General features: G+C 34.6%; 10 protein-coding genes, 1 long non-coding RNA gene and 1 pseudogene across 24 annotated transcripts; 8 read left to right on the forward strand and 4 right to left on the reverse strand.

Annotated features, from left to right (window-relative positions):
* Window positions 1–26,754: 26,754 nt before the first annotated feature.
* On the reverse strand, window positions 26,755–28,085 carry LOC103848400. The gene is made up of 3 exons (XM_033277352.1): window positions 27,456–28,085; window positions 26,926–27,279; window positions 26,755–26,846 (listed from the first exon to the last, which is right to left on the reverse strand). The coding sequence occupies exons 1-3, from the start codon at window positions 27,484–27,486 to the stop codon at window positions 26,821–26,823; spliced, it is 411 nt and encodes a 136-aa protein (XP_033133243.1). The 5' UTR covers window positions 27,487–28,085; the 3' UTR covers window positions 26,755–26,820.
* A 4,339-nt stretch (window positions 28,086–32,424) lies between these two features.
* LOC103832848 (zinc finger A20 and AN1 domain-containing stress-associated protein 2) lies at window positions 32,425–33,663 on the forward strand. 11 transcript variants are annotated; one of them, XM_033277346.1, is made up of 4 exons: window positions 32,425–32,524; window positions 32,627–32,723; window positions 32,755–32,805; window positions 32,944–33,663. In XM_033277346.1, exon 4 carries the CDS (start codon window positions 32,951–32,953, stop codon window positions 33,485–33,487), a length of 537 nt encoding a protein of 178 aa, XP_033133237.1. In that variant the 5' UTR covers window positions 32,425–32,524; window positions 32,627–32,723; window positions 32,755–32,805; window positions 32,944–32,950; the 3' UTR covers window positions 33,488–33,663. The 11 variants fall into 11 exon arrangements, with proteins under 11 accessions (XP_033133237.1, XP_033133238.1, XP_009107193.1 ...); XM_033277347.1 differs by having other exon boundaries at window positions 32,949–33,663; XM_009108945.3 differs by having other exon boundaries at window positions 32,755–32,774.
* Window positions 33,664–37,097: 3,434 nt separating this feature from the next.
* LOC103832849 (homeobox-DDT domain protein RLT3) lies at window positions 37,098–42,875 on the reverse strand. Of its 2 annotated transcripts, none has more exons than XM_033277333.1 (14): window positions 41,653–42,875; window positions 41,399–41,572; window positions 41,263–41,319; window positions 41,003–41,201; window positions 40,817–40,917; window positions 40,654–40,740; window positions 40,426–40,557; window positions 40,197–40,340; window positions 39,761–39,889; window positions 38,879–39,670; window positions 38,220–38,783; window positions 38,014–38,118; window positions 37,698–37,915; window positions 37,098–37,480 (listed from the first exon to the last, which is right to left on the reverse strand). In XM_033277333.1, the coding sequence occupies exons 1-14, from the start codon at window positions 41,896–41,898 to the stop codon at window positions 37,477–37,479; spliced, it is 2,952 nt and encodes a 983-aa protein (XP_033133224.1). In that variant the 5' UTR covers window positions 41,899–42,875; the 3' UTR covers window positions 37,098–37,476. The 2 variants fall into 2 exon arrangements, with proteins under 2 accessions (XP_033133224.1, XP_009107194.1); XM_009108946.3 differs by having other exon boundaries at window positions 41,263–41,325.
* Window positions 42,876–46,679: 3,804 nt separating this feature from the next.
* LOC117127357 (glutathione S-transferase T3-like) lies at window positions 46,680–47,456 on the forward strand. The gene has a single exon (XM_033277480.1). The coding sequence runs from the start codon at window positions 46,680–46,682 to the stop codon at window positions 47,454–47,456; it is 777 nt and encodes a 258-aa protein (XP_033133371.1).
* A 373-nt stretch (window positions 47,457–47,829) lies between these two features.
* On the forward strand, window positions 47,830–50,208 carry LOC103833215 (putative nuclease HARBI1). The gene is made up of 2 exons (XM_009109314.3): window positions 47,830–48,067; window positions 48,473–50,208. The coding sequence occupies exon 2, from the start codon at window positions 48,496–48,498 to the stop codon at window positions 49,771–49,773; it is 1,278 nt and encodes a 425-aa protein (XP_009107562.2). The 5' UTR covers window positions 47,830–48,067; window positions 48,473–48,495; the 3' UTR covers window positions 49,774–50,208.
* Window positions 50,209–50,215: 7 nt separating this feature from the next.
* On the forward strand, window positions 50,216–61,566 carry LOC103832850 (UDP-glycosyltransferase 89A2). Its single transcript, XM_033277336.1, has one exon. It carries the CDS (start codon window positions 58,207–58,209, stop codon window positions 59,575–59,577), a length of 1,371 nt encoding a protein of 456 aa, XP_033133227.1. The 5' UTR covers window positions 50,216–58,206; the 3' UTR covers window positions 59,578–61,566.
* A 7,218-nt stretch (window positions 61,567–68,784) lies between these two features.
* Window positions 68,785–70,775, reverse strand: LOC103832851 (2-oxoglutarate-Fe(II) type oxidoreductase hxnY). The gene is made up of 7 exons (XM_009108949.3): window positions 70,748–70,775; window positions 70,565–70,662; window positions 70,283–70,341; window positions 70,099–70,155; window positions 69,929–69,974; window positions 69,693–69,772; window positions 68,785–69,598 (listed from the first exon to the last, which is right to left on the reverse strand). Exons 2-7 carry the CDS (start codon window positions 70,604–70,606, stop codon window positions 69,511–69,513), a joined length of 372 nt encoding a protein of 123 aa, XP_009107197.1. The 5' UTR covers window positions 70,607–70,662; window positions 70,748–70,775; the 3' UTR covers window positions 68,785–69,510.
* Window positions 70,776–71,090: 315 nt separating this feature from the next.
* Window positions 71,091–73,623, reverse strand: LOC103832852 (tRNA-specific 2-thiouridylase MnmA). The gene is made up of 9 exons (XM_009108950.3): window positions 73,176–73,623; window positions 73,027–73,101; window positions 72,844–72,897; window positions 72,685–72,763; window positions 72,494–72,609; window positions 72,282–72,365; window positions 72,098–72,181; window positions 71,714–72,016; window positions 71,091–71,640 (listed from the first exon to the last, which is right to left on the reverse strand). Exons 1-9 carry the CDS (start codon window positions 73,506–73,508, stop codon window positions 71,308–71,310), a joined length of 1,461 nt encoding a protein of 486 aa, XP_009107198.1. The 5' UTR covers window positions 73,509–73,623; the 3' UTR covers window positions 71,091–71,307.
* Window positions 73,624–76,646: 3,023 nt separating this feature from the next.
* LOC103832853 (protein DETOXIFICATION 42) lies at window positions 76,647–80,544 on the forward strand. Of its 3 annotated transcripts, XM_009108952.3 has the most exons (14): window positions 76,647–77,060; window positions 77,412–77,464; window positions 77,572–77,732; window positions 77,823–77,944; window positions 78,031–78,252; window positions 78,348–78,532; window positions 78,619–78,754; window positions 78,859–78,955; window positions 79,040–79,140; window positions 79,371–79,534; window positions 79,617–79,688; window positions 79,755–79,871; window positions 79,960–80,177; window positions 80,266–80,544. In XM_009108952.3, the coding sequence occupies exons 3-14, from the start codon at window positions 77,650–77,652 to the stop codon at window positions 80,306–80,308; spliced, it is 1,560 nt and encodes a 519-aa protein (XP_009107200.1). In that variant the 5' UTR covers window positions 76,647–77,060; window positions 77,412–77,464; window positions 77,572–77,649; the 3' UTR covers window positions 80,309–80,544. The 3 variants fall into 3 exon arrangements, with proteins under 3 accessions (XP_009107200.1, XP_033133226.1, XP_009107201.1); XM_009108953.3 differs by having other exon boundaries at window positions 76,648–77,464; window positions 78,360–78,532; XM_033277335.1 differs by having other exon boundaries at window positions 76,647–77,732.
* Window positions 80,545–84,001: 3,457 nt separating this feature from the next.
* LOC103832854 lies at window positions 84,002–92,044 on the forward strand (annotated as a pseudogene).
* On the forward strand, window positions 91,557–92,206 carry LOC103832855 (cyclin-dependent protein kinase inhibitor SMR9). The gene has a single exon (XM_009108955.3). It carries the CDS (start codon window positions 91,605–91,607, stop codon window positions 91,917–91,919), a length of 315 nt encoding a protein of 104 aa, XP_009107203.1. The 5' UTR covers window positions 91,557–91,604; the 3' UTR covers window positions 91,920–92,206.
* Window positions 92,207–95,013: 2,807 nt separating this feature from the next.
* LOC117127320 lies at window positions 95,014–102,344 on the forward strand. The gene is made up of 2 exons (XR_004450255.1): window positions 95,014–96,443; window positions 96,549–102,344. It is a non-coding gene; the product is annotated as an uncharacterized LOC117127320 (long non-coding RNA).
* Window positions 102,345–119,350: the final 17,006 nt, after the last annotated feature.

Raw genomic sequence — 119,350 nt, forward strand, 5'->3', positions numbered from 1 at the left:
ATCTCTATTCCCTAGAAAAACGGAGACAACAAAGGTTTCAAACCTCTTTAACCTTCATCATATGTTAATGAAGGATGCAACTATGCATTAAAATAGAATTTTTATTTTTTTTAATTTTTCTCTAAATATATGTGTTAACAACCACTACGAAAATATTTAATCTTTTGGTAAATGCTCTCTATAGTGAAGCATATAATCTTCAGTGTAGTTTTAAAATTTCTAAACACATTATACATTTGTATTAATGTATATTAAACTCTCTTTTATGGTACATGGACATAGTTTAAATGTTTTGTAAATTAATTTATTAAAACTTCATAATACTCCCTAAATTGGTTGACCAACCAATATAAAATTGTTATTCTCTAGAAAAACGGTGACAACAAAGGTTCCAAACCTCTTTGACCTTCATCATATGTTAGTGAAGTATGCAACTATGCATTAAAATAGAATTTTCATTTTTTTGATTTTTTTCTCAAAATCTATAGGTTAACTAACCCCTACGAAAATATTTAATTTTTTGATAAATGCTCTATATACTGAAGCCTATGATTTTTTTTGTAGTTTTAAAATTTTTAAACACATTCTACATTTGTATTAATGTATATTAAACTCTCTTTAATTGTACATGGTCATCTTTTAAATTTTTTGTCAATTAATTTAAATAACTTCATAATATTAGATAACAAGAATATTCTTTGACATATTCTGTATATCCCGCAAGAGTAGATACTCAGTTCCTAAAATCTCTGTAAAGGTTAACTGATTGTAACAACCATGACTATTTATGGTCAATGAATGAGAACGATCCCAGCAAGGGAATTACCTCAACTTTCATGGTATCAGAGCTTGAACGCTCTTAGACCTAAAACATCGCTTCCTCTACTTTCTTTTTTCTTCTTCTCTACTCTCTTTCATATGATGAATATTCTTCTTCTGGTCTCAAATCAAATATCGAAAAATCTGTCATAGTTGGTAATGGTTCTTCTATTCCTGTTATTGCCTCGGGTTCAAGCATTCTTTCTTCTAAAAAACGTCCTCTTTCATTATCTAATGTTCTTGTTGTTCCTAGCATTATCAAAAACCTTATCTCTGTTAGAAAATTTACTAGAGATAATTGGTGTTCTGTGGAATTTGACCCTCTTGGTTTCTCTGTGAAGGATCTACAGACAGGGGAAACTCTTCTCCGCAGTAACAGCTCGGGTGATCTTTATGCCACACCTGCCTACAAATCTCAGTCTCTTCCCTCGTCTGCTTTTATTGCTTCTTCTCAAAACCTTTGGCACAAAAGACTTGCTCATTCTAATAATGCTTCTATGCAATCTGTGCTTTCTTCAAATTCTATTCAATGTAATAATGACAGTCTTGATTCTTCTTGTCAGGCTTGTCAGTTGGGAAAACAAATAAAGCAATCTTTTTATCCCTCTGTTTCAAACGTTTCAAAACCATTTGAGATTATACACTCAGACGTTTGGACCTCCCCTCTAGAAAGCATGAGTGGTATCAGATATTACGTTTTATTTCTTGATCACTATACACAATTTCTTTGGGTTTATCCTTTACGTCGTAAATCTGAAGTTTTCTCAAAATTTCTTCACTTTCTCTCTTACGTTGAAACTCAATTCAATTCAAAAATTCAATGTGACAATGGGGGGGAGTTTAACAACAAAAACTTTCACAATTTGTTCGATGCAAAGGGCATACAGTTTCGTTTTTCATGTCCTCATACCTCTCAACAAAACGGCAAAGCCGAGAGGATGATACGAACTGTAAACAACACAATTCGATGTCTTTTGTTTCAGGCTAAACTTTCTGGTGTTTATTGGGTGGAAGCTCTCCATGTTGCAGTGCACACACTCAACATTCTCCCTTCCTCTTCCATTCAAAAACAGATTCCATACACAAAGCTCTTCAACAAAAAGCCTTCCTATGATCATCTAAAGGTATTTGGTTGCCTTTGTTTCCCAAACATCAATCACTCCAATCTTCACAAATTGTCCCCAAGATCAAAACCATGTCTATTTCTAGGTTATCCCTCTCTTCACCGAGGTTACAGATGCCTAGACCTCCAAACAAATAAAATTATAATCTCCAGACATGTTGTTTTCGACGAGACTGTGTTTCCTTCTGCAGTTTCAGGTACATCAGCGCCTAGCTATGAATTTCTTAGCGATGATGCTGACCCTCATCCTCTCTTTCAAGCCATTCTTTAATCTGCTTCCTCCACAAATAATCCTCCTCCACCTGCCTTGCCTTCTACGGCTCCAGCGATTAAGCAGAATGCATCACAAAATGTGGGACATTCAATGCAAACTCGTAGCAAGACAGGTAACCTAAAGCCTAAAACACAGATATCTCTTCTCACTTCTGTTTCCCCATTACCAAAAAGCCATACACAAGCCCTTAATGATCCGAACTGGACACCGGCTATGACAGATGAGTATGATGCTTTTTGTGAGACTAGAACATGGGATCTTGTTCCGAGACCTGTTGATACTAACATTGTCAACTGTATGTGGCTCTATAAGCACAAATTGGATGCAGATGGTAAGCCAAGGAAACACAGAGCACGCCTTGTGGCAAATGGAAAAACGCAAGAAGAAGGTGTCGACTACAATGAGACTTTCAGTCCAGTGGTCAAACCAGCAACAATTCGCACTGTTCTTGAGGTCAGTCTTGCAAAACAGTGGCCAATCCATCAGCTCGACGTCAAGAATGCTTTCCTTCACGGTGATCTATAGGAGACAATCTACATGCATCAACCACCTGGTTTTGTAGACAAGCGAAACCCTCATCATGTGTGTGTTCTAAGGAAGGCAATATACGGCCTCAAACAAGCACCTCGAGCTTGGAACTCTCGATTTGCTAAATATGTGACTGACATGGGTTTCTCTTCTAGTAAGAGCGATGCTTCTCTTTTTATTTACAGGAAAGGGACCAAGCAAGCATTTCTCCTATTATATGTCGATGACATTATACTCACGGCTTCAGATGATGAGTTCCTTAAATCAATCATCGACTCGCTGAAGACAGAGTTTCCAATGTCAGACTCCGGCAAACTGCACTACTTTCTTGGTGTGAAGGTTCAGTTCATCAACGGCGGCATCTTCCTATCTCAGCAAGCCTACGCGACTGACATTATCAAAAGAGCAGGCATGGTCGATTGTAAACCAGTTTCAACACCGGTTGACCTCAAGTCCAAACTATCTGCAACTGCTGGCGACAAAGTCTCGGATCCACGACAGTACAGACAGCTAGCAGGAGCTTTACAATATCTCACTTTCACCCGTCCTGATATAGCTTATGCAGTCAACCAGATTTGTCTTTTCATGCATGATCCACGACAACAACATCTCCAGGCTCTTAAACGCATAATACGGTACATACAAGGAACAAAGGAACTGGGACAACAGCTTGTCAAAGGCCAAATTCATCAGCTAGTTGCCTACACTGATGCAGACTGGGCCGGCTGCCCTGATACAAGGCGCTCAACGTCCGGATATTGTGTCTTCTTAGGTTCAAACTTGGTATCTTGGTCTTCAAAACGCCAACATACTGTCTCTAGAAGTAGCTCTGAAGCAGAATATAAAGGCGTTGCCAACTCTATCGCAGAGCTTTGTTGGATTAGAAATCTTCTACTTGAGCTAGGATGTCCCCTCACCAAAGCCTCAATTGTCTACTGTGATAACTTAAGTACTGTCTACCTCACACAGAATCCGGTCAAGCATCAACGGACTAAACACGTGGAGCTAGACATTCATTTTGTTCGAGAGAAGGTCGCACTTGGACAAATCAAGGTACTTCATGTTCCATCATCTCTCCAGTTTGCCGACGTCTTCACCAAAGGACTGCCAAGCATCCTCTTCAATGACTTCCGAACCAGTTTAACCATTCGGCCACCGACGATCAAACTGACGGAGGGTATTAGATAACAAGAATATTCTTTGACATATTCTGTATATCCCGCAAGAGTAGATACTCAGTTCCTAAAATCTCTGTAAAGGTTAACTGATTGTAACAACCATGACTATTTATGGTCAATGAATGAGAACGATCCCAGCAAGGGAATTACCTCAACTTTCACATAATACTCCCTAAATTGGATGACTAACCACTATAAAATCTCTATTCCCTACAAAAACGGAGACAACAAAGGTTACAAATCTCTTTAACCTTCATCATATGTTAATGAAGGATGCAACTATGCATTAAAATAGAATTTTCATTTTTTTAATTTTTCTCAAAATCTATGTGTTAACCACTACGAAAATATTTAATTTTTGGGTAAATGATCTCTATAGTGAAGCATATGATCTTCAGTGTAGTTTTAAAATTTCTAAACAAATTCTATATTTATATTAATGTATATTAAACTCTCTTTCATGGTACATGCGCATAGTTTAAATGTTTTGTAAATTAATTTATTAAAACTTCATAATACTCCCTAAATTGGTTGACCAACCACTATAAAATCGCTATTCTCTAGAAAAACGGTGACAACAAAGGTTCCAAACCTCTTTGACCTTCATCATATGTTAGTGAAGTATGCAACTATGCATTAAAATATAATTTTCATTTTTTTGAATTTTTCTCAAAATCTATAGGTTAACTAACCCCTACGAAAATATTTAATTTTTCGATAAATGCTCTATATACTGAAGCCTATGATTTTTATTGTAGTTTTAAAATTTTTAAACACATTCTACATTTGTATTAACGTATATTAAACTCTCTTTAATTGTACATGGTCATCTTTTAAATTTTTTGTCAATTAATTTAAATAAATTCATAATATTCCCAAATTTGGATGACTAACCACTATAAAATCTCTATTCCCTAGAAAAACGGAGACAACAAAGGTTCCAAACTTCTTTAACCTTCATCATATGTTAATGAAGGATGCAACTATGCATTAAAATAGAATTTTCATTTTTTTAATTTTTCTCAAAATCTAAGTGTTAACCACTACGAAAATATTTAATTTTTGGGTAAATGCTCTCTATACTGAAGCATATGATCTTCAGTGTAGTTTTAAAATTTCTAAACACATTCTACATTTGTATTAATGTATATTAAACTCTCTTTTATGGTACATGGGCATAGTTTAAATGTTTTGTAAATTAATTTATTAAAATTTCATAATACTCCCTAAATTGATTGACCAACCACTATAAAATCGCTATTCTATAGAAAAACGGTGACAACAAAGGTTCCAAACCTCTTTGACCTTCATCATATGTTAGTGAAAGATGGAATTATGCACTAAAATAGAATTTTCATTTATTTTGATTTTTTCTCAAAATCTATGGGTTAATCCCTACGAAAATATTTATTTTTTCGGCAAATACTCTATATATTGAAGCCTATGATTTTTAGTGTAGTTTTAAAAATTTTAAACACATTATATATTTGTATTAATGTATATTAAAATCTATTTAATGGTACATGAGCATCGTTTAAATTTTTTGTCAATTAATTTAGTAAAACTTCATAATACTCCCTAAATTGGTTCACTAGCCACTATAAAATCGCTATTCCCTGGAAAAACGGAGACAACAAAGGTTTCAAACCTCTTTGACCTTCATCATATGTTAGTGAAGGATGCAACTATGCATTAAAATAGAATTTTCATTTTCTTAAGTTTTTCTCAAAATCTATGTGATAACCCCTACAAAAATATTTAATTTTTCGGTAAATGCTATATATACTGAAGCCTATGATCTTTAGTGTAGTTCTAAAATTTCTAAACACATTCTACATTTGTATTAATGTATATTAAACTCTATTTTATGGAACATGGGCATAGTTTAAATTTTTTGTCAATTAATTTAGTAAAACTTCATAATACTCACTAAATTGGTTGATTAACCACTATAAAATCGTTATTCTCTAGAAAAACGGAGACAACAAAGGTTTCAAACCTCTTTGACCTTTATCATATATTAGCGAAGGATGCAATTATGCATTAAAATAGAATTTTCATTTTTATTTTTTTTTTCTCAAAATCTATGGGTTAACCCCTACGAAAATATTTAATTTTTTGGTAAATGCTCTATATACTGAAGCCTATGATTTTTAGTGTAGTTTTAAATTTTTAATCACATTATACATTTGTATTAATGTATATTAAACTCTCTTTAATGGTACATGTGCATCGTTTAAATTTTTTGTCAATTAATTTAGTAAAACTTCATAATACTCCCTAAATTGGTTGACTAACCACTATAAAATCGCTATTCCCTAGAAAAACAGAGACAACAAAGGTTTCAAACCTCTTTGAACTTCATCATATGTTAGTGATGGATGTAACTATGAATTAAAATAAAATTATCTTTTTTTTTTAATTTTTCTCAAAATCTATGGGTTAACCCCTAAGAAAATATTTAATTTTTCAGTGTAAATGCTCTATATACTGAAGCCTATGATTTTTATTGTAGTTTTAAAATTTCTAAAAACATTCTACATTTGTATTAATGTATATTAAACTCTCTTTAATGATACATGGGCATCGTTTAAATTTTTTATCAATTAGTTTAGTAAAACTTCATAATACTCCCTAAATTGTATCACTAGCCACTCAAAAATCGCTATTCCCTAGAAAAACAGAGACAACAAATGTTCCAAACCTCTTTAACTTTCAGCATATGTTACTGAAAAATGAAACTATGCATTAAAATAGAATTTTCATTTTTTGTTAATTTTTCTCAAAATCTATAGGTTAACTAACCTACGAAAATATTTAATTTTTGATAAATGCTCTATATACTAAAGCCCATGATATTTAGTGTTGTTATAAATTTTTTTAACACATTCTACATTTGTATTAATATATATTAAACTCTCTTTAAAGGTACATGGGCATCTTTTATTTTTTTTTTCAATTAATTTAGTAAAACTTCATAATACTTCCTAAATTGGTTCACTAGCCACTATAAAATCGCTATTCCCAAGAAAAGCAGAGACGACAAAGGTTCCAAACCTATTTGACCTTTATCATATGTTAGTGAAGGATGCAACTATGCATTAAAATAGAATTTTTATTATTTTAGTTTTTTTCAAAATCTATGTGATAACCCCTACGAAAATATTTAAGTTTTCGGTAATTGCTATATATACTGAAGCCTATGATCTTTAGTGTAGTTTTAAAAATTTTAAACACATTTGACATTTGTATTACTGCATATTAAACTCTCTGTTTTGGTACATAGGCATAGTTTAAATGTTTATTCAATTAATTTAGTAAAACTTTAATAATACTCCTTAAATTGGTTGACTAACCACTATAAAATCGTTATTCTCTAGAAAAACGGAGACAACAAAGGTTCCAAACCTATTTGACCTTCATCATATGTTAACGAAGGATGCAACTATGCATTAAAATAGAATTTTCATTTTTTTATTTTTTTCTCAAAATCTATGGACGAAAATATTTAATTTTTCCGTAAATGCTCTATATACTGAAGCCTATGATTTTTATTGTAGTTTTAAAATTTCTAAACATATTCTACATTTGTATTAATGTATATTAGACTCTCTTTAATGGTATATGGGCATCGTTTAATTTTTTGTCAATTAGTTTAGTAAAACTTCATAATACTCCCTAAATTGGTTCACTAGCCACTATAAAATAGCTATTCCCTAGAAAAACGGAGACAACAAAGGTTTCAAACCTCTTTGACCTTCATCATATATTAGTGAAGGATGTAACTATGAATTAAAATAGAATTTTTCTTTTTTTTCTTTTTTCTCAAAATCTATGGGTTAACCCCTACGAAAATATTTAATTTTTGGTAAGTGCTCTATATACTGAAGCCTATGATTTTTATTGTAGTTTTAAAATTTCTTAACACATTCTACATTTGTATTAATGTATATTAAACTCTTTTTAATGGTATATGAGCATCGTTTAAATTTGTTTTCAATTAATTTATTAAAACTTCATAATACTCCCTAAATTGGTTCACTAGCCACTATAAAATCGCTATTCCCTAGAAAAACGGAGACGACAAAAGTTCCAAACCTTTTTGACCTTCATCATATGTTAGCGAAGGATGCAACTATGCATTAAAATATAATTTTCATTTTTTTTTTAATTTTTCTCAAAATCTATGTGATAACCTCTACGAAAATATTTAATTTTTTGGTAAATGCTCTGTATACTGAAGCCTATGATTTTTAGTGTAGTTTTAAAAATTTTAAACACATTCTACATTTGTATTAATGTATATTAAACTCTCTTTAATGGTACATGAGCATCATTTAAATTTTTTGTCAATTAATTTAGTAAAACTTCATAATACTCCCTAAATTGGTTGACTAACCATTATAAAATCATTATTCCCTAGAAAAACGGAGACAACAAATGTTTCAAACCTCTTTGACCTAAATCATATGTTAGTGAATTATGTAACTATGAATTAAAATAGAATTTTCCTTTTTTTTAATTTTCCTCAAAATCTATGGGTTAACCCCTACGAAAGTATTTAATTTTTCGGTGTAAATGCTCTTTATACTAAAGCCTATGATTTTTATTGTAGTTTTAAAATTTCTAAACACGTTCTACATTTGTATTAATTTATATTAAACTCTCTTTAATGGTATATTGGCATCGTTTAAATTTTTTGTCAATTAGTTTAGTAAAACTTCATAATACTCCCTAAATTGGTTCATTAGTCACTATAAAATCGCTATCCCCTAGAAAAAACGGTGACAACAAAGGTTCCAAACCTCTTTGACCTTCAGAATATGTTAGTGAAAGATGCAACTATGCATTAAAATAGAATTTTCATTTTTTTAAAAAAAATTTCTCAAAATCTATAGGTTAACTAACCCCTACGAAAATATTTAATTTTTCGGTAAATGCTCTATATACTGAAGCCTATGATTTTTAATGTAGTTTTAAAATTTCTAAACACATTGTAGATTTGTATTAATGTATATCAAACTCTCTTTCATGATACATGGGCATAGTTTAATTTTTTGTCAATTAATTTAGTAAAACTTCATAATACTCCCTAAATTGGTTGACTAACCACTATCAAATCGCTATTCTCTAGAAAAACGGAGACAACAAAGGTTCCAAACCTCCTTGACCTTCATCATATGTTAGTGAAGGTTACAACTATGCATTAAAATAGAATTTTCATTTTTTTTTCTCAAAATCTATGGGTTAACCCCTACGAAAATATTTAATATTTTGGTAAATGCTCTATATACTGAAGCCTATGATTTTTATTGTAGTTTTAAAATTTTTAAACACATTTTACATTTGTATTAATGTATATTAAACTCTATTTAATGGTACATGGGCGTCGTTTAAATTTTTTGTCAATTAATTTAGTAAAATTTCATAATACTCCCTAAATTGGTTGACTAACCACTACAAAACCTCTATTCCCTAGAAAAATGGAGACAACAAAGGCTTCAAACGTTTTTGACCTTCGTCATATGTTAGTGAATGTTGTAACTATGCATTAAAATATAATTTTTATTTTTTTGAATTTTTCTCAAAATCTATAGGTTAACCTTACGAAAATATTTAATTTTTGGGTAAATGCTCTCTATACTGAAGCATATGATCTTCAGTGTAGTTTTAAAATTTCTAAACACATTCTACATTTGTATTAATGTATATTAAACTCTATTTAATGGTACATGGGCGTCGTTTAAATTTTTTGTCAATTAATTTAGTAAAATTTCATAATACTCCCTAAATTGGTTGACTAACCACTACAAAACCTCTATTCCCTAGAAAAATGGAGACAACAAAGGCTTCGAACGTTTTTGACCTTCGTCATATGTTAGTGAATGTTGTAACTATGCATTAAAATATAATTTTCATTTTTTTGAATTTTTCTCAAAATTTATAGGTTAACCCTACGAAAATATTTAATTTTTGGGTAAATGCTCTCTATACTGAAGCATATGATCTTCAGTGTAGTTTTAAAATTTCTAAACACATTCTACATTTGTATTAATGTATATTAAACTCTATTTAATGGTACATGGGCGTCGTTTAAATTTTTTGTCAATTAATTTAGTAAAATTTCATAATACTCTCTAAATTGGTTGACTAACCACTACAAAACCTCTATTCCCTAGAAAAATGGAGACAACAAAGGCTTCAAACGTTTTTGACCTTCGTCATATATTAGTGAATGTTGTAACTATGCATTAAAATATAATTTTCATTTTTTTGAATTTTTCTCAAAATCTATAGGTTAACCCTACGAAAATATTTAATTTTTCTATAAATGCTCTATATACGTATTATTGGAGATAAATTATATTCCTCAGACAAGGTTATCAAGCAAATAGAATTCGGTCCGGCTGAATAAAGTCGGTAAGAGTTTACGCTGTCTTAGAGATAGAAAAAGCAAGATACCAACTATATAAAGAGAAGATCGAATAACCCATTCACAACACATATTTTCGGCATAAGGACTAGGCTTTCCTCTTCTTAGTTCTTGGTCGGATTTCTTTGCAATCGTCTTATTAATCATCAATAAATGTCATTTAAATAACTTACCATTGAAATCGTGCTCTTATTCAATACACAGTTTCATATTAAACAGATGTAGATACTTATTCTTCTACCAGAAAAGCTTGGACACTCTAAACGTTTTTTTTTTTTTTTTTTTGCTAACCGAGTATCCTGGTTCCACTGAAGTGGTCCAGACTAGAGACTGAAGTGAGTATGGACGCTGTCAGGGCGTCACCATGTGGCTCACCGTGTAACGGTCTTCGGTCTCAGATGCTGCAACCTGGCTCTGATACCATATCAAGATTGTGAATGTTGAAGAAGATGAAGATCGGAGAAGAGAATCAAGTTTGTTATGAAAAGTATTTACTTCAACATTAACTGTAAAATGTACAATCAAGTCAGCTTATATACAAGCATTTAACTCAACTAACATAAGCTTAACTAACATCTAACCACACTAACCAACACCCTGAGTTAACAACACGTGAATTACACGTGATAGTGACCAAGGCTCGAACCCAGAGGCGGACACTCCAGCTGGAACTCCTATACCACTAGACCAAAGCAACTTGGTTAACTCTAAACGTTTCTGTCAATTCTATTATTGTATCTAATGTGGAAGGGAGGTCATCGTAATTTGATATCCTAATTTTGGTGAATTCCATTCTTATTTGTGGAATTCGAAATTAATTCAACTTTCATATTATTTAATTTATATTATCAAAGCATTTTTATTTTTATTTTTGTTGATTACACCTACTTATGTATACCTATTTCTAATAATCATTGATATATTTTTAGTTTACATGATATAGTAAATAATATATCAACTATAATAAAATATACTATAGGAAACTTAATATTTAAAATATTTACATTTTTATGATTTGTAAAATTATTTTAATCAAAAAAATATCATACTCATTTTTATTATGAACCAATGAATCCATTTAATCCAACTTTTGTTTTATAACTCTATAATTATAATTATATAGTGTTAGTAATCGATGCCCTTATTATAGATGCGAAATTATTACTATATGTGGATGAATATAACGACTAAAGTAAAAGATAACAAATATATCTAATTTATTATTTAAAGTCTTACTTTTATCTACCGATAAAAAGTTACTATTTAAGTATTGAACATGTTCATAACTCTATCATACGTTCATTATATAACATACTTAATATTGACCGAATTACTTAATCTACTGATAGTGTAAGATATTAACTGAATTGTAAATTTATTTGTTACCATGTTTTATGGAGAATTAGTTAAATCTTTTACGTAAAAATAATTAGATTAAAAAATTAATTTACTACAGATATTAAATATGTCATATTTAAAAGGGAAAATTTGGGAAAATACCTTCATATAAGATTTTATTTTGAAAACTATACCGTTATATAATATTTTGGAAAACTACACTTACTCATATGTCAAATTACCAAACTATCCAATTGAAATCTTTGTAAATATTTTACATCTAAATTATTTTTTAAATAAAAACACAAATAAATTTTGAATCAGATGCGTTTGAAAAAGCATATTTTAAACTCTTCCTTGCCAAGCAAAATGCCCTTCAGTTTTTTTAAGCAAATTTATCGTATTCTTGTTCTTAAGATTTAAAGAAAAACAAAAACCAACTAGTCAATAACACAAAGGTGTTTAGCAATACCTATATAATCACTTGTTCTGATTGAAAGACTTTTTTGTTCCGATGTACGATTAGACACACATGAAACAAACCCAGATAAAATATAAGACGTAAATGGTGCATTGGTGTATCTTTTCTATTTTTACCACAATTTATTTCGTACAGTATTTTTCTTTGACTAACACACGATAATTCTAGGGAAGAAAAGATATTTTGTGAACTTTGTGAAGATAGAGCACGGAAGAACTCTTCCAGTTGCAGATAATTTTGTAACCTACTTTTTCACTGTTCTTAAAAATCTGTATGATTCAATTCATTCATCATTTTATTAAAGATACTAAGAATCAACACCATGAACATATTTTTATCTCGAAACGTTTACAAACACAGATAATAATTTGGGGAATGTTTTTCAAATTTCAGATCACAAATAGGGTATTTTTCAAATTATCCCTATTTAAAAATTTCATATGAATAAATGTAGGAAAGTTTTGTAGGAATGTTTGAGAACTAAAGTGATTGATGATTTGGAAAATCTCTAAAGTTTTACTAAAATTTAATAAATTTGTCTTAATTTTATTTATTTATTTCATGAAATTTTATTTAGTTTTACTTATTTTTTCCTTCAAATTTAAAGTTTTACTAAAAATTGCTGATAGAACTAGTCAAACAGTGCATAACGAAATGGTGACACAGTCTCAGCAGAACGTAGCCTTGCCACCTTCTCAAAGCATTGCCACGAATGGTGACACAGTCTCATCGCATAACGCAATGGAGTATGAGAGCAAATATTTTTCACTGGAAATTATTAGGGAAGTTACAAAAGACTTTGACATTATCGATTTGCTAGGGAAAGATGTGTTTGGATCTGTATATAAGGGACAACTGCAAGATGGAACATAGATTGCAGTCAAGAGGATGGTTGTTACTGGTGGTAAAGGCTGCAGTGATCAGTTCGAAGCTGAGGTTAGTGTTCTACCTAGCGTTCATCACAGAAACCATGTGATCCTTCACAGTTATTTCGTCCAAGGAGATGAGAGGTTGTTTGTTTACAAGTACATGCCACAAGGTGTGTTGGATGTGGCGAGAAGAGTAGAGTATCTCCATACGCTAGCTGTGAGGCTTGTGTCTCTTGGGCCATCTGGTGGGCTGCTTATGGGCTTCGGTTTTAGACCTGAAACAAGACATAAAGAATATGGGTTAAGTCTAAGTATTCTTTATAGCTTTAGGATATATGTTATTCCTTATACAACAAGGATTAACATGATTAGGTCTAGTATAAATAGAGGTCTCTATTCAAAGTTGTAAGATACAGAAACATAAAACTCTCTAAAGCATAGAACACGCAACTAGTGCGAAGCTTGTAACGTTTTCGATTCATAGTGATATAGAGTTTGTCTCCGGTTTGGAGAGGACTCGCCCAACATATTGTTGTGTCGATTTACTTGTTACAAGAAACAGCCAAGGTCGTTTCTCTACAAGTGGTATCAGAGCTTAGGCTAACAGAGATCCTAGTTACAGAGATTCGAGGGCAAGATTCAATAAACAAGCAAGGAGAATTCTTATCTGGTGCGGAGAAGAAGACTCAGCTCGTTGGTGATTGAAGCTTGAAGACTACGGCGTGTTACAGCAACCTGCAAACAAAGGAAAATAAGTTTACGGGTTATAGGAGAGATGGAAGCAATTTCAAAGAAATTTGAAGTGGAAAAATTCGATGGCAAAGGTGATTTTGGTCTATGGAAATATAAGATGCTGTGTCAGCTAGAGATCTTTGGTTTGGGGTCTGTTCTTAAGGAGAAAACTCCTTCTACGGATGTTGAAGGTGAAGAACAGAAAGATGAAAAACCTGATCCTAAGGAGCAAGACCGGGAATTGCGTACAAAGAATCTGATCAGTTTGTGTCTATCTGACCTTATTCTGCGCAAGGTTATGCAAGAGCCTACAGCACTGGCTATGTGGAAAGCTCTAGAAGCTGAGTATCAGACCAAGACATTACCAAATCGAATCTACATGAAGCAGAGATATGCAGGTTTTAGAATGGAAGAGCACAAGTCCATTGAGGAAAATATGGATGTGTTTCTGAAACTTGTGGCTGATCTAGCAAGTCTGGATATTAAGATCAGTGAAGAAGATCAAGCAATTCAGATCTTAACCAGCTTGCCAAAGCAATACGAGTCTCTCGTTGATGCATTAAAATACGGCAGCGGCAAAGAAATTTTAACGGTTCGTGATGTTACAAGCTCAGCTTATTCTAAGGAAGTAGAATTAAGAGAGAAGGGACTTCTCAACAAGTCCAAAGGTAACTCGGAGGGGCTATTTGCTGGCGACAACAGAGGCAGAGGGGAGAAGAAGAGCGATAAAACTTGGAGAGCTAGATCTAAAAGCAATAACAGATCAAAATCAAGACCTAAGTTCTCTAAAGAATGTTGGACGTGTGGCAAGGAAGGACATTTTAAAAAGCAGTGTCCAGAAAGAAAGAAGCCATCAAATTCGGTCAACATAGCAGAAGAGAAGGAGGAACCATTGGTATTAGTGGCTAGCCAGCAAGCTACTAAGGACGAGTGGGTACTTGATTCTGGCTGTACATTCCATATCACTCCAAATAAAGATGTCTTATTTGACCTTGAAGACATAGAAGGAGGAAAGGTTTTGATGGGAAATAATTCTATCAGCGAGATTAAAGGGATCGGGAAGATCAGGATCATGAATAATGATGGATCGAGCGTGATTCTCAGTGATGTTCGTTACATGCCTACAATGGGCAGAAACCTTATCTCCTACGGTTTATTGGAGAAGATGGGATGCAGATACGAAGGCAAAGACTTCATGGTGCAGTTTTACAAAGGAGATAAGAAGGTTATTTCTGGAAAATACTGTGATGGTCTGTACTACTTACAAGGGACAGTATTGGATGGTGAAGCTGCAGTCGCAAGGCCTGATATCGATTTGACTAAAAGGTGGCACTCTAGGCTTGGACATATGAGTCTAAAGGGCATGAATATTTTAGTTAAGGACGGATATTTAAACGCAAAGGATGTGAAGACGTTAGAGTTTTGCGAGAATTGCGTTTTGGGCAAAGCACACAAGCTAAGCTTTCCAAAAGGCAAGCACACGACTAAGGAAGTCCTAGAGTACATCCATTCAGATTTATGGGGTTCACCTTCGGTGGTAGAGAGTCTCGGAGGATGTTTCTACTTTGTTACATTCATTGATGATTTTTCTAGGAAAGTTTGGATCTATTTCCTAAAATCAAAAAATGAAGTGTTTCAAAACTTCAAGGAATGGAAAACATGCGTGGAAACTGAGACAGGAAAGAAGGTGAAGTGTCTTAGGACGGATAACGGATTAGAGTTCTGCAATACACAGATGGACACATTGTGTAAGGAAGCAGGGATTAAAAGACACAGAACATGCGTCTATACTCCACAGCAAAACGGAGTATCAGAACGCATGAACCGTACGATTATGGAGAAGGTGAGATGTATGTTGACAGAGGCAGGCTTAGAGCAAAAGTTCTGGGCGGAAGCAGCTTCTACAGCTGTCTACTTAATCAACCGATCTCCCAGTACAGCTATTAACTTCAAACTACCGGCAGAGGTGTGGTCTGGAACCAAAACAGACTTAAATCATCTAAGGAAGTTCGGGTGTACAGCTTATGTTCACGTGACTCAAGTCAAAACCAGTCCAAGAGCGATGAAAGGAGTTTTCATGGGATATCCAGACGGGACTAAAGGTTATCGAGTTTGGTTACCAGAAGAACTAAGATGTACAGTGAGCAGAAACGTGATTTTCAATGAGGAAGAGATGTTTAAAGACATTAAAGGAGTCAGCGAGAAGAAAAGAAAAACGAAAAATGTAACGTTCAATCCTGTGCTGATTCAAGGACCTTCAAACACAACTACAGACACTGAAACAGAGGATACAGTTCAAGGTGGAGTTTCTCCAGCATCAGAAAACTCGGAACCTGAATCTTCAAGCTCAGAAAGCGAAGAAGAAGTTGTGGGAACTCAACAGGAAAATCTAGACAACTACATTCTTGCTAGAGATAGAATCAGGAGAGAAGTAAAGAAACCTTCTAGGTTTGATGATTCAGATTGCGTGGCTTATGCTCTAGCTACAGCAGAAGAAATAAATAAGGATGAGCCGAAATCCTATTTGGAAGCAAGAAGGAGTAAGAGCTGGAAGTTGTTGGGGTCAAAATCGGTCACGACGGAATCAATGTCTGAAAGTCCGTAAAAATCAGCATAACCGTTTTTACGAAAAGTAATCTTCGTAAAGATATCTTTACGAACAGCCTTGCAGTAAAATATCGTCCAAATCTCAATCGAACCACTAAATACCGATTGTCCGAAGGCAACGGACATGTATCCAAATCGGCCGCGGACAAGCTCGAGTATGGAAATCAGACCGCGGACAAGCCAAGCTCGATCGATACGCGGCAACCAAGCATGCACACAGCTCGGTCGCTACGTAGCGACCGAGCTCGAGCCAAGCTCGGTCGCTACATAGCGACCGAGCATCCGTCTCGCTCGGTCGCTACGTAGCGACCGAGCGATCGTCCCGCTCGGTCGCTACGTAGCGACCGAGCTCGAGCCAAAGCTCGGTCGCTACGTAGCGACCGAGCGATCGTCCCGCTCGGTCGCTACGTAGCGACCGAGCTCAGCCAAGCTCGGTCGCTACGTAGCGACCGAGCGCTCGTCCCGCTCGGTCGCTACGAAGCGACCGGGCTCGAGCCAAAGTTCGGTCGCTGTGTAGCGATTGAACCTTTCCGAATGTCAATACGACACCAGTTCTTGCATTCTCGTCAAAACCTTCGAATGCTATCTCCCGAAGACCGTAGCAAGCTCAGTCCATGTTTCCCGCCATTCTAATTCATCGATCAAACTTCGCGGATTAGAAACCGCGGAAAACTCGTAGTAAACGTGTCGAGTCGGAAGACGGCCCAAAGGGACCTAAAACACGACTCGAGGCCCATCCTACGATTTTCCTAATCAAAAGCCCGTAAACCACAGCCTGGTTTACGCTTGGTCTACAAGGAAGGATAAATGTCAAGTTTCCGCGGATAAATACGGAAGTTTTGAAGATAATTGTGAAGATCGGGAAAAATGAAATATCTCCATTTTTATGCTATGACGGCTTAAGGGCAGAAGAGTAAAAGCGTAAACCGACCTTGGAGCTAGTATATAAGGAGTCCTAGGCGAGGAGCAAGAGGGAGAACTTTTTAGATTCGGAATTCTCTGCACTTAGAAACTTTAGGCTTATTCTCGACAAGTTCGGTTTCTATGACTGGCACTCAATTACTAGACGAATTCGCCCAGGCAGTTCGATCTCTTGTCCAGCTCTATCAATTGAACTACGTTCGGCTTGATCCTCGAAAGGGGTACGTAGGCAGCCTTTAACAAGGTTCAGTCCGAAATCAATCTAAGCCTTTTAGATATCTTTTTCGTCCTTTGTTATCGAGCTGCGACTCAACTAGGATTAGGGTTTTATGTTGCTAGAACTAGGTAACTCGCTGACGGCCCCTGCGGCCAAAGCCTTTGTATTCTCTTGTAATGATCGCAACGCTCTTACGCGGACTCGAAATAAGATCTACTGTTTTCTCTAAACTCGTTTGTTATCTTTTCATGATTTCCGCATATATTCGATCACTTGTCGTTGGCTCTCGCAGAGATCCGGGACCTCTGGGAAATTAGGGTTTTCCTAGTTTCCTTATTTAAACGGAAATCGACAGTGCGAATTTCGGTTCCCACAGTTTGGCGCTAGAAGGAGGGGGGGTTACGGATTACTCTTACTCATGGCCACAAAACGCTTGATCGAAACGATGTTTGGATATATGAAAGACAAACTCGCAGCACTGACTGCTCCTATGGCCAACGCTTACGCAAACGCCGTAGTTTTCAACAAAATCGAAAACTTAGTCGCGACCTTCCGCCACAGGAAGAGCACTAAAACAAGCTCGCGATTCCTCCCTGTAAACAAGAAGGGAAACGATAAATCTTATCAAAACCCCGTAAACAAATCTCGATGCATAAGGGTTTTACCAAAACACGTTTTCCGAAAACATTTCGGAAGGATAAAACTTGTTCTCCCAAAAAAACCGCTGAAAAACCCCTACGTTAATCGCGGAAAAAGGAAACACAACAAAACGATTACACAGCTCGGTCGCTACGTAGCGACCGAGCACGCACACTGCTCGGTCGTTACGTAGCGACCGAGCACGCACACGCTGCTCGGTCGCTACGTAGCGACCGAACACACACGCTGCTCGGTCGCTACGTAGCGACCAAGCTCATACGCTGCTCGGTCGCTACGTAGCGACCGAGCACTCACACGGCTTGGTCGCTACGTAGCGACCGAGCATGCACGCTGCTCGGTCGCTACGTAGCGACCGAGCACACACGCTGCTCGGTCGCTACGTAGCGACCGAGCACGAACACGCTGCTCGGTCGCTACGTAGCGACCGAGCACGCACACTGCTCGGTCGCTACGTAGCGACCGAGCACGCACACGCTGGTCGGTCGCTACGTAGCGACCGAGCACACACACTGCTCGGTCGCTACGTAGTGACCAAGCTCAAGCCAACTCTCCACTCGCTACATAGCGACCTGTAAGGCCTCAGAAAGGTCCTCCTTTGGGTTCTCTTTTGAATCCTCGTCGAAACGCTTTTCGTTTCGTCTCAATCGGAGTTTCCGTTGAGATTTTACGACGAACACAAGTGGGAATCTTCTCGGCTTGCTTCCACTCGCTACGTAGCGACCTGTCAGACTGTCAGTCGCTACGTAGCGACCTGTAAGGCCTCAGAAAGGTCCTTCTTTGGGTTCTCTTTTGAATCCTCGTCGAAACGCTTTTCGTTTCGTCTCAATCGGAGTTTCCGTTGAGATTTTACGACGAACACAAGTGGGATTCTTCTCGGCTTGCTTCCACTCGCTACGTAGCGACCTGTCAGACTGTCAGTCGCTACGTAGCGACCTGTAAGGCCTCAGAAAGGTCCTTCTTTGGGTTCTCTTTTGAATCCTCGTCGAAACGCTTTTCGTTTCGTCTCAATCGGAGTTTCCGTTGAGATTTTACGACGAAAACAAGTAGGACGCTTCTCGGCTTGCTTCCATTCGCTACTTAGCGACCTGTCAGACTGTCAGTCGCTACGTAGCGACCTGTAAGTCCTCAAAGGGTTCTTCCTTTGCGTTCTCCTTTGAATCCTCTTCGAAATGCTTTTTGTTTCGTCTCAATCGGAGTTTCCGTTGAGATTTTACGACAAAAACAAGTAGGACGCTTCTTGGCTTGCTTCCATTCGCTACGTAGCGACCTGTGAGACTGTCAATCGCTACGTAGCGACCTGTGAGTCCTCAAAGGGTTCTTCCTTTGCGTTCTCCTTTGAATCCTCTTCAAAATGCTTTTCGTTTCGTTTCAATCGGAGTTTCCGTTGAGATTTTACGACGAAAACAAGTGGGACTCGTCTCGGCTCCCTTCCACTCGCTATAGCGACCGAGATGACATCCTCACTCGCTATAGCAACCTGTCAGGCCTCAAAGGGGTCCTCCTTTGCGTTCTCCTTTGAATTCTCATCGAAACGCTTTTGGTTTCGTCTCAATCGGAGTTTCCGTTGAGATTTTACGACAAAAACAAGTAAACCTCATCCTAAACTCCTTGGCTTGTTTCTGCTCACCCTACCTCCATCTTTGCGTTCACTTTCGAATCTCGATCGAAACGTCTCTTGTTTCGCCTCGATTGAAGTTACCATTGAGACTTTACGATATAAAAAAAAAAAAAAACCGCAAAGACCTATTTTCTCGCATGGATTCAGATTAATCGTATAAAACGGCAATGGTTAACTTAACACCTTAGCCGCCTTAACTATACGATTACGTTGGACCTTTTTACAAAAATCGACGTCTTATCTAAGGAGAAGATAACAGTCAAGTTCGGAAGATAAATGTCAAGTTTCAAAGGGTAAACACCAATATCGGAAATGGCGAACATACACGAGAATAGGAAACGGAAATGAGCACGCAAAACTGAGAAGGGATAAAACTGCATCTTCGAGAGAACTAAGGTATTTTCGACTTGAAATTTTTGAAATCAGACTTGGAATTTTCGTAGGAAATTACTTTGAGGCTGCCATAGAACTTTAGGGAACGTAAAACCTAGGCGGATAGTCTAGCGAACTAAGTTTTAAGCGATTTTTCCTGTCTCGATATATTGTCCCATAATTGTTCATCCAAATCTTGCAAACCGATCTAAACTCTCCGAAAGTCGAGAAATGATCGCCACGCATATCAAGCTCGCTTCCTAAAGAGAGAAAAAGTTAGAGACATGAACGTCGTCTTAAAACCGATTCGTTTCTGGCAATTTTCTCGGAACCGACATATCCCAAGTCGTCAACGTGGAAACAACCAAATCACAGTCCAAGCGTCGTCTATAAATCGTCCCGAATTATCGATCATTCCAAACATCAGGAGAGGAAACGTACACAACCCTTCAAAGTATCGGTTCAACCGTTTTTCTTTCGTAAAAAAAAAAGGGGAGTAGGTACGTATACTATACTCGTATACTCCCAAACTTCAAAAAACTTCTGCAAATCGTCAAGAATAGGCAAACGACAATCTTAATATTCGTCTAAACGCTAGCAACATATCCAGACGATCATGAACATAATCTCAAAAACTATACATCATTTCTTGTCGCAATCATGCGTACAGAAAACTTGTACCAATATCAAACTGAAACTCGACGATTAGCCAAAGTATTGAAGCCTTTTCCGGCTTCAGAAAGCCAGTTTCGTTTTAAACTTAGCGGCGAGAAATCTTCAATCACCAAAGCATTTCTTTCAGTTTCCGTTGTACCAAGTAAGTCACGGAAAAGTATCGAAAACATTTGCGACGAAGAAAACTCGAGAATATATGTAGCATCGTGCACATTAAAAGAAGCACTTTCCTCCCGATGGTTAGCTAGATCCACTTCTGGTTGACCAATTCTTTCAAGAAACAAATGTGTCATGAGAATCCTCTCGAAAAACCTATGAAAAACGTTCTGCGACTAGATCGTATTGAAATAAACTTCGGTAATACTCCATGGGTAACGCCAAGCAACCTTCACCTAAGATCAAAATCAAAGCGGGAACGTTTCTCGTAGAACCCGCAGAAACAATGCTACTTTGACATATGTATACATATCACTGATTTACGACCTTCGTAAAATCGGTTATATGATATGATAAATTATCGTATAGCCCACAATCGGAAATCATATGATAAATTCTTCATAACGAAACTAAGTCCTAACAACTAAACGGTTAACGGAAAATCTAAACTTTTCGAAAATTGACCAAGTTCAATACGCTCCACAATTCACTTTAAGCCCGCAACGTTTTAACCACAATACGCGGCATGTAAGGAAAAATTCGTAACAAAGCTTCTAGAGCTATATGAAACATCCTAAAAAATGCACGAAATACATCTCGGAAGGCCAACTCTTCACAAAGCACAATGAAGGAAAACACTTGTTCCCATGGACAAATTTACACGACACCTCAGTCATAATTCCTCGATCGCAAACAAAACTATTAGCATCCGAACAGGAACAACAATTTTTGGCTGCGAACATTCTTAGTCAAACCAGAATGTTTCTCAAACACAGGGCTAATACTAAACCCTCGCAACATCGCGAAATATCTTCAAAGCCCGCGAACATTTCAAGCACGAAACGTGGCATACGAAAGAATAACAAATCTTCAGCATCGCGAGACGTCGCGGACGCCTGAAGATTAGTTCTTCGACGAAATTTCCTTCCTCGATAAAAACACCTTCATGGAAGACCAGACAGTCATACGCACTAACATCTTCTCAAAACATATTCTTCGCGAAGACTCAAAATAGTAATTTTTACCATTAAGTTTGTTGCTGATCACAACAAACTCTTAACGTCCTAAACAGACTTAGCCATCTCGTAGAAGATGACTCTCTTACATCCGACACAAGGATAATAGCGCTATAAAAGAAATCCGAAAATTTTGGTCCAGCACTTCCGGTCTCCGGAGAGATGCTCGATTCCAACCATACAAGTCGTATAAGCCGAGAACCTATCGCGGACTTTAAATCGGTATGGAATCAGGATGAAACTGAAACGGGATACGTAAGTCGAATTAGTCATCGCACCCTCTAAAACCAGGAGTAAACCTAGGTCTTGCCCTAAACCCAGCGCACTGGTCTCTAACATCTCTAGGCATAGTATCAAACACCCTGATACGAGATCCCAAAATTTGTCTCTTTGCCAATATTCGAACGTCTTCAGAAAATCCCGCAAGTTTACACACTGCGGAAAACTCTCGAAACAGATTATGGATATGGCAATTCACACAGAGTTAGATTACGAGACGACAACTCGTAGTCTTCCCTCTACACCCATACAAATGCCATCGGCAGCAACACGCCTTATAACCGCTACATAAAAACTAGACCATAAAGGTCCTACTGGAAAACTAGTCATAAGAACCTTAACTCCAAGATGAACTACGAAAGGCTTGATCCCTTCAACAAGGGTACGTAGGCAGCCGTCATAAGGCGCAGCCCCAATCTTATCGCGTTTTCTACTTTTAGGAGAGCGAGAAGATCACTTACCACAGACCTTTTCAACCATTAATTCCGCCTAACTCACCTACCTTGCCTAACTTGCCAAGCCACTCGCTAGAACCTCACGCTAGAAGCTCATGATTCTAACGAGCTGGGGGGCTAACTGTTGGGGTCAAAATCGGTCACGACGGAATCAATGTCTGAAAGTCCGTAAAAATCAGCATAACCGTTTTTACGAAAAGTAATCTTCGTAAAGATATCTTTACGAACAGCCTTGCAGTAAAATATCGTCCAAATCTCAATCGAACCACTAAATACCGATTGTCCGAAGGCAACGGACATGTATCCAAATCGGCCGCGGACAAGCTCGAGTATGGAAATCAGACCGCGGACAAGCCAAGCTCGACCGATACGCGGCAACCAAGCATGCACACAGCTCGGTCGCTACGTAGCGACCGAGCTCGAGCCAAGCTCGGTCGCTACGTAGCGACCGAGCCCAGCCAAGCTCGGTCGCTACGTAGCGACCGAGCGATCGTCCCGCTCGGTCGCTACGTAGCGACCGAGCTCGAGCCAAAGCTCGGTCGCTACGTAGCGACCGAGCGATCGTCCCGCTCGGTCGCTACGTAGCGACCGAGCGATCATCCCGCTCGGTCGCTACGTAGCGACCGAGCTCGAGCCAAATCTCGGTCGCTACGTAGCGACCGAGCGATCGTCCCGCTCGGTCGCTACGTAGCGACCGAGCTCGAGCCAAAGCTCGGTCACTACGTAGCGACCGAGCGATCGTCCCGCTCGGTCGCTACGTAGCGACCGAGCTCAGCCAAGCTCGGTCGCTACGTAGCGACCGAGCGCTCGTCCCGCTCGGTCGCTACGAAGCGACCGGGCTCGAGCCAAAGTTCGGTCGCTGTGTAGCGATTGAACCTTTCCGAACGTCAATACGACACCAGTTCTTGCATTCTCGTCAAAACCTTCGAATGCTATCTCCCGAAGACCGTAGCAAGCTCAGTCCATGTTTCCCGCCATTCTAATTCATCGATCAAACTTCGCGGATTAGAAACCGCGGAAAACTCGTAGTAAACGTGTCGAGTCGGAAGACGGCCCAAAGGGACCTAAAACACGACTCGAGGCCCATCCTACGATTTTTCTAATCAAAAGCCCGTAAACCACAGCCTGGTTTACGCTTGGTCTACAAGGAAGGATAAATGTCAAGTTTCCGCGGATAAATACGGAAGTTTTGAAGATAATTGTGAAGATCGGGAAAAATGAAATATCTCCATTTTTATGCTATGACGGCTTAAGGGCAGAAGAGTAAAAGCGTAAACCGACCTTGGAGCTAGTATATAAGGAGTCCTAGGCGAGGAGCAAGAGGGAGAACTTTTTAGATTCAGAATTCTCTGCACTTAGAAACTTTAGGCTTATTCTCGACAAGTTCGGTTTCTATGACTGGCACTCAATTACTAGACGAATTCGCCCAGGCAGTTCGATCTCTTGTCCAGCTCTATCAATTGAACTACGTTCGGCTTGATCCTCGAAAGGGGTACGTAGGCAGCCTTTAACAAGGTTCAGTCCGAAATCAATCTAAGCCTTTTAGATATCTTTTTCGTCCTTTGTTATCGAGCTGCGACTCAACTAGGATTAGGGTTTTATGTTGCTAGAACTAGGTAACTCGCTGACGGCCCCTGCGGCCAAAGCCTTTGTATTCTCTTGTAATGATCGCAACGCTCTTACGCGGACTCGAAATAAGATCTACTGTTTTCTCTAAACTCGTTTGTTATCTTTTCATGATTTCCGCATATATTCGATCACTTGTCGTTGGCTCTCGCAGAGATCCGGGACCTCTGGGAAATTAGGGTTTTCCTAGTTTCCTTATTTAAACGGAAATCGACAGTGCGAATTTCGGTTCCCACAGAAGTTATGGAACGAGGGAATGCAAGAAGAGATGGATTCGTTGAAAAAAAATCAGACTTGGAAGCTGGTTGAGAAACCAGAGAAAAAGAAGATTATTGGCAGCAAGTGGGTTTTCAAGCTGAAAGAAGGCATTCCTGGAGTAGAGAAGCCGAGATACAAAGCTAGATTAGTAGCTAAAGGGTTTTCACAAGTTGAAGGGATCGACTACACAGAGGTGTTTGCACCAGTGGTGAAACACGTGTCGATTAGAATTATGCTGTCACTTGTTGCAAATTATGATCTTGATTTGGAACAACTAGACGTGAAAACGGCTTTCCTGTACGGAACGTTAGACGAGGAGATATATATGGCACAGCCAGAAGGTTTCGTTGAGGAGGGAAAAGAAGATCAAGTTTGTCTCCTGTTGAAATCACTTTACGGATTAAAACAATCACCAAGACAGTGGAATAGGAGATTTGATAGTTTCATGAAGCAACAAGGCTTCGAAAGAAGTGCATATGATCCTTGTGTCTACATGAAAGGTTCAGACTTATCTCATATGGTTTATCTCTTGATCTATGTTGATGACATGCTCATAGCATCTAAGGATTCTAAAGAAATTAAAAGAATCAAAGATAGCTTGAAGAGAGAGTTTGAGATGAAGGACCTTGGAGCAGCTTCAAGAATACTTGGAATGGATATTATTAGAGACAGGAAGAAAGGAACTCTAAAACTATCGCAAGGGAAGTATCTACAGAAGGTGCTGGAAACTTTTAACATGGCAGAGAGCAAAGCTGTGGTTACTCCTATCGGACCACAATTCAAGCTTAAAAGTTTGACACAAAAAGAAGAGCACGAGGAAGCAAGGTTCATGAATGTGATCCCATACGCATCAGCCGTTGGAAGTTTAATGTATGCAATGGTGGGATCTAGACCAGACTTATGTTTCGCAGTGGGCTTAATCAGCCGTTATATGAGCAAGCCAGGAAGAATACACTGGGAAGCTGTTAAGTGGGTGATGAGATATCTTAAAGGAGCTCTAGATTCGGATCTATTGTTTACTAAAGGAGAAGATTTCAAAGTACGAGGATTCTGTGACGCAGACTACGCAACCGATTTGGACAGAAGAAGATCCGTGACAGGATATGTGTTTCAAGTCGGAGGCAACACAATAAGCTGGAGATCAGGTCTCCAACATATTGTCGCACTATCAACGACAGAATCAGAATACATGGCATTAGCCGAAGCTTTTAAAGAAGCATTATGGCTTAAGGGGTTTGTTAGTGAATTGGGATTCAAGCAAGATGATGTGAGAGTGTTTTCAGATTCACAGAGTGCTATACACTTAGCTAAGAATGGAGGATTCCATGAAAGGACTAAGCATATAGATACTAGACTACACTTTATGAGAGACGTAATTGAGGCTGGCGATGTTACGGTTCACAAGATTCACACATCTATCAACCCTGCAGATTTTCTAACTAAGTGTGTACCTGGACAGAAGTTCGAGACATGCTTGGAGATCCTCAAGGTTCTGCCTTAGAAGGTCTCGCGTGGCTGCAGGTGACAATGCTGTCGAGTTGATCACCTCGCGGAAAGGCCACAAAAGAAAATATCAGTTTCAGGAAAAGTAAACTGATGGTTCGACAGGGTTATTATAAAGCTCGGAAAGAAGATGAATTTGAATGTAGAATATTACCTTCAAATAATGACGGGTGTAGACAGGAGCTGTCTATGCAAGGAATCTGAAAAAATTATTCAGGAAATACTAGTCAAAGAATTGTTTTATGCAGAGATTAAGCTTCAAACAGAAGCTGGAAAAATCATTATAAAGAGATGAATCAGAAGCTCTACCTGAAGACGTGGGGTTGTAGCAAGGAAACGCCTGCAACACAGTTGTGAACAAAAGTTATTAATTCACAAGTTCAAAGCTCTTAAAGGAATTGAAGCAACAATTCTAATTTGATTACCTTACGGAAGTAACGATGGTGAAGAGACGTCAACACCATGAGCTGTAACATTAAACAAGGAGATATGTTTAATTATTCAGCAAAAGAATCTTTCGTTACAGGTTTCTAGGAAAGCTTAAAAGACACGTATGTATACAGGAAGGAAAGTCAAAACAAAAGAGGATACTTTTTTGGTCTTTGGCAAAGTTCTGGTTCGTTTTTTTCCGAAGGTGGCGTGAGGAGGAGTTAAGTGGTTTTGCCATTTGATAATCACAAAGCTACAACAGATTCATCAAGGCACGAGCTGGAAAAAGAAATTGAGATCAAAGGTTAAAGCTTTGTTCAAATGTCTAAGGAAAAAGACAAAGAGGAGCAAAAGGAACCTGAGACGTCAATGGCGGAAGCGGTGACAGCTAACGCCGGTGAAGACGAGCGGCGGTGAAGTCGGGATCTTGTCTTGGTCACGGGGAATCGAAGGAGAGAGAGATTACAGCAGGGGCGAGATAGAGAGAAGCAAGGATCGGAGAGAAGCATGCATCTCCGGTGACGACGGCGTCGAGGAACAGACGATCGTCCGAGAAAGACGAAGCGGTGAGCTCGTCGAAGCTTCTGGTCGCCAAAAGAGAGAGAGAGAGACGGAGAAGACGATGAGTGAGGCCAAAGAGTCAAGGTGGAGAATGTGAGGCTTGTGTCTCTTGGGCCATCTGGTGGGCTGCTTATGGGCTTCGGTTTTAGACCTGAAACAAGACATAAAGAATATGGGTTAAGTCTAAGTATTCCTTATAGCTTTAGGATATATGTTATTCCTTATACAACAAGGATTAACATGATTAGGTCTAGTATAAATAGAGGTCTCTGCTCAAAGTTGTAAGATACAGAAACATAAAACTCTCTAAAGCATAGAACACGCAACTAGTGCGAAGCTTGTAACGTTTTCGATTCATAGTGATATAGAGTTTGTCTCCGGTTTGGAGAGGACTCGCCCAACATATTGTTGTGTCGATTTACTTGTTACAAGAAACAGCCAAGGTCGTTTCTCTACACTAGCTAGTCAAAGTTAAATCTACATCCACCGAGCTTTGAAATCGTCAAACGATCTCCTGGAAGAAGATTTTTGAGCCAAAATGTCAGACTTTGGTTTTGTCAGGACTACAACAGAAAACAGAGAATCAATGAATACCAATTGTTTGTATTGTTACTATGTTTTGTGGAGAATTTGTTAAGTCTTTACGGAAAAATAATTAGATTTTAAAAAATAATTTATTACGGCTATTCTAAATATGTCATATTTAAAATCATCTGAATAAATGTAGTAATTATTTGTAGGAATGTTTAAAACTAAAGAAATTGATGATTTGAAAAATCTATAAATTTTTAAAAAATTTTAGGGCAATTCTCATAAATAGACCATTTTCAAGTTTTGGTCACAAAAATAGACTACAAGGAGGAAAATGACCAAAATGTTTCATTTAATAGGTAAAAAGACACTAATACCCTAGATATATAAAAAAATAAAAAAAAATAAAAAAAAATTATAGTTTTAGATTATATGTTTTCAAATTCAGACTTTTTATAATTTTTTTTTGAATTTTTATTTCGAAATTTTTTGTAAATTTTTTTTTCAAATTTTCTTTTTGTAATTCGAAAATACTTTTTGAAACTATTTTTAAAATTTTTATTTTAAAATTTTTAATATTTATTTTCTATTTTATAAAATTTTAAACCTCAAACTCAAATCCCCACCCCTTAACTCTAAACCATAAGGTTTGGATTAGTTAACCCTAGGGGTATAAGTGTATATTTACCTCTTTAATGAAAGATTTTGATTACTAGAGTCTATATTTGTGATAGAAACTTTTCAGTGCTATCCTATGACATTTTCCTAAATTTTACTTAATTTTATTTTTTTTTCCTTGAAATTTTACTTAATTTTACTTATTTTTTCTTTCAAGTTCAATCGCTTACGGTGCGTCAAATTCTCAGGTCCTCATCACTATGCTGAAGACCAAGGAATCAAAGAAATTGCTTTTTGGGATACTGTTTGACATCTATCACTTTAGTAATGTCTTTGATACCATCTCATTTCGACTATTCCCCGTTTAGAGAACTTTGAAGCTGATTTAGTGGCAAAATCAGCACTTGTTGTAGCAGACCCTCCTTCCTTCAGTGAGGCTAACTCTTTCTAGATTAATATCAGTAATCAGTAATGTTTGACTAAAAAATAACTAGTCAATGAGCGCATAAGGAAATGGTGACTCAATCTCAGCAGAACATAGCATTGCCACCTTCTCAAAGCAACCCATAGGATATGTTATTCCTTCGACATGTTTAAGACATGGATACGCATTATCCCCTTTATGCTCATCTTGTGCATTGAAGCTCTGATCTCCCTCCTAAACGGAGAAAAGTGAAAATCATATTATGGGGTTTACTAGTTATCAAGGTAGTCCCCAGATCTTACATCTTCCTTTTGCGGATGACAATCTATTATTATTTTGCAAGACGGAAAAGGGACAGTGTTTGGTAACAAAGTGGATCATAATTTAAAAAATATATTAAAAGAGTGCTCGACATTACTTAGGACTACCATAAAAAATTGAGCTTCTAAGATGAAAGTTTCTTTCTTTGTACAACATCTTCTAAATGGTCATGTTAACGAGTGGTTGGCAAGAATACTTTTGAAGAGATACAAAGAGGTATAAATTAAATATGTGGCACAAGCAGTTCTGCAATACATTATGTCGAGTTTTTTTTGTTACTACAAGACATTGTGGAGAAATTAAAAAAGTGCAATCTTAAAATTCTGGTGAAGTTCAAGACAAAACAATTGAGGCTCTATTGGATTGCATTGGATAAATTTGTGTTCCACATGATAAAAATAGGCTTGGAATTCAATACTTGCATGACTTTAATGTGGTGTTACTTGCAAAACAGTAATATAGATTAATACATTTTTTAAATTCCTTACTTTCGCGGTACTTAGATGATGTTATTCCAACCGATCTTGTCCTTTAGAGGACTGTGAGGTTTACTCGCATTCTTATGGCTGGCGCAGTATTATGGCAACGAGACGACTCTTGAATTCATGCCTATGGAAAATTATCGGGGCATGCCTCAACACTAGTGTGGTGAACGAACCGTGGCTTCTAGACACAAATACACACCCACTGAAGGCTTCTGATCGAGTGACTTACAGACACCTACAGCTAATAGTTCATTCCTTTATTAGGCATGATACCAGGGAATGGAATACTCCCCTCTTACGAGTTTTCTTCAACTCTGAAGATAAACCTCTGATCCTCGGGTTGAGACTTAGTTCTATGAGGTCCAGGGATGATTACACATGGAACCATACGAAATATGAAGTGCATTTATATAAATCTGGGTATGATTTGCTACAAAAGACCAAGCTACAAAGTGCTTAGACTCAAGTTTTGAACCAAGCATTACTGGCTTACATATCCATGTGTGTAGAGTCGAAAGATGAAACACTTTATGTGTCAAGATTTCACAAGATGTATATTGATGACTAAATTGCTAGATTTTAGGATTTTCGGTACTGACATTATATTTCCTATATGCAGTGGACCAAAGGAATCTATAGATCATTTTCTTTTTTGATTTCCTCCTGCCTTTGAGTTTTATCAAATTATCTGTCTGTTTCAGATTTCTTCATGAGTACCTATGTCTACCAAACATGGATTTCTTATTTTGTAGGATACATATTGATACCTTCATTTGGATCATTTGGAAGCAAAATATGACGAAGTGTTTAATGGCAAGGATGTTTAGCTAGTTGACACCCTCCATCTAGCCTTTCTTGAAACAAAAGTTGGAGAAAAACGAACATCAAAGAAGTCAAAGAGGACACACATGTTTCACCTTTTTTGGTTATAGGTTCAACACCCTATGTGGAAAACCATGATTGGCCCCGACATGCCAAATTGATGTCTCATGGGTCAATCATGGTTCAGCCAATGGACTAAGGTGGATCCATAGTGTAATCAAATGGGAGTTAAACGGTTTAGACTCTTATAAGTCTTTCGTCTCTTTATACTATAGATGGAAAATTTACTTTGGGCGATATTATGCTTACGAAATTTGCATATTATTATGATATGAATTGCTTAGATTCGTGGACATGGTTGTTAACCCAATCAACTGGCCAATCTTTATCTTCCAACTAGTCTAATTTCACATTCTACAAAACAAATTTTGATTTCAACAATTCTCACATCCTCATGTTTAGGAATACGAGTGTAAGTTCTCTTGCCAAGAAGGCGAGAAATAGTAGTGTCTTCTTTTCCATATAGATTAAAACGGATCGAAAAGGATGGTTCTAAAAAAATAATCTCGATTATCTATTATTTTTATAATATGAATGTTGACAAAAAAAAAATCATGAAAACCAGTGATGAATATTATGATGATTAAGCGTATGTCATTTTCAAATTTACTTAAAACTTGTAGTGTCTTATCTTGTTTTTTTTTAAAGTGAGTTAACATTTGACAGCTGCATTCATTTTCATTGAATTTGTTTTCAAAAATACCAAATCGATAACCATATCTTTATTTGAGATACTAAAATAAATGAGATATATGTTTGTTTAACTGATTTTTATTTTTTAATAATTACATATAAACAAATATTAAAATTTAATTTAATTAGATATTTTTAAAATATATAACCATATTTGAATAACTCGAAAAGATAAAAAGAAACTGAAAATTTGAAATGAGAAAAGAGAGAAAAAAATATCAAAAGAAACAGCCAATCAGATACGAAAACGTGTGTTGCTGACTCTAACACAAATGGTGTGAATGAAAATATAAAAATATATCGAAGAGGGGAAAATCGCATAAAAAACCTTGAAAGTGTCACTTACTAGCACTTTAAACGTTGAAGTTTTTTCGCTAGCATTTTTAACCTTCAAAGTGATATTTTTATCATAAAAAACCTCCAAACAAGAAAAATGACCGGTTGAACAGGTTAAAAACAGTTTTTTTTTCAAAAAATAATTATTTAATGAATAAAATAAACAAAAAATTAATAAAAATCGAAAAATTTAACAAAAAACTCACAAATTAAAAAATGAGAAAAATAAATAAATATTTAAAAATTAAATAAAAAATAACAAAAAATTCAAAAAATAAATAAGATCAAATTAAAATGGAGAAAAATAAAAAAATCATAAATTTAAAAAAAAATGAAATTTTTTGAAACTGTTTTTTAAATTTTTTAGTATTTATTTTTTATTTTATATAATTTTAAACCCTAATTCCAAAACCTCACCCCTTAACTCTAAACCCTAAAGTTTGGATTAATTAACGCAAGGGGTATAAGTGTATATTTACCTCTTTAATGAAACTTGTTTTTGTGACTTTGAGCCTTGAATACTAGTTTGAGAACAAAAACTTGGTTTGGTGTTATCTTAGTCTTTTTTTTTTTTATCAACACATATCTCCAATGATAATTTCCAACATTATATTTGAAAATGAAAAAAAAAAACTTTTTGAATTTTCAATTTTTTGAAATTTATTATTATTTTTTATGTATTTTAATTTGATTTTATTTATTTTTTAATTTTTAGTTATTTTTATTTAATTTTCTAAATCTTTATTTATTTTTCTCACTTTTTTTTAATTTATGAGTTTTTTGTTAAATTTTTCGATTTTATTATTATTTTTGTTTATTTATTAATTAAATAATTATTTTTTGAAAAAAAACATGTTTTTAACCTGTTCAGCAGGTCATTTTTCTTCTTTGGAGGTTTTTTATGATAAAAATGTCACTTTGAAGGTTTACTGAAAAAACTTCAAGGTTTAAAGTGCTACTAAGAGACACTTTCAAAGTTTTTTATGCGATTTTCCCTATGGAAGAGAGAAAAGCCGAAACCTTTTTTTTTTCTCTCGTCTCCAATTTTCTCAGCTTCTGCTGGATCTCTCCAGCAGACACGATCCTTCCTTGGAGAGATTCGTACGGTAAAAGTGCTCTTCTCTTCCTTTCTATTTCGATTTGATTTATCGGGTTTGGGTCTCGGCTTTCGATTCCAATTTCGATTTCCCCTTTTGTCAATTGATTAGGGACTGATTGATCAACCAAGGCTTCTCGGGCAATCAGGTGAATAGAAGTGAGATTAGGCTATGTGGGTTTTGTATGTTTTACAGATTTGCTATGAAAGTTCTCAACTTTTGAGCTCATTATTTAAAAGGTTCATTTCTAAGAAGGAAGGTAGTGTTGGATGAGAATGAGATTAAACTATGTGTGTTTGTATATTTTACGAATTAAAAATTATTTGTTGTAAAGTTCTTAGCTTTTACGCTGATATAAATGTTAATTGAAGTTATTGTAACGAAAAATTTCTTTTTCCTACGTGGTACTGATGATGTCTGTTTTGAAGTGCAGAAATGGACCACGACGAGACAGGATGCCAAAGCCCACCTGAAGGTCCCAAGCTATGCATCAACAACTGCGGTTTCTTCGGAAGCTCTGCCACAATGAACATGTGTTCCAAGTGTCACAAGGCTATCCTGTTTCAACAGGAACAGGGGGCTAGGTTTGCATCTGCAGTGTCTGGTTGTACATCTTCATCCAGCAACATCTTAAAGGAAACCTTTGCTGCTACCGCGCTGGTTGATGCTGAAACCAAATCCGTTGAGCCGGTGGCCGTCTCTTTACAGCCATCTTCTGTCCAATTCGTCGTCGCAGAGGTAGTAGCTCCAGAAGCCTCTGCAGCAAAACCAAAGGAAGGACCAAGCCGATGTGCTACTTGCAATAAACGGGTTGGTTTGACTGGATTCAAATGTCGCTGTGGTGACCTCTTCTGTGGGACGCACCGTTATGCAGACATACACAACTGCTCCTTCAATTACCATGCCGCTGCGCAAGAAGCTATAGCTAAAGCAAACCCGGTTGTGAAGGCAGAAAAGCTTGACAAAATCTGAAGAACTCAAAACTCAAACACCAAAGTGATAGACTACGACCTCCTTAGGAGCATTTAGAATTGGAAATGAAGGTTTAGAATTTTACATATTTATTATTATTGCCTACTAAGGTGTTTACTCCTATAAGAGGGAGACATTTGATTCTAATAAAATCATCCATTAAGAGATCAAAGAAACGGAGTTGTCTCCTCTAAATCTAATAAACGAGGAGTTTGTCAGCTTCTTGAATAAATAGCATATTGATAGATACTGCCCAGAGGCGTCTATCACAAAGTTCCCTTTCTCCTATCTGCGCCTGATTCAAGGTGTCCCTCATGTTAACTAAGGTTTATAAAGTATACTTCCAAATATAAACCATTACTAGATCCAAGCGTGGGTTTTTTGGATTATATTATAATACAAAGTCTTATTATATCAAAAAAATATAATTTTGAACAGTTATATAATTTATGAATTAGTTTATTTGAGACTTTATATGTACATTTTTACGTAAATTTCTTTTAGGCATGAGAATTATATCCGGATAAAAAAAACAAACTGAATCGACCCGAAAATATAGGTTTAGTTCAGGTCCAGAGAAGATAACCTATTGGGTTTTTGGACCTGTAAGTCTTTGTTTGAGTCAATGTACTATTCTAGACCCGATCATAAATATGTTGTGTTTATTAGATATATTTGGATATTTCGAATATGTTTCCGGTATTATGAATATTTTTTTTAAGTTTTGGTTTACGATTATAGTTTTTGATTTCACGTAAATTTTCAAATTTAAAAAAAAAATTGGGTATTTTTTAAGTTCATCGTGTCAGATTTTGAATAAGATTTTGAATTTTTAGGTATTTGAATTTTTTTGGTATTCGTTAGGAATTTCAAATATTTTTTCAGATTTTTTAGATATTTTGATATTTTTTTTAGGATCCTAAATACCCGAACATATGTGGACCCATTATGTCCATATGAAGTCTAACAACCTTTTGATATAGATTTTTAACGTTATTGTACAAAAACATGGTTGATAAAATATTTTTCTGAGTAAAAGTATCATAAGGAATAATATTAGGATCTGTTAAAAATATTTAAAATATTGTATGGTTAGAATGATTAATGGTATTACTAAAAAAAAAGTTATACATGACTCCAACAACTTTTTTATATTAGATTTTTAAGATTATTTCTCTTTTAATAGTATTGATTCGTTTTTAAATGAAAAGTATATAAAAGTATAATATCTAGACCAATAATTTTCAAAATCGTAAATAATCAATACTGATATCGTGAAGTCGGGTTAATTTTAACAGAACCAATGAATTTATTTTGTGAAGGTAACATGAAATATTCAGAAAATTCATTTTTAAATATGAAAATATCTATCAAAACTATAGACGGTTGAAAGTTTAGCATATGATATGAGATTTTAGTAGAAACGTTTATATATGATATGATTACTTTATTATAAAGTAAAGATGAAGTTAGAATGTACACATATATGTCATGTAACCTCTCTTGATTTAAATCATATATTATATGATAAAAATGATAATATAAAACATTAGTTTCAATGCTTTTACGATTAAAAATCAAAATGGTAAATATAGTAATAATAGTGATTAAAATTTAGGAGTGAAATTTGAATAAATAAAGGAATTGAATAAATTATTATTAGAGAAATATATGGTAACATATTGTTAGTCTAAATTTAAGGTAAGACAAAAAAAAATAATAAGATAAATGAAAGGGTCCAAACAACTTTTATAGGTAGATTTTTTAAGACTCCTTCCCTTTTAATAGTATTGACTAGATTTTGATCCGCGCTTCGAAAGCGCGGATTTTTTAAAACTATAAACATAGTTTTATATGAATTAGTATTTCGGATTGTTGTACATTATTATGTTACGAAATCATATTATATTGAAGCAGATAATCTTAAAAAAATATAAATTAGGTTATTTAGTTTTTTGTATATACATTTTTATGTAACTCTTTCTAAGTCTGTGCATTTTATCTGATCCAAAACAACTGAGATCTACCCGAAAATATAGGTTCGGTTCGGGTCCATGGGAAAGGTACCTATTGGTTATTTTATAACACCCGTAGGTTTTGACTTTGTTCCAATCAGACATGAAACTCGATCGGATACCAAAAGTACTCAGATTATTTTTGTATATTAGGTATGTTTGGGCATTTCATATATCTTTTGGTATTACGAATATTCTTTTAAGTTTCAGGTTTGTGTTTCTGGTTATAGTTTCAGGGTTTACGTAGAATTTCAAAATTTTAAGAACATATTTCGCGTAATCAGATTAAATTTTAGGCATTTTTGGTTTCGCAGATCAGATTTTGAGTTAAATCGGGACTTTTCGAGTATTTGAATATATTTCGGGTATTTACTGATTTTCATGTATTTTTTGGATTTCATATATTTGCAGGTTTACTCGTACTTGGGGTCCTAGATATCCAAACCTACCAGGATCCACTATATACCTGAAAATTATATGTATTTTTATCTGGATCCACTACAAACCTACCTAGATCCACTATATACTTGAAAATTATATGTATTTTACGACTATTTAAATTATGGATCCAAACCAACTCATACCCGAAAGAAACCGATTCAAATCTAAACCAAAAAAAAAATTGACATCACCAAAAAATTATTATATTTTAGATTCTCAATAAATATAGCTTAAAACATTTATAACATTTATAATATTTTTGATGCTTAATATATGAGAGTAATGATAATAGCTCCTTATTAAATGGGAAGAAATGCTATAATAGCTATCGGGATTTATCACATTTACCGTACATGATATATATAGAAGTTAGATGAAAATATGGAACGTATAAGTTATGATCTTTTACGAATCGGGATATGTTGTTACGCAAAAGACTTAAAAATATCTTCTAGGATATTAAACACTAATTCTTAACTTGACTGTATACATATTCCACAAACATTAGAATACTATGATAATTAATATATATATATATATATCAGTATGTATAGTAAACCGGTTTGGGTATTATCAACATATACTATGTTATAAATATGTTTATTCTAAAATTAATAATATGTTTGGTTTAAACATATTCGTTCGTGAATGGGGATGTTCTTATATATGGCTTGAATCTTAATTTCAAAATTAAATTGGAAGTCAGTTCGATCCAAAACGGAATTGACGTTTTATCATATGTTACAACACATCACTTGTACAATTAGGAATTATATATTACAAATTTATAAGTGCTACAAAAATGTCATTTTATCATAGTATATTATCGATAATATAAACCTCAAACTATATGTAAATAGTGTTCAGGAAAGCTTTAAATTCATTAAAGTATTTCATGGTGTTTTCAATTTCGTATATAGGTGTTGTGATAATATACGTATGTAATATATATGGTTTGAGTAAACCACTAAATTTGATATGTATCTCATGTTACCTTATATTGTTAGAGAAATATTAGGTAAGACCAAAAAATAATTAACTAATAAATAGGTCCAACAACTTTATATAAGTAAATTTTTTCAGAATAATTTTCTTTTAATAGTATAGATACATAGTTTAAAACAAAGTACAAGAACAACGTTATAAATATCAAATTCTGAATAATATATTTGCTCATTTTGACACAACCAAATACACATAATAATAAAAAACATTTGTACGAGTCAAACGCTAGATATATTGTTCGATCACCACATAAACACAATGGTGATCGTTTTATTTTACAGAAAACAAACCCCAAAATGTTCACCAGGACATAAAACTACGTTTTTACCATACAATGAAAAAACGATTTTAGGAATCATAGGAAACCAGAACAATTTAAAACCGAATGACTTCCTAAAATGTCTATATACATATATTTTATCAAAAAGTCACTTAATGCAGGAACAAAACATCTCTTCTCTGTACAAAATTTTCCTCCTACGTATCCCCTTCCGTGATGAGAGCTACAACTACTGCTTATACGTTCACCTACCTGAAAAGAAAAGTCCAGGTAAGTGAAAAAAAAAACTCAAATAATCCAGGAAGGCATATTATTAACTGAAAACACACAAGCTATGTTAAATTATTAGATGACCAAAATATGAAAACGGGAAGTGGTTGTTGGTCTCAGATGAAACAGAAAGCGAGCTATAGACAAGAAACACTTTAGTACACTAACAGATGACGATGATAGAGAAGTAAGTTCATACTTGTATTTTCTGGTCCTGTTCAATTGATTCCCTTCAGGTTGAGGAGCTTTTTCCACCACATAAGAAGCAATCAAGGTATCCAGTTTTACCAACCAGAGAGCAATCGCAGAAGTTGTTCGAGGCATAGAAGGGAAGCTAGTTATAATTTCTCCCTCCTCCTCCTCACCAAAGTGCCATAACCAATCTTCATTGATTGCTCCAACAAAGTCCCCAATCACCTTCAGACCATGATTTAGCAACAAGAGGTAAGTTAGAGAACAATCAATTTCGGACTAAAATAAGGAAAAAGGGAGCTTTGCATAATAAAAATGAAAACCTGCGTAATTTCAGACAACGTTGAGCTTCGTCGAAGCCTTTTTGCCCATAACCTATGAGCTGACTTTTTCCATGCACCAATCAAGGCATCTTCGGGCATTGCAGACTGAAAAATGTTAACCAAGAAAGGGAGCAGTTTCTTAACACAAACCAAGAAAGACGGAAAAGATTAAAAATAGTAAAGCAAAAACGACTATCTCGACAGACCTCAATGGCATACACTGCAGCCTTTAGTGATTGCAACTGGGAAGAACGAACTTTGTGATCTGGAAATGAATCACTACTCTCTTCATTCTTCCTGCTGCATGTGGCTTCATGAATCGCATATCTTTCTTCAAGATCTATATCAAGCTCAAAGGTAGCATGGCAAATCTTGCAGTGCTTCTCATCTCTCCAATACAAATCATGACAACTCTTACACCTAGTAAGCGAATCAAGGTAGGATCTTCGGCTGTGTTTAACAACATTGAGATTAAGATAATATTTATCCCATATCCATTCATCAAACTCCTGAACAAGGCTCCATAATAGGCTGTTGCCCCGCTTCTCAAATACTATAGCTGCTTGTTGATCATTGGCAATCTCATTGAGACATAGGTTGTTGTTGTCTATATCAGAAACCGGTGAAGAAGAACTGTCCTCTCTGACTACATGGTCAATTCTTCTTAACATGGCTTGACAGAGAAAACTTTCTCGTTTCTCCAATGACTCAATAAGCCGAGCTTCCCGTCTACCCCTATCGTCCAACACTGACAACAGTGCCCGCAAAGCCTGCACCAAGCCAAAAAATAGGGAAATGTTAGGCAAGGAATCAATCCAACTTACACAATACAAGTTTTCATTTAATTTGTGCACAATGACATCACCTCCTTGTGGCTGATAACTTCCCAGTGACCATCTTCAGAAGATTCAAAGTAGACACACCTATGACCAGGGTCATTCGCGTTGCATGGGCCTAAGAAAAGCCAGTACCTGTTGAACCTACGGTCAGAACCAAGGTATACAGATTGCATAGGGTGAACATTGTCTCCAGCGAGCTTTGCAAAATCAGCCCCCACAATTGATGATGAATCAACTGGATGAGAATCAGACGGTTTAGATAGCTTTTCGATTCGCTCTCCTCCATGGACCCATGATACGCGTGGATGATTAGAGGATGATGCTCTCTTGATTTTTCCACCAGAACCATGACTATAGATACTAGGGGCACAGTCAACCATAGCTCTGGGTAAATCCTCCATTCTAATAGTGGAACCAGAACTAAGAAGATCAATCAAAGCGATGAAAACATCTAACTTCTCTTCAATGCTTAAGTCTGAATATTCCCCCTCCATTAGCCCCAACAACCATGCTTCTCCAGGATGGCTTTCATCAATCTCACTGCATACTTCCAACACCTGCTTCCGCCTTTTCCTACACTTGGCTTTTCGAAATACAAAACTTTCTGAAACACGCCCCAACTCATCACCAGATTCATCATCATCAACACTTCCAGACTCGCCCGAATCAGACTCATGGTCCTCAGAGAAACAATTAACACGTGCACGATATGTAGATTCAGATATTTTTTCGAAAAGTGTAATATCACTTGCCAGCGTTGAACATATTGAACGCTCTCGTTCTTCTTCTGATGCAGTTGCAAGATTCAGCGCAGCAACCTATAACATTAACCAGCAGCCTATTCTATTAGATATAATAATCTTAGGATTTACTAACAAGAAGCTGATAATAATTTCAGAAAAAACTACCTCTACTGCTGCATTTGCTAACTCGGATATTTTCAAGCCATTTTTGCCTCCTTGCTCGTTAAGCATTCTAAATAATTCACCCTTTAATGTTCCAAGACGGAGGCCATACTTTTTCATGAGTCTCCTTTCCTACAGGAGGTAACATCAACCAATAATGCGTCAGAAAATTAAAGAAAAAACCTATAAACGACATAGAACATGCACAGGAGGATATAAAAGAAAATTGAGCAAGAACCTTCAGTATTCCACACGCAACTAACCCATCTTCAAGAATAAACAAAGCATGCTAGTATATGGAACTTTGATACGAATGAAAAGGACAAGAGATGTAGCATTTGTAGGCATTTCATGTGATGAACTATATTTTCGGTGCCAAGCAAATAGAGTAGACAGATGGTTGTTTCAACGAATCAAAAGGGTTGCACGAAATCAGCACCTTACTTAGTTCCTCTGATTGACCAGCAGCCCGCTTTACAGAACCAAAACCAGCTGCAACCAATATCTGACGCAATATCTCCGCCCATGTAAGAGAATTTAATGAATCCTTCCACATATCAAGAATAAGAATTTGGCTCTCCACCTAAAAAAAAAATATCATGGAGAATGTCAAAACCTGTCTCTCAAACGGAAGTATGCCAAGGAAAAAAATAGATAGCTCCACATACCGACTGCAGCAGGGCTAGAAACTTGCATGATATACTCAAGGTTGAAAAAGATCCCCTTTGCAGCTCGGTTTCAACATCAAGCAGAAGCAACTTCAGCAGGGAAAGATGAATTTTACCAAGGAGCAAGGAGTCCTGAAAGAGGAAATGCAATATGTTATTTTAAGAAACAGTTTCCTTCAGCAACATAAGAGATTTGACTATTTGTTATTATCAAATAAGAGAGAGCACCTTATCATGAAATGCCCGTGTGAACTCGTCGATAGTGAAGGGACATATATCAAGAGTTACTGAATAAGTATACAGGAAATGGACAACCTGTCAACACATATGTAGTACTAGGTCAGCTCCAAGAAATGTAATTTTAAGAAGAAATCAATCACGAAGTGCACACCTTAAAAAGTTTCTTGACAGACTCTGGAGAAGAATTCCATGGATGCAAAGCAAAAGGCAGCCTCATGCCAACAGAACTTGGGGGAAACTTGGGCAATAAATCTGGAAACAAACAACAAAATAGATGTAAAAAAAGGTACTTGAGAACGAAAACTCACTCTCCCTAGGATTGAACCAAGACACATACCTTTGCATAGAAAACAAGATCCACTAGTAGCAGTATGGCATGAACAAGTTAACGGAGGATTCACTAGCCCTTCCTGTCTCTCCAATTCCTCGTCATCAACTAGTATCGACATTGTTTGACAGGTTTCTTTAAATACCTCCCCGAGCTCACATTTCTCACTAAATCCCACCGTCTCATCTTTGTTTAATTCTTCGGTGGTCTGCAGCAAGCAAGCAAGAGTCAATCAAATCATATTTGTTGGCTTATTGAATCTAAGCTACCTCTGTATTTATAGAATTCCTCTTCTTTTCCGTCGGCTTCTTCTTCTTCTTCTGCTTCTGCTTCTGAAGAAAGCAAAACAATTGCAATAAACAATAAGTTCAAAAAGGCAATAAAAGAGGTAAAAACAAGTAGTACCAGTATAGATGCTAATTGTGTTTTGGTCTTCTTGGGATTGCTTTGAGCTAAGGTTGCTCTTTCGTGGCTATTTGGATTCATAACACGCCACGCTGTCATCAAACCCTTGCCAATACCATATTGTTTCTTCTTTACAACAACGCAATCATCTTGACTAGTGTGCTTCTCGGAAACCTAAATAAAAGAAAAATAAATAAAGATCAAAGAGTAACTAACCTTTCTCTTTTGCAATAATGAAAGATGATTCCACTAACCTTTCTCTTTCTCCCCACTCTCTGTTGATCAAGAGATGATGATGAAGGAGGAAGATGGTCAAATTGAAAACCAAGTGAGGGGCCGTCTTTTCTAAAAACCTTAGCCAAAATGTACTGTGAGGTCAACAGCTTTTGACAATTGATCTTCCGAAGAGCAGAGCGAGGAATCTTCGCCCTCACCGCCGCCGCCACGGAGGATTTCTTTCTACTTGTTCTTCTCCTCTCATCCATTTTCTCTGCATTCATCACATGTAAGGTAGACACGAACTGCCCCTGTTCAAACACGGGGGAGATACGACTGCGCCGGTAAGAGGACCGCCGCGATTTCGGATCGACTCGCTCTGATCTTCACCTTCTGTATCAGAAAAATCTGATGCTACTTTTGTTTAGATATATCTTTAGAAATGAGATTTTGTGGAGGGTTTTAGGGTTTTGGAGGAGATAGAAATGAATACAAAATGACTCTTTCACCCTTCTTTAAACCTTTTACAAAAAAAATAATAATAATAAGTATAACAAATTTGACGTTCGTGCCCGGGTAAAGTAAAGAGTGAGAGATTGGAACAGCCACTGCACTAACTAAATTCTGGCTAACCAGACTAACTCTTTTTAGTAATTAACCTTAAACCTATAAAAAAAATTTCAAAAACTCCCCACAATTAATTCACGTTTAATCTCCGATTAACTGGTTCAACGCTTGGTATCAAAATAAAAAGCTTCCAGAACTTGAAGTTAAGCTCGCGATTTCCTCTTCGTATCCAATAAAATTTAAAAAAAATTGAGAACTCTGATGTTCGTCAATCAAAACCAGGCGCATGACACTCGACGCATTCGTCAACGTCAAATCATCCCCTTAATAAATAAATAAAAAATCCAAATATCTCCCGAAATATATTTACACCAAAAAAGTATCAAAATAAAATAAAAAGATAAATGATAAATATGTTTGTTTTAAGGGCAATTGCAATAATAGCACTTTTTGAAGTTTCTGTCTCAAAAATAGCACTAGAAGGAGAAACTCACAAAAATAACATTCATTAAAGGGTAAAATATCTCTAATACCCTTGATTTAAAATTAAATAAATACATAAAAATAAATAAAAATAAATAAAATAAAAATAAAAAAAGAAAAAAAAATAAATTATTTTTATAGTTTCAGATTATATGTTTTCAGATTCGAAATTTTTATAAATTTTTTTTTGAAATTTTTTTTGAATTTTTTTTTATTTTTTTTTCAAATTTTCTTTTTATAATTAAAAAATACTTTTTGAAATTGTTTTTAAAATTTTATTTTTTATTTTAGTATTTATTTTTTATAAAATTTTAAACTCTAATTCCAAAACCCCATCCCTTAACTCTAAACCCTAAGGTTTGGATTAATTAACCCAAGGGGTATAAGTGTATATTTACCTCTTTAATGAAACCTATTTTTGTGACTTTGAACCTTGAGTGCTACTTTGGGAACAAAAACTTAGTTTGGTGCTATTCTAGTCTTTTTCTCATGTTTTAACTGATTTATCTTTTTAAATAATTATATATTAATAAAATATTAAAATTGAATTTAAATATCTAACCATATTTTAATAACTAAAAAAAATTGAGAATTTGAAATGAACAAAAAGAGAAAAAAAAAATCAAAGAATCAGACAATTAGATACATACACTTATATAGCCGACTCTTACATAAACGGTGTGAATAAAATGTAAAACATCTCTAAAAAAATATCGAAGAAAGAAAGCCCAAATAGCCGAAACTTTTTTCTTTCTTCCTTTTTATTTTTATTTGATATCGTTATATCGGGTTAGGGTCTCGATTTTATTTTCCAATTTTGATTTGCCCTTTTGTGTTTTTTTTTTCTGTCGACTTATTGATGCAGAGAAATATTTAGATATATTCCAAATATTTTTATTATCTAGTTTATACTTATTTTAATATTTATCTTAATTAGTTAGAATTATCTTAAAAATTTTTAATAATTTTATAGTTATTTAGTTTTCATATAAATAGGCATCTTAGACTAAATAAAAATCTTTGTAATTATAGTAGCTTCTGCTACCTCAGGTAGTATCAGAGTTGGTATTTTGGTTTCTTAATGTTGAAGGGAAACATTTATTTTTCGCAAAAGAAAATTTGTTTTCTGAAAGTGAAAACACCGTTTATATCAATGTTGTTGGCGATCCAATATTCGATGTCTATGATGATGTTGTTCTGAAAGAGAAAGACGCTCATGTTAAAAATTATATTTGTGACGATGATGAAAACAATTTCATCAAAATTGCAAGGATCAGCGATGGGCATGTGGTGGCTGTCTCGGAAGATGGAACTACTACCAAGAATTTCCATATCATATCGACGAAATAAGACGTCATGTATCAGTGTTTTTAAATCTGAACCGAACTGGCGATCAGACCAGGTTAAACCATGAACCAAAAATAATCTAAAAACCCTTATCGAACCGTCAAAAATCCAGAAACCGACGGCTCAATTAACCAGCCAAACCCCGGTTCGTATATAAGCCAAAATTTGTTATTAATTTTTCTTTTTTTAAAGTAAAAATAAGATTTATCAAAGATTAATAAAGTATAGTCTCTCGTCTTTTTGTTTTGTCTTCTTTAGAACTCATAAATTACAAGATTCACAAAGTTTAATATTCACGTCAAGATATTGTTTTGTCTACTTCTCATTTTTTAAAAAAAAATTATTTCATGATCACTTATTTTGAAGACTTTAAATCATTGAAACATTTTCGTTTTTGAAATTTGTATTTCAAAATATAACTTTTACCTAATGTGTATATAATTTTTTTTAAAGGTGATGAAGATGTAGAGTGATAAGATCTACGAATAAAGTTTAAATGTGCTTTCCATATTGTTTTATGATTTTAATTTTTTTTTTTGTTTTTCTACACATTATGACTATTTAAACATTTTATTTGATATGATATATTTTTTTAAAAAAATATGCATATTATTTATAAAATATCATTAAATTTAGTTTAATCTAAATAAATTCGATCGAACCCGGTTCAGATCCGGTCGAATTACAATGAGCCATGACCCAAAACAATTCCGGTTCGCTTGCCGGTCCAGTTTTAAAAACACTGTCACGTATATATTCAACAGCACTAGAAGCCAATCAGATGTGTTTCCTTGGGGTTTTGGAGTAAAAAAGGAGGTTTCATGCAAATTATGGAAATTTTGGCTAAAGGCAATACATGTCGTATAATTTGTTTGGAGATGAATAAATAAGAAGGTGAAGAGATACAAATGGAAGAGATGCAAAATAATAACATTTCATGTGAAGATTTCAAATCTGGTTTTGGGGTTGAAGATCACAGTTAAGATTCAAGGACAAATCTTCTCTAACCCGGAAAGAATGATACAGAGAGATATTTGGATATATTCTACATATTTTTATTATCTAGTTTACAATTATTTTAGTATTTATATTAATTAGTTAGAATTATCTTAAGAATTTTTAATAGTTTTTTATTGTTATTTAATTTTCATATCAATAGAGGTCTTAGACCATACGCAACGCGGGTTGTTAGGTATTTCTTAGCGCTAATCCTTAGGGAAATTTGGAATAAAAACGATTATTAAATTAGGTTAAGCTAAGAAAGAATCCTTACCTAAGGATTTTTCGGCTTTGGTCCTAGATGAGCTGGCAACACCTGATTCGTGCGGAGAAGCGTTGTGTTTCGTATAGCGAAAGTCAAACTTTCATTTACGCGACTCGATCTGAATAAAAAACCTCTACATCTCTCCAGGCGAAGGCAAAGGCGATTCGTCGATCCGCGTCGTTGAAGGTAAAGCCGACCGTTTAAACTCATTATTTTTTCTTATGGAGTTGATGCATGTTGATTTCATCAGTTTTTAGGGATCCGATTGGGGGATTTGAATAGCTTTCGGCCTTGAAATCGAATTGGGGATTTAATTCGAATTAGGGTTTCCATCTGGGTTTGCTTTTCTCTTCTTTTCGATAAGCTTCTTTGTTGTTTCGTCGCGATTACGGGTTCGGGTTTGAGTGTAAATCGATTTAGGGTTTTATAAATCGATTTAGGGTTTTCTAATTTGGGGATTTTGATTCGATTATATTTTTTTGTTCTTGTAGGTTCTAAATGGAGGAAGAAATGCGAGATATGAAAGCACACAAAGCATACTACAACATGCTTCATTTCGTTTCAGAAGCCCAACATGGAATTCCCAAGTTGTGCCCCCGTGGATCTATCACGAAGGAGTTCGTCGACGAAGAGGATTCATATGACTACCTCCCCGGGAAAAGATACTTCATCTGCAAAGACTACCAGGTTCAAAATGTTCTGTCTCTTTATACTCCATATTGATTTTCTGTTTGATTAATCATTTAATGTTTTCGCAGAATGACGGGATGCATTTCAGGCAACCATGGGTTATGGGTGTGCAACAAGAGTTTGAGAGGCTCAAACATCGCATGATGGAGCAGGAGAAGCTTCAGCTAGAGTGCGAGGCGCTTAAGGTTAGTTTATAAGTTAATGTTCATTGGTGTTTGTACAATCTTTCTAACACATTGTTTGTTTTCTGTGATGTCTCTTCAGTACCAGGTTAAGATGCTTCTTCAGCGTGTGTCTGAACTTGAGAAAGTCCGCTGAGGTTAGTGTTTTGAACTGTGTCTCCTTGTAGTTTAATTTTGAGAACAAAGTAGGATAGTGCATGTGTCTCCTTGTAGTTTGAGTTCAAAGTAGGACCGTCTGTGTGTAACTTTGTTGAAACTAGGATCGTGCGTGTTTCTCCTTGCAGTTTGAAAACAAACTAGGATTGTACTGGTTAACGTTCTAGTTTGAAACTAAACTTAACTTCGTAGTTTAAATGCACACCAAACCACCACTAAATTATTCCTTAACTGCTTCTTTTAGACTAAAACATTAATTTTATTGTCGTGAGCTGTTTTGATATGACAGTTTCCTACTAGGCTTCAATGCTGTTAATGTAGAATCCTTTATTTAATCCTCTGTGTTTCTACTAGAGAAACACAGACTTCTTCCTAAATGGCAAATAACAATGGTTATGTTAACTTATTAGCGAGCCAAGGGTCAATTGACTTTGGCTCATCACAACCTTTTTTCTTTACCGGTCAAAGTAGTGATGAGTCTAGTGTCAAAGAGAGGAGAAAGTGGACACCGAAGGAGGATTTAATCCTCATAGGTGCGTGGCTCAACACCAGCAAAGACCCAATAGTGAGCAACGAACAAAAAGCTGGTGCCTTCTGGAAGAGAATTGTAGAGTACTACAATTCTAGTCCTCTCCTGGTTGGGACTATCCCACGAGAACTTGGGCAATGCAAGCAAAGATGGGCTCGGATCGACGATTTGGTATGTAAGTTTGCTGGCTGCTACGACATGGCACTGAGGGAGCAGACAAGCGGGCAAAATGACAACGATGTGATGAAGTCTGCCTTGGATATCTTCCACAGTGACCAGAACCAGAAGTTCAACTTGGAACACGCGTGGAGGGAGCTTAGGCATGATGTGAAATGGTGCTCCACCAACCTTGAGAAAGAAAAGCGCAAACCAGTGGATCCTGTTGCGAACGAAGGGTCAGTGCCAGAGCCAGAAGAGAGACCAATTGGAGTGAAGGCTGCGAAGGCTGCTAAAAAGAGAAAGAAAACTGGAAAAGAAGAAGAATTGGCAAAGCTTGAGAATTTGTTGGAAATAAAAAAACAAATCTCAAAGGAAAGTTTGCTAGAGAGTTTGCTTGCAAAGCCCGAGCCTCTCTCTGAGATGGAATCAGCTCTCAAAATAAAACTTATGTCTGCTTTGTTGTAGGGTTTGTTAGCTCTAACCTTAGTTTGCCTATGTCTACTTTACAATGTGTGCATTAGACTAGTTTACGATGTTTGCATTAGACTAGCTTAGATGTTTGCATTAGACTACTTTACGATGATAACCTCTGCTTACACACGTGATTTTGCTCTGTTTCAGGTGAAGTACAAGACCATGTGCTTGTTGAAGACAAAAGCTGGTATCTCTTCTCTCTTCAGTCACGGGTGGTTTGTCTCTTTCTCCTTGTATTTCGATGTGAACCAAGTCACGGGTGTATTTGTATCTTTCTCTTTGTATTTTCATGTGAACCAAGTCGTGTACCATGTTGCCTTTATAAGTCTGTTTATGTGAACGAAGTCCTTTGTGCTTCTTCTTCCTTGTATTGTCTCAAACCGGATGTAATGATGTTTTAGTGTATTCTATTTCCTTTGCTCTTCTTCTCCTTGTACAACCTACTTACAAACGAAATACTCAACCTTCAAAAACTTAAGCAAACTTAAGCAAACGAACCAAGTCGTTGTTGCCAATCTCCACACGCCTTGATCGCTGAGACGAGACGTTCATCCTCTCATCCCACGACATAAAACCATCCTCTCATCACACGCCTTGTTTCTGTAAGCATTAGTTTTTGAAATAGTTTTGCGAAGTAGAAGCCTGTTTACGGTTTACGGTTTGGTCTCCAATTCAATTTATGGGCATTATGGTTTTCGAAATAAGCACAAAGAAGGATAGTGTGGTTATTTCCCCTGAGAAATCACTATACTATTTAATTAAACTCACTTCCACAAAAGTTTTATTTATTTATTTGATATATGTAAAATTCTACTTTTTACAAGTGAGTGTATTACGTGACTAATTAACCCTTTCCTAATACTATTATATAACAATTATCAGCTGATGACTTTAGTAATATAAATTACGATTAATGCAATTCAAAAAAATAATACCAAAAGAAAGTTTATAATAAATAAGTTTAATATAATGTTAAGAGTTCTAAAACGTGTGCCTTGAAAAATCAGTTTTGAAAGAAGGATAGGCAAATATGGCAGATGAAGTCGACCGAAGACTCGATGCGGCTGTCAATGAGGCTTTTGATGAATATTTTGAAGACACATACAACAGCATCATGGAGAATCGAACAAATAAAAAGAAGAAACGTGCATATGTCGAACAAAACCGCGAAGCGGGCCACAACCGTCTATGGAATGACTATTTTAGTGAAAATCCGTCATTTCCAGAAAATTTATTCAGACGTCGTTTTCGCATGAACAAGCAAGTATTCATGCGTATTATCGACACCCTCTCAGCAAATGTTCCATTCTTTCAGCAAAGGAGAGATGCAGTCGGACGGTTGGGTCTATCTACACTACAAAAGTGTACGGCGGTTATTCGTATGCTTGCTTATGGCTGTGCGGCTGACGCCGTCGACGAGTATCTCCGACTCGGTGAAAGCACCGCACTTTCATGTTTAACCCATTTCACAGATGCTGTAATTCTATTATTTGGAGAAGAATATCTACGGAGACCCAATCCTGAGGATCTTCAACGTTTACTCAATATTGGAGAGATCCGCGGCTTTCCGGGGATGATTGGAAGCATCGACTGTATGCATTGGGAGTGGAAAAATTGCCCAACCGCTTGGAAAGGACAATACACACGTGGATCAGGAAAGCCGACACTTGTTTTGGAGGCTGTGGCGTCACAAGATCTTTGGATATGGCACGCTTATTTCGGTTCTCCAGGTACCTTAAATGATATTAACGTCCTTGATCGATCACCTGTATTTGATGACATTTATCAAGGTCGAGCTCCAAGGGTAACGTACATAGTCAACGGACACCAGTATGATTTGGCGTACTACCTCACGGACGGTATATATCCAAAATGGTCAACATTTATCCAATCTATCACACTCCCTCAAGGTCCTAAAGCAGAGTTATTTGCTAAAGTTCAAGAAGCTACCCGAAAAAATGTGGAGCGTGCTTTTGGTGTATTGCAAGCTCGATTTGCGATAGTGAAAAACCCGGCGCTGTCATTGGACAAGGAAAAAATAGGGAAGATTATGAGAGCATATATCATACTGCATAATATGATTGTCGAAAATGAACGGGGTGGATACACTCTGTACGATACATCTGAATTTGAAGAAGGAGACTCGAGCAGAAGTTCACATGTTGAGCATATTAACAACATGCCTACCCATTTCGGTAATATGCTTGGTCTACGGAATCATGTTCGAGATAGGCGTACACACAAAGCATTGAAAAATGATTTAATCGAAAATATTTGGAACAAGTTTGGTGATGATGAAGATGTATAATTATCGTATGTTTGCTTTTAATCATTGAATAAAAAAAATTTTAAATTAATTTTTTTTTAAATTTAATAATTTTAAATTCTTAAAGACTTCATTTTGAGTAACACCATTGGGCATACATTTTAGACTCAAATCCTTAACTATTCAAAAAACAAAAAAAAAATACTATTATAATCCTAAGGACTCCAATGGTGGGTAACACCATTGGAGTTGCTCTTATATGCTTATGAGACGGGAAACATAATGGATAGATTCTCGAACTAGAAATCCTTCTTGCGGATTCGAAGTAAGGGAATACACAGACCTAGAAGATGATCGTAAGGATAGAAAGATCACCTCGAAGAATTGTGGTTTCTTCGGAAGCGCTTCCACAATGAACATGTGTTCCAAGTGTCAAAACCGAAGGAAGGACCAACCCGATGTGCTACTTGCAAGAAACGGGTTGGTCTGACTGGATTCAAATGTCGCAGTGGTGACCTCTTCTGCGGGACACACCGCTATGCAGACATACATAACTGCTCCTTCAATTACCATGTCGCTGTGCAAGAACCTATAGCTAAAGCAAATCCAGTTGTGAAGGCAGAGAAGCTTGACAAAATCTGAAAAACTCAAACACCAAAGTTTCCTTCGTCCTGTCTGTCTGGTCCAAGGTCGTTGCTTATATACATGGTCCAAGAACGAAAGCGTGTTTTGCTCTTTAGCTTCTTTCATTCTCTCTACAATATTTGTGGTGTGAAACTTTCTATTATCTTTGTTTGCAAGCAGAGAAGTATGCTCTTAAAGAATATGCTTTGATGTGTTTTTTTTTCTTATGATTTATGAGCACTATGGTTTGTTTATGTTTCATCATTTAGGTATGTATCATAATGAGACTGTATCTGTAGCTATATATTGAATCTTTTCTTTAAAAGTGTGTGCTTGTCTTACGTTGGAGGTTTTAGGTCAGACTCTCGTTCATTTTCATTTATCTGTTTGGTGAGCTATGGAAGTGCTGTGAAGTCATTAACTTTAACATCTGGCTAACTGCCCCGATGAAGATTCAGGAGCTTAGCTTTCCCCGGTTTATGATGACCAATGTGCATAACCGGATAGATCGGTTCACCCTCGCCACATACTACCAAAACACTGAACCAAAAACTTGTGAATTTGTCACCCGTGCGCTGTAGTAGATATATTATTCTTTATATCTATATACTACATGATGACCTGTGTGTATGCACTGGGTGAAAGTTTAATACAATACTGCTGGCAAATGTAAACAATAAATTCACATAACCTGCCTATTTTATGTATAAAAACATATGGATAATATGGAAATTTTATTGATGAATAGTATGGACAAAAAAAAGGGGTTGGTTTTGGATTTGACTTGAAAAAGTGGGTTGGTTTTGAAAAACACCCAATTAATAAACGAAGCAACCGTAGACTAAGTTATGCATTCAACGTTAAATCTTTATTTTCATGTGAATAAAAACATAACAAAATCCAAATGTATTCAAGATAGATAGAGAAAACATGTTGAAAGCTACTCATTCTAATAAAAAAGTAGGAAATCATGAAGTACATTAACGTTGACATCAACTAAAACCATCTCACTGAGACCACCACCAGCCGAATATTGTTTCCACAGGATAACCTTCACTTTGATTTTTCACTTTGATTTTCCACATTGATTTGAACGGTTTCAAGTCAAAAACGGCAGTGAAAGATGCCAAAGTTCAGCACACTAAGGCTTGAGAATTTAGCTTGTTTTGGTTTCTTGTTTCTTTTCCGTTACCCGTAAGGCCATAACTAACCCCAAAAAAAAGGTAAAGTTAACAAACGTGCCATGAGAGCAGTGCTGGCCCTGGGCCCAAGTTGATGAAGTATGAGCTTCCGGCCACCAATTTATATGTACTAAACCAGTCACAAAATTAATAAAAACTTGTGTAGTCGAGAGGTTGAAACAGCATTTATCTTGCCAAGGGGACAAGGGTTTGAATCTTTCCTGGTCTAAATCACAGTTTTTGGCCACTTTTTTTATTTTTAGCTAGTAGCCTCAAATACACTAGGACCAGCTCTGCATGAGAGTGTGTCTGCCTCTGCGAGTGCCCTAAAGCCACGTGCATGAATTGTCCTATGCTCTTTTCATTCTTAGTTTTTTTTTTGTGTAAATGTTAAGATTTATATCAGTTTTTTTCAGTTTTTAAGTTGTGAAAAACCACTTATTACAAGAAAGACAAAATACAAGAAAACAAAGAGAGCAAAGAGAGAATTTCAAAGGGAAGAACATTAAGGCGGCCGGCCGGAATGGTTCATTCTTAGTTTCGACTGATTTTGGCTATATTAGACAACCACTCACTCAGGGCCGGGCCTAGTTACAAGCCCATCAAGCATTTGCTTGAGGGCTGATCACTATAAAAATATTTTTGGGGCCAACTTTTCTAATAATTAGGTAGCAGAGATGGTGCAAGAAGCTATAATATGAGACCCCTCTATGGGTGCCCTGGGTTCGAATGCTGAGTAGTGCGATTCTGGGCCAATTTTTTTTCTCGCTTCTAGTTTGCCAAATGTCAGGCACGGCCCTGCACTCACTACACTGTCACGGGAAAGATCTACTAGGTTTTCTTATAACAATTCTATTCTTCTTCTTTTTGTCAACTTGTGATAACAATTCTATTATATATTACACGTTTTCTTAATACAAAATTTGAATCTCGAGATATATTATAACTTTCAATAGGTTTAATTATATATGAAAACAGAGAAATAACTCTAGAATAGTTCATCATATATATATACTAGTAGTATTCCGGCGCTACGCGCCGGTTTTGTATGTTTTATTCTTACGTAAATTTACAATTCATTTTATGGCCTTATTAAAGAAAATATGTTCAAAAATATGAAAATAAAACTATATTAAAAGAAAATGATATTTTTCGGATTCATTTGATAGTGGTTAGCGATAGTGTATTACTTTGTTTTGAAGTTACTTATTTCAAAGTGGAATAGCATAAGTAGTTGTGACTAATCAATTCAATAAAAATAAAATAAATAGCTGGTAATCGTAACAAAGTTTATTTAGTTGAAATTTAAACATAAAGTAAAGTTGATGTTTTATTTAGAAAACATATTTATACTGCTAAGTACCATATGGACATTATATAGAAAAAACGGCATTTGAAATTTTATTTTAAAGACTAATATGAATTTAAACGTGTGTAATGAAGTTTTATTCATATATTCTTCTTATTTTTATATATAAGGATTAAGGATTGTTGTTTATTTTTAGAATTAATCGTTTGAGTATTTTTTTTATTTTAAAGTAGTTTTGTTTCAATTTTCTGTCAAATATTTGTTCTTACATTGTCCATTATAATTATTGTAATATTTTGACGTATGTTTATTTGATTTATGGGAACTTAACCTCATCATCTTATGCGGTTAGTAATTTTTCTCAACAATAAAGTTGAAGTGGGACAACCAAAGGTAAGCAGCTTATTGATTTGGGCTACCAAAATAATGTCATAAAATCTCATTATCGACTCTTGATATTCCAATAACTTGTACATCATACTCTGCGACTCTTCAACCCAAATAAAGAGACATATATTGCAACTTTGTAGCATAGACAAAAGAAAAACTCTTAAAAGTGACAGATAAATCGTGAGCTACCTTCATGCTTCTAACACAGCTCGAGATGTCAGAACACTTCTTTGTCACATCTAGTGAACAACTTTCTTTGTTGTTCAAAAAAAAAAAAGTGAACAACTTTCTTTTGAAAGTTTGCAAACCAGGCCTGAAACGATAGATAATACCAACAATTTCATCTATATTTGTAATTTGTTTCCAATATGAGGCTTTTATTGATGATATTATAAGCAAAAGCATTCGTCGTGCTATAGGTAGTGACTCGTACCGAAAGATCTCATGTGATTCGCTTGGCTTTTGATTTGAGTACGGTCAGCTCATAATCTTACGACCCGTTAAAGGTTTGCAATCCAGGCAAGCAATGAAAAATAAAACATCAAAAACCCATAAAGGGTTAGGTTTTTATCTAAATTGACAGACAACAGAACTCAAGAAACTGATGAAATAGAAAGTAGGAAGGATCGGAAGCGGCATAGTATACAGAGGAGAAAAATAAGTTTGAGTTTCGAAATCAGAAAGTGGATTTTGATGCGTGCACCTTGTCACCGTGGGTGAGCAGCGAATATATAGTGAGTAAGTGACAGAGGAGAATCTGAAGCGAAGGTCGGCATGGAGCTGTTACTGTGTTTGAATGATGAATAATTGAAAGAAGAGTGGGGAATAAGGACATTCGAACTTGAACTTTTGCTTGCAGTAATTTTTTTCTTTTTCTAATTTGTTTTTGTTTTCCTTACAAACCATTCCAATCATGAACCCGGACATAACCGAAATCAATGGTAATCTTAACTGAAATAGAAACAAAACCTAACTAAAATTAAACGGGAGCTAACCGGAGACCAGGAACCCTAAAGAGCAAACGACGAAGCCGTCGTGTAAGGATAGTCGCCAAAAGAAACCTTCAGCGGCATAGGACCACCACCAAGAGGCGAGGCGAGGCGAGGCGAGACTCGAGCATCCACCTTCAAAGATAGACCGGAGCAGACCAGAAAAGCTTCTACCACAAACATAGAGAAGCACGACATAACCACCGAAACATCTGACAGAGAGAGAGAGAGAGAGCCGAGAAAAACTACATCGGCGAGAAGGAGGCAGAAAAGGGAGAGAAAAAAGCTTGATTTGGTAAACTATCTTACAACTGGGCCAGTATGTTTCCTAGAAGCCCAAACCCAAAATCTTCAACAAATGAAAGCGTGACAGGTGTCATCAAAAAGCCCCAAGGAAAGAAAAAAGTCTACTTTATAGTATAAGATATATATATTAAAAGCAGCTGTATGCGTTCAAAAAAAGTAAAAAAGAATCTAAATCAGTTGTAACTTTTATCTTGAATAGTTGTAATTAGTAATTATCAAAATGTAGATACAAGGTCATGTCTAATGAAACAAAACCCAAACCATTAGAGTTATTATGGAGCCAGAAGATGATAGATACCCTTATTCTTGGATTATCTTATATATTTGGAAGGCGAGTAATGACAAGTTATTCAGAGGTATAGAAAGGGACCCATTGGAGTTAGTCAAATATGCAGAGAGTGAATGTCAAGCATAGTACAATACAAAGGATATTATAAATGTTCTTCCACGGGCGCAAATTGTTGAAGAAACACAAGCTTTAAGCTTGGGTAATATTTGTACGGTGGATGGTTCATGGACCTCCACAGATCAATTCAGTGGAATTGGATGAGTTTGGAAGGATAGCATAGAAAGATCCAACTTATGCAGACACGAAACTTAATTGGTATAAACGTGAAATAGATTTATAAATCTATTTCACGTTTGGAATCTATTTCAATGGAATTGGATGGGTTTGGATTTATAAATCTATTTTACGTTTGGAATCCTAAAAATAAGTATTGTTAGTGTCATTTTCTTGAGTTTGTAAATATATTTTACGTTTATAACTCACATATTAAGAAAAAAGAATTAACCATCTTTTAATATATTTTTTACAAAATGCAAAATGAATTTTATTTACTAAGTATATTTGCCGGGAAATGCTCTCGTCTAAACCGCAGGACTCAAAACGCAATGGTTTAAATGTGTTTGTGTAACATTTATAGAAGAGACGTAATGACAATATGAGCTGATATTTATAACTGAAAATTTCTAAAATGGGTTCGCTAACCTAACCGATGGAATTAGATATACGTGAATCTGTAACATCCTGAGTTGTGATATATGGAAAGGCTTAAGAGGATTGATTTGACTACCTATGTCACCAAAGTTGACTTACATTTTATGTCACATATCCGTTTAGAACTCCAGACTTAATCACGTTTGGGCTGGAGTAGTGAAAGGATGAGTGACCTATCGGGAAGTGATTTGCGATACCGTGCGAGTGAGGTCAAAACACGAGGAAAGATCGGGTGGTGATTACATGGCCAGTAAACAATGATTTCGAGTTTTCAGAAAAATTAATGCACCGATTGTTGGAATGGGATGGGATCCACGGGCCGAGTGAGCAGACGTGGATGGCCCATTAGCCGTGGGTGGTCGGAGCGTTATAAGTGGTATCAAAGCCAGGTTAGCCATCTCGGTTCTGGTCCGAAAGCTGTCTTGAGACATGTCGTGGGGTGCAACGAGAACGTTGCGTTCTTTGAAAGGGGGTGAATTGTGACATCATGAGTTGTGATATATGGAAAGGCTTAAGATGATTGATTTGGCTACCTATGTCACTAAAGTTGACTTACCTTTTCCATCACACATCCGTTTATAACTCCAAAGTTAAGCGTGCTTAGACTGGAGTAGTGAGAGGATGGGTAACCTATGGGATCGTGATACCGTGCGAGTGAGGTCAAAAGTGGAAACATCGGGTGGTGATTGTAGGGTCAGTAAACAATGATTTCGAACTTTCAGAAAAATTAATGCACCGACTGTTGGAACAGGATGAAGCCTACGGATCGAGTGAACGGATGTGGATGGCCCATTACCCGTGGACGGTCGGAGCGTTATAGAATCATTGTTGATGAAAGATTCCGAAATTTTTATGTCGACTATATTTTTGGTTTTGCATTTTTATATGGAACAAAGGTGATAGTGAAGTAGCCAAAAAGTAACTTATACGTTGCTGGTATATCTCAATAAATACCAACAAAAATGGTTAGTTACATAAAGAGATTTATAATTTGTCTTAGAGCATCAACAACCATTGGGACCTCATTAAGTAAACAAATTATTAATATTTTATTTTAATTAAATGAAGTAATTAATTTTTATTTATCTTTTTGAATTTAAAATAATATAAAAGTGACACATGAGTCTGTAGGTTATAAAGTCGTTGAAATATATAAGTTTAGAACTTTTTCTGACACTTTTCCTAATTTTTTCTTATTAATTGATTATTTTTAATTTTAGAAACTTATGTCAAAAACCTCCGTTGAAAGTGTTCGAATAGGGTAGAAAATAAATAAATTGGACTGAAAACAATTAAATTAAAAGGGGCCAAAAGAAGATTTGGAAAGGCAAATCTAATGTCATTACATGAACCCGTACTTGGTGGCCAAAGAAGAAGAAGAAGAAGCAAAGTTAACCTAACCGGTATCACAGCATGATTACTTCTAGCGGGTCTGCATGTGCGCGTGTTCTAAAGCCACGTCCTAGGTTGCAGTTGTCCTTTGCTTTTTTCTTTCTTAGGCAGAAACTCAGTTGAGTTTCTTCATTAATGCTTTATCATTTTTTTTAAAAAAAATGATTAAAAATAAAATAAACATACCAATAATTTGTCAATAGCCATTAAAATCTGAGTTCTTCATTAATGCTTTATCATTTTTTTTAAAAAAAATTGATTAAAAATAAAATAACATACCAATAATTTGTCAATAGCCATTAAAATATTGTCATTTGCAGGGTCGGTCCTGAATCATGTTAGGTGAAACATTTGCAATAGGTTCTCAATTTTTTTAAAAAAAATTACATATAAATAAGCTTTCAAAAAAAATTTTAAACCTCTAAATTTGTAAAAAAAAAGAAAAATTACATAGAAACAGTCACATGTTCCAAAATCTCAGGACCGGCCTTGATCATTTGTCTTTAGAATTTCTCAAAAACTTTTTAAAAATCTTTCCCAATAAAGATGAATCTTCATTTCTCTCCGTTTTATTCTCTTTTGTTTTTTTCTTGTTTCTTTTATTCACCAGATACCCTAGGGATACTGTCTTTTTTTTTCTTTGAACTTACCCTAGGGATACTGTCACTGCGCTTGTCCTTAATTTCGTCTGATTTCAGCTCAATAACACAACCACTCACTGTCACGGGGAGATATTTGCGCGTTTTCTTACTACCAAATGTGAATCTCGAGATTTTTTTCCCAAAACTTTCTAAAAGTTAGCAACTTATCTAGAAATTAGATATATTAAAAACAGCTATATACGTTCAAAAAGGTAGAAATAATCTAAATTAGTCGTAAGTTTTATCTAGAATAATTTTTATTAGTAAATATTATCACAATTTTTTTCTCAAAAAAAAAAATATTATCACAATGTAGATACAGGGCCATGTCTAACGAAACAAAACCCAAACAAAAAACATGTCTAAAACCTCTTGATAATGTAAACTTTTAGGGGTCCATTTTCTAACTTTTATACAGTACAGTATATCCTATAAATAAATATTGTTAACCACCTTTAATACATTTTACAAAATACATATTTTTTTTTCTGAACGAAACATATAATTTTTATTACTATACATATTTTTACCACAAAAAGTATTATGTTTTTTTTTCTGCAATCATCTTAGGCTTCCAAAACCCTAGGAACAGACATATAAAATGCCAATGAACGTACCAATCACAACAAACTCAACCTTGTAAATGGCCGGAGAAATGCTCTCGCCTACACCTCAGGAGTCAAAACGCAACCGTTTAAAACCGCATATCATGGTGTTTCCATATCCAGCACAAGGCCACTTGCTTCCTCTTCTGGACTTAACCCATCAACTCTGTCTTCTTGGCAACGTCACTGTCTCAATCATCGTCACACCTAAAAACCTTCCTCACCTCTCCCCTCTTCTCTCCGCTCATCCATCCGCCGTCTCCGCCGTCACTCTACCTCTCCCTCACAGTCCTTCCGGCGTTGAGAACGTCAAAGACCTTGGCTGTACTCCTCATATCATGGCTTCTCTTCGTCAGCTTCGAGAGCCTATCATCAAGTGGTTACGTTCTCATCCAAATCCTCCCGTTGCTCTCATCTCTGACTTCTTCCTCGGATGGACCAACGATCTCGGTGTTCCTCGCTTTGCTTTCTTCAGTTCTGGAGCGTTCTTTGCTTCGCTTGTACATTATGTCTCCGACAAGCGTCATCTCTATGACCAAACTGAGCCTGTCTGTATCTCGGATCTTCCTCGCTCCCCTGTTCTTAAGACAGAGCATCTACCGTTAACCCCGCAATCTCCCTTGTCGCGAGATGTTAATATCGTTAGAGACATGACCATGAACTTCTCTAGCCATGGTTGTATTTTCAATTCTTGCAACTGTCTGGAAGAGGAGTACATGGAGTATTTGAAGCTGAAAGTGGGTCATAACCGGGTTTTTGGTGTTGGTCCGGTTTCTTCTGTCGGTTTAGGCAAGGGAAAATCAGAACTCAATGTAGACGTGAAGACCTTGTTTAGTTGGCTTGACGGATGTCCGGATGGATCTGTGCTTTACATATGTTTTGGAAGTCAAAAAGTGTTGAGTAAAGAGCAATGTGATGCTTTGGCGCTTGGTCTTGAAAAGAGCATGACCCGGTTCGTTTGGGTGGCTAAGACAGACCCGATACCCGATGGGTTTGAGGATCGGGTCGCCGGTAGAGGAATGATTATTATCGGGTGGGCTCCTCAGGTGGCTGTGTTGAGTCACGTGGCCGTTGGTGGGTTTTTAAGCCATTGTGGATGGAACTCGGTGCTGGAAGCGGTAGCCAGCGGAACAACGATCTTGGCTTGGCCTATGGAAGCAGATCAGTTTGTGGATGCCAAGTTGCTGGTGGAGTATACAGGTGTAGCTGTTAGTGTCTGTGAAGGGGGTAAGACTGTGCCGAACCCACATGAGTTAGGTCGGGTCATAGCTGAAACAATGGGTGAGCAAGGACGTGAGGTACGTGCTCGGGCCAAGGAGATGGGAAAGAAGGCACGTGCTGCGACAGAAGTAAGAGGAAGCTCTACTATTGATTTGGAAAGACTTGTCAAAGAACTGGACTCTCTATAAAGATATGATTGCAATGATTAAAACGGTTTATGGAAATAAAAAAAGTGTTTTATTGTTAAAGCATCATATCTTCTTAGTTAAGACTAAGAGCATCTCCAATGGTGTTATAATCATTGGAGTCCTTATGATTATTAAACTAATTTTTTTTTAGAATAGTTAAGGACTCTAATCAAAATAGTATGTCTAATGGTGTTTTCCAATTTGAAGCTCTTAGCAATAAAAAATATTAAATTTAATAACATGCAAAATTTAAAATTTTATTTATTACATGATTAAATATTAAGATACAATAATTATTAATCTTTATCACCAAATTTGTTCCAAATGTTTTCAATTAAATCATTTTTCAATTGTTCATATATACGCCTATCGCGAACATGAATCTGAACGCCAAGCATATTACCGAGATTTGAAGGCATGTCGGTACTATAAGACATATCCACCCGTGAACTTCTGGTGACGTCTCCTTCTTCAAATTCAGATGTATCGTACCGAGTGTATCCATCACGTTCATTTTCGACTATCATATTGTGTAGTATGATATATGCTCTCATAATCTTCTCTATCTTTTCCTTGTCCCATGAAAGAGCCGGGTGTTTTCACAATCGCAAATCGACCTTGCAATACTCCAAAAGTCCACTCCACATCTTTTCGGGTTGCTTCTTGAACTTTAGCAAATAACTCAGCTTTAGGACCTTGAGGAAGTGAGATTGATTGGATAAATGTTGACCATTTTGGATATATACTGTCTGTGAGGTAGTACGCCAAATTATACATGTGACTATACATGAGGTTAACAAAACCAGTATTGCTATCCATGGTTAGAGAATGGTCTGTGTTACTTTACTAGGAACACAGAGCCTTAAGCAAGCGATTTTTAACTAAGAAATATTTAAATCCAATAAAAGCTGAGCAGTTAGGAAGGTAGAAAGCAATTCATTAGCATTTAACACCAATCTAATCTGACTAAGTAGAATGGTCTGAGAACTCTACTAGCAACACAGAGCCTTCGGGAACCGATTTATAACTAAGTAACAATTAAAAAAATCAAATCTGAGGAGTTAGGAAGGTAGAAAGTAATTTAGTAGCATTTAACACTAATCAAATTTGACCAGTTGGAAAGTTTTACAGTAAATGAGTTTTAGCATTTATAACATTTTCACTTTCATTTTCAGTTATTCCCGACTTTAAACATTTTGAATCATAATATAGTTATTCACATACAACTACTATATGTTCAATATAGTTATACATACAACTACTATATGTTTTTTTTATTATTCAAAGAAATGAGACTAGGAAGTAGTTTCTACATACCTTACAGACACTCGCGAGGTCAGAGACATGCCGTTTTAAGTCTTTGAAGCTCCTCCTGAACAGATAGGAGATTAAAAAGTCAAGTTTTTTTAAAAATGAAGAAACATCGATCAAAAGCAGAAGGAGAGAAACTAACCAGGCAGAAACATGACGACCAAACCTATTAAAACTAATACACAAACCATTAGACAAACAACCAATTCAAATCCATTTGTAGCCCCTGATTTCTTCTTAGATAACTCACAGACTGTATTCTCTAGCTTAACCAGCTTCTGCTTGCTCTCATTACCTTGATCCTTAAGCTGCCTAAGTTGTGTCTGAAAGTCACTCATCTCCTCCATAACCGCCACATCCCACCATTTCCAAACATGGCAGTCTCCATCAGCAACATTCTCACATGTGAAGTACCTTTTGCCTGGATCTTTTCTAGTGTAAGATGTTGCAACAACAGGCTCACCACCACAGTAGCATGTCTTCGGGATTCCATCATCAGCCTCAGGTTGAGGTGGGTACTGAACCGGAACCTGAATATTGTAGCTACTCTCAGCTTCATCCGCGTACATATCAGCTTCTGCTTGAAGGAGGCAGGTTAAACCTATGTCATACTCGTCTGATGAAGAAGGCTGGCTGTAGCTATAATCTTGTCCCATGTTTCGTTAACCTGAAAGAAATTGACAAGGTTAATATTAGACATGAAAATTTAAGAACTTGTTCTCCTATACGATCTCAAACCCAGATGATTCAGTCATGCCGTTAAACCACAATAATCACAGAGCCAAAGCACATAATCACAACTTTAAGAAAGAATCGGAAACCCTAAGCTCAACAGAGTCATAGATCCCCAAATCGATTGAAACCAAAATCGTTTGAAACCAAAATCGTTTTGAAACCCTAACTACAAACGAAAAGATCCCCAAATCTATTGAAACCCATTTCGTTTTCAAACCCTAATTTCACACGAAAAGATCCCCAAATCGATTGAAAACCCAAAACCGAACCCTAATTTGCGAGGAAAACAACATGCAACCTAATCTAAATCCATAAATCAACAAGAGAAGGCTTCGATTTACCATGATTATCCGAGAACAATTGTTTTTTCTCGCCTTTGTCGGATTTGTCGCCAAGAGAAATCAACAAGAGCACAATCGCCTTTCTCGCCGAGAGGAAAGCTTTTTTTCTCGCCTTCGTCTCCTTTCTCCCCAAGAGAAATCAAGAACTGCACAATCGCCTCTTTGTCGCCGAGAGCAAATTTTTTTTCTCTTGTTGAGTCGAGAATGAAATGTTTTTCTCTCCAAACGAAACACAACACTCTCCCCACCCAATGCCAAGCCGCCACGTCTATAAGGATTTGGTCCTTAAAATCCTTATTTACGGACCAATCCTTAGTTAACTAAGTTTTTATATTGTTATTATATTGCTAATAACCTAGTATTAAGAGTTAAGGATTCCTCTTCATTCCCCGTTGCGGGTGCTCTAAGAGCATGTCAAACAATAGGCTTTAAGTGAGTATCTTAGAAATAAAATAATTACAAAAAAAGGAAAGTAGATGAAAGATGAAAAGAAAAGTTCTCAAAACATAACTTAGACCATCTCCAATGGAAGTTCTTTCCATTGGGATTCTTAATATATGTATTATGTATATATATATGTATGTATATATTATATATGTGTAAATAATTGTGGGGTCCACAATTATTGTGGAACTCCATAAATAAAGGTTATTAAGACCATTTTTAATCGAAGTATTTAAAGGGGTCCTTAGGGGGATTTAAAGGACTTGGACCCCACAAAAGCATAAGAGTCGGTTACAAAAGTAATGAATTAAGGATGGATATTGGTTAGTTTCTTGTACTGTTTGCGAGCCCCACTGCCACGTGGTGGTCCGCGATTAGTTTTCTTTTTAATTTTTTTTAATCAGATAAAACAAAAAAAAGAATTTTTTTTTTAAGAAACCTCCTAACAATTTCAGCTATAATCATGCCCTAAGGATTCTTAAAACTCTCTTTTAAGAACCCTTATCTATTTGGTTCCACAAAAATTATAGACCCTACAGTTAGTTATACATATATAATATATACATAACACATATATTAAGAACTCCAATGGAAAGAACCCTCATTGGAGATGCTCTTATAACACCCATTTTAGATACTTTGAGAGACATGTGTTTTTTTTTATATACATTAAGCATTTTAAAATATAACAAGTTGTAATTAATAAACAAATTACAATAAAATATTAATATTCATTTGATGAAAACTCCTTTTGAGAAACTGCACGGATAAGGATGCTCTAAGAGTCTATCTAAAATGTACATTACTTGATTTGTAGAAATAAACAAGACACTTTCTAGATTCAAGATAAGCCCTCAAACTGTGAAACACCTGTGTCATCTAAGAAGCCGATACAGAATGTACTGCCACAACTTCAAAGAACCATATATTTTAGTCTCCATTTTGCTCATTTCTTTGTTTGGCTTATTGACTAAAATGTCTTATGCAATGCAGCCAATGCTTCTATTTATGGTCGAGTTGAGTACTGTAAACAGAGGAAGAAAGTATTGAGAATGTTCTGAGTCTTATTCAACAACGTGAGTCTTACATATATACGAGACCAGAGAATCTTAACATCCAAGATTTCATCTCATCTGATATCTACTCGTGCTTATCTACCAGATTACAACAATGACTTATCCCACAAGTATCGTTAACTACTTGGTACACTTAACCAACACTTAACCATCTCACTTAACCATCTCTAACACTCCCCCTCAAGTTGGTGCATGGAGATTTCGAACACCCAACTTGGTCATAAGATACTGGAATGCAGGAGCTCCCAAAGCCTTAGTCATTATGTCTGCAAGCTGCTCAGTAGTACGGACATGACGCGTCACAATTGTTCCATCTTGCACTGCATCTCTAACACTGTGACAGTCAGCCTCGATATGTTTTGTTCTCTCATGGAACACAGGATTTGCTGCAATGTATATTGCCGCCTTGCTATCGCAGAACAGCTCCATCGCTTCCTGGTGTGTGATTCCCAAGTCTTTCAACAATCTCTTTAGCCACTTCAGCTCTCGTAGTGTTACTGCCATCGACCTGTACTCTGCTTCAGCCGATGAGTGTGAGACCGTGTTTTGTTTCTTGGTCTTCCAAGAGATGGGTGAATCACCCAACAGAACGATGAATGAAGATAGAGACCGTCGAGTAGTCGGGCAGGCAGCCCAGTCCGAGTCACAGAACGCTCGCAGGCGCAGATTACTTGATGCTTTCAGCATGATGCCTTGACCAGGACATCCTTTAAGGTATCTCAACACTCGAACGACCGCATCCCAATGAGCTTCACGCGGCTTGTGCATGACCTGGGAGAGCACATGGATCGAATAGCTAAGCTCCGGTCTGGTTATGGCCAAATAAACCAATTTACCAACAAAACGTCGAAACCTCTCCGGGTTCTTGTATGCTGGACCTTTGTCAGACAGGAGCTTGTGGTTCTGTTCCATAGGCGTAGAAACCGGTTTACATCCAAGCAGTCCAGCCTCTGCCACAATGTCCAATGCATACTTTCTTTGTGTCAGAAACATGCCTTGCAGACCCCTTGCTATCTCGATTCCAAGGAAATACTTTGCTTTCCCCAGGTCTTTCATCTTGAAACACTTGCTTAAATACGCTTTGAACTTAACCATCATACTCAAGCTGTTTCCTGCAATGATCAAGTCATCTACATATACTAACACCCGTAGTGAACTATCTCCTTTGATGAATGTGAAGAGAGAGTAGTCTGAGTACGACTGCTTGAAACCAAACCGCTTCAATGCTGCAGTGAGCTTCGCAAACCAGCACCTCGGGGACTGCTTAAGGCCATATAGTGATTTGCGTAAGCGACAAACCTTACCCGGCTCGTCTGTGTTGAACCCTGGAGGCATCTGCATATAGACTTCTTCTTTCAAGTCTCCATGGAGGAATGCGTTATGGACGTCCATCTGATGCACCTCCCAGTTCTTAGACGCTGCAACCTCAAGCAATGTACGCACCGTAGTCAGCTTTGCCACGGGTGCGAATGTCTCGTAGTAATCCTCGCCTTCTCTCTGTCTGTTTCCACACACGACAAGTCTAGCCTTGGGTCTCTCTACCGTACCGTCAGCGTTGAACTTGTATTTGTATAGCCACATACAGGCAAGAGCTTTCTTTCCCTTAGGAAGGTCAGTTACGTCCCATGTTCTTTGACCCTCAAGAGCCACAACTTCAGTAGACATGGCGTTATTCCAACGAGGGTCCTGCACGGCCTCTTTGAAACTCTTTGGTTCTCTCTCCGCTGATATAGCTGCGAGAAAAACTTGATGTTTCGATGAAAACACTGCGTCAGAGACATATGCCGATATGGGATATGAGGACGTACCTTTGACCGATTTGGAAGACCGAGATGGAGTTGCAATTGGAACGGGAGTATGTTTATCGAGGAGACATTGCGAGTTGTAAGCGACGTAGTCTCGAAGTCTCACGTTTGGTTGAGGGACACGATGTCCTCTACCAAGAGCTGATTCTACTTGAACCTTTTCTTGGTTTGGTTCTGATGTTGCGACTGTGACATCTGTAGGTGACACATCAGATGTTGCAGCCTTACTGGCAGCTCTGTCTACTGTTACGCCTTCAGTTGTGACTGAGACCGCGACTCCATCAGCGACTGCTTCTTCACTTCTCACCTCACCTGCGGCGCTTGCCGTAGGATCATCACTCCCCCTGGGTTCCACGACTGGTAGATCACAGTCATCATCACCTAAGTCATTAACAATTGGAGAGATGGCGGCAGCAGGGGACTCTCCTGTCTCTTCCTCATATGGGAATGTGTTCTCAGAGAACACTACGTCTCTAGAGACAAAGAATTCATGGCTTTCCAGATCATATAGCTTCCAACCTCGTTTTCCAAATGGATATCCCACAAACAGACATCTCCTGCTCCTTTCCTTGAACTTATCTTTGTCTCTCGATGCTTTGTGCGCAAAGCACAGACACCCGAACACCTTTATGTCTTCATACACTGGCGGTTTGCCATACAAGCACTCATATGGTGACTTTCCATCGAGTAAACTAGAAGGCGTACGGTTGATGACATGGGCTGCTGCGAGTACACTTTCGCCCCAGAACTCTGTGGGAAGGTTTGCCTGAAACAGCAGAGATCTAGCCACGTTGAGAATGTGTCGATGCTTCCGTTCGACTCTCCCATTCTGCTGAGGAGTGGCTACGCATGATGTCTGATGTATAATCCCATTAGCGGTGAAATATTGTGACAAGCACATGAACTCTGTGCCATTGTCGCTTCTCACCTTCTGTACTGACCGTCCGAACTGCTTGTGAACCAACGTACAGAAATTAGGCAAGACTGTTTTGACTTCTGTTTTCTCAAGGAGCAAATGTATCCAGACTGCTCGCGAGTAGTCGTCTACAATGGTGAGGAAGTACACTGCTCCGCAAGAGGATTGTTTACGATAGGGACCCCACAAGTCAGTGTGTATTAATTCGAATGCAACAGAAGCTTTATTAGATGACTCGGAAAACACCCCACGAGTCTGTTTAGATTTGAAACAAATATCACAACCACCAAATTTCTCTTTATTGTCTAAAACACCAGAAATAAAAGGTAAATTTCCTAGAACACCGAAAGCTGGATGTCCCAATCTCCGATGCCACAAAGTCTTGTCTTCAGCAGCTTTGACTCTGTATCCTCGGACCATGGTGACATCTCGATAAACATATATTCCATCCCGTTCTTCACCGGCTCCAATCAGGGTCCTCGTAAAACGGTCCTGCAATATACAAAGAGTGTCAGTGAAAACAGCAAGACAACCCGTTTGTTTTAACAGTTTGGCGACAGAGAGTAGCGTGCAATTCAAGTTAGACACATATAGAACGTTTCGCAGAATGAGCTTATCAGAAAGCTTAAGCGAACCACTCTTCGAAGCTTTCACTTGACTCCCATCGGCGAAGTTAACCGGACATGACACTATGTCTACTACATCAGTCAACAATCTTATCTCACCGGTCATATGGTGAGATGCTCCAGTGTCTAGAATCACCTCACCAGTTTGACGCTTACCATTCAGTTTGTCTGGTATTGGCGTCGACTTCTTCAGTTCAAGTAGCGCGGTCAGAGAGGCCCACTGCTCGTGAGTGAGTGATGGTACTCCTGATCCAGATGCCGCTAGAGCTACGTTGGAACGAGGCTGTTGTTGCTGACTCCTTCCACCTCGTCCTCTTCCTTTGCCACGACCTCCTCGATCACCACCTTGGTTTCTTTCTGTCCACCAATCCGGGAAGCCGACGAGTTGCCAGCAATCCTTCTTGTCGTGACCAGATCTCCCACAGTGTGTGCATACAACAGGACCTCCACGACTGCGAGCAACCGCCGCAATCAGTCCATTCATACTTGAGCTATCGCTCGCGCTTCCTTCCGTTGTAGATAGGAAACCCACTGCATCTTGTTTACTCTCAACACGAGATGTCAAGAGGCGTCTCTCCTCTCTCACAACTCTCTGATACACTGAGTTGAGATCAGGCAAAGGCTCCATACTAATGATGTTGGTACAGACGTTACCGAACCTAGCATCGTCCAACCCCATCAAGAACATATGAACTTTCTCTTCTTCATACTCTGAAACAAACTTCTCAGAGGCTCCACACGTACAGTTGGGAATGGGCTTGTAACTGAGAAGCTCCTCCCACTTCAATACAAGGCGACCAAAGTAGTCCATGACGCTGGCACCACCTTGCTTGCACGCCGCCAACTCCGCTCGTAACTGATGCACACGCACCGCATTACCAACAGAAAATCTTTTCTTCAAATCTCCCCACATCTTGTATGCAGAAGGCGTGAAGGTGACCGTTGATCTGATTTCAGGTGAGATAGACGCCCTTATCCAACCCACAATCATGGAATTCACAGTCTTCCACGACTCTGCTTCGGTAGGCTTCTCGACCTCACTCGGCATAGTCAAGGTGCCGTCAATGAAACCGATCTTACGTTTGGCACGTAAAGCGTTCTCCAACTCCGACGACCATTCGGCATAATTCTCTCCTGTCAACGAGACCGGAGAGATGGATACTCCAGGATTATCCGCTGGTGCGAGAAAGTATGGAGACAACATGGCTCTCTCAGTACTGCTACTCCCTTCGTACTTTGCTACATCTTTTGACATGATGTCGCTCTTTCTCAATAAAATTCTTCCGAAGGATCTTTAGTTTAGTTAAGCTCTGATACCATGTAAACAGAGGAAGAAATTATTGAGAATGTTCTGAGTCTTATTCAACAACGTGAGTCTTACATATATACGAGACCGAGAATCTTAACATCCAAGATTTCATCTCATCTGATATCTACTCGTGCTTATCTACCAGATTACAACAATGACTTATTCCACAAGTATCGTTAACTACTTGGTACACTTAACCAACACTTAACCATCTCACTTAACCATCTCTAACAAGTACCTATATAATTGCAGGATAGCTACATAATTGCATGAATTATGAAAACAAGAAGTAATAACTACATTAATTTAACAAAAAGACCATTTTAATAATGTGGATAAATTTGCTGTTTTTTTTCTTGAATAACGAAAAGCTGACTCATCCCACTAATATAATAAAATTAAATCAAGATTTTGTCGAGATTCAAAAAATTCATTTCGTCTCTTTCTAGATCTTGTTTATATTCTCCGCTAACTCTGAATCAAAATAATCTCTACAGCTATAAGTGCTTACATAGTTTTTATTCAACAATATTTATTGTAGCATCCTGTAACATGCATAATTCATTGTCACTTCAAACTCGTTGAAAGACAAGAACTCGGTAAGAACATGGTAATTATAAAAACCCTAATTAATCTTGTGCTGATTTTAAGATTGTGAATATCCTTGCTTTGAGTTAGTTATTCTCTATTTATAACCGACACTTTTCTTTTTCCCATCAAGTTGACGTATTTCCTTGACCGTCTCTCTCTCAGATGAGTCGAGTTCAGTTTAATACACAAGTCTTGCCTAGAGATATAATCAATCCATCTTCAACACTATAAAATATGCCGAAGTCAAAAAATATCTATGATTTTCTTTCCTTTTTCTAAGATTTTATTTATATTTTGCATGTTAAACTCTTAAGTTGTGGAAGCCCCCTTAATCTAGTAGTTTGACTAATGGTTCATTAATACTTCTACACCATGAGGTTTGAGATTCAAACCCCAGAAACGCAAATTATGCACAGATTATGAAGAAAAAAATTTACAAGAGATCTTTAACATGGTGCAAGGCGTATTATCGAACATGGATCTCATAGGGCGGTTCGGAGTGATGCAGTCAGACGTGCATTCTCATATGATGGTAGAATTGTTGGCTGTAGAATTATCTATGTAATATTTCTCATCGTTGTAATAGCATAACTAATCAGACAAAAAAACTTTGGGTTTATTTTCAGAAAACTGAAACAAATAAAATTTTTTAACTCCAGAGGTTAAATATATATAACATTGTGAACAACAGAACAAACCAAACCCAAAATAATAATAAGAAAACAATCAACAGAACTAGAAATCCAACGGATAGTGTAAGGGGTGGACCACACCTTCAATCAAGCATGTTTTTCGTAGCTTCTGAAATTCGCATGCACTTCTTCGTAACGCTGGGTGAGATATGTCGAACATTTGATCGCTGGATATCTATTCATTAAATACAGCCATAAAGATAATTAAGACACTATGAGTGGTAGAAGGTCTGAATATAACAAGGATAAAATGTTAAAGCCTTAATTACTTGGGAAGGTTGCTTTCGGACTGGCACGTAGGAAGACACTCTATTATGCAGTCGTGATTCGGTTCCAGGAAAAATGGAATCTGTGAAGGTAAAGATTAGATGCAATATTATTGTTAATTTTAATTATTTGCTTAACCCAAATCTAAAGAAGTTCAACACAAAATGTTTTGAGAAAATGATAATAATTAAACACTGATAAAACATTAATGTAAACTGGATATTAGTAAAAGACTTACGGAATATCGATTCTGATCATTTAAAATAACCCTATGCATCGTGGATCTTTAACGTTTAGAAAAGAAGCTTGTTAGACAAATGTCAGCTAGAAAAATTTACTTGGAGTTTACAAAGAATATATATGACATATTGAGAATATATAACCTATGCCCAAAGAGGAAAATATTACCTGAAAAGACCATTGCTCCAACACTGCATCATATCACCAAGATTCACAACAAGTGCTCTGTAGACAAAAAAGCAAACTATATCAGTCCCCCCAAAACTGTAAATAAGGAACAATACAAGTTCATCACTGAAGAAATATATGTTTAACAAGGGTATAGAGGAAATTAAGCATTATCATGTTGTACCCTTCAATCGACGGTACATATTCCCACTTCTGAGGCTTAGCGTTTCTATCCTTGCATATCTGCCACAAATTATACAATTGCTTCAAAAGTACATGTGTAGAAAATAGAATGTGATTTCGATTTTTTTTTCTCAGAGCAATGTAAAGAAGATATCTCAATTGATACTTTGTATATTGGTGATTCTCTGTAATTATAGCTTTCCATTCTAGGATCATCTATGCTTGTATATAAGTGTAGTGTACATCTCAATAATAATCATCCTTCACATCTTATAAGCAATACCTGGAGTCCCAATACACCATCGGTTGCTATGAGCGTCATCATTCCGTAATCCGAATGTGCTCCAGTTCCATATATTCCCTTTGAGGGATCCGATTTTCCTAAGAAGTATTAATATCATTGAGAGGTTGGCATATATACAATGCTTAGGCAACTTCTTAAGGCTTTCTTTGAAATATATATCACCTTCATAGTGAAGCAAGCGCAAAGTTGATACATATGTGACAACTTATTTGAACAAGAGGTGAACGCTGTGACTCGGCCAATTCAATCTCTGGCTTAGACAGATGTTTCTCTTCTCCTACGCAGAAATAAGCTGCTCTTTGTAAAGGTCTCTTGGCAAGAGGTGAACGCTGTGACTCAGACAATTGAGGTTTCGAATGGTGACCATCGTCCCGCCCGCTCCGTAGTTAATAGTAATAAAAATCTTTATATATACTATATATATACATTTTTATAATTGTTAAAACCGCATCGCAGTTGAACCGTTTGTCTCGCACCGCTCAAACCGCAGTCACCATTTAGAGCCTGAATAAGTACTTGTATTGTTATAGTTGCAATCATCAAGATGACCAACAAAATGATCTCCCATGAGGCCACCATATATAAGAAGACAAAACAAAACTATCAAATGTTACAAAGTGTTTTTCCTAAATAATATTAATCTTATCCTCTAGCAACATCTGCTTCTCTAGTTTTCAACTCTTCGAGTAGCTTCTTCAGACTACTACACCATTTCCTCTGTCTCACGCGTTGAGAAGCTTTTCTTCTCTACTTGTCTCTCCTGGTTCAGCCTCAACAGATGTAGTAACTGGCATCGTCATGATTTTAACAGGTTTCCCGAGTTTGGTTTTGTCTTCCACAGCTGCAAGCTGAAGAGCTTTTTCACAGACAGGGAAACATTGATCGTCCCATGACTCCAGTATAACACCAGAACCGATACAAGCAGTTCCTTCATAGAAGGCAGCAAACTGTCCAGCAGCTAGGCCTTGGTCATCTTCATCAAGATGTACAACCGCAACATCTCCTTCCGCTTCCATTTCAAAGCTGCAGCTGTAGAAGCCAGGCCCATGCCTCACCTATAAACTCAACTTATCAGTGCCAAGTAGCCATTGTTTGTAAAAAAGTAACCGATCATATCCTTTTCTTTACCTTGCAACGAAGCTGGCTAACATTGCCTGAAGGTTTCCCACTAAGCCACCTTAAGGATCCAACACGGAAAACCCTCCTTCTCTTGTCGATTGAGTAGTAATCTCTCGAGACAAACACTACATTGTTCTTGGTGTCCTTTTCAACAACATACCATGGTCCACCGGGTAAACGCAGGCCTTGACGCTGTCCAATAGTGTAAAACCAAAATCCCCGATGCTTACCGAGAAAGTCACCAGTTTCAGCTTCTAATATAATCCCTTCCTTCTCTCCTATGTGTCTTCCAACAAAGTCGCTGAACTTTATCTATTACAGAACACCATATTTCACATGTTTCAAGCTTGCACTAAGGATAAAGCTGTTGTGAACCAGAAGAAGAACAATTACCTTCCCAAGGAAACATATTCCTTGTGAATCTTTTCTGTCTTTGTTTGGCAAATCAAATTGTGTGGCTAGTTTCCGAACTTCGTCCTATGCATCAGATAACAAAGGCAGGCAAGCATGAAGATAACCACTAATAAAACAAATTGTTTTTTTCATACGTTTCAAAATGGCTGAGAGGTTTGAATACCTTCTTTACGCAACCAAGTGGGAACAGGAGTCGCTTAAGCTGGGTTTGAGAGAGATGTGAGAGGAAGTAGGTCTGATCTTTCACCTATAAACAAAAGCAATGTACCTAAGAAGCATTAGTAGCATGCAAATGCAACATAAGTAACATTCTCTCTAAAACATGCTGATCAGAAAACTAAAGGCAGATTAAGTGATGAGTGTTTGTGGAAGTACCATGTCTTGTGATAGTTGCAAAACAGATGGACCAGCAGGAGGATGGGCAACTTTAGCATAATGACCTGAAGCTACGTAATCATACTCCATATCACTGATTGCATCCATGAATGCCCCTATTAAGATAAAGCTGATTAGTCAAAGTAGCACACACACTTCAACTAAAAGCACAAGTCTTTTCATGAGCTTACCAAACTTGATTCTAGTATTACACAGAACATCCGGGTTAGGTGTACGCCCACATTTGTACTCCTCAATAATGTAAGAAACCTGACATGTCATCAGAAAACCTAAACCATTAGGCTACTCTAAATAAAAAAGAAGAAGCAATGAAACAAAAAAGAACTTACAACTCTTTCCCAGTATTCATCTGTTAAATGCACAACCTCTAAAGGTACACCAACCTGTAAAAATGACACCACAAGAAGCATTAAACATCCTCTTTTCATTGCTCTAAGTATATAAAGTATGAACCTTTTCTAATAAAACATAATATAAAAATCAAGAACATAGTCACAGTCAGGAACAAGTACCTGCTCACAGACATGCTTTGCGTATTTCAAGTCGTCTTCCCAGGGGCACTGGTTCCAGAAATTCTCAAAGCCTTCCTACAGAACATTAGAAACATCACAAACCCCCATGTTTCTAGACAGAGACATGAGATGAAGAAGCAGACACAGACCTGGAACCAGATTTTGAGGTAGAAAGCGGTACAGGAGTGTCCAGCGGCGTGGAGGAGGCGGAGGGCGACGCTGCTATCGACGCCGCCGCTGAGGAGGACGGCTACACGAAGGGGCTTCTCAGGGACGGAACATGAGAGGTAGTGGTCGGAGAGAGACGCGTGGTTGCGGCGGGAGGAACGGAGAGGCGTAATCGGATGAGGAGAATGAAAGGGAGAGGAGGAGGAGGAGAAGGGAAAGACGTGAAAGAGGACTGAGAGAGAAGAAGAAAGGGGAGGAAGGCGAAACAGCGACGGTGACGGAGACAGTAAAGGCTTCATAACCGTCGAGAACATCGGGAATCGATGAGTTCTAGCCGGACGGTTGGTTGTCTCAGCCGCTCTATTTTGCAAAATTATATCCCCTACCTATATTCGAAATGATTTTGCCAAATGTTTTTTCTACAATTAATTTCACTAAACAAATGTGACAACATTAATAAAATTAATGACATATCTTATATCTTAATATGACATGAACAATTATATTTAACATTAATTTTATATTTTTTAGTAAACTTTTTAAAACATAAAAAAATAACTCATATATTATATTTAATGTCAATTTATATTTTTAGAATATGAGAATAATTCATAAATCATCATTAAAATAGATATATTCAAATATGGCAGTATAAATTTTGAAATATAATTTTATTATATATTTTTAAATTATACAATTTTATTACTAAAAATTTCAAAAATGTATACAAATTTTTTAGAAAATAATAAAAATTTAATCGTAAAATCATTATTTTCTTATATATTTACAAATTTTATAAATATTATTTAATTTTAATTTTTGGTAATTATGCAACTTTTACAAATTTATTTAATATATTTCATTAAAATAAATAGATAGAAAATCTATCTAAGATTATAATTTCAAATATATACATGCATATTCTTAAATATAATTTTTATGTTTAATTAAATCAAATTTATATTAAAATATTGATAAGAAAAATAAAATTTACAATATTAATAAAATTTATTTTAAAATATAATTTATATTAATCTGTTAAAAAGTCTTTTAAAATTTTTTACTGCACATGGTGCAGCAAGACACCTAGTAAGTTATAAACACAACAATGTCATTACATTACTATTTTTGACTCTATGCTAAATTTATTCAATATTTACAAATTGTTATAATTTGTCTAATTTGCCCAAAAATACATTTTTATTAAGAGGAGTTAGTGGTGTTAGATATATAATATGATTGCTAGAATTTTTAGAAAGGAGAATCGGAAAAAAGAAACATTTTCAATTTTTATTTGTCACAATAAAATTTTGATGCTTTTGGTTATTTTGGACAGGTTTTACTCTTTTCTAATGAAAAAATAGTAAACTAAATTTTAAAAATATAAAAAAAAAATGAAAAACATTGGAAACTTAAGTATGACTATGTATATGTTAATTTTTTTTTAAATACTGGAATCATATTTTATTTTATGTTCTAGCTACTCATAGAATATTCATTATAATCATCTACTTGTTTAGAAATCGGATACTAAATATTATACATAGATTTATCCTGGATATATAACGCAAACAAAACTTTCTTGTATATTCTATTTTAGTTAGAATTTGTTAGCTTATATTCTATCAAAATGTTGTTAGTCTACCTATAGCTTTATTACAACTTATAGCCACGATCCTATAATTTGTCTTTTCTTGTCTATGTGTCATAACATGTTTTGGTTTTTACTTTATGTACACCTTCGGAAGAATAAACTTTACACCTTCTCTACATTGTTCTGCACAACATAGGATACATATTATAACCAAATCACGAAAATATAAAAACTTCTATATTTCGGTTAATATCTTTCTTAAATATACACAAAATCCAGACAAAATCTACCTTAAATTTCGTACTGTATCTTTTCTTCCAGGTCAAAAAATCATTAAAACTGCTCTTTCTTTCATTCAAACCCGAGTCATTCAAGAAAAAACTACACACTTACCACTAGACCACACATGATTCACGTTGCTTTGATATGTATATTAGGGTTTATATACTATCAAGTATAATAAAAATCTTAAAATTAATCATTGATTAATCCACGATTAATTTATGAGTTATTGTATATATTGAATTTTCATATAACACAGTCAAAAGTGCACATTTGGAAGTTTGAGACGAAATCATAAGGATATTTCTATAAATTTGGAAGATTGGGGAAAACATTAAAACAACAGAAAATTCAGAGACCAATGCTGAAAAATAAGAATACTGGCTAGTCTAGATTCATAATTGAAAGTTTTGGAATTAATTCTAGGAGGTTGACAAAAAAAAGGAATTAATTCTAGGAGCAATATGTACAAACATAAAATTATGGGACAAACTCGTGATTAGTCAAAAATTTGAGGATCTCTTGCAAAATTACCCAAACCGGCCATTGTTGCTCTTTGACAAGCTTTCCTTCGATCGGCGACGGTAACTGATGATTCCCACGTAACGGAGATAGTGGAGTGAGGTAGAGAGCACGACGAGATTGGAGCCTTCGGATACGAAACGGAGGAGTGACGTCACGAGTTGATGTCGTGGCGTGGAGGAAGCTTGGTTGCAGCGATTGAACAGAGCATGACCACGAATTCGACGAGACGAAGTCGACACAGAGCAGAGCACAGTGGTGAGGAGCTAAAGAAAACGATTAGAGGTCGGGATGAGCCATACCTCTTTCGTGGATTTCTTTTTTTTTCTTCTGTTTTTACTTTTTTTTTCCTTTTTAATAAAATATAAATCAATTACTAAATATTAATATTAATTAGGTTTATTGAAAGGTATAATGGTATTAAAAAAATAAAAATCTCCATTATCTAAATAATCTTCTATGAATCATATTGGGACATATTTAAGTTGAGAATGTCTCTTTTTCCCAATTTTTCCAATTTTAAAATCTAGTGCTATTGATTTATAAATTTTTAAAATTTTTACTAAAATCTAATGTTATTGGTTTGATAATTTTATAATTCCATACAAAATTTTTTGTTATTCAGAACGTTTGAATTTTAGCGATTCTATAAATCTATTAAAATTAGTTATTAAAGTTAGTGTTATCGAGATAATATTCTTAACTATTTAACTCATCAAGCAAAATTTTGAGAATAAACATATATCCATGAGATTCTTAAAATTATTATAGCAATTTATTTCTTAAATTTTCACAATATACAAAATTCTCTACAACTCTTTCCAAATTTAATAAATCTCACAATTTTTAAAATCAACAAATTCTACATAAATCTAATATGGATCAAACACCCCCTAAACATCGAGGACTATACTCAATTTTCAATTTTCATGCAAGACTAGTAATTTTTCTCACAAAATACTATATCTGCAAAAACTTGTAAAAACAAGAAAAATATAATAAAATGATGAAGTTATGTAAAGAAATCACAAACCATTTGAAAGTTATAATAAGCTTTACGATTTTTAATTGATATTTTCCTAAATGCAAAATTTGTCCCCATTACAAGAAAAACAAAATTATTCTCGACTGTTAGTTAAAACTTAAAACACGTTCCACCTTCCATCTAGACGCCTCGGCTTCCCAGTCTCTCCCTCTCTTTCAACCATTTATTTTTCAGAACCAATTTTCCTACTCCTTGATCATTAGCATTTCATCACCTGATTCTTTTTCACTGTAATTTATTTGAAAAACAGTGTGTTTACATCCTCCAGACTCCTAGAAATAAACAAAACAAAAAATGAGTTTTTAATTTGCCGGGACTTTTTTTTTTTTGGTTGTCTTGGTTTATAATTTGCTGGGAAATTATTTTCGTAAAAATAGAAAAAGTGAAGACACATTATTGACCTCTCTTGGTTCAGACAAAAAGGTGTGTTCTTCTCTTCTTACGTTACATTTGTCTTTCCTCGTCCATAATCACATGTTTAGTTCTTACGCATTTTGGATTCGAGTTAATTTCCCAAATACTTTTCTTTTTATCCGAAAAATCATAGAAATTTCGTAAGATTGTTGGGTAGTTTTATGTCACTTGTCGAATTTTATTCTTTGGTAATTGACGTTAACCAAACTTTCATTGATAGAAGATTTGTTGTAACAAAATTTCTCTTCATTAATTTTTTTCTTCTTCTTGTTCATATTCTCTTTCATTTATTTTCTCTATTTAAAGATGTGGAAAAAGTCTGTCTTTGATTAAAGATAGCTTGTTCTTGGAACCCTCTAGGTTTGTGGACACAAGACAAGAATCAATACTACATTGGAGTTTGAAGTCTAAAGGTATATGCAATGTGTGGTTAGCCTTGAAAATTGAACTCCCTCTATTATTATGAGGGGCATCTAATGAAATGTCACCTATTTAACCGAGAATCATTTACTTTTGCTAGATTCTGTGTCCACACACACATTTTATGTACTTGTGAAACTCAGAACACACAAATAAAGTTCAGTAACATCTCTTAACGATGTCTGAAGATGTTGGCTTCAACAAAGAAACTCCTTGTGATTATCCAAGAAACCCTCTTTGCATCTTCCTAAGTGATTTCAGGTAATAAATAGTTTTTTTACTTTGTAAAATTTTGTTTTCTTTGCGTGATCAAGAATAAACTTGAAACTGGGATGTTCTTTGATGTATCAGATCAGTTTTGAAATTTGATGAGCTCGGTTTGGAGATAGCAAGAATAGCTTTACCTGCAGCACTTGCCTTAACAGCTGATCCTATAGCATCTCTTGTGGATACAGCCTTCATAGGCCAAATAGGTATTAACAACAACCACAAAAAAAAGTCTTTATCATTTGATAGTTTTGTTTAATCTTTGGTTTCTTGTTTTGGTGATGATTTACAGGTCCTGTAGAGCTTGCTGCAGTTGGAGTTTCAATTGCTTTGTTCAACCAAGTTTCAAGGATCGCTATCTTCCCACTAGTTAGCATCACAACTTCTTTTGTAGCAGAGGAAGATGCTTGTAGTTCTCAGGAAAACACAGTCCAAGATCATAAAGAATGTATTGAAACTGGTATTAACAACACAAAGGAGGAAACTCAAGAACTTATTCCTGAAATTAATAAAGGTATATATAAAAATATTCTCTGCAACATCGTCACTCCTTCTATTATTTGATTTCTTGAAAGTTCTAATCACTAGTTTGTTTTATCTTTCTTTCAGATTCCTTGCCAGATGAATCTAAAATCAGTAGCAGTATCTTTAGTGTTAGTAAATCCCCAGTCAAGAAAAGAAACATACCATCAGCTTCATCTGCTTTAATCATTGGAGCCATTCTTGGCCTTCTTCAAGCTGCGTTTCTTATATCCACAGCCAGACCTCTCTTGAGTTTCATGGGAGTTAAACACGTACAGAATCGATCGTTCAGGCTTAATATAATTATATATGAATGTTATGAGACAAATCTTTAGAACTTGTTTTTTAATATTTACAGGATTCTCCAATGTTGGGACCTGCTCAAAGATATTTATCTCTAAGATCGCTTGGTGCACCTGCTGTTCTTCTCTCACTTGCGACACAAGGTGTATTCCGAGGATTTAAAGACACAACAACTCCATTATACGCAACTGGTAAGTGGTAACATGACTTATCTTTATTATGATCAAAATTTCTTGTCACATAACAAACCTGATGATGATGATCAACTTTTATTTTGTATTAATCTCTTCCACAGTGATTGGAGATGCCACAAATATAATACTAGACCCGATCTTCATATTCGTTTTTCGTCTAGGCGTTACAGGAGCAGCCACTGCTCATGTCCTATCCCAGTGAGTTTAGTTTCACATTTTTGAGGCTATTTTTCTTTTTAAATATACTTTTTCTGTAAGGCTTGTTTATATGTTCATTTTCAGATACCTTATGTGTGGAATACTCTTGTGGAAATTGATGGGTCAAGTTGATATCTTTAACTTGAGTACCAAACATCTTCAGTTCTCTAGGTTCATGAAAAATGGTATTGTAAATACTTGTTGATCGTATTGCATATAATTGAACTTTGTAATAAGCATGCCTATTTTAATGTAATAAACATGTTTAGCTTTGTTTGAACTAAAATTATCAGGTTTTAAAAATAAAATATGTTCATTTTGTTTGATTCCTATCGTGTTATACTACTCACTTTGATAATATAGTGAAACCTCTGATGAAAAACATGTTTTCTTTGTGTTTTTTTTTCTCTCTCAGGCTTTCTTTTACTTATGAGAGTAATAGCGGTGACATTCTGTGTAACCCTTTCTGCATCACTAGCTGCGCGAGAAGGATCCATTTCTATGGCAGCTTTCCAGGTTTGCTTGCAGGTTTGGTTAGCAACTTCACTTCTTGCAGATGGGTTTGCTGTAGCTGGCCAGGTTTAGCCCTTGAGATCTCTCTCTCTATCTCCTCATTCAATATTTTTTGTTCTATGTTTTAACAAATGTGTCTTTATATAAGGCAATACTAGCGAGTGCGTTTGCCAAAAAGGACTACAAAAGAGCTGCAGCTACCGCCTCCCGTGTACTGCAGGTACATTCTTAGGATCTAAGAAATACAAAAGTAAACCAAAAACTAAAGGAATGAATCTTGTGACAGTTGGGACTGGTTCTTGGGTTTCTACTAGCGGTTATACTTGGAGCAGGCTTGCATTTTGGAGCAAGACTATTCACCAAAGATGATAAAGTCTTGCACCTCATTAGCATAGGACTTCCGGTGATTACTTTTAACTTCTCCTTAAAGCCCTTAAACCAAGATTATGTTAAACACATTTGTGGCTAAACCTGGTTATTGTTTACTAAAGTTTGTGGCAGGGACACAACCAATCAATGCCTTAGCGTTTGTATTCGATGGAGTTAACTTTGGAGCATCTGATTTTGGTTATGCCGCAGCTTCATTAGTTATGGTGGCTATAGTTAGCATTTTGTGTTTGGTCCTACTCTCGTCGACTCATGGGTTTATTGGACTTTGGTTTGGTCTCACCATTTACATGAGTCTTAGAGCAGCCGTTGGATTTTGGCGGTAAAAGTCTATGAATATCTCTGTTTCTCGTAGTGGAAATGGTAAAAAAAAAAAATTAATAACAGAATGTGATTTGGAACTGTAACAGGATTGGGACAGCAACAGGACCTTGGTCTTTTCTCAGGAGGTAAAGAAGGATAATTAAAGGGGAGGGCATGTTTTAATTGTTCTTTAAGCCTTTTCTAATGAGCTTGTAATTAAATAAAATACGAAGAATATGAATTTGGTGATGCAAATGATTATACGTGAATTAGTAATATTCTTGAAAATATTAAGGGATGTGGTGTACTAAATTTGGGATTTAGATTGATGAAATTTTTATGTTATTCAGACATGAATTTTTAAAAAGATAGTGTTGTTAAACTTGAGATTTTAATAATTTTATAGAAACTAGATTTTTTAACCGCACTACGCGCGGATAAGATATTATATGTATTTCTAAATTCTAAAAAAATAATGTATAATATTGTATTACATTATTTAAAAAATATAAAATAAGACTACATAACATAAATATATTTTTTAAATTTTCTTTGTGAAAATCATTATGTTGTTTGATTGTTGTACTTGATTCACATATTTGCATAGTTATTTGTGATAGATGAATAACTATATTTTAATTATCAGTAAATAATATATATTTATTATATAATATAAGAAAAATAAAATTATTTACTTTTAAAACAAACTTGTCTCATGTTGGGGACTCGGTTATAAACATAACATATTCGAATGAGACATTTTTACAGTTATCAATCTTCTTAATAGTCAAGAAACAAATTTGAATATCAAAACAATATCTCATACGATCTCTTTGTAGAATAACTGCTCTGAAGAAATTGAATTTAGGCATCAAAAAGGACTGGAAATGGATGTGCAGATGTGTTATCTAAGTCAACTTTACAAAATACTATTCATAGTTCATATATCATTTATGTCCATCCTATTTTTTGTCCAATCTTTCTTAAACATCTTGAAATAACTGATGCTAATTAATAATAAACTTTTGGCTGGAAAAAAAATTTAAATTTGTCTAATTATCGCTTAATTTGTTTAACTGATATATATGTATTTCTCAGTTCTAACAATATAATGTATAATATTGTATTACATTATTTAAAAAATATAAAATAAGACTACCTAACATAAATATAATTTTTAAATTTTCTTTGTGGAAATCATTATATTGTTTTATTGTTGTACTTGATTCACATATTTGCATAGATATTTGTGATAGATGAATAACTATATTTTATTATCAGTAAATAATATATATTTATTATATAATATAAGAAAAATGAAATTATTTACTTTTTAAACAAAGTTGTCTCATGTTGGAGATTCGGTTATAGACATATAATATTCGAATGAGATATTTTTACAGTTATCAATCTTCTTAACAATCAAGAAACAAATCTGAATATCAAAATAATATCTCATATGATCTCTTTGTGGAATAACTGCTCTGAAGAAATTGAAATTAGGCATCAAAAAGGACTGGAAATGATGTGCATATGTGTTATCTACGTCAGCTTTACAAAGTACTATTATTCATAGTTCATATATCATTTATGTCCATCCTTTCTTAAACATCTTGAAATAGCTGAAGCTAATTAATAATAAACTTTAATGGCAAAAATAATCAAATTTTTTTAATTATCGCTTAAATATTTTATTAATATTGTCTAATAAACTTTCAATTGATATCATAGTTTAATTTTTATTAGTTTTTTTTATTAATTTTAGAGTTTTTTTGTATTTAAGATCTTTAACCATATTAAGCTTATATTTCTTTCACATAATATATATATGTCACAAAAATTACCATCAAATCAGTTTTACTTATTTATTCTTTTGTTTTTAATAAAAATACACTTTTTAAATAATTTAATTTAAAATAAAATTATATATTAATTTGTTGTATTCTAACAATTTGATTGATTTAATTAATTTGCTTTGGTGGATTACTTAAAAAGTTTTCATATGAATCAGGGAAAGCAAGCTTATGTTGTTATATTATATTTATTTGTGGATATGAAATCTATATATAATGCTAGTGTAATAAAGAAAGAACATTATTTTTTTTGTAACTTCAAAAAGAAACATTATTACAATTTGAAATTATTCAAAATTGAATAAAATGGTAATTAAATAAATCTAATTGTTTTTTTATCTTGTTTAGTTGGATTCTCATGAAAAGAAATCGAAAGGTTAAACAAATGTTTCAAAATTTATTGTGTTATTGTTTTGTCTATAAATTACAAAATTTATTGAATTGATATATTTAATTATTGCACCCTTAAATAATATTTTATTAAGACATTAGGGAACTATATTTTGAGTTGTTTTGTCAAAATTATACAAAAATCTATGCTTTTTTATATTTGTCACGAAAATTTATATGTTAAACTTATTTTTACAAAATTCTTAACTTTGTCACGAAAACAAAAATTTATGCTTTTTCATATTTAACAATGTTCTCACACTTTCAAACAATATATTAGCTAAGTCACTTACTTATTTTTTTTTTTACAAAACCAAGTATCGGAGTTTGGAAAGTTGAATCCATATTATTGTAAATGTACATAAGAGTTTGTGATTACATATTTAGTGATTATTGTATATGTGTCCAAGAAAATTTCAATGGCTTAGTGGTATCTGTCCTATATTTATGTCATACTAACCCGGATTCGATCATTTCCTTTGCATTGTTTTTTCATTTTTTTACGAAAAAATAAATGAGATGACGTGGCAACTTCGAACTCTCTGATTGGACGATTTTTTTGTGCCTACGTGGACACTCTAAGAAGAGCTTATATCCCCCTTTTAGTATAGTTTAGATGTTGTTACTAGAGTATTTAAAATTGTGATTTTTGGTAGATTTTTGTAATTTTGTGTTGTTCTTCTGAAACCGTTAGTTAAAATATAAAATTCCATAATTTGAAATAGTTTTTAAATTATTTTATCCTAAATATCTAAATTTTATTAAAGATAATTTATTTAAAATACTTCCAAATATTAAATTGAATACATAATGTTATGTTTATTACCTTAAAAAGTAGAGAACGTTTGTATAATAATATGTTCCCGTTCTATTTATGTTTTTAGTTTCTTTACAAATTTTAGGCTAAATATTAAATTATAAAATTTGATGAATTACAAAGAAAATACGGTTGGTTTCAAATCATGTATCTAGGACCAACATCAGTTCAACCTAATTAATTGGTCTTCTATATCAAAAGTCAGATCAAGAAAATAACTACATACAAAACAAAAATGGTAGAGGAATTATCTCTAATTAATCATTTAAAAAGAAGAGAAGTTTATCCTCAATAATGAATGAAACTAATATAGGGACCTATGTTTTCTTCAACATGATTTGGCTAATAGCCTTTTTTTTTTTATCAAATTGCTATTCTGAATGAAAGAGAAAATGAATAGGATAGCATTAAAAAAGTTTTTGTCACAAATATAGCCTATAAGAATAAAAATAACCAAAATAACACTTAATGTTTTATCAAAAGAGATAAATATACACTTATACCCCAATGATAAATTAATTTAGACATTAAGATTTAGAGTTAAGGGTGGAGTTTAGGATTTAAGGTTTAGAGTTTGGTTTAGAGTTTAGGGTTTAGGGTTTAGAGTTTAGGTTTTAGGGTTTAGAGTTGGGAAGTGGGGTTTTGGGGATAAGATTTCAAATTTTGAAAAATTAAAAAATTAAATTTTTCAAAAGATAAAATGCTATTTTGGTCATTTTAGTTTTTGAGAGCTATTTTTGTGACATAAACTTACAAATGTGCTATTTTGGAGATTTGCTCATTCTGAAATGTTAGTTCAAAAAAAGAGAAACCTTTAGGGAACTCTTCTGCCATTCTTTCCAATCTAACAGGGGGGGAGGGGAGAGTGAGAGTGCCTAATTGACGGAGGAGCTAAATCTTCGCCATTGCCTCCGCTCTCTCCGATGCAGAATGCAGCAACAACAACAGCATCCTCATCCAATCTGCAGCGGCGCTCGGTAGTTTCTTCTGTGTTCCCTGATCTCATCGGTCTCTTCACTAATCCTAGCGAAAAGGTTTAAAGTTGGAAATTTTATTAGAAAAGTAGTGTTGGGTCTCTAGAACCAAGCTTTGAACGATCTTTAGATTATACTCTCTATGATCATCCTAGCTTTTAGGAGTTGTGTTATAAAGGTCAAAGTTCGAAACTTTATTGACTTTGTATTAGAAAGTTCTCGAGAAGAAAGCTTGAACAATTTTTAGATTATATACTATGTGACAGTGTTTTAAAAATCGGTTTAGGCTGCGCATGGGGCAAATCAGATCTAAAAGAAATGAAAAAAAATAGGTCTAGGTGTCCCCCTAAACAGTAATCCTCTATAACACGTATAACCACCACCGCCTAGCTATTTCTTGAATATTGTTCTGTGATAAAGCATTGGCCATTAGATAGTTTTGTTGATCCTCTTTTACATGTTTATTAGGTAGAAGATGTTGGGGCTCGTTCACTGAGAATGATATTTCAGTCTAAATTAGCTTCCAAAGTACGACTTACTCTAAGATTCTCTTCTCCTTGTTAAAACAGCAAGAACGAGAACCTTAGTGGCCTCGGTGCAAGCATCATCTCTTACGCTTGCGGGACAAGTGCAGAGCAACAGCTTCTATGTGACGCTGGTGTCTTGGGGAAGCTTGTTGTCCTTCTCGATGGTTCTCTAAGCCAAAGAGAAGCTTGTCTTGAGTCTTTAGCCACGGTTTTGAAGGGTAACCATGATGCTGTTTTGCGCTTTGTTGGACTCGAGGGTGGGAGATATTTGAGTTTTGTAACTGAATTAACAAAGAAAAGATATACAAGGACGAGGGTGCACGAGGGTGCTTTCTTGTCTCTGCTTGGTTGCTATATACAACACTTCTCCGTCTTGTTTCTTAAACATGGGAACCAAATCAAGTTTGATAACTACTCTGCTTGAGCTTCTTAACGACCCTGGTCAATCTGGAGATGATGCTACGTTGTGTTTGTCTTCTCTCCTCGCCGAAAAAGAGGATCTACAGCAACTAGCTTACGAGGCCAATGCAGTCAAGACTATTGTTGACATCTTGAAGACAGAAAGTGAGCTTCAACCTAAACGTCTTCAGGGCGGCTTGTTTCAGTCTTTAGCTGAACTGAGTTCTAAGCTTGAGGATTGCAGGTCTACCTTCCTGTCATTACAGGTTTTGCTCCCATCTTTGAGTAATTTAGTACTTGTGTTCTTATACTGTTACTTAATCTGTTTCGTCTTTCTTTAGGTGTTAGACCTTCTATTTGATGCGCTAAGACACAAAAACGCTGATGCAAGAACTGCAGCATGCATATGCTTTAGAATCACTTCTCGATCAATCAAGGTTTGTTAACACAATTATGATTTAAAGCTGTCGTATATTAAGTGGTAAGCCCACCTGAGACATGTCATTTTAGAATTTGAGTGCAGGCCTTTTCACCAACGATCATGTTATGCTTCCTTTGGTTCAGTTATTGCATGATCCATCTCCCTCTGTCCAGGTACATACTCGCATTTCTTTAAGTTAATCTCTGAAGTGATTTTGTTGTCTGGCAGAACTGATTTGAATTTATATATGGCTGATTAATTAGGTTGCAGTTCTTGGTGCTCTGAGAAATATAGTATTGGATTCCTCATCTCCTAAGTTAACATTTATAGAATATGGAGAGATAAAACAGCTTATTGAGTTATCAAATTCAATGGATGCAAACACTCGGTGTAGCGCGTTACGGGCTTTAGGGAACCTCATGTTTCTTGCAGACAATAAACGTAAAGAGCTCTTTTATTAAGATGTCAAGGCTCAAGGACTTGCTTGCCTCATCAGTAGTAAATCATTCCTCTAAACCAAAACCATATGATTTATTCTTATGCTCTCAAATAACAACAAAACAAAACTCATTGCAACTCAGATCCTGAGTCTCTGGTGCAAGAGCAAGCTTTGGCCCTTCTTCGTAATCTTGTTGATGGATGCATCAACTCCATTGAGTTTGTGTTTGAAGAAGATGGACTTATCTTAGATACTGTTGGAAGACAATTGAGGAAAGCTCCACAAGCTCAAATGGCAATAGAGGGAATGTATGTGCTCACAAATGTGGCGAGTGGCACCAAGTTACATAAATAAGCTGTTATGCTGCACCTGTTTCCTCAAGGGGAAGCTGAATCAGACAGTTTCATGGTTAAGTCTTTTGCAGAGCTACGAGAGCCAGTTACGGTTAGCAACAGTCTAGACTATCATAAACCTCATTAGTCCTTCAAGTCCTGGTGCACTTGATCGGCATGTGAAACTGTGGAGTGCTGTTATCATTCTTCAGTTAAAAATCATGGTCAACGATCCCTGCCTTGATGTTAAGGTCATAACAAAGAAGTAAACTTTATAGCAGTTTCATTTTTTTAATACCTTGTTTCCTATACTCAAGCTGTACTTCGATCTTTTTTTGCTTGCAGGTTCGCATCAAAGCCGTGTTAGGCCAGTCAGTATCTTTTGGTGATAGTTAACAAACACAGAGATATTGCTACACCCAATCCCACAGACTATATACATTGAACATATCAATAGTTATTTAGCTTTGAGTCAGTTTTCACCATGTAGCAAAAGTGAGACAGAGCCTTAGAAGTTAGAATTTATGATCATGTTCTATATATCCAGTTCCAGACACACTTAGCATCCAACAGGTACTTACTTTATCAGGCTTGTTCTTCTCATTTTTGGTTTCCTGAATTGGCCATAGATGAAACTGCAATTGGAGCTGTTCAGAAGCATAATGCTAAGGGATTATCTATTCATCTGCTTACCTTTTCTTCATATATCGGAATAGGACAAGGAGATTTTGTGTTTCAGTTACTGCTCTGGTTAACAAAACAGTATTGTGTCTGATTCTGCGTGCAGGTGAAAGCGGTGAGAAAGGGTTGTATTGTTGTGCCACACTCACACTTAGATTAGATCCACCACATTTTTTATTTTATATGTTTTTGCCTTTAAAAGAACTTCAATTGGTTGTAACATTTGAGTTTAAGAAACCCATGATTTTTGTATCTATATTTTTTATTACTTTCCAGTTTCAGCATTTTTTTTCAAAATAACTAAGAGGTTCTGTTTTATGGTAAGATTCCGACCATAGTTAACTCTTTTACGAAGAACATACATCTCCCAATGGAACTTGAACATGTGATCTTAAAATTATGTTAGGTAATGGAAGAGATTTAACCATTATGCCAATTTCTGGTTAGTTTCAGCATTTTGACATACTAAAAATTAGATTTACTATAAATAATGGAATATTGTTCACACTTAACCAAAATGATATGGGCGATCATTGGTTTGATTGACTTTAAACCTTACCAAATCTCTTCTGGTAATTATATTTTACAAACTTTTTCAAAGATTCATTTTTTTCTTCATTTGGCTGTAGATAACAGAAACTGGAACACTAAAATCTTAACTTTGAAAATTTTAAGAGTAAAATATAAATTAGTTTTTAAACCAAGAAAAAAACTTAAAATAAATTATTAAACTAAGATAAAGAAAAAAGAAGAAGAGACTATTGTGTAATTTGGCCTTTCAGGATCTAAGTGGCCGTTTGTGTGCAGTGAATCCAATGTTTGGATCCCATGATAAGATCCAGCCTCGACTACTGTGTACTTTCTTTAGGGAATTAGCATTTTTATACTATATGTATATATTATACTATATGTATATTTCCCCGTATATACTCATCGAAACTACTAAACCCTAAAGGATTTACTGAGAGAATCTCAACTAAACCCAAAAGGAGTCGGTTAAAATATATGAAATGAATAGTGTTAGTTGGAGTGTAGAAACCCCATGCATATATAAAATACATTGAATTTAAATGACATCCCACGTGAATTGTTTTTATATTACATCGAAGTTCAACTTTATATTGTTGTTCTGCCTGCGTTCTGCAGTGTTTTTGTCTTTGCTTATTGCTTTAGGGAAAAAATCGGAAGCCTTAACAGATGAATATGCTAAATTATATATACCACCTAATACATCCAAGGGAATAATGTTTTCTGTTTATCTTAATATTAAACTAGATATTAACCCGCACATCCGTGCGGATATATTTATATTTTTAAATTAATATTTAAATTATAAAATATGTTATAAAGATATATATCTAATATCAATTTTATGTATATAATTTTTATTTTGAAAATTATATTTGTTGAAATTTGTTTGATGATATTGTACAAATCATATATTAATGAAGTATTTTTGTTTATTTATTTAAAATGCAAGATCAATATTAATAGTTCAATTTTAAACATTAGTTTTAAAAGAATTAATAAAAACAATTATTAGCTTCTTTGTTTAGAAATGTTTATTCTCGAAATGTTTTTATGTGAATAAATTAAATTATTTTCGTTATATTTTAAAATATTATTTTATTTAATATTTTATATTTCAGTTTAATGTTTTTATTTTTACTAAACATATCAACATAAAATGTTACAACTAATAACATATTATTTATTTTGTCTTATATAAAAATTTAATTTGATAATTTAAAAAGAATTGGACTATACTATTTAATTTCAAAATTAGTTACTGGAATATAAAAAATATAGTCTATATTAAATATGAGAAACAGTCAAATGATGATTACCTAATGATAATATATTTATGTTTTTTTTTAGAAATGTTATTGTTTAGATATATATTGTTTTTGTTAGGAGAATATTATATATGAGTAATTTTAGGATGTTTAGTTAAATTTCTAATGAATGGTCTAACATAAACTTGTGTATGGTAGATAAAAAATAGGTCTCTATTTTAATAGAGTAGATGTGTGACTTGTATATATCTTGTCTAGTGAAATAATACATGTTTTAAATGGGTATAATTTGTTATTGTAAATAGCAGATGAATAAGAAAAATTATATATACCACCTTATACATCCAAAGGAATAGTGTTTTATTTTAATACTAGATTTTGGATTATAAACAAATTTTGATATAAAATTGTATTTTATGATTGTTTTAGATTATTATGTTACTAAAGTCGTATTAAATCAAAAAGTAATTTTTTTAAGTTGTATAATTTATAAATTAGTTTATTTAAAGTTTTATACATATAATTTTGTGTAATTGTTTCTTAAGCCTATGTATTTTACCTGGATCAGAAAAACTGAATCAAAACTACCCAAAAATACATGTTCAGTTTGGTTCAGATCCAGGACAAAATACATATTGGGTATTTTTTGGACCCGCGAGTCTTTGTCGAGTTCAGATCCTATCCAGGATTCGATCAGGTATCCAAAATATCAGAATATTTTATGTATATTAGATATATTTAGATATTTAAAATATGATTTTGGTATTACGGATAATTTTTTTATTTCCAGGTTTGGGTCTTCGGTTAGAGTTTCGAATTTTGGGTTCAATTTCAAATTTTATAAAATATATTTTAGATATTCGGATAAAATGTTAGATATTTTTGTTTCTTCAGATCAAATTTCACGTAAAATGTTTGGTCTTTTGGATATTTGAATATTTTAGATATTTATTTTGATTTTTCAGGTATTTCAAGTCTATTTCAGATTTTAAATATCTGAACCGATTTGAACTCATTATTTACCCAAAAATTATTTGTGGTTTACAGGTGTTTAAATTATGGATTGAATCCAAAATAAATTAACCCAAACTTAAACCGAAAATTTTCAAATACCTAACTAGATCCAAATGTATACGAACCCAAAATGAAATGCACATACTTAAACTGTTTATTCATAGATGTATATACATAAATTAATATACGATTATGTCTGTAATTTTAGTTTTGGTTATGTATTAGCCGTCCGTCAGGATTAGAATAGGGACACTACTATATAATTCACGCGAAATAGTAGTGTATTATATGGTACCTATATTTTATAGTAAAAAGGTAATAACATAAAAGCATATTTACGTAGTTGCCGTAGATTGTTACTATAATAATATTCTAAGGATATTAATGATATTCTAAATAAGAAGCGTAAGTATAGAATTAATATTAAGAGATGTTACAAAGATTATTTTAGCTTGCCTTATTTTGAAATATTAATGAAAAAGTGCAGTAACTTTTCATAAATAGATTTTTTAATATTCTTTCATTTTTAATAGTATAAATTAAATGTGTGACTTGTATATATCTTGTCTAGTGAAATAATACACGTATGTTTAGATGTTTTAAATGGGTATAATTTGTTATTGTAAATAGTGGGTGTGATATAATTTCTACTCTAATTTATAAAATATTTGTGTTAGTTGGAATCCACATGCATGTATATGAATTGCATTGAAGTTAAATGTCATCCGACGTGAATTATTTTTATATTACATGGAAGTTTTGCTTCAGTTTTCTTTTTATTCTGCCTGCATTCTGCAATTTACTTTTCTTTTAAACAAATAATAAGGCTAAATAGATAAATAAGCAAAATTATATACTGCACCTAATACCTCCAAATAGTGTTTTAAGACAATTATCTTCATCATCAAATGGGAGACTATTGTCTTATTTTTAGTTTAACAAAACACTTATGTTTAAATGTTTTAATCTGTGTATAATTGAATTTGTTTTTGTAAATAGTATAATAGTAAGAATGAACTAACGTATATGTTCTGCATAATTACGTTCACTTGCATTTGAATGTACATAGCTCACAAAAAATTGCAAATAAAATATGAATTATTATGTGTTGTCTTTAACCGCGAATCTAAAAATGCATTTGAAACAACAACACAATTAAATAATTTCTTCGGTACTATGATATTCTCTTTTCGGGAAAAGGTTTTCTTCTTCGATAACTGATTTTATCTATTTATTTCTTTTACTTTATTATGGGACATAAAAAACTATACATTTATTTTTAAACATCCCACTTCGGTACAAATGATTTTAATCAATTAGGATTTTATTATTAATTATGAACCGAGATCTTCTATATTTACTTTAAATCATTGATAAATTTATAACATGCATGAAGAGATAAATCATGGAAATTACATGGTGATAAACTACAAGTTTTGATAAAATGTCCATGAATTGAGATAATCGTAAAATTAAAATATTACCATTATTTTGCTCTTGTTTTATTTTATGAATATTTAAGTAAAATAAAGCGTACCCATTTCACACTTCACAGTGACTTATTACATGCATTGATATCCTCTACCAAAAAGAAACCCTTTTTCTTTAGTTTCCAAATACTTATCAATCTCTTTTTTCTTGGCTTTATCTGCTCTCCTGAGAAACTTTTTCCAGTCAAAATTAAGAGCTTTAAAGTAAAACTTCCAATAATGTTTATAATACATATATATGCTCCTCAGATACAATAGTTTCACAGTTTTTCTTTTCTCTCTATCGTCTCTTCTCTCTTAGTTTTGTCTTAAAATGGCATCAAAAGGAAAGAAACCAATAAGAAGAACAACTACAAGAGGAAGAAAAGGAATTAAGAACCCATCTCCTCCATGTAGTATCAGTAGTGACGTCACTTCAACGTCGACGATTCCAGCCAGTGGATGTTGTACTCCGATATCTAAGAAGTCACGAATACCGGAGATGCTGACGTGTCCGCCGGCGCCAAAGAAGCAAAAGGTGGCTCAGAACTTTGCTTTGAGTAGGAGACAAATCTCTTTCTTTGCTCCTCCAGATGTAGAGCTTTTCTTTCTTTTCGCACATGGTCAACAAATCAAAAAAATAAGTTAAGTTTATAGTTAGGGCTTAGTGGATGTTCTCATGGTATGATCAATCTCAAGCTTATGGTTTGGTTCAAATACAATAATTGAAGGTATATTATAGGGAGTGTAGTGTGATGTTTTGCTTCTTTTCTTTTTGACTTGCTTTTTTCGCTCTCTCTTTGGTATTTTCTAGGTTCTGATAATTTTGAATTTGTGGTAGGTTCTGATAATTAATCGAACACCCTATCTATTTTTAATTAGTTATTTTGTAACTTTCAAATTATGTTTGCTGTAATGGAATGATGCTTGCTAACATTTCGGGATTGTTAGCTTTGCAGTTTTGTTTGTATTTTGGTTTGAGTTAATGACGAGCTGGGTTGATGTTTTACATACTTTACTGGCTTTAGCTACTAGCTAGGCATCAATTTTATTCGTTAGCTCTTCGACAACGTCCTTGATATCTATATCCTTTCTATTGTTTGAAAAAGTCCTGACTTGATACTGTTTTTATCAGAGTGATAGCTCAAATTTAAATCTTTAATAAGTTCGTTAGGAAAAGAGTGGATGCAAAATACGTAGACAAAAGTTCTGATTATTGGATATAATCGAAAACTTTTACAAGAACGATTCCAATATTGGATTTAGTTAATAAAATTTGAAATAAGTACTGTGTAGATCTATCTGAAAGTTAAAGAAATTACTTTATTAATGTATACTGAAAATTTTAAAAGGTTTAATTCAGTTAGTGAAAAAGACGATAAAGAATATGTTAAGAAGTTTACAAAAAAAAAAAAGAATATGTTAAAGACATGTACAAAATGTTGGAATAGATGATACCATCTTTGAAGGGAATCCAATGAAATGACTCGTGCGGCATTTTTCATCATTTTCTCTCTTTTCCTCTCACTTCCTTTTAAGGAAAAAAATAATAATTACGAGTTACGAAGAATTGTATAGACTTATTCTACTGTATAAAAGGAACTAAACTCTAGTTTTTCTAGAGGTGCCACATAAGCAAAATAATCTCACCTATCAAACAGTCATGTTACTTGAAAAAAAAATATTGTCCATGCTCCTTAATTTATATCACGTAACATCACTGAATATCCCACTCAGACCAGTCCGAACGCTATAAAACCAAAGAAAAATATATAATAGGATGCAAAAATATTTGCCGGTGGGCCAGGTAAATAAAAATATCGCAGCCCAAAAATATTCTCATCCAAAAAAAATTAGTAATAGACGTCATTTAGAAAATAATTAACTAACATATGACTTTTGATATTTCTAGAAATTTCAAATTTGTAACTGCTAATTTATTAATAGAATCATATATCTATATTGAATTATGTTCTATTTTTAATCGTTAGACTTCAAGAGTAAATAAATTATTAATTTATAATATATATAGTTCATAACTTTATATTGTAGTTATAAATAAAGAGAAAATAACCGGAGAGGATGAAGAAGCTCATGTAAAATTATGTAATTAAAATGGTAAAATGGTGAGTATGATGAGGTGAATCTAAGAAAATTTGTTGTACAAATTATGGTGCTTTCTTCGTCCACTATAATGATTTAAAATAAAATATATATTCACATAAATAAGTCAATATTTGTTGTTTTTTTTTGGTAAGATGTTAAGATTATCATTTTCTGAAAGGTTACACTGTTGTTTTTAAACAACTTATTACAGCAAGGAAACAAAAACAACCAACAACAACTCAAGGTAAAAAAAGCATTAAGGAGGTCTTATACAAGAAAGATAAAAAGAAGTAGAGAAGAGGAGAAAGAAGAACTTGCCGGGTAAGAGAGGAGACGGTCACGAATCATACGGTCGAGAGAGGCAAGGATGACTGATGAAGGTGAGGAGACAGCTGTGAACACACGAGCATTGCGCTCTTTCCACAGCAGGTAGATGGCTGACTGAAAGTAGAGCTTGATGACTGGAGTAGCATGCACATCTGCGTTGACGCGAGGTTGATTGATCCAGGCTGCAATAGAGTGTAGATCAGCCGGAGGAGAAATCCAAACTTCAGCAGCAAAAGGTTCCCATATCAAGCGAGAGAAAGAGCACTCAAAAAAGAGATGATGGTGAATCTCTATTTCCAGATTACAAAGGACGCACGTTCCTGAGACATTTAACCCCCAATGCTTCAAGCGATCCTTGGTTGGCAGTTTTCTCCGCAAAGCCAGCCATGATATAAACGCATTACGTGGAATATGTTCCTTGAACCAAATAGTCTTGTGCCAATATTTGTTGTTGATAGTGTTTATATTCTTTTCTGACATTAGTATCCATATTTTTTAGTAAACTGATCCAAAGAGATTAGTTTGTGGAGCTAACCAAACGAGGATTATAGTGTTTACTTTGGAAAAAGTAATAGGTTGAATGATAGATGGCGTGTGTGCTTTTTCACATGGAAATTTGCACATATATTAAAATTGTAAGATTTGAATCATAGAGAAATATAGTGGATATGACTGAAGTTGGTACATTCTGAAACTTAAGATGTCTAAAAATTTTCTTTGTCAAAATGCATAGATGTGAATCTTATATGAATAGAGTTCTCCATTGCTGATAGCAGTGTAATAAACTATGTGTGTAAACGAGAAGAAATGTTATATAAGTGAAAACAAAAATTATAATTTTTTTTTCTTGTGCCTATAGGCTCTTCGCAATTTGAAAAAAAAAGAACATATTGTGTGAAAATCTTTGGTTCGGTCAAATTTTATCCAGTTGTTTATAAAACTGTTGTTATCTGAATCATGTAATTTTTCAGTGTTGATTTAAAAGCTCAAAAAACCCATTTATACTGACTTTTTGATATTTTTTTCTGTGATTTGAATTTAAAAAGAGATAAAACTTTCGATAAGTTATGTAAACTCAGAACAAGTATTTAGCTTTAGAAAGCATTTACATGTTTCAAACTTATAATATATACATATATAATGTTTAAAATTATGCATATAAAACCTGTGTAAAATGTGCTTAAATATGTTTCTCTTCTTTAATGTGTTAATCGTACTATATATAACATTATTTTAAAATTTCAAAAAGTTTATGTCACATACAAAAAACCATCAATAAAAAATATAATTCTCCATCTACAACAAGAAAAATGAAAAATTATAAAAATATAAATTTAAATTAAGAAAAACTAACATTGGAAAAACAAGAAGTTAATGTAAAAGAAAAAACCAATAAATAATATTATAAATAAAATAAATTTATAAGACACAATCTGCGCGAAACGCGGAAAAAAATCTCTAGTATCGATAAATTGAGTAGGTAAGAAGGCCACATATTGACCAAAAAAATAAAAAAGGCCACATATTGACCAAAAAAATAAAGAAGGCCACATAATAGCTATAAATAATTTTACAATTAATTTTCTCATCATTTTATTTCTTTCGATTTATTGTTATAATATTTTTGAATAAAAATATATTTTGCTATAATATATTCAAACTGCACTAATTTAGCATAAGGACGCACGCATCATATGATTGAAATTATAAACTCACGCCCATCCGTGCACTATTTATTCGTTCCTACGTCACTAATGTTAGGATGTACAACGCCGATCGATAATAAATCCAATTTCGAATTTAGTCTTTTTTTTAGAAAAACTTTGACTAGAAAATAAATTATATTTTTGAATTTACATAGTTATTTTTGGGCTGTATCATTTACAGTGATAACTCTAATATCTTTATATATAAAAGAGGCTTTGTTTCTCTCTTAGAGTGTCCACATCGGATGACAGGTCACTAATTCGAAGCATGTATGCGCGACACGTGTTCAAGTGACTTAAACTCACCATTTCATTTAATCTTTTACGTGATGGGCTTCGTCGTTTAACATGTGGGTGTGTTCGAGGCTCTTTTACGTGATAGACTTGATCAATTATATCTCACAGAATATGTATTAACTAAGCCCATTATTGTTTCATTCTAGGTCAACTGACTCGCTTCGTCTTCTCCGCAAGCATCTTGATCGTTCGGTCGTTAGATCTTCTGGACATTGAATTTGTAGTTAGTGATGCGTACTGCTAACGTATGGATTCAGTGAACAATATTAAAGTTTTCATTAACATCACTGATCCACTCATCCCACAACTTTTCATTCAATGCACCTCTAATCTCAATGTTTGTAGATCTCGATCTATAAAAAGCGAGTTTGGAGTTGTGAAGATCATCACTTTCTTCTTAGTCATTGTAATCTTCACAAATTCGTCATCCCGGAATGGCTATTTCTTCCCATCTGCTCGCCCACTTGAAGGCATGAAGTCGTAACACCACAGTCCGTCGAAGTCCAGTTTTTGACAAACCTTAGCAGATAATCAATGATGACTGGCGTTCATGTTGGATCAATCTTCTAAACTCCGATTAGGCCAGATTGGTGAATGGCACCTCAATTGCCGCAAAAATCTACCTAACTTGATCCATGAATTTCTAAAACAGGGTCATCGGGACAATCACTGACTGTTACACTTCCTCTCGATTTGTAAGCAACCACATACAAATCTTCGGCAAACCCATGATTCAGGTTCCTTCTTGGCTTCTTTTTTTTCAGTTGTGTTTCGACTGCGATGTTTCATGTTTGTAGCTCAACGTTTCAAAATATTCAACTTTAACATTTGTTCTTGAACAGAGAACTTGGGAGAGTTTGGTGTTACCTCTACTCTCGATGACTTTGGTAATATTGCTCCTCTCTACTCTTTTTGGTTACATACATAAGAAAGTTATGAACTTTATGAATCAAAGGCCTTTTTTTGTAAACTAATTGGTAGTAGCTCAGATAAGAAGAACACATGGATGATGGTTCTGAACAAAAGTTTCAATGGCCACCGCTTCTATTATTATGACTGAGTGAACGTGTCCACCTTATCTGTGACACTTTTCACCCCTTCCACCTATACATGCGCTTCCTTCGAGATCGTTTAATCATCGTGATTGCTCATTGAACGCAACATCAACATACCACCGATGACATTCTGTCAGGGAGAGAGATCAATGGCTCCCATTTGTGAGGTGGATGAGACGATGATAAAGGTTGCTTCAAGGTGTGAATTGTTTTCTGAACTGTTATGTTTTGCAAATCGGTTATTCAGCAAAATATGATTTTTCCGTGGGATGCTGATACAACATGTTAGAATTTTCTGATCTTGCATTTTATTTCCTATTTTCAGTAATATTTACCGCCGTTTGATTAATCAACTACTTTGCATGGGCTGTGGTTAGAAATATGCTAATTTGTTAATGGGTTTGCATGTTCTTATATGCATCTCAAATGTTCTTAATCATGTGTTTGTTGAAAGAAAAATATTCTAGAAAGAAGTTTTCCTGAGTTGTAGTGAAGATTTTTTTCTTTTGGCTGCGAGCAAATAATAAAAGTATGGATCTATACTCAATTAATGAGATAAGCGCAGTTGAGAGGTGTCGGAATGAGAGGCTTTTACTTCGGAGAGCAAGCCAGAAACCATATACGGCGGATGGTTTTGGGGCATTGAAAAAAAAAATGCTATTGAGGAAGATGTAATTATTACTTTTGTATTGTTAGTGTTACTGAGACTTAATTGTTAAATTAATCTTTTAAGTTCTGAATTACTTTATCTCTTGAACTGTCTAAACATAAAGAAGAAACGTCGTCATCCTCTTTACATGTAAAACATATGATTATACTCTCAAGTTAAGGTGTACATTTCTAATTTTCCAGACACTACTGTGTATAGTTTGGTATGTATTGTCTTTCTTTTGTTTTTATGAGTTCCCCTCCACGGTCAGCTCAAGCTATTTACTGTCTGAGTATATGATAGTGTTACTCATTTACAAGTGTACTCCAAAAAAAAAAAAAAAGAAACAAAAACAAATATAAAAATGATGGCCCTGATGTTGGATCGACCAACTAACTTCAAATATATTCAAGACTTTCAATATATTGAGTGTTTCGTGTTCCATTCGTAATTTTGGTTTTGTTTGTAAAAGTTGAAATTAACCATCAAAAATTTGAGAAGTTAACATAGATAATAATAAGCGTTCCAAAAAAAGCATAGATAGTATGAAATATAATTTCCAATTAAGATGAATTACATTTGTTAAACTGTGTTGTTTAATTACTTTGCTACAATATTTTTCACCAAAAATATTGTTGCATGTTACGGAGATACACAATATATATACACATAATGTAATTCAAAAATATACAATGTAATATAAAATCATTATTGTTTCATTCTAGGTCAACTGACTCGCTTCGTCTTCTCCGCAAGCATCTTGATCGTTCGGTCGTTAGATCTTCTGGACATTGAATTTGTAGTTAGTGATGCGTACTGCTAACGTATGGATTCAGTGAACAATATTAAAATTTTCATTAACATCACTGATCCACTCATCCCACAACTTTTCATTCAATGCACCTCTAATCTCAATGTTTGTAGATCTCGATCTATAAAAAGCGAGTTTGGAGTTGTGAAGATCATCACTTTCTTCTTAGTCATTGTAATCTTCACAAATTCGTCATCCCGGAATGGCTATTTCTTCCCATCTGCTCGCCCACTTGAAGGCATGAAGTCGTAACACCACAGTCCGTCGAAGTCCAGTTTTTGACAAACCTTAGCAGATAATCAATGATGACTGGCGTTCATGTTGGATCAATCTTCTAAACTCCGATTAGGCCAGATTGGTGAATGGCACCTCAATTGCCGCAAAAATCTACCTAACTTGATCCATGAATTTCTAAAACAGGGTCATCGGGACAATCACTGACTGTTACACTTCCTCTCGATTTGTAAGCAACCACATACAAATCTTCGGCAAACCCATGATTCAGGTTCCTTCTTGGCTTCTTTTTTTTTCAGTTGTGTTTCGACTGCGATGTTTCATGTTTGTAGCTCAACGTTTCAAAATATTCAACTTTAACATTTGTTCTTGAACAGAGAACTTGGGAGAGTTTGGTGTTACCTCTACTCTCGATGACTTTGGTAATATTGCTCCTCTCTACTCTTTTTGGTTACATACATAAGAAAGTTATGAACTTTATGAATCAAAGGCCTTTTTTTGTAAACTAATTGGTAGTAGCTCAGATAAGAAGAACACATGGATGATGGTTCTGAACAAAAGTTTCAATGGCCACCGCTTCTGTTATTATGACTGAGTGAACGTGTCCACCTTATCTGTGACACTTTTCACCCCTTCCACCTATACATGCGCTTCCTTCGAGATCGTTTAATCATCGTGATTGCTCATTGAACGCAACATCAACATACCACCGATGACATTCTGTCAGGGAGAGAGATCAATGGCTCCCATTTGTGAGGTGGATGAGACGATGATAAAGGTTGCTTCAAGGTGTGAATTGTTTTCTGAACTGTTATGTTTTGCAAATCGGTTATTCAGCAAAATATGATTTTTCCGTGGGATGCTGATACAACATGTTAGAATTTTCTGATCTTGCATTTTATTTCCTATTTTCAGTAATATTTACCGCCGTTTGATTAATCAACTACTTTGCATGGGCTGTGGTTAGAAATATGCTAATTTGTTAATGGGTTTGCATGTTCTTATATGCATCTCAAATGTTCTTAATCATGTGTTTGTTGAAAGAAAAATATTCTAGAAAGAAGTTTTCCTGAGTTGTAGTGAAGATTTTTTTCTTTTGGCTGCGAGCAAATAATAAAAGTATGGATCTATACTCAATTAATGAGATAAGCGCAGTTGAGAGGTGTCGGAATGAGAGGCTTTTACTTCGGAGAGCAAGCCAGAAACCATATACGGCGGATGGTTTTGGGGCATTGAAAAAAAAAATGCTATTGAGGAAGATGTAATTATTACTTTTGTATTGTTAGTGTTACTGAGACTTAATTGTTAAATTAATCTTTTAAGTTCTGAATTACTTTATCTCTTGAACTGTCTAAACATAAAGAAGAAACGTCGTCATCCTCTTTACATGTAAAACATATGATTATACTCTCAAGTTAAGGTGTACATTTCTAATTTTCCAGACACTACTGTGTATAGTTTGGTATGTATTGTCTTTCTTTTGTTTTTATGAGTTCCCCTCCACGGTCAGCTCAAGCTATTTACTGTCTGAGTATATGATAGTGTTACTCATTTACAAGTGTACTCCAAAAAAAAAAAAAAAGAAACAAAAACAAATATAAAAATGATGGCCCTGATGTTGGATCGACCAACTAACTTCAAATATATTCAAGACTTTCAATATATTGAGTGTTTCGTGTTCCATTCGTAATTTTGGTTTTGTTTGTAAAAGTTGAAATTAACCATCAAAAATTTGAGAAGTTAACATAGATAATAATAAGCGTTCCAAAAAAAGCATAGATAGTATGAAATATAATTTCCAATTAAGATGAATTACATTTGTTAAACTGTGTTGTTTAATTACTTTGCTACAATATTTTTCACCAAAAATATTGTTGCATGTTACGGAGATACACAATATATATACACATAATGTAATTCAAAAATATACAATGTAATATAAAATCATTATTGTTTCATTCTAGGTCAACTGACTCGCTTCGTCTTCTCCGCAAGCATCTTGATCGTTCGGTCGTTAGATCTTCTGGACATTGAATTTGTAGTTAGTGATGCGTACTGCTAACGTATGGATTCAGTGAACAATATTAAAATTTTCATTAACATCACTGATCCACTCATCCCACAACTTTTCATTCAATGCACCTCTAATCTCAATGTTTGTAGATCTCGATCTATAAAAAGCGAGTTTGGAGTTGTGAAGATCATCACTTTCTTCTTAGTCATTGTAATCTTCACAAATTCGTCATCCCGGAATGGCTATTTCTTCCCATCTGCTCGCCCACTTGAAGGCATGAAGTCGTAACACCACAGTCCGTCGAAGTCCAGTTTTTGACAAACCTTAGCAGATAATCAATGATGACTGGCGTTCATGTTGGATCAATCTTCTAAACTCCGATTAGGCCAGATTGGTGAATGGCACCTCAATTGCCGCAAAAATCTACCTAACTTGATCCATGAATTTCTAAAACAGGGTCATCGGGACAATCACTGACTGTTACACTTCCTCTCGATTTGTAAGCAACCACATACAAATCTTCGGCAAACCCATGATTCAGGTTCCTTCTTGGCTTCTTTTTTTTTCAGTTGTGTTTCGACTGCGATGTTTCATGTTTGTAGCTCAACGTTTCAAAATATTCAACTTTAACATTTGTTCTTGAACAGAGAACTTGGGAGAGTTTGGTGTTACCTCTACTCTCGATGACTTTGGTAATATTGCTCCTCTCTACTCTTTTTGGTTACATACATAAGAAAGTTATGAACTTTATGAATCAAAGGCCTTTTTTTGTAAACTAATTGGTAGTAGCTCAGATAAGAAGAACACATGGATGATGGTTCTGAACAAAAGTTTCAATGGCCACCGCTTCTGTTATTATGACTGAGTGAACGTGTCCACCTTATCTGTGACACTTTTCACCCCTTCCACCTATACATGCGCTTCCTTCGAGATCGTTTAATCATCGTGATTGCTCATTGAACGCAACATCAACATACCACCGATGACATTCTGTCAGGGAGAGAGATCAATGGCTCCCATTTGTGAGGTGGATGAGACGATGATAAAGGTTGCTTCAAGGTGTGAATTGTTTTCTGAACTGTTATGTTTTGCAAATCGGTTATTCAGCAAAATATGATTTTTCCGTGGGATGCTGATACAACATGTTAGAATTTTCTGATCTTGCATTTTATTTCCTATTTTCAGTAATATTTACCGCCGTTTGATTAATCAACTACTTTGCATGGGCTGTGGTTAGAAATATGCTAATTTGTTAATGGGTTTGCATGTTCTTATATGCATCTCAAATGTTCTTAATCATGTGTTTGTTGAAAGAAAAATATTCTAGAAAGAAGTTTTCCTGAGTTGTAGTGAAGATTTTTTTCTTTTGGCTGCGAGCAAATAATAAAAGTATGGATCTATACTCAATTAATGAGATAAGCGCAGTTGAGAGGTGTCGGAATGAGAGGCTTTTACTTCGGAGAGCAAGCCAGAAACCATATACGGCGGATGGTTTTGGGGCATTGAAAAAAAAAATGCTATTGAGGAAGATGTAATTATTACTTTTGTATTGTTAGTGTTACTGAGACTTAATTGTTAAATTAATCTTTTAAGTTCTGAATTACTTTATCTCTTGAACTGTCTAAACATAAAGAAGAAACGTCGTCATCCTCTTTACATGTAAAACATATGATTATACTCTCAAGTTAAGGTGTACATTTCTAATTTTCCAGACACTACTGTGTATAGTTTGGTATGTATTGTCTTTCTTTTGTTTTTATGAGTTCCCCTCCACGGTCAGCTCAAGCTATTTACTGTCTGAGTATATGATAGTGTTACTCATTGACAAGTGTACTCCAAAAAAAAAAAAAAAAGAAACAAAAACAAATATAAAAATGATGGCCCTGATGTTGGATCGACCAACTAACTTCAAATATATTCAAGACTTTCAATATATTGAGTGTTTCGTGTTCCATTCGTAATTTTGGTTTTGTTTGTAAAAGTTGAAATTAACCATCAAAAATTTGAGAAGTTAACATAGATAATAATAAGCGTTCCAAAAAAAGCATAGATAGTATGAAATATAATTTCCAATTAAGATGAATTACATTTGTTAAACTGTGTTGTTTAATTACTTTGCTACAATATTTTTCACCAAAAATATTGTTGCATGTTACGGAGATACACAATATATATACACATAATGTAATTCAAAAATATACAATGTAATATAAAATATTAATTTTAAGAATAAATAAGAAGGATTCATAAAAAAAAGATGAAAATGGTGGATTCATGAATAGTTTTGTTATAATTTCGAGAACGTTTATGTAATATTTCAAGAAAAATATATCTTATCGCATATAATATCTTATCACCTAAAACTTTTTAAAAACCCAAAATCATTATCATACACATTTTTTGCAAATGCAAATTCAAAACACAAATCACAAAATTATACAAAAAATAATAAATAAAATACATCCCGCCCGTAGGGCGGACCGACCCTAGTAACGTAATAAAACTAACATTTATAAGAAAACCTGTTATCTTTTGGCCATGCATTTGGCAAATCCTTACTCTTTTTATGAAGTTTATTAACTCAATTTTTATCAGAAATTATGAGTTTATGATTAATTAGTTTTTAGGGTTTATTTGTGAAATAGCTAAAAAAAAAGAGAATTTAGTTTTGTAGAGAGAATATAGAGAGAGATAGGAAGAGAAAAGAGGAAAGAGGGTGTAATTTTAGTTAGTTAGTGAATTATGATTTTTTTTATAGTTATCTCACCAAATTTCTCTAGTTTTTAACCCTTTTTGATCTGGGGCTTTAGTTTTTAGCCCCTTTTTACGTCATATGTAGTTGAAGTGAATACGTATAGGAGGTGTGATATGTATTCGTACAGTTTATATATGTATGTACACGTGTGACGTTATCAGACACGTACGTACAAACAAAAACATAATTAGGTAAAGGTCCAAATCACCTTGGAATGAGGATTTGATTTGATCCATCAATTTCTTTTGGTTTTCTCTTTTTGTCTTATCCCCTATATATTAAAAGAGAAGTCACTTTAGTGAGGTTTGGTGACGTGTCGCTTATACATGAAGTTTCAAAAAAATTGTTATAATTTGATTGGTTGATTTTTATTTATTTTTATTTATTTAAATTAGATCTAAAAATTTAAGGTAAGTCTAAAAACATTTAACATCACTTGCTATATAATCTAAAGAATATTACAAATAACAATTTATGATAACAAAATATCGAAATTATAGAAAGATTAATAATGTTATATTTATTACTTTTAATATTTATAAACTATAAAATATAATGAACGAATTTTTATATAAGATAATTATAATAGTTTTATACTCTACTTGATGAATTGTATTCGAATATAATTATATAATAACTATTTTAAATATTACAAAATCCAAACATGTTTATTAACATCATTTTTAAATTATTTATCGTTGTTTACAGAATAAATTTATCAGAATTTTAAAATTATTTATATAATGTTACAAATTATTTATAAAATTTAAATCCTACTATATATTGATTGAGAAGTCACATAAATGATTTTTTATTACGTGTTGATCATAAATGAACTCTTCAAATTGTTATAATTTGATTGACCGGTGATTTTTAATTATATCGAAAAGTAAAGGATAATTCAATTACCACTTTCCAAATAATCTACATAATTTAGAAATAATTATTTATGGTAACTAATTGTTGAAACTATGAAAGAGTAATAATGCGATCAATTTTTTTATATATTTATAAATTACATAAAATAATAAAAAAGTGTTTATTTGAATTGATATAATGATTTTATATTCGTATAGAAAGAATTACATTTGTATATAAAGTATCATAATAACTATTAATGTCTAATAATTCAGTGCATGCTTTATAAATCATTTATAAAATTATAAATACATTTATAAAAATCAGACGTTTTAAATTATTATAAGAGGTTATAAGTCATTTATAGAAGCTTATACATTAATTTATAAAATGTATTTTGAAAATTTATCCTCATATTACTGTATTTTGATTTTTTTTCATTTTAATGGTAAAATTCCTCAACTATGTTTACTTAGTGTAGAAACCCCTACACTAAAGATTTACTGGTAGTAATAGTATGGATTTTTAATGTTAAAACCTCTCAACTAAGTTTATTTTGGGTAAAAAAACTCCAAACTAAGTACGGACGTTCCAGTTGCAATCAACTGACGAGATATCTTCTTTCCTAATATCATGCATTTAATATTTAAATATATATATATATATATATATATAGCAACATTTGAGTTACCAAAATTATGTATATATTATAGCAAGAATATCTTTAAAAATTTATTAGAAGATATTCTATTTCATAGCTAAATTAAAATTTATTAGAGGATATTCTATCTCATAGCTTCTCTTGAAAACTAGGTCATTTAGAAACTTAAACTAATTTGCTATATAAATATCACACCACCCCTATTAGTTTCACGCATCTATCTTTTAAGTTTTCATATGTTTTTGATCGTTATAATTTAAATTCTACTTTTGTGATCTTGCGCAGGTGTATGATAATCAATAAGTAATTCATAGACGGGAACACCATTACTGGTAATTTTATGGGGGATTTTTCTTCTCCGTTTATTTTTGTTCTCTTCCTCTCCATGTTGTATATTTATCTATATTTTTGCATCAGTAGTAATTCAACTAACAAAAAGAGACGACTCTTTTTATCCAGGAACTGATCATCCCTTTCGAAAAAGGTCATTCTTTTTTTATAAAGTTAAATCACTTATCAAGAATATAATATAAGATATGTATGCTAATCAAGTGCAATTTGTTTATTGTGTGTGATCCTCTTCAGTACGTCTGAGAGCCAAAGGTAATCTCAAAGCTTTTTAAAAACTTTGAAACTCATTGACGTTGTCCTATCAATTATATAATTTGTTATCTTTTGGAGATTGTTTACATCTTTAAATATTTTTGTTAGAATTACCTCTTTTCTGACTCAAGGCTTAGAGAAGAAAACCGTAAATCATTTATGTTGTTACAATGAAACCGATGATAATAAATCTCAAATAATTCAAATCTTTCTTTTATATTTTATGGCTAATTTTTTTATTGAGGTTATGCGTGAAATATTTATTTTTTCTCAATTATATTTTTCTGGTGTTTTAAGATTAGTGTTAAATGTGATCGTTTTCTAAACGTTCTAATATATTCTTTGTTCATATGAACATAGTATAAATATCAATATGTAACATCGAATCTTTCATATTAACCATATACATGTAACATAAGTATTATATAGTTGTAAATATAATATCAATTTAATATTAATGTTAATGTCCGCAGATGCGTGCGGGCAGTCCACCTAGTTAAATTTTAATTAAAGAGTTAAATGTCATCCCAAAATTAATTGTATTTAAATTCACTAAATTCGTTAAAGCATAGCATAAAATATTTTAAATACAACTTGCTAGGATAATCGATCTAATCAAAGATAAAATCGTACGTTTATGTCAAAGCTGATTTAACTTTATAGGAATCCTAGAAAATGTTCAAAAAAAAAGAAAAAAAAAACTTTATAGGAATCCTAGGTTCATCTCCCCCACAAGCAAACACACACACGTTGTAGGTTCGTCTGATGGGCTGTAATAAGGTACGGAGGATATAACCGTTAAGGCCCATTATAGTTTGATCTAATCTAAGTTTAGAAGTACCTCTACTACTAATTGTCTAGAAACAATGATAGCAATAAAAAAAAATATAATATTGTTTGGAAATATTTATACCAATATATTAAAAAAAATATATATTAGATTTATGTTATTGAAAAAATTGAAAGTCCATTATGTTATATTACAAAGTAATAGGTTTATATTATTTGATATACATATCTATCTTATTAAAATAGAAATTGTTTGGAAACAACGATAACAACAAAAAAAATATATAATGTTGTTTGGAAACATGTTTAGCAGTATATTAAGAAAAAATATAATAGACTTATGTTATTAAAAAAAATTAGAAGTCTATTATATTATATTACAAAATAATGAACTTATGTTACTTGATATACATATTTCAAATCAAAATAATAATTTAAAATTGATATATATCAAAATTTCATTCAAAAATATACATATATTAAAAATTGAATATTACTAAAATATTTTCCAATAAAAATTATAAAAAACGTTTTCAATACATATAAGAAAAATACAATACAAAACCCAATTTCAAACATCTATCTTATTAAAATAGAAGTACCTTTAGGAATTGTTTGGAAGCAATGATAGCAATAAAAAAAGAATATAATGTTGTTTGAAAACATATATAGCAATATATTAAGAAAAAATTGTAATAGGCTTAGGTTATTAAAAAAAAATGAAAGTCCTTATACTATATTACAAGTAATGGGCTTATGTTACTTGATATACATATTTCAAATCAAAATAATAATTTAAAATTGATTTATATCAAAATTTCATTCAAAAATATACATATATTCAAAATTGAATTTTACTAAAATATTTTCTAATAAAAATTATAAAAAATGTTTTCAATACATATAAGAAAAATAGAATACAAAGCCCAATTTCAAACACCAACTTAAATTATTGGTTTTATATTTCACATTAAAATTTTAAAATATGATATAATTATTTATATGATGGTACATATAAAATGCTATTAATTATATTATTATTTATATGATGGTACGTATAAAATAAGACTGATTATATGATGACACATATATCATATATAATAGTGACTAGGGATGGGTGTTGAGATACCCATTCAGGTTCAGTTCGGGTCTCTTTGGGTTTTGGATTTTTGGAATCAAAGATTTTAACATTCGGATATTTCAAAAGTTTGTTTTGTGGTTTGGATCTTTGCGGGTTTGGTTTGGATTGAAATAACCTATTTAATTTTTTAATTTCTTTTTTAAAATTCACTATATAGTTTAAATTTCTCAAAATATATAAGCAAATTAATATATTCATATAAATTTGAATAACATATGTAACAGTACCTAAACTTAACATATAAATTGGTTTGGTTTAAATATTTGGATAGAGAATCAATAATTCTTTTAAATGTTTTTGGTGTTTTGAATATACTTTAACTATCTTAGATATTTACTTTTGACTATTTGTATATATTTTCAAATATTTAAACCAATTTAAAAGTATCATATAAATTCTGGATGTTTTTATATACATTAAATCTAAAAATAATTAATATATATATAAGTATATAAATCTATTTCATATACATTTGGATACTCGAAAATTTTTGGTTTAGATCGGATTAGGTTTCAGTTTAAATAACAAAATTTTGAATAATTCAGATATTTGATCAATTCCGGTTTGGGTTTGGTACTATTTTTTCGGATTGGAATCGGTTAGGTTCTTCAGATTTGTTTTTTTTTTCAATCTTAAATAGTGAAATGAAAAATAAATAACAACATATTTTGAACATCCGCACATGCGCGCATATCGAAATCTAGTTATTCTTAATTTTCGTTAACCGTAGATAAATTTGGATTTGTAAAATATTTCGCTTTAGTGTGTAGATAAAAATTCATATTTAGTATTTAAGAAAGTTTTGTATTCTTTAATTTTGTGGAGCACTTGTTTCCTTTATGGACTATCTTGATCACTAAAGATTTACTTCTTTTATTCCATTCCCAATCAATTTTGTGGACATTAATCTGATATGGACCAAAAGACAAAAAAATAATCTCTTACCACCTATTTTAATCTATATGGACCAATTCATGTGAATTTATGCTAATACCCTTAATGAGTTTTTGTCAAGTACTTCCCCAACCAACCAATTATCAAACACTTGGGCCCACTCATTCTTCTTCGGGACATTTGCTAAAACCAACCCAAATATTCAAGTCAAATGTAAAAGTGTACCCCACTTTCAGTCAAATGCAAAACCAACCTAAAGAAGTAGTGAAAGTACTATTTAACCCTTATGACCAAACAAAAAACAAAAATATATTTTACGTTTCTATCCTTTGGAAGTCTACACGTAATAAAAGAAGTCTACATATATATAGACTTCCTACGAAGTCTACTTTATAGACTTGTTTTGTAGTCTACACTCTAATTTGATCTACTAATTTAATTTTGAAAATGTATAAAAATAATTATTGTGATATTTTTAACTAATCATCAATATAATGGATAATATGAAGTAAATAAATTAAAATTTCATATAATCAAACAATTTTGAAGAATATATACTAATTTGGTTATCATGTGTTAGACTATGTTCATAGTTTAGAAACAAAAGGTTCTAACATGTTATGTCTTTTAGTAGTTGATTTCATAGGGTTAGATTTTAGATTTTGTTTTTTTTTTTTGTTTTATTAACTTAAATCTGCATATTAATGTTTAGTAGTTTATATTTTGTATAAATGAGATTTTTTTATTATCAAGCAAAACATTTAGGGTTTGATATTTGTGGTTTAGGGTTTCGTAGACCTACAATAAAGTCTATTTATCTGAAGACATCTTTTTCAGTCTATATTTTTCAATTTGTTTTACAAAAAATTATTATATTTAAACTAAGTTAAGTTCCTTACGAATAAAAAACTGAAATCATATACTATAACTATTAAAAAATAAAGAAATAAATTTAATAAATCATATATTAAAATTATTAAAATAATAAAGAATAAACAACAATAATTAAATTATTATAGTAGACTTCCAAAAAGGTCTACTATGTTATAGTAAGATCTACTCCAAAATTTTAATTTTAGTAGACTTCAAACGAAGTCTACAGTATCGTAAATTTTAACCTAGTTACATTTTTCTCCCTATATAAACAAAATTTATACAATCTCTCTCTAAAGTGGCTGCACAAGTTTTTAAAACTCTCTCTCTTCTCTCTAAAACTTTCTCTCTTCTCTCTAAAATTCTCTCAATTGTTTCTAAATCTCTCTCATTATCTTCTTTCTCTCTAAAATTTTCTCAAGTCTTTCTCACAATATTATCTTGTCATTTTAGATATTATGATTCATGGTTTTCATCTTCTCCTTTAAAAAATGTAAGTTTTAGATCTATAGATTTTAAATGTGTATTTTTATGTTTATTTCTCACAATATTATTTTTTTTTGGTAGGTATTATCACTCATGGATTTCATCATCTCCTCTAAAAATGTAAGTTTTAGATTAATAAATTTTAAATATGTATTTACATGTTTATATTCAAATAAATTTATAGATCAAGCTCTCTACATTAATTTGCTACTAGTTTACCTTATAAATTCTATTATGTAAAGTATTTTCAGATTTAAAATTATTTTCATATTTCAAAATATATAGATTTTTTCAGATCTGAAAATTATCAGACAGTGTAGACTTTACCACAAAGTTTAAGCAGACTTCATTGGAAGTCTACAAAAATATGACTTTAATTTTTTTCTATGTTTTTTAATAATTTTATCTTATTTTGCAGGTATTTTCTTCCATAGTTGTTCTCTTCTCCTCCTAGAAATGTAAGGTTTACATCTATAGATTTAAAACATGTGTTCTAGTATTTATATTCAAATAAAGTTACATATTAAAATTCATATTAATATGTCTTTAATTTATAACTATTTTGTCTATTAAATCATATTTTTAAAAGTTTTTTAGATTTAAACTTATTTCATATTTTTAATGTATTATTTTTCAGATCTATTTTTTTTTTATAGAGTAGACTTCATTTGAAATCTACTTAAAACTTACGGCTGGTAGACTTCAAATGAAGTCTACTAGCCTTGACTTTTAAGCATATTTCATTAGAAGTTTACTCAAATATGATTTTAATTTTTATCTTATTTTTCAAAATTTTATTTTATTTTGCAGGTATTCTCTTCCAATGTTTTCAAATCATCTTCCCAAAAATGTAAGCTTTCCATATATTCATTATAAGATATTTTGTGTTTATAATGAACTAAATTTATAGATTCATACATTATCTTTTTGCTTTGTTACAAGGATGACAAAAAACCATTTTTGAAATATTTTCCAGAACAAAGTATTTTCAAATTTTCTAAATGCACACTTTTAGATATGAAAATTTTCCATTAGTGTAGACTTCAACTAAAGTCTACTAAACAATAACTTTACGTAGACTTGATAAAAAGTCTACTAAAATATGATTTCATTTTTTATCTTATGTTTTTCTCATAACTCTATCTTATTTTGCAGGTACTTTTTCCAAGACTTTATTTGAAGCATCAAGATTATGAAAAATCAAACATACTCAAGAATAATTTTTAATATATTGCTCTGTAATAACTTTCATAATAAAATATTAATTTTTAAATAATTTTTTAATGCATAATCTTTTTTTTTTTGAAAGAATTTTAAATTTATTCAAATAAAAAAAAACCTTTGTACAGAGTTTTATCTGCTACCATATTTAAATACAATGAAATGCAAACCAAAAGAAAATATGCTTCTATATCTCTCAAGCTATACTAGCCTCTGTTAAACCAATCCTCCATCATCTTCTCATATTTACCTCCTACCCTCCTTCTCAAAGAAGATATTCTGTTTCTAATGAGCTTATCAAGCCTTGCAATCAGACAGGTAGCTGGCTGCGATGCCTCACCCACTCTTCTCACATTCCTCTCATGCCATAACGCATAAGCCACGGCCTGAAAGCAATAACGCAGTAACACAGTCGAACTCCACTTATGTAAACCCTTCTCAACAATCCGAAGCACTCTATCCCATTTATACACTTCTCCACGCCCTGCCAAATGTTTTATGGTTCCAATCCAGACTTCCTTAGAGAACGAGCACTCGAAAAATAGGTGATCACGAGTCTCAGCTTCCGTGTTACACAACCAGCATGTAGAAACGGCTTGTGGATTCCACCTAAGAATCCTATCTCCTGTTGCTAGTCTGTCATGAATAGCAAGCCAAACTAAGAAAGAAAATCGCGGGGTAGCTTCAGTGAACCACACTCCTTTTACCCAAGATACCTTTGGAGATGAACTTCTTACAAGATTCCAAGTATGAGATGTTCTGAAATCTGTTTTAAAATCCCCATTCTCCCTCTTCCAAAGGCATATATCATCTAGCTGGTTGAGACCTTTATTTTTGAGAACCATAATCTTGCGATCAACCTGCCTAAGAGAGTGAGCACGATGCCTTCTCACTCGGTACAACTGAATAGCTTTCTCCACCGTAGAGTTTATAGGAATACCAAGGTCCATACACCCTCTTGCTCCTGTTAGCTCAATCAGTTGGCCAATTGATGACCATTTCTCAAACCAGAAAGAGGTGGTGGCTCCACTGTTGACTTCCTTCTTAGTTAATTGCATAGCCAAAGGCCGCAGTTTCAAAAGCTTCTTCCACATCCACGATCCACTGTTACTCTTCTCATTAACACTCCAAAAAGAACCCTTTCGAATGAGATATTTCCATATCCATTTAACCCATAAAGAAGACCTAGTAGAGATAATACGCCAAATAAGCTTCAAACAAGACACTTTATTCGCATCTGCCAGATTTTTCAAGCCTAAACCACCTTCATCTTTTGGTTTGCACACATCCACCCAAGCTACTTTAGCTTTATGCGTTGATAACACCGGTCCAGACCAAAGAAATGCAGCACAGATGCTATTTATTTCTTGAATGCACTGGTTTGGGAGCCTATAAGCTGACATCCAAAAATTTGTTATGCTATAGAGAACAGAACCAATTAACTGAAGCCGTCCAGCAAAGGAGAGATGCCTCGCTGTCCAAGAAGAGATGCGATTCCGAATTCTTGAGATAAGAGGGCTATAGTCATGTACATTCATCCGTTTTGTCAGAAGAGGGAGGCCCAAATATCGTACCGGAAGAGATCCTCTTTCAAAAGGAAACTGGTCTAAAATAGCCTCACTATCTGTTTCCTGAACACCAGCCAGATACAATGTAGACTTCTCAAGACTAATACTCAAACCCGATATCTTTTCAAATCTCTGAAAGACCTCCAGTATACCCTCAACCGACTTCTTCTTCCCGTCAGAGAATACTAAAACATCATCAGCAAAACATATGTGTGTCAAATGAAGCTCTTTGCAGTACGGATGAAAACCCATCTGTTTCTCTGTTGCTGCTTTATCCAGGAGCTTTGAAAGAACTTGCATACTAATAACAAACAGATATGGAGACAAAGCACACCCCTGCCTAAGTCCTCGCTTGCTATTAAAATAGCCAGCCAATTCCCCATTTATCTGTATCGAGAATGAAGCCAACTCTATGCATTTCTTAATCCACACAATGAACTTCTCCGGGAAATTTAATGCCGCAAGCACTGATACTAAAAAAGACCACTGGACAGAATCAAAGGCCTTTGAAATATCTATCTTGACTGCACACCGCTCGGTAACAGAATCCTTGTGATAACTCTTGACTAGCTCTGAAGCTAACAAGACATTCTCCATTAGTAGCCTATCCTTCACAAACGCAGACTGGTTCAAAGATATGAAAAGAGGGAGAATCCTTTTCATCCGATTTGCTAGGAGCTTTGATATTACCTTATAGATAACGTTGCAGCATGAAATAGGCCGATAGTCCTTCATGTATACAGCATCATTCTTCTTCGGAATAAGCGCTAAGATGGTTGAGTTAATTCCCTTAGGCAGAAACCCCTTATCAAAGAAGGACTTAACTGCTGTAACGAAATCTCCTCCTGTTACCGCCCAAGAGGCCTTAAAAAACTCACTTGTGAACCCGTCTGGACCCGGTGATTTGTCTCGTGGCATAGAGAAAAGAACTTTTCGAATCTCTTCCGAAGATACCTCCCTCATCAAACTGCTTCTATCATCCTCCGAACACTCATAGTTTACCAGCGACTTTAACTCATCAACACTTATTCCCTCATACTCTGAAGGCGTATGAGTAAGAAATTGATGGAAGTGACTTACTGCTTCTTGTTTAATATCATCTTGCGAGTCTGCTACAGAACCATCCAATCTCTTAATCTCCCTTATAGAATTCCTTATCTCCCTTACTGTAGCCGCCCTGTGAAAACTTTTATTGTTACCGTCTCCAACATCAAGCCAATGAATTTTTGCCTTCTGACTAAGAACTTTCTCCTCCAGAGTAGATAAAAAAATCCATCTTCTATATGCTTCTGATTCTGCTTCAATGTTGGCTTGGATGGGATTTTCCAAAGTCTTCACTTGAGCATCACAAAGCTTAGCATATGCCTCTCTTGTCTTCTTTACTATCTCCCCCACCTTTTCTTTACTCAGTTGCTTCAAAACCGGCTTCAGGGCCTTGAGCTTCTTTGACAATCGAAATAAAGCAGAAGTGGAATTGAACAACACCTCTGTCTCAGACCAGAACTTCTCAACCACAGGAATGAATTCTGGCATATCCACTAGTGCATTTACAAACTTAAACGGCTTTCTTGGTTTCATTATCTCAGCTTTAATCACTACCCGACATCTTTGATGATCCGAACAACCTCCAGCTTCAAATACACAATAAGACTGCGGAAAAGATCTCACCCATACCTCATTAATCAAAGTACGATCCAACTTCTTGCAGATCAAGCCAGTATCTCTCTTATTGCACCAAGTAAACCTAGGCCCTTGGTATGACATATCTACAATAGAGCAGTATTGAACCACTTCTTGAAAATCCTTCATACCCAACGAGTCTTGTGAACCCGACACTGAATGCTCCACTCCACTAAGAATCTCGTTAAAATCCCCTTGAACAATCCATGGTGATTTCCTTATTATAGGAGAATCATGATGGTCTTTAAGATCCCTCCAAAGCTCCTTTCTCTCTTCCTCCAAATTAAATCCATATACAAAGGAACAAAAAATCTCCTCTACCATCCCTTCCAACAACACAGAACACGTAACCAACTGTGCGCTTTGAAAGCAGGGAGTAACCCTTACTCTCGGACTCCAAGTGACCCAAATTCTACCCAACCGGTGATGATCATAGTTTGTGATATATGACCATCCTGGAAATACAGTCTCCAAAATCTTCTTTGCTTTATTCTCCTTCACTCTTGTCTCAATTAAACATCCAAACTGAAAACCACGTTTCCTGACCCATTCCTGAACCACCAAATGCTTAGAAAACTTGTTGAAACCTCTTATGTTCCAATAAAACCCAGACATATTAATGACGACGGGTTTTCTTCTTGTTCAGACAACCAGGATCTGCATCCTGAGTTTTCTGGCCCGCTTTATCTCTGAGATATCTGTGGTTAACCTTAGACTCTCGAGGTAACATTTTCCTTGTAAGGTTATCTTCTTCCTGCATTACCTCATGTTCTTCTTCTGTCTGCTCCAGATTCTCTTCTTCTTCTTGTTCCTCTTCCGTTGGTGATAACACTTCAAATCTCGATTTAGTAAGTATTGATACCTGCCCAAACTTCAAAGGACTCGAAGGCCGACTAGATTTCCCTGGCGAGACATCCAACCATTCTTTTTCTTTCTCACTCTCAATGTCTTGTGACTTTTCTTTTATGGAGGCTTGATTGTCCTCAGCTTGTATCTCTACATGTACTACTCCACCACCTTTATCACCACTCTCAATTTTCTGAACTTCAATTCTTTCTATCTCTTCCTCCTTGTTATTCTCCCCGCATATTTCTCCTTCTTTTAGCTCCTTTTGAGCTGCTTTCTCCATAGGGCAAGTTTTGACAGCATGACCCCACTTATCACATTTTTGACATTTTGTTGGTAGCCGTGGATACCCATACTCCACCATTACATCCTCTCCCAGAACATTAAAATTCATCCTCTTTGGCAGCTCCTTTGTGAGATCAACATTAACAAAAATCTTTGCCACATCAAGATTTAAACATTGAGCTGTCTCAAGATGCAACCTACTTGGGTTCCCAATTGGACTAGTCAGGAAGCTTAGCCCTTGCCATGAGAACATCGATATTGGAACATGCTTTATGTGAACCCACATTGGAATAGATTGCGTAGGTGGCTTCTCCTTTTCAACCACCGGCGACCATTTCGTCATCACCACCGGGATTCCTGCTAGATTCCACATTCCTCTTCTCAAAATCCTTCTTCTATCAGCTTGGTTGGGAATACGAAACTTCATCGTAGTCTGATTGACCTCATACACTTCTATCTTCTGGGCTTTGTCATTCAGATTCCATATTTTGTTCACTATCGCATGAACTTTCGCTATATGCGGAGCTGTATCCAAAAACTTTCCCACCAGAAAATCATCCCATAGCGGTGGCACATCCTTCGTGATCTCTTCTGGAACCTTTACCGATCCGATACCGTCTTTCATCGTGACCTCAACATCATACTTTCTCAGAATTTTTTGACCTTGAACCGCACCAATCCACGAGCCTTTAGATCCTCCCACCTGATCCTTTGGACTCTGAATCGATCCTCCATTTTGTACCTCCAAATTTGAAATCTCCTGAATCGCCTTCTCACCCACATTCTCCAGAACCTTCGTCGAAATCTGACTTGATACCAAAATCTCCTGATCGCTTCTTATTTCTTGCTCCGAACCCTGCGCTTCCCCCTGAGACAGACCCTCCCCCGTCGGAGGTGGATCAGATCCCGGCGGATCCGCCGTACTCATGCCGCGTCGAACGAGAGATACCCCAGTCGCCAAATCGCCTTTTTGATCGCCTACCAAAACGGAGCGTTTTTAGTTTATGTGTTTTTCCTCGCATAAGCTTTTCAAGCTAGGCACTCGATTGAATCTTTCCATGTCTTTTTTTTTTTTTTTTTTAATGGAAATACATTCCTATTAAATACCTCTTGAGGCCAAAACAAAAAGGTTTCTTTGCAAACAAAAAAAAAATCACATACGTAAGAAAAGCATCACCAAGAATCAATTCCCTAACTTTTGACACTACATCAAGCTGGTTTCAAGATGATGGTGGATCCACCTCCGGCTCTGCGCTATCATCTTCCATTTCATCTTCCCCTGCAGAGTCCCTGTCTATAAACATTGTATTCATTTTTAGTTGTTTTCACTTGTATGATATTATTAATTTTTTGTTAGATATCAATTTTTTCACAAGATCTAACCAACCAAACAAGTAAAACCACCATAAGCTAAAATAATAACTAACACACATGTGAGAAGAAGAAAATCTATACAAAATTTTCCCAAAAATTTTCAAGAATAACACTAATCAAAACAATTTGCAATAAGTATCAAGTGTATAATTATAACACATTAAATTGTGAAATTCATCCAAGACCATTAAAATTTTACTAACATACACTGTAAAATAATTAAATCATGAAAAATATGATGAATAATACACAAATACACTTTTAATAGAATTTACGACGTAGATTTCAACTGCAGTCTACATTTGTAGATTTACAAAAACGTCTACACTTATTATCTAACATATAGTCAATCCAAAAAAATTTAGTGTATTGGTGCAGGCTTGATAAACAAAGGCGTACAAAGTGTGTCTTAGATAACTCGATCAAGTTCCGTACTTGTCGATTATTCGTGACAGGCATAAGAGGAGTATATTCCTATTCGGAGTCATTTGTTTTAAATGATGTTTGGTAAGGAATAGGTTAGCACCATCTTCTCAATTTTGTTGTCCAGATCATAATCTTCTTGTGTCATTTCAAGAAGTTTACCATGTGTACAGCCATCATGCACAAGGAACATTCTTCAACCTTTCTGATTCTTCATCCTTTGCGAATATTTTGGGTGTCTTTGGCCCATGGTTCACACTCGCTCTAAGTTTTCCACCACATCCTTGAACACGACACTTAGCCACATACAGAGTTTTTGTTGTCTTATATGCTGAAAATGTAAATTTATATTTCACAGTACTTCAGCTTTGAAACAAGCTCAGCCTTACTAGCAAAACTATAAACGAAGACTTACAAATACGTCTACAATTATTAGCTAACAACATTGTCAAATCAAATGAATTATACCTTCATAATTATAAAAAAAAAATTTTTCAAAATCACTCAAACCCATTAGGATTAACTAATACACACTGTCAAACAAAAAAACTAGAAAAAATTTAATGAATAATACACAAATTCTCATTTTTATAGATTTTTCTATGAAGACTTAATATTTAGTCTCTGAAGATGTTGACGTTCTTTTCAGTTTACAGACGTAGACTGTCAAATAGGTCTACTATTTGGGTTGGTTTTTGCAATTGACCATTTTACGGGTTGATTTCTATAGTTGAATAAAAGTTGTAATTTTGTATATGTAGACTTTCATTTCAGTCTACAATTTAAAAATGTTACTTTTTGCAATTGACCAGAATTCATCCAAGATTTGACTTTGAGAACTAGACTTCATATGCAGTCTACATGTTTGAATTTTTTAGAAAGAGGTTAGTTTTGCAATTGACCAAGTTTGACTTCAAATCAGTAGATTAAAATGAACGTCTACGGGTGTGTAGACTTCTTGTGAAGTCTACTCTCAAATCCGACGGGTTGGTTTTGTATTTGACCAAAATAAAAAAGTAGACTTTATAGGCAGTCTACATTTTTTTTTTAAGATAAGAAGACTGCATATGAAGTCTACAATTTAATAAATTTTTTAATGCTTTTTAAACTTTTTGGTCAAACACAAAACTAACCTATTCCACGAAGTCAAAGTTTTGGTCAAATGCAAAACTGACCTTTTATAGACTTCGTTGGCAGTCTACATTTTGTAGACTTCTGTTGAAGTCTATTTTAAAAAGTCAAAAGTTCGGTCAAATGAAAAACTAACCTCTTTTAGGTAGACGTCTTAGTAAGTCTACCGAAAGTTTTATTTTTGTTGTCAAAGGTAAAGACGGAGACTACTGGGGAAGTCTGCGTTAGAAAAAAAATTTGTCTGGTCAATTGCAAAACTAACCCGTGCGTTGACAAGTCTCAACGGAGGCGTAGACATACAAAACAGTCTACCGTCGCGACACAGATCTGAAAAAGAACGAAAACCATGTAAATAATTACATTTTTCATGTGTAAAGCTCGTTTCCAACCTTTTCAACCGTCCAAACTCCAAATATGAGCAAAAAGAAGCATCTTTAACGATTCACTAATGAAGAAACTCGAAAATATGAAGTTTGTGATTATGAAAATGATAGTTATGAGAGTTTTTTAGATGGAAATGTAGAGGAGATAAGAGGAAATGAAGTTTTTTGGGTTATAATTGAATTCTAGAGCTTTAGAGCTCAAAAATGATGGTTCATGGTGGTTGGAAAAATTGATGATAGTGGCATTTTTGTAAATAAGAAGAAATGGTTAGGGTGTATTTGATTTTTTGTTAATTTCGAAATTAATAAAAAAATAAATAAAAATGGCAATTTTGTGAATAATTCAAAAATATAAGGATAGTATGGAAATTTTATTGATGAATAGTATGGACAAAAAAAAAGGGGTTGGTTTTGGGTTTGACTTGAAAATATGGATTGGTTTTGAAAAACACCCTTCTTCTTCCTCATCAACCATCGTTTTTTTTTTTTTTTTTGTAAACTATCAACCATGGTTTCTTCCTCTCATCTTCTAATCATTCTCTTTGACTTTCTCCATTAATGCATTATGTTTCCTTAAAGGTTATCAATATTTGACCACTGGCTCCAGTAATGTAGTTACTTCTCCGATGGCATGAGATGTACGTCCGGTGGTGCATGTTGGTGGTTGGCAGTGACAGCTCCAGTTCGTGTACTTCTTCTCTCTACGTAAAAACTGCTCGACTTCATTATATATCATATCACAAACGAGGGCATTAATAATGGCTTCAGATGGCACGGCTCCTCCAAGGCTCCAACGGTCACCGTCAAAACTTCTTCATTGTATATCACCAGCGAGAGCGTCAATGATGGCTTCCGATGGCACTCCTCCTCCTACGGTGATGTATGACAAATCCAGTCCGGTTTGATGGCA

This window comes from Brassica rapa, chromosome A08, assembly GCF_000309985.2.
Source record: "Brassica rapa cultivar Chiifu-401-42 chromosome A08, CAAS_Brap_v3.01, whole genome shotgun sequence".
NCBI lineage: Eukaryota > Viridiplantae > Streptophyta > Magnoliopsida > Brassicales > Brassicaceae > Brassica > Brassica rapa.

Coding starts and splice junctions, on each gene's coding strand:
- LOC103848400 (XM_033277352.1), bottom strand. CDS start 27,486: ATGAATCGAAAACGTTACAAGCTTCGCACTA. Junction 27,280..27,455: donor ACGTTACAAGCTTCGCACTA/GTTGCGTGTTCT, acceptor GTCTTGTTTCAG/GTCTAAAACCGAAGCCCATA. Junction 26,847..26,925: donor TTCCGCCATTGACGTCTCAG/GTTCCTTTTGCT, acceptor TTCTTTTTCCAG/CTCGTGCCTTGATGAATCTG.
- LOC103832848 (XM_033277346.1), top strand. CDS start 32,951: ATGGACCACGACGAGACAGGATGCCAAAGCCCACCTGAAGGTCCCAAG.
- LOC103832849 (XM_009108946.3), bottom strand. CDS start 41,898: ATGAATGCAGAGAAAATGGATGAGAGGAGAAGAACAAGTAGAAAGAAA. Junction 41,573..41,652: donor GAGTGGGGAGAAAGAGAAAG/GTTAGTGGAATC, acceptor TCTTTTATTTAG/GTTTCCGAGAAGCACACTAG. Junction 40,341..40,425: donor TTCTAGCCCTGCTGCAGTCG/GTATGTGGAGCT, acceptor TTTTTTTTTTAG/GTGGAGAGCCAAATTCTTAT.
- LOC117127357 (XM_033277480.1), top strand. CDS start 46,680: ATGGCAAATAACAATGGTTATGTTAACTTATTAGCGAGCCAAGGGTCA.
- LOC103833215 (XM_009109314.3), top strand. CDS start 48,496: ATGGCAGATGAAGTCGACCGAAGACTCGATGCGGCTGTCAATGAGGCT.
- LOC103832850 (XM_033277336.1), top strand. CDS start 58,207: ATGGCCGGAGAAATGCTCTCGCCTACACCTCAGGAGTCAAAACGCAAC.
- LOC103832851 (XM_009108949.3), bottom strand. CDS start 70,606: ATGATGACGCTCATAGCAACCGATGGTGTATTGGGACTCCAG. Junction 70,156..70,282: donor TATGTACCGTCGATTGAAGG/GTACAACATGAT, acceptor TTTTGTCTACAG/AGCACTTGTTGTGAATCTTG. Junction 69,599..69,692: donor TCCGAAAGCAACCTTCCCAA/GTAATTAAGGCT, acceptor TTTAATGAATAG/ATATCCAGCGATCAAATGTT.
- LOC103832852 (XM_009108950.3), bottom strand. CDS start 73,508: ATGTTCTCGACGGTTATGAAGCCTTTACTGTCTCCGTCACCGTCGCTG. Junction 73,102..73,175: donor ACCTCAAAATCTGGTTCCAG/GTCTGTGTCTGC, acceptor AATGTTCTGTAG/GAAGGCTTTGAGAATTTCTG. Junction 72,017..72,097: donor GAATATGTTTCCTTGGGAAG/GTAATTGTTCTT, acceptor GTTCTGTAATAG/ATAAAGTTCAGCGACTTTGT.
- LOC103832853 (XM_033277335.1), top strand. CDS start 77,650: ATGTCTGAAGATGTTGGCTTCAACAAAGAAACTCCTTGTGATTATCCA. Junction 79,535..79,616: donor GGTTTGCTGTAGCTGGCCAG/GTTTAGCCCTTG, acceptor TCTTTATATAAG/GCAATACTAGCGAGTGCGTT. Junction 79,689..79,754: donor CCGCCTCCCGTGTACTGCAG/GTACATTCTTAG, acceptor ATCTTGTGACAG/TTGGGACTGGTTCTTGGGTT.
- LOC103832855 (XM_009108955.3), top strand. CDS start 91,605: ATGGCATCAAAAGGAAAGAAACCAATAAGAAGAACAACTACAAGAGGA.